At 40.3% G+C, this 144179-nt stretch overlaps 2 long non-coding RNA genes across 3 annotated transcripts; both read left to right on the top strand.

Moving 5' to 3' along the window:
• Window positions 1–47577: 47577 nt before the first annotated feature.
• On the top strand, window positions 47578–106753 carry LOC140655880 (uncharacterized). Its single transcript, XR_012043902.1, has 3 exons — window positions 47578–47660; window positions 105448–105495; window positions 106732–106753. It is a non-coding gene; the product is annotated as an uncharacterized lncRNA (long non-coding RNA).
• A 2-nt stretch (window positions 106754–106755) lies between these two features.
• On the top strand, window positions 106756–132668 carry LOC140655879 (uncharacterized). Of its 2 annotated transcripts, none has more exons than XR_012043901.1 (10): window positions 106756–106961; window positions 116050–116106; window positions 116691–116801; window positions 122733–122995; window positions 123564–123755; window positions 124717–124766; window positions 125394–125475; window positions 128717–128825; window positions 128951–129171; window positions 131556–132668. It is a non-coding gene; the product is annotated as an uncharacterized lncRNA (long non-coding RNA). The 2 variants fall into 2 exon arrangements; XR_012043900.1 differs by having other exon boundaries at window positions 123564–123770.
• Window positions 132669–144179: the final 11511 nt, after the last annotated feature.

The raw sequence follows: 144179 nt of genomic DNA, 5'->3' as shown, positions 1-144179 counted from the left end.
GCATTTCAGGGTAGGGAGTGGGAAGATGGATGCAACACAGGGGCTGTGGCTGATATATAAGTGCTGATTTATCGAGTTACATGCATACTTAGAAATTTCTAAAGTGCAAAAACACAATGTGTACATTACTGGATGAGAAGCTAGCCTGAATATGGGGAAAAGGAGTCTCTAGTATGTAGTGTTCTAAACACTTATATATGTATGTAAGTATGTAAATCAGTATGTTACCTGTCAGTCAGAAGTTACTGGTTTTTGTATGAGGAGTGAGACTACAAGTCATTTGGCTTTAAACTTGAAAACCAGGCATCCTAGTTATTTTGAATGATTACTTGTGAAGTGTTGACAAATTGCAAAGACTGAGACCAGCTGAAGCAAATAATAACACTTTGACTGAAATGTATAGAAGGTTAGATGAACTAAGAGTGTCATACTGTCATCCTGTGGACTCTGCAGGGGATGTAGAGAGGCACCAGTTGTGGAGACAGGTAAAGATCTGAAGTTTTCTACTACAGTATTAAATCACATGAAGTAATAAGTATCCTTAAAGATGTCATGGGGAATTTATGGCAAAGGTAGGAACATATAATTGTGCTTCCTTATTCCTTGGTTTACATTCTAAAATACTCTGTCCTATAAAAAAGAAAAGGTTTGTGCTGGTGTGACTTCTCTTCAGGCTTTGATTCTGTATCAGCCATTCTTGGTGAGTCTTGCAAGCCATAACAGAGATCTCATTTTTGGTGCCATGTGAACATAAGTCATTACTAACATTTTGATTCCAGGATCTCTAATCCTTCTAGAGATAGCATAGCTAATTTGTATTTACCTTACATATTGAATATAAAACCCAGAGAGGGATAAAGATTTCTGAAAGTGGAACAAGCTACTACAGTACCTCTTTCTCCCTGTGAAGCACTGCAATGATGGTACTCTTTTTCTATTGTCCTCATGTGTATCCCAAGAAATTAAACTTGGTAAAATTCCTTGTGCAAGGCAATTGTCATTGGGCAACTGTTGTTATCCCAACTTGGAGTAAAGATGTTCAGGGAGCAGTAAATGACTTAGCTTCAGGAGACCTCCTGGCTTGTTGGTTCCTCGGGCTTTGTTCACAATGCAGTTATAACCCTTCTTTTGTAGGAAACTAACAGAGAAATGCTTATTGCAGTGTGTGACAGGGTTTATAAACCGTAACGCAGCATCAGTGTTGTAATATCTTGGTCTCCTTATCTGCTTGAAGCTTTCCATAGATTTATGTCTCGCTCGTACATAACTTGAGCCAGGCCTTTCTCCTCTTATGGACCTTGGGTAAAAGGTGAATGAGCTAGTAAGAAGAAACTGAATGTTCTTTAAGTAAGAAAGCAACAGCCAGGCAAATCCCAGCTGTAGAAAGCATGCTTAACCCTTGCCAGAAATACTGCAATCTCTAATTGAGAAGCAGCGAGTCTGCAGCCAAGCTGGCTCTGGAGGAAAGATGAAAGTGTTTGATCTCAGCTGTGTTACCACCTGTATCACGCCAGGGAAGTTAAATGCACTGAAAGATCTCCGCCTACCATTGATTTTATTTCTCCAAATGAAGAATGTGTTGATAAATGGCTGATGAAATGAGGTAGCAGTGGGTAAATGGGCACCCTACCGTAATCCCTTTTTTCTGTCTGGAGCCACTAACCCTGGCATCATTAAAAGAGATGCTGCTTTGCAGTAATGGCAATGCTATGAAAGTGGGTTGTGGACCAGTTCCTGCCATTTGAGGTAATGTGATGAAAATCTGAGATATAATAAAATCGTTTAGAACCAGGAGAAAAATACGTTGCTTTAAGAGCTTCAGGACTTGCTAATACATTCCTTCTCTCCGCCATGCCCATGTTAATTTCCAAGAGACCTCCTTAGATACAATGGCTTAGAATGGGAAATATGGTTGTGTTGCATTGGCACAGTAAAGCAGGAAGAAGCCCTGTACGTACAGACCACTGTGAAAAGAAGATGTGAAGTGCTTCCAGGCTTTTGAAAGTAGCTTGAAAAAGCATCAAAACACCAAAAGAGAGGGGCACAAGGGCAGGCTTTGTCATCTGTATCTGCTGTCACTGATCATAGAGACAATCTCCCAATGTGTCATTTAAGCAAGGTTTTGTCTCCTGGTGTGCCAGTTATCCATTGCCTAGAGTCTTGGGAATGCCCTGCACTGGAGCTGTTCTCATTGAAGCTGCAGCACCTTGATTCAAAGAGTGATTAAGTGGAGCCTGCTTTAATGGAGAAACTCAGCTTTATTGAAGACTGCTGCTCTTGGGTTGATTCCCTGAGCTCTTTGACTGCAAATACAGTATAGAGTTATCTGATCCATGAAAGAGGGTTGAAAAGAAAACTGAAGAGACATAAACCTAGCTAACCTAGCATGTGGAAGTGAAGAGCTCGAAGTAATGAATGAGTGGCATTGAATTAAATTGAGTTAATCAGATTGGGCTGTTCAATAAGATATTAAAATCTACAAAAATCAATAACCTCAGAACTTTTGTGTATCAGCTTAGATGATGTACACTGACCAACCGGTTTGTGTAATCTTTCATTGTCCAAGATGGTTGGCACCAAGATAAAAGGATGTAAACAGAATGTTAAGTGAGAGGAATAATATATCCAAATCCTTAACTGTAAAGTGAGACATACCTGACAAAAACTCGATTGTGTCCTAGCTATGTGAGGTGGCCCAGCAGGGTCTCCACAGAAGATAACATACACAGATGGTAAAGTGGCTTATCTGGGTGATTTGGGAGGACTGGGAAAAGTCTGGGAACAGGCTGGTTAAAAACATCATGTTAAAGCAGTGCTATGCCAGAAACCTGGCTTCTTGGTTAAATGTAGTTCTCCAGTAAAAATGTAATTGCAAAATACCATACCATTCAGTGGAAAGCCCTTGGGGGAAAGGGGGAGGTGGGGAGAATGAGGCCAAGATGACTCTCTAAAATGACTCTGAAAAGCAGTAAGGGTGTAAAACTAAACAAGACCTTTCCTATAGCTTGTATCTTGCATTATTATCAATTCTGCTAGCATCTGGATTCTGTAGACACCACTTTCTTTGTCATTCCAGGCATCTTAGATTGCTATTTGTGAAGCGAACTGCAGGTATTAAGCATCCAGCTCTTCTGAATTAAAGTCCTTTGGACCTTTCAGAAATCCCAGACTAGGCCTTTAGTTGGCTTCTGCTCTTTCCTTGCAGGCATCTTTAAGATATTTATTTTTGTGACATGAACCCAAAACAGTTAACTACAAAAGTTAGTAATTGCTATTATTTTGCCTGAATAATTCCAAAGTGACTATGTTTAATTCTTACCATAGTTTCAGTTCAGAACGAATTGGTTTGAATGGAGTGATGAATGATGCCTTGGCTAGTACAGGCAACTTGCTGTGCACAATAGTGCTTTGTTTTACCCATCTATCAAAGAAATAACTGGGGTGTTGGAAATGACACATGGATTTCTCTCTGGCAATAAAGGACCTGACTGGCTATGTTATATTATAGTGATGTTTGCAGTATAACAACCTTGATAGATAAAACAGTAGCTAACCTTTGGGCTGGGACATTTAGGTCACCAGTTTAAAATTGGAGACCATCTATATCAGCTTACATTTCCATCCTTGTCATCTAACACTCAGCTTTTGTTGTTCTGTGTGTCTGAATTTCCACGTGCTACAGAAGTTGCGTTACCTATTTACTGTACAAATGGCACGGTATTTTCTCTGATTTGCTACATTTGCTTTGTACTTTTACTTGCTCTCATCTTCTCCTCTGAGAGTCCATAGTTAACATTCTTAACTGCAGTGCAGATCAAATTCATCTCTGTGAAGATGAGCATTTGAACTTGATGGTGAGTGAATGATTGACAAGGTGCAAGTATTTTTGTGTCAAGGCTGTGACATGTCATTTGTTGAAAAAGCTATTCAGCTGAATGCTGTACTCATCTGAAAGCTGGGAGAGTGAAGAATATGCCAGATTCTCAAAAGGATGCTGCTTGATGTCTAGTGGCACCATTAGTGACATTTTGATGCTAATGAAGAAGGGAGCACTTTCTGCTCTGGAAATTACACTTTTTAAGTTTAGAAGAGGATGCTTTGTGAAGTCTATGCTACACTGTTGCAATCCATGTAAACGTCCAGTTTTGCCATAGATAATGAAGTTACAGTTTGTGGATTGCTGTGGTCTATAGAGTGTTTGCTGATCACATGCTGTTGAAAACTGCATGAAAGACAGCTGAAACAGTTTAAATGCCTCTCTGCTAGTTCTTTGCTGTGCAAGCAATTGCTCAAGGTGCCACAGGGATGTTAGAGGTTTGTTAATGGGAGAAGGGGAAGATGCTGGGGAGGTTATGTCTCTATTAAATTGTGTTCTGCAATGTGAAGGAAGTCTTAAGAATTGCAGAGATAGCTTGATCTGAGTTAATGCTGTATTCCCTAGTGTGAAAAACCTAAAATGTTGCCAATATTGGGTGCAACTACTCAGCTTGCAGAAGCACTACTGTTAATTAGCAGCCGTTTCCCTGTTTTGTGAGAATATAGGCTGCAAATGAGCAAGTCCTGTTTTAAAAGCTGTGTCAATATGTACTAATCTAAAACTACAGCCTTCCTGATGCATGGAGCATCTCTTGGATTTTACTTCTGAATGAATTGGCTAGGTCACTAAAGCAACATTGTGGTGAAGTGTCAAGTGAATTGGTAGAAGCGGGAGATGAAAAATACTTCCTACTATATGATTTGTAGGGGTTTCTTTTTCCTCTAAGTCTATTATGGGCTTAAGTATTTTAAAATGGGTCTTTTGCCTAGGTGTTTTACATCTCCTCTTCAGACTTGTGTTTCCTAATATTGTATAGGAATGACCACAGAAGTCCTAAGCAAATTGTTTAAGAAAATGTAAAAATCATGATGTCTTTTAAAGCATTCTGCAAGGAACAGTGTTGTTTCTTCACGTGATAATCACCAGTGTGGTTTGGTGTTTTTTGTTTGTTTGGTTTGTTTTTCCTTCTTCTTTTTTCCCAACAGACTTTCTGAAAAAGGAATTAATTTTGTTTGGGTGGAGGAGAGGTGGAAAAGTCCTCTGGAGACCAATCTGTCCTGGGAGTGGAAGTCTGCTACCTTGTGGCTCTGGCTGTAGATTTCATCATACCTATTTCCTATGGATACTGATGAGTTGCTGCATCTCTTGCTCTTTGATATTCTAGAGCCACAAGTGGTCTAACTAACAATAGCAACACCGTCTGAAAGATGAGAGCGCTGAGCGTGCATGGCCATGGCTATTGTTGTTCCATTTGATGAATGCACCATATGCTTGGTTGCTTTGCTTCTGAGGTTTTTTTGGGAACAAAATTCATTAAAATCTTTTCACTGCTCTTTTCCTGAGACAAGGCTGGGGAGAGGGGTAGAGGAGTACCCTCCCACTATACTGCCTCCATGAAATTGCTGCCGCAGATGCTGTCTCGGCCACTGGTAACAGCGTTAGAAATGGCAGAAGCCTTCTGCAAAAGTGGTTTAAAAATAGACCTGTTTGGTTATGCTTGTTCCCTTAAAGGGACATTGTCAGTTTGATTTAGTCCCAATGTTTTAGCTTGGTTGCTGTCAGCTATGCCATCTCTTCTGAGTTGCCAGCCAATTTGGCCAGCTCTGTAATGGGTTTGATACTGTTTTACATACAGGCAAATATGCTTTGAACATAGCGCAATAAAGTTTTACTAAACCTAGTAAATAGATGATGTATTTTTTTTGCCTAGGTCTGTTACCATGAAAATGAGGCACAACTAGCATTCCCTTGCCAGTATTGTCACCCTTGCAGTTGAAGCCCTTGTGCTGTCAGGTTACTGGCATTAAGTACAGTTATCCTTGTACTTTCAAAATACAGCTCCGTTCTGTTCTTCGCTATACTGCTCAGGATCCTGCTCTTTTTCTGAGTCAGAAATTTCATTCCTCCCTTTCTCCTCTTCCTACCAAAATTAATTTGGGCAATGTAGTGGGGTAAGATTGCAAACACACAGCCCACATCTCCAATGTATCTTCTATACCCTTAAAGCCCAAGGTTGCTTTTAAGGGTGCGACCGACTCTTTGAAATTATGAAGTTTCTTTGTTTTTTGTCTTTTGTGACTTCCCTTCTTCAGAACAACACAACACCACACTGCTTGTGTCAGGAGGAAACAAACTTTACCTGCATCACCTCTGCCAACAAGACTCTTGTTGTCTACCATTTTTGTCAGAGCCAAATGTCCTGGCTCTACCCAATGTCAACACAAATAGCCCTGGAGAGCAGAGCAGCTACAGTTGCATGACTGCAGTGAGTGGTAAGGAGATCCAGGTTTCAGTCCTGAAAAGTTCCCTGTTTCATTTTCTCACTGCCTGTAATATTTGTTCCCCTCTGTGCAGTGGTATGGGGCTTGACAGCACTGAGCAAAGGCTGTGAAAGCTGACGGAAGCAGGCTGAGAGGGGATTGCTGAAACATGATTTCATGCAATTACATCTGGCTTTGCAGTGGTACTGTCAATTTAATTTCTTCCTTCTCCACCATCTTCTTCATGTTAACTGCTTCTTTCTCCTCTGCTGCCTTACTGCCATTCTGCAATGCCTCTGTTACTCTTTGACATGTCCCCATCTCTTACATCAACTATCACTTCTATCTAGGCCCTCTAGCCTCTTCTTAGCCTGGTTTCCACTTGTCTAATCATTTTTCATTAAGAGTTAGATTTTGCTGACATCTCTAAGCTTCCCTATCTTCCGACTTTGAGAGTTCAGCATTGATTTCAATTAGGGTCCATGCCGGGAAGGCTTGAGGAAGGAGGTGTCTCCTCTCATGGTAACGAGTTGTTGTTACCACCCTCCCAAATGTGCTCACCTGTGCTCAGTTCTCACAGCTGCTCTGATTTGCAGTCTCTGATCAAACCACGCAAAGCAGGGCAGCATTCAGGGTCCTCTCCCTGCTTCTGTTGCATGGACAGGTCAGGGGGCAGCTGCAGAGGGTTTCCCTCTCAAAGGTGTCTTGAAATGCTATTGTGGTAACTTAAGTCCCTGAAAGTATGCTAGATTGAGGCACCTACAATCTAGCATTTTTGCTTGTCCCTTCTGTCACTCCTGTTCACTCCTGGCTTAGTTGTGCTTTAGTGAGATGCTTGATGTGCATCCTGTGCCAGGTAAGTAGGTGCTGGAGCCAATTTGCCCTGTGCATGCATAAGCAGCTTTTAAAATTATGGTATGTCTGTCTCTCTGGGACACTGATGCTTGTTCCAGGATCTGTGGGGAGGTTCCAGAAGCCTGGAAGAAACCTAATGTTGTGCCAATGTATAAAAAGTGTAAACAAGACAAACCTTGTAATTATAGCCCTGTCAACTTCATGTTGATCCTGGGCAAAATAATGACAAGGCTGATAAAAAGGATTTGAGTAGCAAAGAGTTAAAAAGAGTAATATAATTAATGTCAGTCAAGATGGGTTTATGGAAAATAGATCCTGTCAAACTAACTTGATATCTCTTTTTTGATAAATTTAGTTGATTAAAGGAAATAGTCTAGACTCCTCTAAAGCAGTTGACTTGCTGCCACAGGACACTTTGGAGGAACAGTGATACAGAATTAGCATGACACACACTAATGACATTACTAACTGGCCAGCTGTGACAGGTCTCCAAATGTGATGGTTAACAAGGAATTATTGCTGAGCAGGTGTGTTTCTAGTAAGGTCCTGCAGCATTTGATTCTTAGCTCTATGTTGTTTAATATTTTTTTTTTAAATAGGTGAATGTGGAAGAAAATCCCAGATCATTAGTGATTAAAGTCTGCAGATATGCTCCCCCCAGTCTTGTGTCAACAAGGAAGATGGTATTCTGTGATACCAGGTTTCCAAGCCAGTAGTACCATATAGGAGAATGTGGAGCCTCCTAATGGGGCTAAAAGTTAAATTTGGCATCTAGGAACTAAAAGAGGTCATGCTTGCAGAGTGGGAGGGAAGGGGAGGACTCTAAGAGGGACTTGGAGCACCTGCTGAATAACCAGTTCCCAAGTTACCACAAGGATTAGTGAGGTCTTTGGATGTGAAAACGATGGATTGTTAAATGAGAGTCAGGAGGTAATGCCTTTGTCACTGCTGCCATTGCTTTTGTGATAGTATGCCTGGGTCTCGTTTCAACAGTGCTAGAAGGAGGCTGATAAATTGGAGGAGGATCAGAGGCAATCTGTCAGAGTGATTAAAAGGTCTGAAAAACATGTCCTTTAGTGACATGCTCTGAGAGCACAATCTGTTTTAGCTTATTGAGCAGAGGTTTAAAGGTGGCTTGACCAGTCTATAAGTACCTATATAAGGACCAGAAATGTTCTTCCATCTAGCTGACAAGTGTAGTGTGATTGCTGCTGCCTGGAAGTTGCAGCTGGACAAATTTAGGCTAGAAGAAAGAGCTTTGTTTGTAAAGAATGAGGGTAATTAACCACTGGAGTGTTTTACCAAGGGTTGTCATGGATTCTTCTTTGCTGGCAATTTCATCCTATCTTGACACTATTTTCTAGTTGAAACAGGGAATTCATTTAGGGAATGGTATGATCTGTGTTTCATAGCTGGTCAGAGAGGGTGATTGGTTTGGTGTGTTCTAGCTGTAGGATCTCTGAAGGTATTACAGCAGTTCTTGGCAGTACTGGGTAGTTTGCCCTGTCCAGGATTGTTCCCACACATTAATATTTCAGGCAGTGAATGTCTCTTGTTTTAACTTGTGTAAAATGGATGCAATTTAAGAAAATTAGACATTAGTTCACATAATGAATAACCTTGATTTTATCAATTTGCAGCTCTATTTTCTGCAATTTGACAAGTTTAAATGGCATTCAAGTAGCTTTTCATGTAAGGTGTCACTCTGTTTCCTTACTAATGCCTGAGCAAGTACCTTGCCTATTGTCAGATTGTTAATTCTCTGTTATTAAGTACTCAGGTGCTTCTTCATTGAAAGGACTGTCAGTTGCCAATGTGGAATCATTTAGATTAAGAAGCTGGCCTGTCAGAGGCTCCTCTGCTTCTCCATACTAGCATCCATCTGACAGCATGAGAGTCATCTTTCTGGAAGTTTGACGCTTTTTTTTTTTTAATATTCCCTCCCCTCCAGAAAAAACTACAAGCAATCACTAGAAAGGAATCCACATCCCACCTGGGTGTGCAACATATACTGATCCTTGTGTGCACACAAGTCCTTCCTGCTTCATTTACTAGTAATGCAGAGGGAGAAAACTGCTTGTCTCTGAGTTCAGATTTTGTTGTTGTTCTGATTATGATATTAGCTGTGTAGTTCGGAGCTTAGCAGGGTTCAGTTGCTTGCCTGACTTTATCTCTTGGAAGAGAAGCACTGCTCTAGGACTTAGGAGACCTGACATCATCTGTTCCGGCTGCCAAAGGATTCTGGTGTGACTGTAAACTTTTCTTTTGTGTCTCAGTTTCCTGTACTCAGGAATGTGAATAGTATTACCGGTCGCCCCCTACCCTTTTGTTTGTATTGCCTTGATACATTTAAGGACTTTGGGGCAGGGAAGGTTTTCTTGGCTTTTCCTGAGGGCCTCTATGCGTAGCACAGCAGAAAGACTCGAGAAACTTGTCCTCCCCCCTTCCCAGCTCACAGAGCATCCTGTAATTGGCTAATGAACACGTTTGGGGTCTGGGTATTTTTAGAGCTGTCTGGAGGTCAGGCTGAGTGAGAGTGTTTGTGTAATGTATGTATATACAGAAGAGCTTCCTAGAGCCTGGGCCCCTTGTGAAATCCCTCGCCCCTCTAGCAGCACAGGTTTGTCTTTGCCTGCGCTGCGGTCAGGTAATAGGATGGCTGGTGTTTGTATCCACAGTATCCATTGATCTCAGTAAAATGCAGTTGTGTACAACACTTTTCCAGCTGTCTGCATCTTCATTATGATTTTTTTGATCAGATGCTAGATAGGATCTGTGTTTCTGCTAGCCTAGACAGATGGAAGTATTTGTGGAGGAGGAGGCTCCTATGAGTAGTGAAGAGTAGTACTGGAGGAATACAACCAGCACTTGCACAAGTGGAGCTGTATCTCATTGCTTGGTTTTCATGAAGGCTTATGCTCAAATTGCCAGGTGTTAAGCTATACCTACCTCTGATATGACCATGCTAAAGTCAGTGCTGTTACAAGATGATCTGATCTTAACATCTTTAACTTCTAACTGGCTTTATGACATTTCTCTTGTTGAAAGCTGCATGCTTTCAGTCTGGAGTGACATATATCCTTTAGCAGCTGAAAGAAATGGAGGCCTTTTTAATTTCTTCACTCTTGGTTCCCCTACTGTCATCTGGGAGTACATTCCTTATGCTATGTTTGGTTCCATCTTTTGCCATTATCAAGACTGGCTCTGTAAAGTGGGGACCCCCTGTCTGAATATGAAATAAGCAGGTAGGTGGGGAATCTATTGTTAATTGTGCACTGCAGTGTCATTCAGCTTCTTGCATAATATCTAATTAAAGTGGTTATATTCTGTTGTCTCTCAAACTCTTTATTGGGAAGCTAATCAGGTAAAAGCGAGTCATAGCTTTGAATCCTTGACTGTGTCTGGCTTCATGGTTTCCTCTGTTAGCAAAACTTCAAAAATGTTGCAGTTAAGACAGCTGTATGTAAATACTGTCTCCTGTGGCTCACAGGAGTTGAATTCTTTTCTTGCTTGACTAACTCCTGATTTTAGCCTAAATGTGTATCACTTGACACAGAGGCTAACCTCCCTGCATTGCTATTTAACTGTATTTGAAGAAGTGTTGTGTGGGGTGAGTGTAACATTGAAGTCTGTTCCTCAGTCCTACTAGGAGAGCATTTAGTGGAACCTGTCCTCCTGACATCAACCGTAGTTAGTTTTTTTGACATAGAATGCATGTAAGCATATGCTGCAACCTTCAGTCTTTGAAAATAAGTTGGCTAATATGGAGTACCAAAGATAAATTTGACCTTTGAAGTTTGATCCATCAGTTTATCTGATTTGCTGGGGAAAGACAGACAAGGAAGAATGGCTTGGACAGTTACGTAATGGAGGGAGTCTTGTGAGATTACAGAGAAGTTGGCAGAAAAATAATAAAAGTGGAGAAAATAAGTAATGATTTATTTTCTTTCTTCTGAAGTAGAAGTGAACTGATTGCAAAGCCTGGATGAAATTGCTCTCAACTTTCGGAAGTCTGGATCTGAATGTAATGTTCATGTCTTAATCCTATCTGATAAGCTTGCTTTCAGCCCAGTGACTTGATAAAGGTGCTGATCTGTGTCCTCTCTGGTAGGCAACGTGAATGTCATCAGTAAGCAGCAGATAGCCAGGAGCTACTAGAATTTTGTAATGTGGCCTATTGCTTTTAAGCACCTTTCTGTTGGGGGCTGCTGTCACTCAAAGTGCAGTTTGATCACAACTTAAAGAAGAAAAGTACTGTGCTGCCATGGAACTTTTGTTCTTTCTTGTTGTTCCCCCTCAAAAAGAAAAATCTTTCAGGTAGAAAAGAAAGCAGAGGTTTGGAGAAAAATAAACACTGAGAGAATATTTTCAGTTTCTCACTGGCAGAATGAAATGCTGGTTTATGAGTTTGAATGAGATAGCTTGTAAGGGGGTATGTCTAATGGTGTAGTATTTCTGGTTTTGGTCTTTATGAAGTGTTTAGGAAACTATTGTCTCATATATCAGGGCTTTTGCTGAAGAGAATTTGTGGATTTCGACTGTGAAAAATTTTTGAAATATTGATTCTTGATTTACTTAGGTCATTTAAAAATAAACAAATTAAAAAATAAAGATTTGTTCTTCCTAGGAATTCTTCCAGGCATCACTACTTGTTACCAGCAAATAACTGATTAAAAAAAAAAAAGCAAAGGAAACCCTTAAGTATGAAAGACATGAAAAAAATGGCATATGTACTAAAACCTATATAAATTCAAAATGCTGCTGGGAGAACTGGACACTTATATTTACATGAATCTCAAAGTATGTTGTTCTTTTCCACAAAGGACCATGCTTGATTTTGAAATGAATTAATGTGCAATCTAGGTTTCAAACTTGCAAATCCTGGTGGCTCCTGCAAGGCTGTGGAGCTGTAAATATCATATGCTGCTATTTAAGTCCTTAGTTTGTATTGAGGTGCATAAGTAGCAGTACCTGAATTTGAGCACTGAGGCTGAACAGTAGAATAATGTTAGGAGGAACCTACTAATTGGAACTTTAGTTCATAGGCCATGGTGAAGTTTTTTTTGATGAATGGCTCAAAATAGAGGCTGATTTCTTTTTCTTCTTACTGTGTGAAACTTTCACTGTCTCGATTCATTAAAAGAAAGAAAAAAATCGTTAGTTTTCATCTTGTGTATCTGCACTCTCTTGCCTTTGAGTTTTGTTTTCAGTGACTTCTGATCTGAATGTGTATTCTAGTTTCTCATGGTTTCATAGCAGAATTATGAACCTGGTATGGTTTTAATACACTTTTACTTGTCCCTCCAGCATTGGCTAAAAGACCTCTTCAGAAAGCATGGTTTTAATAGACTGCAAAACCTGGAGAATCTTACTTTGTTCCTTATGTTTTGAGCAGCTTTATGTATTGCCTTGTTGGCATTCAACACTGCTGCAGTGGAATGAAAGGAGAGACCAGTTGTCTGAATAGATGTAATGTGTAGGACAGTGAGCAGTCAGGTTTGTTCTCTAAAAAGCCCCTATTGACTTCTTAAAGCTGATTGTAGTGACAGTCGTGCAAGGTTGTGTCCTAATAAAGGACAGTAACTTCTAGAGGTCCTACAAGGCTGGCTCCATTGCTGCTGGTGAAGTCATTCTGCTGGGAAAATAGCTTGGGTTCTGGTTTGGGACATGCCCTGTGGTGGAGTGATTAGAGGATACCTACATTCTGTCCTGGTCATTTCTCTGGTTTGGCAGGTAGCCTGGGGTAAACTCTTCCCATTTCTTGTGTCCAGTTCTGTGTCTGGTGAGTGGGGTTGAGGATTCTGGTTTCCTTTAAGATCCAAAGGCAAATATTGGTATACAAACCCTTCTCAAGCAGCATTCCCAGTACAGGAGGAGACTTGTCCTGGTATTCTGGTCTCCTGGTGAAAAGTGCTACAGAAAGTCTTAGGTGACGTTTATTCTACCTCTTTGTGTTGCAGATCACTAAGTCAGCTCCAAGTCAGATTAAAGCTTGATAGTTTTAAATTTCTAATGCAGTAGAACAAGAAGATGGACTTTTTGTTAATGAGGTAATCGCTTGTAGAAAAAAACCCATAGGGGCATCTTCATAGCCTTTCTAAAGTCAAGTTTCTGATTTTATAATCTTTTAGATCAGTCATCAAGTAGTGGCTTTGTGAGGCTGTTTTTTTCTTTGTCTGTCTTTCATTGTTGTTGCACAGAACTTAAGAGAAGCTAGGACTTAGAAAATTATTTACCCTGGGCACTTCAGCAAAGATTTCCTGAAGCTGTCTAGTTTCTATTATGTGCATATTTGTAAGCCTTGCTCTAATATGTAGAATACCAGTAGGTGGCAATCAAGAATATGCAGGCTGGTGCCTCTGCGTTTTGTAGGACCAAAAGGCTTCTTGTATATGACAAAACATCAGCTCTTAACAGGCATGCAAAACTGGAGCACCTGGAATTAATGAGACTTGTGCAAAGGTTGGCTTCAATCTCTCTGCTTAGTCTGTAGTTAATATCTGCTTTTCCCAAGGAACAGATAGGGGTTAGCTGTTCATAAAGCCCTTGAAGGTAAAACACTTGGAATTAAAGCTACAAGCTTGATCTAACTAACCTTTCTACTTTTTGAGGTGTTGAGAGCAGTCTAACTGTATGTTGGGAGTCGGAGCATCTCCTTGTGTTGCAGGGCAGCCGTGTTCTCAGGCCAGCTACATCTGATGCAGAAATGTCGTCTCTGCAGGGTAACATAAGGAACCTGCATCAGTGCAGCAAGAAGAGAAGCTGTGTGTATATATATATATATGACTCAAGTAGGGTTACTCCTTGCAGAACTTGTTTTGCCATTGCAGGTTTCCATGACTTTGTGTTACTTCCAAAGCCACACCAATACAGTGACCAGGGAACTCGCTCTGGGCACATTAAGTGTCATGAATTGAAAACAACTGTCCTGTAACTGCACTGAAGTCAGGCATGAGTAGGATTTTTCTAGCTTCCTTTTGCCCTGTGGGATATGAAAAAATTACTGTTCACTAATGAAGTTAACGGTTGATAATTTGCTGGTAATTGGATGGACAGATTTATTTTTGGTGCAGCGGGGAAATCTTATTGCTATACATAAAATTTCCAATGAAACAGTTTGTAAAATCAAATTGCAACTGACAGTACAGCGTTTGCCTCTAACATTTACCAGCATAGCAAATGACTTTTTCCCACATCTGCCCTCAGCTTATTCTTTCCTTATCATAGGAGACTGCAATGAAAGGAAAGGGAAAAAGGTGCAAGGATTTCACTTTGTGGAGGCCTTTTTTTTTCCAAAAGAAATGGCTGTGGCATGAGGTCACTTGAAACATTGACTGCTTTGTATTGGTATTGTTAAAGCATTGTGACCTACATTGCTTGAGTACTGTGATCTGCTCCAATTAATGGATCCATCAGCACAGATTAATTATAATACTGACAGCCACTTCTAGATGTAGTGGGTGCTGGTGACCTCTAATCTAGAGAGGAAGAGGCTGGCTTCTGCTTTGTGTGTGTGTGATGATGTGGTTTGTATGAATGCTGCTTTGTGGAAACTGTCCTTTTTAAATGACAAATCCCCTGTGTACCGTATTTGATTTATTTTAATAGATTTTAGTTTCTTAATACACTGGAAGTCTGTAATGCCAAATTGATTTACGTCCCTGAAATTTGCTTCTAGTCCTGTATTTTGCTCTACTTCAAAAGAATGCATCAGTGTAATCATCGTTGCATTATCTGTCATTAACTTCATTAGTGAACCCTTCCTGCTGTAAGTTACTGGCTTAGGAGAGCTTTGCAGAGGGTAACAACCTTTCCAGGCTGTAGCTGCTACAAAGAAGGGAAGTTGGCCCTTCTTCCTATTCCCACTGAACATCTGTTATGGATATAACATTTGTGGAAGTGTTAAATAGTTGGCTGAGATGCTTGATACATACTTCCCTTCAGCAATTGCTGGACAAAGTTTGTGAGTGATTAGGCTCTCTTGTACAAGATGCTATAGAAACTCTCTGTTACTGTGTGTTTATATCCTGAGAGGAGAGAACATGTACAGAGAAATGGGAAGTGGGGAGACAGAGAAGCAAAGTGATGTCCTGCTGTGTGGACAGTGTGTCTGAGTAGCAAACATGCCTTCTGACTGTCCCTTGACCAGTGCTCTCCATGATCTTTTGCTTTCTGACCCTCCCACATAGGCTCTGCTGCTTGAAACTCTTTTTTTTTTTTTTTTTTTGTTCTCCTGCTTCATGGTATGGTTGTACCTCTAGTACATAATCTTTATCCCTTTCAAACCTTCTGCTTGTGCTCTGGTTTGGGAACTTCTAAGTTATAAAATTATATCTAGTTGTGTGTGGCGTCTTTTTTTTCAATTGTTCAAGAAATGTTTTGTTGCCTGCTACTTCAGCAAGCATGAGAGGAGGGTCATCTCCTCCTTACTCTTTAGCCCTGCCTGCAATAACAAGAATGGCTGTGGTGCTAAAAGGGAGCGGTGCTTGTGCTAACAGCCTGTGTAAAGGAGGTGATTGTTTTTCAATCATTGCATGAAAAATGCACTGGAAGTAAAGGATATTGTTTCAGCCCCTGTGTGTGCCCTTGTGTGGTGGCAGAGAGCAGACTGCTCTATAACAGACAAAAATAATGTTCCTAGTTCCTGTGCGGCCTCTTCTTGATTCCACTCATCTTCACAGATCTGCTTTCAATTGTCTTGGTTTCTTCCCTGTGCTTCCAGAGGGAAGACTGACCTAGGTATTTCAGATGACAGTTTGATTTAGAAGTTTTCTGTTTGTGGATAGTTTCTAAGCTTTGCTAAACAGAGCCAAGAAAGAGTGAAGCTGTCTGCTTTAGTAACTCTTCTGGGTGGGAAAAGGGCAGGCAACTTTACTGTGTTTTTCAGGTTGACTCCTCTGCCTTTATTCCTCTGAGAGGCCTCCATATTTGCAACTCATCAGCATACACGAGAAGTTAAGATTGTTTTGCCAGTGTACATTAGTTTAAATTAATGCAAGTTAAATTTCATCTGCCAGTGTGTTGCTTGGTCCCCCAACATGTTTCAAGGCAACTGGAGTGTCTCAGATTTCATAGCTCTCATCAGCTGAAACAATTTACTCTTGCTGGAAAACTTGGCCTACTCTGCGTCCAGCTCTCTTCTGCGTTACGCAAAGGTCCAGGAAACAACGGACCCTCAAAACCAGGCTGTTTTTCTCCAAAGGTCCAGGCAGCAGGCAGTCATGGAAAAGGAATAGGATAAGAATGTGACATTAATGTCATATCACTTAACTGTGGGATGTTTCTGTATGGGAGAGGAATGTTCGTACTGACATGTTCCCTTTTGACGGCTGGTCTTTAATATTTCATGAAACCAAACTAGTTCAGAAACATAAAGAAGCCTTTTACTAAAGTGATTTTCTAGAACAGACTTGGCATAATACACATAGGCTAGGTCCAGCCAGAAAACTGTCAAGCCTCTTCCTCCATTTTCACTTCTTTAATAAGCTCAGACACATTGCTCTTATGCTTCAAGGCATCCCAGGAAGCTGGAGATCCCATGCTTCTGAACTGGTACGACTACAGACATTTTTCCTAGGATTTATCTACCAAGCCTTTCAACTGGTCTAGAAAAGAATTTCCTGTGCTTCAGTGCACAGAAGGGAAATTGTCCAAAGCTGTTTAGAAATATCTATGTATTAAAACATTTTATTTAAATATTTGGATAAGACTGAAATTACACAATGATCTACTACGGAGCATGAGCACACCGCAGGCAACTTTTATTCCCCACAGTAGGTAACATAAACCATTTTCTGTGGAATATGTCTGTAATATCTTCCTTCTAAGACAATTTTCCTAAGTTTCCGTGGCTGCTGCGCACAAACTACATTTATTCTTTCTCAGTAATGAGGGAGAAATTTTTTAGGTGCATGGTAAGAGCTCTGCCTTGTGTGCACTTTTTCTTTGACACCTTCACTGGCTTTTCAGCTTCCCTGTAACCCAGGTGTTGCCATTTTCCTCATGCTGGAACCTAGGCACTGCTGAGATTATACTTCATCTGAAGAGTTTCTGTCTCATTCTTTACTCACCGTAACTAAAGCTAAACATGTCAACACCTTAAAATGGGGGATGAAAATCTGATCCTCTTGTATATGGGCTGCAGAATGATAATGTTCAAAAAATACACATCTTCATGGGTCCAGATGAAGCAGAAAGCCTGGATCAGTTGGTCTGTCCACCTGTACCTTACCCTGTTGCCCAAAAGAGTCCAGATATCTCGCTTTTGATATCCTCCCCCGACACTTGTATTGCATGTCAGCATGCATTACAAATTTTTTACACTGTATGAAGTACAACATCCCCTCCAGCAAGAAACGCTGACTGCAGCTTTCCACTGTGGGTAGGAGTAATCATAAATGATAATTGCAACAGTATTAAAACAACCTGAAAAGATTTGTTAAACAGAAGTGGGAATGGAGAGAAAGAGCAAAATTAGAACAAGGAGGGCATAGGCATAAAATGTTCCTAAATTTACTGCTGCCCCCCCAACCCCCTTTATCCAGGAATTAGTGTGGTACATGGAGCTGAAGGGTAAGTTGACATCCTGTGATGGCTGTGGTAATGTGAAGAAAGCTGGTTGACTTTGCAAGGGGCAGTTCATTCTGTTTCTTGTGCTCTGTCAGGATTTTCCATTGACTGTCTGTAGAACCAAACAAGGTTTTCTGTTGCATCCTGTAAAAATGTCACTAGGTTCTTTGCCTGTTTAACAGCACAACAGGAACTGGTTGAAATGAGTTGGATGTTCCCCAATTGCAACCAGTCTTACTGGTTTGGATGTGTATGTGGTCTAGATGTTCTCTTTCTTTTGGGAGAAAACTTTGCCTTTTCCAGTTCCATATCTGTCCTTAGAGCTGTTAGTCTGCAGTTTTCACTATTTTTATGAGTACTCAGCATCTCTGTTTGGCAGGGAGATGCTGCCTCTGGCAGGCCCAGGTAGATTTGACCCCTTTTATAGTTCCTGGAAAGGATTCTGTGATCTAGGCTTTTAAAAGGCAGTGGCAGAAATAGCTTGCTGAAAACACATGGATTTATTTATTCCAGATCAACACTACAAGCAGAGAGAAGTAGATTGAAAATAACAAAACCTCATGTGCCTATGAACTCACCTTTGGATTTCCTTGACAGCTAAACAAGTTCTTCTTAACTCGGGCGCTCTCAGCACTGCTGATGTTGATGCAAACTGAGCCCTGCAATTGCAGCACTTCCCCCCCTTCTAGTTATTGTGTCCCCGTAGTGCACAGGCTGCTTTTTTTAATCATTTCTGGATATTCCAAAGTTCTTTGGACTCACAATCCTGCATTTGGTCTGATGGCTTTAATGTTTCCAGAAGTACGGGCAGGAACCTTCTGCTGGTGAGCTTAGGGCTTTGTTCTTTCGAGGACCAGGCTGCTGAATAAAAGATGCTGCCTGCATGCCTCAAACTCTGAAGAGCTCAAACTGGATTTAACCTTAGGGTTTCCTAGAACCAGGCACTAGATAATCCCTAAATCCCCAAATATGTATTCTGTTGATAACAGCTATGTTCTTCACTCCCTTTCTCAAAGTAATGGCTTCTTTCTAGGAGTATAAAATTGCTTCTGATCTTCCAGGCTCTTTGCAGCAGTTACACAGTTGACATTATTACTATCGTCTGAGACTAGCTCTGCAACTTTAAAAAAACACCTGTAGGTTCCCCCACCCTGTTTAAACCAACAATGAGCTAGAGTCTATACTGTAGATGTGAACATGTATGCCCTTTTGATGTGTTTAGTTTGTGTTACGCAGAAAGCTTCATAAAGCGGCCATAGCACTATATGCTGCTGCTATGTTGTGCACCCACAACAATGGAGGATGGTTACCCAAGAATTCCCTTCAGCTGGAGGAATCCCCACACAATTTTGACCAGCTCTGGGACAGAAAACACAGGAACAGTAGCTGGTGAATGGTTTTCTGCTTTATCTTCTCTAGTGCCTCTGTAGGCTCAAGAGCCATCCTTTACTAGTTAGCTGTCTGTAATGGGGGCAAGTCCACCAAGCTCTTGTTGGCAGCACACTTAGTGAGGAAGTCAGCAGTGGAAGAGTAAGGGATGTTCAGTTCCTCTTTCTCCAGCAGCAGCAGAGGTCTGTGTGGGAAGCTGTAGAGCTTCAGAAGTAGCAGGAAAGAGAAGAGAAGTAGCAGGGGACCACCTCCCCTCCTGCTACCACGTACCTGGAGACTTGTGGGAGAGTGTTTACCTTGCAAGCGGTACTGCAGCCATAAAGATGGCAGAGTTCTATGTTAGGATGTGCTGCAGACAGCTTATGCCAGATGCAATGTACTGTATAAAGATCTGATGTGTTCTTCTAAAACAGGATGTTCCAGATAAAACTGCTTGAGTAGAGAGTCAGAGCAGACTGTATATTTCTATTTTGCAACTCAGTGCAGGATGCCTTTGGTAATACCTTTTCAGTATTTCTGAACAGATAGAGGTCAACAAATCCAAATTTAGCTGCAGCCAAATTCTCTCCTTAGTTCCTGCATAAACACAGAAGTAACAGTGTTTTTAGTGCAGAGTTTAACACAGAGGGCTCAAAAGCTTCTTATTCTATCAACCTCAGCCAAGAAGTGATGGAGTCGCAGCATTTTCTTGTAAGAGTCAGGAAAACTCACTGGAAATGAGAGGATGAATCTGGATAAACTTTCAAAAAGCATCTAGAAATATCCAACTCTTTATCATATGACTGAAATATCAGAAACATTTGTCCATGCCTTATTCATAAATATATATTAAAGGGAGATACTAGAATTGTGTTAAGTAGCTTCTGGAACAAGACCGTCTTAGGTCTTTATGTAATTGTTCTGAAGTTTTAGCTTAATAGGGCTAGATCAAAGTGTGCCATAAGGGATGCATGGAAGGAGACCCCTGCTCCTATTTTGCCTTTGCAAGGATTTCTTGCCTCTCATAATGCCTGATCCTGTTGAATTTTGCTGTGATTTCAGGTACCTTTTGTCTTAGTGGCAGGCGGCGAGCCCTAAATAGTCATGCCTCCCTGTCTCAATGCTTGTTGCTAACTGAGTTTCATCTGTAACTCACTAAAGTTAATCAAAATACTCTTAGCTTTAGTAATCTTTAAAGCAGACAATGTGAAAGGATAAGTCTCCTCTTCGTTACGCCTGAGAGTAAGGGAGTGAATAATTCCTCCACGCAGAGAATGACTGAGTATTATTCTTTTACACTGCAATGCATGCAAGTCGTATAGTCCTGACTTAGTGTGGTGTTCTGTTCCTGTTATGTGAGCGTTTCTCCTCTGTAGGAAGCATTATGTCTTAATCTGCAGCCCTGTCAGTCTGTCAGGAGATGGGAAGTCCTGATGGAGATGGTTCTTGACAGAAAGGAGCAATAGACTGTGAGGAGAATGAGGAGACCACAGGGACAGATCTTACTTTGAGCAACCTCATTTAGGGCTCTGTTGGCAGACAGTGGACAGAGCTGGATTTCCTGAAAAGAAGAATGTTAAGGAATTGCTTAGTACCTTCAGCTGTGGACTATTGCAATAAAAACCTCACTTCATTACAGCTGAAGTGTACAGAAAGCTATTTCGTCTGGCCAAAATGTTAATCCTTTTTATTAAAAAAAAAACAAAAACAAAAACAAACCCAAAAACCAAACAAAAAAACCCACCCAAGAAACCCCAAACACAGCAACTTTTTTAAAAAAACCAAACAAACAAAACCCTCATCCCCCCCCACCCCCTAGGAACTAAAAATTAATTTAGGATCATTTTGTGTCCTATTCTTCATGAACACTTATGATGAGAATATTTACATGAAAAGATAAGCTTTGTATCTAGCCATTTAGTTAACAGAATACATGAATGATTCATGGTAGCCCTATACATAATGCATAATTAAATCACAGACTGATGGAGTGGAATTTATTAATTGTGAAGACACATGTGTTACCATGATACTAATTTATTTCTTTCAATTTTATTGGCATATTGCTCGCTCATCTGTGATTGCCTGCTTTGTTGCATTACACAAGAACAGTAACATGTTGTTAAAACAAATTATCTGGACGTTTGGATAGGCTGTTTGTTCACTGATGGGAACAATATGTATTTAGCAAAAAGATTTAATGTAAATTATTATACATGGGGTATTATCTTAGCACAGAACCATCACACTAAAGCTGCTCTGATGAGCCACATTAATTTCTGATAAAAGCAAAAAAATTATTAGAAAAATATCTGCAGAGACTCTTGTATGAGGAAAAAGCAGAAGTTCACAGAAAATGATCTTGGCAAAATTACATGGTAACTTTTAATGTATTTTTACAAATACTTGCAATATAAGATTGTAAAATTTAACAGGTATTTTAGCTCATTCTTAGAATTTGTGTGCCTGCCTAAGGCTTTTGTCTCTTATTCCTGTTGTGTCTTGGTGGGATCTTTGGACAGAGATTTTTATGTTTTGTGCGTTAGCAGGACATACTTTTGCTAAGTAAGAATTTCATGTCTTAACAATGGAATATCCATTGGAAGTGGATGTTAACTTTGATTTCTAGTGTGGATATAGTGCAGTATTTGTTTGAAAGCTAGTATTTGAATGAAAATTAGAGACTTGTTTTCAGGATAGTTTAGACAGCCTCCTTTTCTGTGTCTTTGTACACTTGCCAGATCAATATGGAAATTAGAGTTGTGGTATTCAAAATCCAAGTGACTGGATTTTTATGAATTTGGTGGAAGGAGTCAAGTGTCTCACTTGGAAAAGAGGCCACACTTCTATATACTTTTTTTTTTTAACCTTTTTGTAGTCAGATGAGGGAATCATAGTGCTGAAAGGCAAGGGCTTGTTTTCTTGAAAGGCTGTGTGGGTCCAAGGAACAGTAACAACTGGAGATTAGAAGTGTAGACCCTCTTAGGAAGATTTGAGTAGAGCAGGTGCGTGGTTGTCTTCAGAAACTGGTGGTTAAATACTTAGTGGGGATATCTCAGGTATGCCTGAGCCCTCAAATCAAGCTGCTTTGTCAGGAACAGTCTGCAACAAGCCAACAGTTATGGTAACTCCACTGCTGCACAGTGGAGAGGAGCAGCATCCATAGAAACCCCTTTGTCTTTCAGTAGCCAGGAGCAGGTATTAAGCTAAATATCATTAGCCTATTTCTCTTGTGATCTAAGCTGGGGAATAAGGCCAGAAGGGGTACTTAGGTCATCTTGTCTTAACTCTTGCGCATCCCAGGCTGTTATTGTATGGAATCAAGTAACTTTTGCTGACTGAAGTGTAATATACATTTCTGCCATGGTGGCCAGTAGTGAGGGAAGGTTATGAATAAGTAGAGGATCTTCCACCTCTGGCATAGCTTAATTACCTTCTGGGTTGTCATGTCTGCTGTATCGGGGTTAGAAAATATGTTCTGCTTTTGTGCAGAAGACCCAGGTGGGTCATCTTTTAAAATCCCGCAAAATTGATGGTCCTGAGCTTGCTTTGGTGCAAAAGCTATTTCTGCGTTTGATTCTTCTGGAACGTGGATGTTGATTCTGTTCCACTGAGCGGGGTTTCCTCCGCTGGATCCACACAACAACCTGATTTGCAGATCCTGCAGGGAGGTGGACTGGAGTTTGGTGCTTGATGCATGATGCCTTCCCTCTGTTTTGCTGTAGGATTTACTGCCTGCTTTCACATAAAATGATCCTGGAAGATATTAGAGGAAAAAAAAGGGGGCTGAAAAAAAATTCATAATACATAATCAAGTAATGTTTTGGGGGTTTTCTTGGTTGTGGGGGGAACGAGGTTGGGGTGTTTGGTTTATTTTAGCCACCCACCCAGGACCTCAGCATGCCAGGTGCTGTACTGACATATGTTAAGAATCAGTTTGTGCTCAAAAAGTTTGCCATCTGGTGAGGCAAGCAAAAGCAAGATGTGGTAAGTACTATAGCTGCTCTTCAGAGACAAAGAAATTGAGTTGACAGATACAGAAGTAATTGAGACCCCGGCTTAAAAAAGGTTAAATGATTGGCAAAGGCTCCCCAGGAATTCTACTGCAGAGCTGAGAAATGAATCCAGGTTCTAGCCTAGGATCTTGGCCATAAAACTGCTCTTTTGAAGGAAAATTACATAGGCTGAAAAAGATACAAGAACTGCAGAAACTCGCTTTTGAATGTTGTCCTTGAGATCAAAAATTTTAAGTACAGACACAGCTAAAGAAAATTATATAATGCAACTGTAGTTTCTTGACATATCAAAGTCATTGTTCTAATTTTGATTCTGACTTTCATGATATGAAACCAGATTGTGTCAGCAAGTATGTTGGTAAAATTTCAGCTTATCACAAACTAGTTTATGCATAAGATTTCCGTATGCAGTTATTTAAGAGCTGCTTTTTTAATGAGCAAGCTGATTTCTGATTTGCCTGAGCTTCAGAACAAGACCATCTCAAGGCGTATCAGCATGCACCTCTTCAATAATACGGCGATGAGTAGCTCTCACTGTACTGAGTCTGTATCCATCAGATAAAATATAGTATCTGTAGTATATTAGTCATCCTGGACAACAGGGGAAAAGTTACTATTGCAGAACTATCAGAAGATAAATATTTTCTGCTTTTTTTAATCAGATAATTTTCCCTCAAGCTTTATCTTTGCCTTTTGTTTTTCTTTCAGGGGTATCATTGGTCTCTCTATATCTTATTCACTACACTTGAATTAACACCAGGAATCCCACTCCCACCCCCACCCCCCCGAGCTAAGGACCAGATCCTTGGCTCCTGCAAGCAGGTCTTGTTCCCACAGGATCTCTGGGTGTCTGTTCTATAAAATGTGCACTTCAGTATTTTCAGAAAACTACTTATTTTGGAAATGTTGAGCTGAAATGTTAAGTTTGAGGCTTTTTCTAGCATAGTGTTACCAGGCTTCTTGATCAGGCAAATCAAAATAATGGTGTTCTCTTAAAAATTAGCTAAGGTGCTGAGAGAACTTCCCAGCTGAGGATAGCTGAATGGTGAAATGGATTACCCAGGAAGGCTGTAGAAATTCTACCAATGGAGGTTTTTCAATTTGTTTGTTGTTGTTGTTTGGTTGGTTTTTTTGGCTGGTTTGGGGGTTTTTTAGAACAATTTTTTACAGAAAAAACAAGACCTTGTGACAAGAAGGCATGTAGGTATAAATACTCTACTCTGGGAGCATCCTGAGGTCATTCCCAGCGCTTTTGCCTGAGACTCTGCAGACTGTTAATGTAACGCTTGTCTCTTCAAACATATGCAATTTAGGGCTGGTTGGCTTCTGCCCTTGCATAGTTTATAAAGTCGATTGGGTTTTGGAGAAGGTTCTAAAAACAATTTAGGGCTTTATTGTCAGAACATCTAGTCCTAGAGAGAGTAGTCTTGTAGCAAGGAAGGAAAATCTCTATCTGTTCCTAAAGACTTGGCATGAGAAGCACCGTAGCAGAAATGGGGGCATTAGGAATAAATTCTGAGGAGGAAGTTAAATATATTTCTACCTTCCAGTCATAGCAGGGGGAATATTAGAATACTGGCTCTGTGTAAGCTAGAAACCACTGAATGTGAAAGGGACCAAGCAGGGAAAAACTAGCTAAGTCTTCAGTCAATGCTGGCTTCCAGCACACCACCTCCAGAAAGAGGGCTGTGAGACCTTCTCAGGTTTGGTCCTGTGTCTGACTTTCAGCCTGTGAGTAGCTCTCTTGAAATCCACAGGATGACACTGTAGTAAAACTGCATGGTTAGTGGTGTCCTCTCCTGAATGAGACTTACAAATGTTCCAGCTGTTTGCTTACAAGTCTGATGTGTTGTTTTTATATTGTAACAGTTCTGTTGAGGAATATTGATGTGCTGAACAGTAATACTTGGGTACTGAAATACAATACAATGTCTTCTCACATACTGAATATGATAATCCCTATAGTTGTGGAAAGGACCTCGCCATATCCACAGTAATCTTTAAATCCAAATGGCTAATTTAAAGATACTGGCCTAAAGGCTAAGCTTTTATCATGACCTTACTGTATTTATTCTGATTATCTTTCTGGTTTTAGATACAGGATTGGACTGAGATTTCTGTCCTAAAGATCTGTGAACTTTTAGGCTGTTTGTATTATCTTAGAATCCCTGCTTTTTTGAGGTCCAGATTTCTAGCTGATATTTCTAAATAATTCCAGATGGTCAGATCAAAAAAATCTAAACTCGGGTTTCTCTCTAACCTGTTTTTTTTTTTTTTTTTTTTTTAGATGGGAGCTAAAAGCCTGATTTGAACCTCATCCAAACTGGTTGACTGTAGTTTATCTTTTATGCAGTTAGCCACAGTAGCTGCTGGAGACATGTGAATGCAACATATCTTTAATAAATGAGAAGGTACTTGCTTTGACTGCTAGTACAGGAGATGGTTTAGCCTGAGGCAAACCTACAGGCTACAGATAATTCAGCTGGCCATGTAGGGTTTCAGGGCTAACTTGAAGCCATGCAAAATAATAGATCATAGTTTTTAAATAGATATTTGGGGACAGGGCTGAAATGAGTGCTAAAAGGAAAGGATTCAGGCAATGCATTATATTCATAATAGTTGAATAGGTCACTGAGAGGAGGAAAAAGCGGTTGTCCACCATATCTTTAGCATCTGTATGTATATGAAGCCAATGGAACAATATAGTTTATACAAGGCAAGGTGCTGTGCCAGGCTACTTAATTGCAAAGTTACTGAAGATGCACAAGAAATAGTCTCAGATTCCATAGCAAATAAAATACTATTACAGGAGGTAGAGCAATAGAAGGAGACTGATCAAAATGTATGATAACTAAAGCAGATGATGCAGGTTTGATGTATGGACCCTGCTGAAGCCAGATCTTGCACTAAGAAGGACTAATATCAGCAGTTTTTAGGCTTGCCCAAAGTGAACTCTTGGCAGGATTACCAGCAGAATTCTCCCCTGGAACTAAAGAGGAGTTGTTGGATACAAGAAGGAGAAGAGGGACCAACTGATTACACTTTAAAAGCAAATTAGGAGGAGGAAGACAAAAGGAAAAAGCTAGCAGATTAGAACACCTTTGCTTTTCTTTCTCCTTCTATGACACACAGACCAGGATTGGCTTTGGTTTTGGTTTGTTCTTGTTTTTCTTTTCCCATTTCCATAGTGTTGCTTATGAGAAGAGGATGAGGATGCAATGACATCTTTCAATAGGGAACTGCATGAAACTGCAGGAGGACCCTAAGTTTGCTAACAGGAAAAGCTCTGATTAGAGAGAGCCTTAATGTTATATCTCTCACATAAGGCAAAGTAATGGAATGCCTTTTCAAAAACACTAAATTCCACGCAACTAATGTTTATAGCTACAGACAGCGTTTCAACAAATTAAGACAATTGTACCTCTGTTGTGCAGGCTTCTGAGCAATGGTACATAGACTTCTGTGGTTCAGATTTTTTTTTTCTTAACTTTTTAATAAGAATTAGTGCAAAGTGTGGAACTTCCTGTTTATAGCCTAGTTTTTTTTCTGGGCTGTATAGTTTGCTGTGTGCTGCCCTCATCCCTAGCTCACTCTCCCTCTATCTTAGGCTTGCCAAAATCAAGCCGTTCATCATCCTGACATGTAGCATCTGTACTGCCGTGTAACCTGTAGAAGACAACATTGCTAATGCACTTGCAGGCAGTATTAGAGCTTGCGGGGTGGAGCACACAGAGGTGAGAGGGCTGAGTGCTGGCGGCTGTCTCTGGATAGGTTAGCAGGGCCCCAGCCAGCCATACTACTTCCCACAGGGAGGGGGATTTGGCAGTCAGTATGAAACGCTGGGTAGCAAAGAAAGCAAATAGTAGCTGGATAGACCTAACCATCTCCAGGTTAGTGTGCAAATTTAAATTAAGCTCAGATTTATCAGTCACTGAAACTTACCACCACTTGACTGTTTCACTCTAAGTTGAGAGCTTGGTATCTCTGGCGCAGGTATCTACAATATTAAATCTACTGCTATCTTTTGGCATTTGGAGGGGTGGTGGGGGAGGAGGATCTGTAACAACACGATCTCACTGTGATCTTGCAGCCCAAGGTAGGTGCAGGATTGCATAAACTTACTTTTGAGGTGCAGACAGCCTGGGGAATGCTCAGGAGAAATTATCTTTACAAAGGTGTTTTTGCACTTGTAGAGTAACTCTTACCCAACTGTGTGTGTTACCCAAGAAAATATATATGGGCAGACACAATGACTCATAAAAGTATCTCATAAAAGGCCTCTTTGTATGTCCAGGTTGTGTTTACACAATACAAAGTTTAGTGGCAATGCTGGTTTATTGCATTTTCAGCCCCATGTTACTTATTCTGCTGCACCCATGGTTCAGTACCGCCTCAGTAGTAGTTTCATGTTCAGCTGTAGGGCCGCTTGAGCTGGGTTAATAGATCCAGCTGAGAAACACCCACCCTGACCCCAGGGCAGGGATGGTGGTTGAGCTGGATCAGGTCCTGTTCCAGGCTGCTGAATGGACTGAGCAGTCCTGCTAATGCTGTGCAAGTGTGGAGCAGATGTGAGGGCAAGTTGCTTAGGCCAGGGCTGCTGCTACAAAAACATGAGGTGGAGCAACTCCTCAGCTAGCCCAGCTGCTTGAGAGGTAAGTGCTGTGAGCTGGGCGAGTGGGCTGCTCTGCCTTTACAGAAACAAAACAGCCCAAAATGTCTTTGTAAGGTGAAACCACAGGTTAGATCTCACTGACTTCACTCTGGATCTGAAGTTAGGTGATGTGCTTAGTGCTTGCCTTAATTCAAGCCAGTACCTGCGCAGGTATGGGCAGGCAAGCAATCAATAGCTTGTGTGAGCAAAACTCTGGGTAGCATACAACATGCACTAAAAGCAAGAAAACATTTTTAATGAAGCTAAGAATAATTTTTAAAAAAATAATGTTTGTTTGCTTTATGGTAATAGAAATAGATGTCAGTACAGCAAGATCAGGCTTTGGTCAGTCCTTTTATGGCTTTAGCTATACTAGATTGACAGGTTACTGCCCTATGGCTATCCTTGTCCCTGGCTGTTTGCCATGGGGACCCCTCCCTTTGGTCAACTGGCATAACTGCTCATGTAATTTAATGTGGTTACAATCAGTCAGCTTAGGAAAAAAATGTTTAACCCAGGCAAATAATTTTGTTTGAAGTGGTTTAGGAAACAATTTCATAAGCAATTATGCCAGCAGATCTGAGAGAACATATCTGTGAGGGCAGGTATGAATTGGTGACAAACAGCTGGGGTGACCTAAAAGTGGCAACCCCTGAACAGGACGTCTGACTGTTTCATTGCAAAGCTTGAGGGGGGGGGAAATCCCAAAGGTGCTTTATGGAAATCAAAAGTTAGTATTTGTAGGGAAGATTCCTGGAGTCTGAGATGCTATCTCCCATTTAAAATACAGGATCAAATCAGTTGCATCTCTGAGCAGTATTGATTTACCAAGTGGAGTGTGTCTTCCTTTGGGATTTCTTCCCCAATTTAGGCTTCAATTGGTGTAATCTCAGAAGAAAAGCCTTGCTTCCCCTTATAAACTGTTCTTGCCAGATGTCTTGTAAATCTTTCCCTTTATTCCTTTGAAATGACTGGGCTTTGACCTTAGCTTTCTTAATGTTATTTAGCCCACATGGAATATCTATAAAAATAAGAGCTGCAAACTCTATTAAGAAAAGCACATATGACCTCCGCTTGTAATAACAGAATGCAATTAATGTCAGGCTCGTTTTGTTGATAAATTGGGGGGTAACAAATGGATTTTTGCTTTTTCAAACAAACCAGTATGAAGGGAAAAGGGAAAATGAGCTTTAAACTACTTACTAAAATTTTAAAAGATCTCTCCTTCGCCACCCATGACCTGAAAAATAATCAATACAACTGAAGCTTTTACTGGATTTGCATGTTCTAAACAAACAAACAAAAGCCTTCTGTAGGCAAATTAAATGCAGGGATGTAGTTGAGAATAGGGATGTTCTTGTGTTACAAACGAGGGAAAAGTTTCACTTGTGAAGCCTCTTAGTAATTGTGCAGCACCTGTTGCAGCATTTCCAGGTGGATATGATGAAGATCCTGTTGCTCCAGAGGTCTTCACAGGTGCATAGAAAACCACTGCTCCTTCATCAATGGTTTTACCACTTGCATGTGTATGTAGCATCTTGCTGTGTTCATTTGCACCCACACTCTGGTGTTTAGATGTTATGGCTTCTCCCCTGTGTTTATCCACAAAGGTGCCAGCAGCCACCAGGTCAGAAAGCCTTGTTCTTCAGCTCAAGATGTAGGTGCTTATATTTTCAGGACCAAAGAGCTGTGCATCAGTTCAAAGTAGCCGACTTGTGTTTTTTGTTAATAAAGTGTTTCAGAGGATCAGGATGACCTAACTGAAATTAAAATGCAAGGAGCAAGTTTGACAAAGAGCAGGTGGAAGGTGCCCAAGGGAAGATAAAGTGCAAGGGCCACAATTGTAAGAGTATGCAATTGCCCAGGCTAACTCTAACTGGATTTAAGCGCCTTTCCTCCAGCTGTCCCTCTCCTTTGTCTCATGCTTCAAGTCTCTGTAGGAAAGCCTTACTTATGCAATTTGATTACTTCAAGTCACTTAAGACTAGAGAGCAGTTTTTAGGGGATTTCTTGTTTAATAGCCAAATATCAATAATTCCCTGCTCTAATAAGTTGTTGCCCCTTCCTGATCCTGTCTTGTGACTGGGAGACCATAGGTAATAGCTGTCTGGTGTAAGTCGTCAGAGGTTCTTGCATGGGCCATGCGTTTTCTCATCCAAGGGGCAGATGGCACTGGCATGTATTTGGAGCAGGTCGCTGCCTAGAGCAGAGAAATATCCAGTGACTCTGTAGTGCACAAGCAGCTGAGTTGGGAATGCTGCTCATTTCCTAGTTTGCTTAGGACAGTAAACTCCTACAGCCAGCTCACCTACAAGAGAATACAGTTAAAAAGTGGGGAGAGAGTTTAGTTTCTGTATGCAGTTTTCAGTATAGAAACTGAATTTCAAAAAATCTCTGGTAAAGCAAAGAAGGAACCACAATGAGAAAGGCAGATTACTTGTGCATAGGCTGTGTGCATGGAATAATTTGTCTTTGATTTTCTCCTAACTCAAAAAAAAAAAAAAAGTGCTGCACTAGTCTGCAGCTGTGTAAATTACTGTTAAAAGTGATGTGTATCTTGGAGGGAACATAGAGTGCTATGGAGAACTGCTATAGCTATCATGGAGCAGTTTTGTTAGTATGACAAAGTTTGGCAGTATACTTTTTCTGTAGACAAGGAGGAATCCCTGGGCATCGTTTTTATACCAAGGATTTGCTCTAGGGACAAGAATTTGATCTATAACACTGCTCGTCCAGGAGCTGACATCAAAAGCCATATGATGATATAACCAATGTCAGTGTCTCTTCTCTTGCCAGAATGCTAATCCACTGAACATTGGGAGAAGGTGACATTTTTTCCATATTCTTCTCTTGTAAAAGTTTGATGGAGCAATGCAGCGAATATACTGGATAACAAAGTCATTTCTCTCTCAGAGAGACTACTGTTTAGCATATTTTTTTATGTTTATGCCAACCTCACTGAAAAAGAAAGCTGTTTTGACTTTTTTTTTTCTTGGAAGTTGTTTCCAATACTGTTATGAAGTTCAAAATCACAGGGAAAAAAGCAGAGAGGTATCAACTTTATTAATGTTTAAAAGATAAACTAAAGTATGGGAGGTTATCAAGGAAAGGAAGACTTCTCTTTCTATATGATGAATTTGAAGAAGGTGTGACGATGTTTTGGAACATGGAACTTCATTGTATTTTAGACCACTGCTGCCACCAAGTGGAATAGTTTCCTCTAACTCTTCCTGGGGTCTTAAAGAAACTTGCACTTGCCTTCAACCACCTGCTAGTTCATGGAAAGGCAACGGGTTGGATTTTTTAATTATCCAAATAATAACAACAACAACAAAAAAAATCTGTTGACTGCACTTCAGAGTTGTTGGCTTAAGGTAATACCATTGATGCCTAATGTGGGGCTTGTCTAAAAGAGTCTAAGTAGCAGCATGGTGCAAAGTGGGTTGGGGAAAATATTCCCTCTGTGCATGACAGAATTTGGGGTAAAAGGAAAATAATGTGGTTCATCAGTAATGACACATGAGCTTAAGGAGAAGCAGCAGCAATTTGCCGAGTTTAACACAAGGAACTTGCAAATACAAAATAACGTACTTTGGGTTAAGATAGTTGTTTCAGTTGCTTGTAGTTTTTCAGCTGCTTCTCTTTGACTTGTTAGTGTAGGTGACTTATCCTTTGCATCCTTCTCTTGCTTTGTAAAAAGCCCTGTGTTTAAAAAGGTGGTCATTTTATTAGGTCAACAGTTGTTAAAAGCTTCCTTGCAAAGCTGTGGCTGCTAAATGAAAGTGCATATTAATCAAGGGCAGCATCCGCACAAAGATGTACGGTGTGGGACTTTGGAGAAATGATTTGTTTATCCTTAAGACAGCTTGGCTGGTTATCTGACTGATCATGAATCTAAGGAGGTTCCTTCAGTAGACAGTGACACTCTTACTGTCTTGCACAGCCTATGCCACTGTGTCCCCAGGAAGGTGATTCACAGACTTGTGGATCAAGGGAAGTATCATCAATGCCATCAATATACTGTAGCTGACAGCATTGAAATTGAATTTCTGTTTTCATAAAGCACACTTTAGCTGGCAACCGGACAATGTTGTTTCCTTTCTGTGAGAGCAGTCCGCAACAATGTCTGAATATACATTTCCAGGCAGGAGCCTCTCAATAACAGTTTTGGAAAAAGCTCGTTTTCTCTTGACTTTGAAATTGAATGTGCCAGTAATATTGAGGGGTGTGTTACCTGAGTATTTCCTTTCTGAGGAGTCTTGGCTTCATAAGGCTATGAAATCATAGTGAGGTTGAGAAATTCTGGGGGTTTTTGTGTGGCCTTTCTCCCCCTCCCCTGGTGCTCCCTACTTTCAGTTGCTTGACAAATAGTAGTCACCACATGTACCACTGCACCTCTTTCAGATATATTTTTGAAATGCATTTGTAAGCCCTAATGGAACAGTTGTGTTACCATGTCAAAGGCTGCCTTCACTGAAGGCTGGAAGACATACACTGGGCACTGGCTTCAACAAAAGCATAAAGAAGGTCTTTAATTTCCTCAGCTGCTGCTTTGAAACTGTTGGCTCCTAACATGTTCTGCCTGCAAGGGCATTTCTTCCCTTATGCTGTTAAAACAAATTTTGCTGTTGGAGAAAGGTGCTCAAGACCAAAATCCTCTGTCACAGAACAAATGTCACAGAACAAATCCAAAATGACCCAAATACTTCATAATACTTCAAACCATCACTAGAAAGAAGTAGAATGTAATTTCATTTTCAGGTCCCTGATTCTGGATTTTGTCACTAAGACACAGAGATAGTGGTATGTTTCTTCTGTGGATGCCTGTGCATCAGGAACTAGCAAGCTAATGTAGTCATACTATTCTTTGTGGATGTATCTGACTGAGAAATAAATTTGCTGTCCCTGAAGGTAGCTGTGATGTTTTGAAATTTTTTCTTCCCTCATTGGGTGTAAAATTAAACATGATATGAAAAGTCAGAAATACTTTATTTTAGAGATGTCAGAATGCTTTTATCTTGGAACATTCCAACATCACATAAAATTATATATGCTAATATTGTAATAAAATGCAATACAAAATTAAAGGTCAGAATGAAATACAGTCTGACAGCCAAAACCAAAAAGTTAAATTTAAATTAGAATTTAAATTCCATTTAAATATTCCATTATCAAAATCAATATTTCAGAAGGTTGTGTTGTTGACAAAATTATATTTGCCATCTGAAAATCTTTTTTCCCCTCTAGTTGAAATCTTCTTTTAACTGGGTCTAATTGTGAATTGCTGAATTTTGTGTTCAAGACTGTGAATGCATTTCAAGAAAAGCACTGAAAAGCCACTAGATGATGATAATGAATCTTCATCAGTAACGTATTGAATTTGATTTGAAATACTGATTTAGAAGAGAATTGCTTTGTACCCAGCATCAAATTTCTAACTTAAATATTCTCTGGGTTGTGCTGTATTTTTCACTAGGACAGATAAGTATAATCCTCTTCAGGCTATAATTAATGAGAATAGAATTGTTTCATGTTTTACAGATTTGTTTAGGCAGCGTTCAAATCACAACAGTGGAAGAAGCAGAGGTTCCCCTGCTTGAAAGACAAGAAACAACAAGTCACAGAATTACAGCACAAGACTGAGGTATGCCAGCTAGTGTCTTCAGGCAAGCTTGTCTGTGGTTGAAGTCTGCTTTGTACTTTGTTCCCTGTGTGCAAGTTTAAGGGCTTCTTTATGCTCCTCTACAAAAGGCCCTACTAGTGGGAACTTAAGATTCTTTTGTTCTTGATTAAAAACCATAATGCATCAATTTCTTTATGCAGTGAATTAACTAAGTTGTTCTGAAATATTATAAGTAACTTTAATTTCAGATGCTTCAAAGTTCAAGTTACTTTGTAAACCATAAACAGACTGGAATTTTAATAAAGGACAGTTACTGTTAAGAATTGATGCAACTGTGAGGTTTGCATAGTGAACAGTTTGTCTGGCTCCAACAGTTAATGTTGCAGATTGCTTCCATTTATTTGAGAGTGGGTCCTACTTTACTCAGCTTGGAAGCAATCAGTTAAATGATATTGAGAACTTAGAAGACCAGATGAGCAAAACAGGCAAGGAATCTTTTGCACTGCCTATTCCTCACTCGACACTTTTTTCATGTTTGAGAAAGTCTTGCCAGTTTTTAAGGGTCCCAGGAGAGCAATGTTAAAGTTTAAAACTCCCAAGTATGTGTAAAAGGTGTGTGATGGGGGAGGCAATATAAAAATAGTACCAGGTTCTGCTAGTGGTTTCTCAAAATATTCTCTGACGAACAGAATTACTCAGGAATTTGGCACCTTGGAAAACATCCATTCTTTGTCACATGAAAAAGATCTTTACTTCTTTGTCACAGTTTAGCTACCCTTCACAAAAGTTGTCAAATCAAAGTTACTTTTCCCTCTCCTGTGGATCATGAGCTCCTGAGTTTCTCCAGCATTAATGTGTGTCATGTTTGGAGTCCTATCTAGGTCATTGTTGTTTGCTTAACGGATAACATTTCAAAGTCAGTAAAGGGGACTTGCACATCCAACTTCCAATTCCCTCTTATACTTTGGAAACCCTCTGCCAATGTTCTTTGAAATTTTCCTTTGTTTTCTCTGCTCGTTCCCTTCACTGTAACATTGTGAGTTTCTTCCTGCAGTCTTTACTCGGGCCCAGTTTCCACTGAAGTCAAATAGACTATTCAGTAGGTGAGTATTTAGTTCCCTATGTGAGGGGTTTTTTTTTTTAATAGCTGTTGCAAAAATTATGCTAGTGACACTTACCAGAACTTCTTGCTTGCCTACATGTGAGCTGATGGATGTTACTCTAGATCATAGAAACCACTGTCAATGTTCCAGTCATTATGGTGTGGCTGATTATTTTGATACTTTTCAGTTCACTGGATAGTGTAAGGCATCTTTCTTTCAACTAGTTTTTGGTTGATTTGGTTGGAACTCCCAATGATGACATGGCTTTTAACCAAAAGTAATGTTTTTTCTGGGTCTCAGTTCTGAATCCTATCCATTTAGATGACTGGTCTCATTAGAATCTTCCAATGCAAACAGTAGATTTGGGTTTCATTCAAATAGTAATGTCCTGAAGTTGAATTTATTATAGGACCAGCATTCTGTACAAAGTCAACCCCAAGAATAAAAATATTTATGCTTGGCAAGAATACCAAAGTTTGTTTGCATTACCTTGTCCTGTAGTATTAGGTCAGTCACCATCTATTTTACAGCTTTGCACCAGCATGCATTGTTTAATGAAAGAAAAACATCAGCCTCCCAGCAACATTGAGCAATATTGGCTTCTTGCCTTGATAAAATGAATGACGACCCATTATTAATCAACATCTTGCTAAACTATCTAGTTTAATGACACATGACTGTCTGCACATCTTAAATACTCCCTTAGATACTTTTGTAGGACCTACATTAGCGTCTGTGAAAGAACAACTAGTTTTATTGTTAAATTCCGTATCAGCCCCTGTTGCAGTGAAGTTCATAGTCTGGTTGGATGTCAGATTGTCTGGGATAATTAGTCCGGGGAATCTGTGCTTAGTGTTTGATTTCTGTATCTCATTTCCAAATATTTTGGATGAGAAACAGCAATGTTTGGCTGCTGAGAAATATTTACACTCATAAACTAGAGCCACCTTTTCCTTTCTTATTTAAAGTTTCTCATTGACGTTTCTAACTGTATCTCTGAAGCTGTATCATTCACATTGGCACAAATTATACTGTAGGCTTCATTGCTCAACTGTTTATGTTTATATCATGCAAGTAAAGACCTATTTGACTGAAGGTGTTTCTTGTATTTGAAAGTATTTCATTCCCTCATCAATGTTATCTGTAATATCACACTACTGAAGCTAGAAGATGGATCTAATCGGACGGAGCTATGAGGCAAGGCACTCTGTCTCTTCCTATAATAAATTGCCATACCAAGGAGGATTATAAAGTCACAGGGCTAGCAGGAAAGTTTTAACTAACTTTTGGTTCATGAAAATTATTTCTCACTACTGATAAAGACTGTGTTATATAAGCTATGTACTTTCATATTAGTTTTCCATGCTCTTATCTTTCTGTTCTCATTTATCATATTGACAGTACTTTGCAGAAGTAATGAGTTATTTTTTGAGATGTTAAACCTGAATGGATAAATAAGTTAAAAAGAAAATAAATTTGAACAAATAGTGTTGTCTTTGACACTATTTCTTAATGCTTTAGAGCTTTCCTCTACAGGAACCTGGGGAATTCTACATATTTTAAGATACAGTAGAACGGTGTCAAACTAAGCGATCACTTTCAGATTTTTGTACACCCTGCAGCTCATCTTCTGATTCATAACTCTTTATCTTATAACACAAGTTATAAGTCAAGTTACATTCATAATGTACTGCCTTCGACAGCATCATCACTGGATGACCTTTTATTTAGAATTAAGGGAGGATCCCCCCCCCCGATTTCTGTGTTTGTGTTATAAAGTGAAGTTCTCTGTGTTTGTGTGTTATAAATTGTACTGCTCAAGAAAATTTTATCTTGGGACAGTTCATGTACCACAGAAATAAATGAGGATAGGTGCAGAAATATTGCTTTGTCTGGGTTCATGTAGGAATATACAATTTTTTAGCAGCAAAAAATATCTTAATCTCTAAGTTCTCTCATCTGCAAACTCACTAAAACATTCTTCTCTACTCAGTTTCAGTGTCATCAAAATATACCAAAAAACACTTTGGAAGGTTAGTCTGGTTTTCTAGTCCAACTGGCAAGTTAAAGCAATTGTTTCTCAGTGACATATATTGAAGTATTTTGGAATATAAGCTAACGGGCTGGGAGAGAGGTGGTAGCTAGACTGGGTTCCTCATGTGCCTCTGTTGAACAGCTTAGTATGTTCCTGTCGTGGATCTTTTTCACCTGTGTAAACCCAGAGGGGACAATGGGAATGTACTGGAGTTTTACTGGAGAGACCTGGCTTGCTCTGTGGGACCTTCATTAGTAATGAGGAGGAGTTGGGGGGGGGAGGAAAGAGCAAACTCAGCTTGGGGTGAGTTTTCAGAGCTGGTGGCTGGGAGAAAAAATATTTTTCTTGTCTTTGTAAATTTGTTATATTTGATCTAAAGTTATTGAAAGATGTGAAATGTGGAACCTCACAATGGCGTTTTTACAGTAACTTTGCAGAGCAGACCGACATGGCAAATCGTTAAAGGAAGCAATGTTGCTCATATCCTGCATAGAGCTTTAAAAATACACCCATGGTTTTAAGGATTGCTCCATGGTTTCCTGAAGAGAAATATTTTTCTGTTCAGGTAGATTTATGCCTGAACAGCCGATATACTGAAGGGTGGATTCTAATCTAAGCTTCACTCCAGCAAATCCAGAGTAACTCTGGAGTCACTGAATTTCTTTCCTTGTCCATGTGATGGCTATTATATCTTTATCTGACTTTTAAATCATATATTTATGTTGTCATGGCCCTTTTGAAGAATAATTTAATGTCTGCTTTCTTTAATACTCTTTAGTGCCAGGTATTAAATTGATTAGGATAATCTTAACTTGCAGTCCTAAACTGTCTGACAGTTTGATTTCTCTCTCTGACTTCTCATCCTGTAAGAGTGCGGTTTTGGGTGGGGTGGGGGTTTAGGTCTGGTGTTTATTTTTTAAAAAGAATTTTACTTGCTGCACAGCATATAGTTACTATTCCCTAGTCCCATGTGATGTATTCTACTTAACACAAGTGAAAGTGACCCATCTGAGCCACTTAAATAAGAGCAAAGAAGAAAGAAAACATTCAAAAAATCCCAATAGTTCAGATGTATTTTTATTTACTGAACTACTGCATCCTCCTTTTCCCTTTCTCCCTCCACTTCTATCATTTAGAACACCTCCCCTGTGTGTATATGCTTTATGGTTTATCTTTGTGCTGGCTTCTTGTGATGAACTCTTGTTAAATCTGGGGATTTTTGACTATCCAAGTAGGATGTGTGTCATCAGTGCTGTTATCATCTTTATCTGTAATCTTTAAGAAAAGTTATTTTGGGAGATTTGGTGGAATTAATTTGTTTTGCTACATTCTTATGGTTGTCTGTATTAGATCTGTAATGTTTTCACTATTTCTCATGCTAAAACATGTGAAGCTGGCATGCTTATATCAGTCATTTTCCTTTTACAGTTTTTGTTTCTTTAGGTAGAGTAGAAGGTGTGGATAGCTGGGCAAATGGAAAAGTAAGAAATATTAATTGTTGTGTTTATGTAATCCATATCCTTTTCATAAATAAGACCCATAATCAAATTTGGTTCTTCTGATGCTGGAAGAAAGACCCTCCTTTGAACCACTGATGACACAGCTCAGCGTCACCTTGTGGAGAAATTTTGCTTTTGCAATAGATGGCAGCAGAGTATAGATGAGAGTGGTTGTTTTCATTGGTAGCTACATTTATATATTATATATATTTTTATATTATATTTATCTATGGCAGTTCAACATTATTTTTTTAATAGTTACTTCTGCACTCTTGTCGTGGTTTAGCCCCAGCCGGCAGCTAAGCACCACGCAGCCGCTCACTCACTCCCCCCTGGTGGGATGGGGGAGAGAATTGGAAGAGCAAAAGTAAGAAAACTCGAGGGTTGAGATGAAGACAGTTTAATAGGGAAAGCAAAAGCTGCGCACGCAAGCAAAGCAAAGCAAGGAATTCATTCACTGCTTCCCATGGGCAGGCAGGTGCCCAGCCATCCCCAGGAAAGCAGGGCTCCATCACGTGCAATGGTCACTTGGGAAGACAAACGCCATCACTCCAAATGTCCCCCCCTTCCTTCTTCTTCCCCAGCTTTATATACTGAGCATGACGTCATATGGTATGGAATAGCCCTTTGGTCAGTTTGGATCAACTATCCTGGCTGTGTCCCCTCCCAGCTTCTTCTGCACCTGGCAGAGCACGGGAAGCTGAAAAGTCCTTGACCAGTGCAGCAACAACTAAAACATCTCTGTATTATCAACACTGTTTTCAGCACAAATCCAAAACATAGCCCCACACCAGCCACTATAAAGAAAATGAACTCTATCTCAGCTGAAACCAGGGCAACTCTTTTCTGTAGCTGTATAATGGACCAAAATTGCTTTGTTAAATCTTCTAATGGGCAGATATTAATTGAATTGTGAAATTCTGTACTAAAATAATCCTTTTATATCAAACCAAAACCAATCAGGTGGTATCACAGCTTCCTCCTGCACCCTGAAGCTTCTTATCACTGTTTGTCTGGCTTCTACGCAGAAGCCTTTGAGCACCTCCTAGGAAGCTGCCATCATCTTTCAGACATGGTGAGAGTCTGAATGTGTGTGAATGAAATCTGGATCCTTTGATGAATGAGATCAGTTATCATGTTTGGCTCTGTCAGGAAGTTTGATTTGGTGTGGTGTGTATTTTTAGCCATCTTGCTTTTCATCCAATACTTTCTTGGGGGAAAAGGAAAGTCAACTGCCTTTCCCAAGATCATTCATTTAGAGTCCTGCCAATTTGAAAGCATGTTGCTACACACTCCTCTTTGCTGTAATAAAACTCGTAAGAGTGGTGTTTCTAACAGGTTGCAGATAAGGATGACAGCAGTGTTAAATGTGACATAATTTGCATACTCAAAACTTCAGATTAAATTTTGCATGATTCTTATTTAAATAGTGACACAATGGTTCTGAGGTAGCTCATAGGGAACAGTTGGAGAACTGTCCAATAGATACCTTAAAAATGTGATAACCCCCCCACTTCCAAACCAACCTCCAAAAAACCTCCAAACCCCAACCTACTATTATTCTATGTACAGCACGATGTTAAATCTAGAACTAGTGATTCTCACTGTTTAGTCAATCCTTTGAATAAACTAGGGAAATATGCTCTCTTATTTTTGACTTTTGTTTTTTCAACATCACTTGTTTAGGAATGTTATGTGATTTCCTTTATCACTTATAATGAATGTTTTTTGGATTCCTGAAACGTAATGTATGGTGGGATTTTTATTTGTTCACCTACAGTCTTAATTAATTACTAGTATGCTTTGATACCCAGTTTAGTGCTTGAGGTTCAGCAGGCTCCATCTTGCTAATCACCCACTCTCCATTAATTGAGAATTTTTTTTGTTTTACTGGATTTGTTTTTAACTTAAGATTTAACATGCAAATTTTTAGACTTTTACATTGTTTACAGTCATGTTCAAGTTCATCTTCAAGTCTCTCTTGCATCTAATTTATCATATTGTTTTAAAACAGGCTCTTTTGTTAATAATAATGAAGAGCAACTCTTAAATCAGGATCTGATACTTTTCTTTTGACAGTAGTGGACATTTCTTTAGGCTAAAAAAAAATCTGAACAGCCATTGTGGGTGGCACTTCTTTTCATCTAGAGTTATACACAATATGCTGCAGTGTAGTAAGGGCATATCAGGGCTTGCTCATGCACCAGAAGCCATTTGCCAGAAGCGATACAGGGAAATCAGAATAAACACTTTGCGATGCTCTACAATGGCAAGGCTATACTAACTCCAGTAGCCATTCTAAGTGGAAAGCTATATTGAGTATGCTGCTTTGCAGTATAGACATGACCAATTTGCTGATGAAAAAGCTTATTACCTGGATACTGCGTTGATGGAGACCAAAGGCATGGTATACATAACTGATCAATGCCTACCTTAAGATGTCTCAAGGAAGAAACCTGATTTTTCACTGTGTATGGATGATGTCCTGAAAAGTCTGAATCCAAAAGAGTAAGGGGACCCAAAGGTAGGCACTTTAAATCACACATCACTTTTGAAAAATATTGTGTGATAGAACTACATGGATTTGTGGTTGCAAGCAAATGCCATCAATGAGAAGAGTATAAAGTATATTTATTTGTATCTAGAAGTAGAGTGTGTACATATATGCACACACATCAGAAGAATGGTTTGCTCCCCAAACATGACCTCCCCAATGGTTTGCTCATCTTTACAGTTGTGTGACATAATTTTCCTAAATTGATTATTCTCTCAACTGATTAGCTACTTTTCACCTTTTACAACACATGGTGTAAATTGGAAAAGGCGGCATGTTTCAGTGGAACAAGAAGAGATCATTACAAATGGACAGTGAGATTTACTGATCTACAATATGTTAAAAACTCCTTAAGTCTGATCCTTTTATATACCTGACCAAATATTTATATGTATGTGTATATATGTACTTATACTGCCTTATGCTGATTTCTGTAGTTCTTTAAATCATTTAGGTATTTTATAAAAGACTTAGCTTAAACTATTCAAGGTCACTTTCAATACTTTAGTTTCATTTAGATTTATTTTTTCTGTGATCCACCTATCTGTGACACTCCCCTGTAGTCTGAAGATAGTTTCCTTCCACTCTGTTTTTCATTTTTTTTTCTTTATCAGGCTTTTGTGGTTCTTTAGTATGAATATTTCTGTTTATTTTTAACTTAAATTGGTTTCTTGTTTCTCAAAATCATTGCAGGAAAAAATTATGAGTGAATTTAGCTGTTAGCAACCAGACTGGAGTTCAGGTTAGTTTCTATGCTGTTTTTATTGCTATAGCTTTTCTGAAAGCTTGATTGCTGTGGCTGGAGTCAGTAGGATTCCTCACGAGGCTCAGGCGTTCAGTGTATGGAAGATGGCAGTTCAGATTATGACCCCTAAAACATAAAGTAGTTAGTGCCTTTAATGTTCTCCACCTGCCTGCTGTTAATCCTACACAACTGGACAGTTCCTAACCTGTTTCTTTAGTGAACTCAGAAGTCAATTGGATGCTAGGGTAAAATAAAATAAAAAAAATCAAAACAAAAAAACCCCCCAGAACACACCCCAACAAAAAATGATGGTAGTCAACTCATAGTTGCTACAGAGCAGAATGTGGTAGGTTTTTGTAGCAAGTCTGCTGTGTGCTGCTCTAGTTGTTCTGAGTCATCTGTCTTTGGAGTCCATATCAGCATGCTGTGAGTCCTGTCATGGAGGATTATGAAAAAACCCTTCCAGGAGGGATTACATGCATTCCTGAGCCACTGCACAGAGGAGTTAATTAGAGATGGGGGGGAGGAAGGCAGGAATGAGGCAAAGACTGTATTAGCCATCTAATTTGGAAGAAAACTGTTGTATCAAATCATGATTATTGCAATCATTGCACCCTTGATGAACCTTCAGTAAAAGCTGAGTATTCATCAGACTGCATAAATTAGAGAGAAGAAAAAAAATAAAAATCACATGAGGTCATCTAATCTGTCCCCTGGGGCCAGCCCCCTGGAGTACAGTTTCTAATGCTTGTCCAATCTATTTCTAAACACCTCACATGATGAGGCTTGCTTCTCCATGGGTAGCTAGCAGGGGAATAATGTAGGAGTGACTGGGCAAAAAATAAGGTGCTGTAGCATTCTTACAACAGTGGCTGCAAGTGCCTGTGTTGAGTGTTTGAACTTGCCTAGTATAGGCCTGAACAGACTGAGGAAAGTGGTGTATATCCAGCTGTGGCATGGAGCCCTCTCTGAGCCCAGACTCCTTGTTGCTGTGTGAGTTACCAAGTGTTGCACCTACCACATCCTTCCAGCAGCCAGTCAGTTCTCACTCTGGAAGCTTCTCCCCAATGCTCATGCTAAATGGTCTCTGTTAATTTCATCTCATTACTCCTTGTTACGCTACCTTTTACTGAACTAAATAATTCTTCTGCCTTCCTGATGCCTATACCCATCAGATACTTGTAGACCCTAATCACGTTCACACTCCCCGCCCCCCCCCCCCCCCCATCTTCAGCAAACCAAGTTATTTGTATTGGAGTCTTTTAATCTTTCCTTATAAATCAGTCCCTCTAGTCTCTTAATAATTTCTGTAGCCCATACCTGATGTCCCTCCAATTTATCAGTATTGTTCCATTAATGAGGCACTCTGATGCTAACATAGGGGTGCAGGTGAGCTGTAGTTACATCAGAGACATAACAAATTATCCTAGTGGTGACCATCACCCGGAAGGAGTGGGAAACAGTGAAAATTAATCTTAATGACTAACTTGCTTTGGATCCATCTCACTGTATTTGCAGTCTATACATGCAGATCTTTGTAATTTCCTCATTGTTTATTTGCTACTCAAACATATTTGCTTTAATAATGCGTATTTGGCTTCTGAATCAGAAATGCAAAAAGAGTTATTGAGTAGAGGAACATACAATTTGTGAACTACTATGGGTACTGAAAGAACTTCTGCAATGAATTATGTAGGAAACTTTCTCTGTCCATTTCTGCCAGTAGAATTCTATGGCATAAATATTGGCAATTAATAAATGAAAAATCTAGGAGTAAATTAAATCCCAGTGTGAATATCCTAGAGAAATTATATCCACGTAGTCAAAGCTTTTCCCTTTTGTATCTAAATACGTACATGACTCCTGTTTGTCTTAAAATGTCAGAGTCATCAATGGATGTTCAGCCATTTGACACACACCACAAAATAAAGTAATACCTTTCTTTATTGGATGAAGAATTGAAGTCCAGGTATGCTAAGTGACTTTCCCAGAGCTAAGGCTGCAATGTGTGCCTAAACTGAGAATTGAACCCAGTTCCCTTGGTTCTCAGAGGCGTTACATCAAAGCATGCTGTGTCTCAGTTGGCAGTTTGCTCTTATTAGTGGGGAACTGGTATGTTTCAGAAGACGTTTGAGGTTCTCAAAGCATCGAAAATTTGATTTCAGCTTAGTACAAAGAAAACCTTGCTCTTGCTTCATTACTTCTAAAGGCCAAATATTCTGTTGGCTTCTTGAAACATACAGATAAATTTTGCATGTGTAGCAGTGTTTTCATGGCTATAATTTTTACTCTTAGCTTTACTATTAGAGTTAAGGCAATCTTAACATTTTGGCTTGCTTGACAAAGCAGGCTTACCAGTCTGAGAAGACTGAGAAACACTGCCTTCATCCTTTCTACCTCTTTGTATTCTAAATCATTTAAATTCATTCTTTTGAATGCTACGTTGCCCTTTAGGAAATATGTATGTTGTGGTTGGAGTGCTGAGTCACTATGCTGTGTCATGTGAAATCAATAGGTATAGCATCAAGGTAATGCTGCACAGAAATGGTGGGTTGTTAATCCAGTGCTGCTGAGTTGAAACATCTTCTTTCTCTTACTGCTGGAGCCAAAAGAGAAAATAAATTTTTTTGATGATCCAAAAAGAGAATTTTTTGTAGTTGTTGTTTTGTTAGATATGGCATAAATGACTGAATAATGAAGCATGCAGGGGACTTGTTCAGTTTCTAGGCATAAAATATTAATTTAAAGCATTTGTATCACTTAATTCATACTCTTTGCAAGTGCTTCCAGCCAAACCACAGACACACCTATGTAGAAGACGACTAGGACAGAACCCAGAGCTTTCACGCTGACCATGTGATTGTCAGTTCTTTGTGGTTGGGAATATTTTAACATAGGCAGTTCTGGGCTCACAATGCTATTGCAGAGATTGGTGTAATTCTCAGCAGCTTTCTGGAGGGTGTTGTACATTAAGCTTAAGAAGTGCTGGGGGTGGAGAATGGCAACCAAGGTGTCTTGAGAATCTTTAGGAGTCTGAGACTGTGAAGATTTAGTGATAGCCTAGAAAAGGCTCAAAGGACAATAGATTAGTCACAAGCTTTCTATTAAATCATCAAGTCTCCTGGCTCACACAACCAAATCTTTTTTTCATAAATGATGTACTTTTACTACTCCATCTCTTGACACCGCGAGCCGGTAAGGTCCCATGTTGCATTTTTGGCTTCCTTTTCCTGTGCCATCTGTTATTTTGGTGTATTGTTGAAAGGTTGGTGTTGCTATTGCACATGTGAGAGTAAAACAGATAGACAGGGCATACTGTGTCAATATGAGATGCCAAAACATGGGCTGCATTTTAAATTAATTTTCAGTAGGTTGAAGCTAATGTTTTTTACAAGGTTTCTGGACTTGAGCAGAGTGTCAAAATGACACCTAATGACTGCCTTGCTGGGCAGAGCTGGCTTCTGAGAGTCATTCAGGTATTGGAACACTCTCTCCCCTTTTATTCCTTTTCCTTCCATCCTCAGCTCAATCCTGCATTTCTCATGGGGCTGAGCTTGCCTATCTCATGTTCTCATTCAGCACTTTTAGCTGGTTATTTCTTTTACTTCTTGCTCAACCTTTGTCCTGTTCCCTGCCTTCCATCATGGGATTTTAAGGTTCCTCAGTTCTGCAGGCTGAAGTTGGATGTCCAGAACATTAGCACTTTGAGAGATCCAGGCTTATACAGTGTATTCTTACGTAGTGTGTATAGTTGGCCTTTCTGCATAATTCATGTGAGTTGGATTTCTTTCAGTTGTTTTTCTTTTTCTGTCTGTTTCCTCCTATCCCAGCAGGTCTGAATTCTGTTTTCACTGCTATTCCCCTTCCCTTTTCCCCACTGATTTGCAAAACCAGACTTCTGGCCTGCTTAGCTTTCTTTCTCATCCCCTCTTCTTTCTTCCATTTGCCTACTGAAAGAATTAATGGTGGCACATCAAAAGAGTAAGCGCGTATTAAAAGCGCACACATTTTTGTTTACTATTATATAAAAATGAGTACTTATGTAGGAGGCATTACATAAAGGTAGGCATATGGTGAGAATGGGATGCTTTTTTGATGCATCAGGATACCTGTCTAGAATATGCAATGCAATTTCCAGATACCTGAATGTCCGGGGAATGCTGGAATTGAATCCGTACTGTTAATAGACTGGAGACTAAAGTGTATGTCTTCATACCCCAAAGGATGCTGAGGAAAGATAATTTGTTGCCTGTTTGTGGTCCTGTGAGACTATCAGAGCAAAGTTATAATTTATTAGATATATAATTTTTTAAGAGAAGCTGAGCAGTGTCTTGAAGAGAGAGACTTATTTTTTTCCTGTTTCCCCTCTCCACCCCCCAACATATACACATTAATGCTCATCTTGCAGTCATGGCTAGGGCCCTGTATGGGATATCATAGTGCAAATAGTCATCCTTATGATATACACATATTGAGAATTATTCACAGAAACCCAAAGTAGTTGAGGTTGGAATGGATCTCCCTGCTCAAACCATGGTCAGTTAGAGCAGGTTGCTCAGGATCATCTCCAGTCAGGTTTTGAGTAACTCCAAGGATGAAGAGTTCACAACCTCTTTACAGCCTCACAGCCTTTTCTAGTGTTTAATCACCTTTACAGTAAAAAGTGGAGGGTTTATTTTTTTTTTAAATGGTTGAATGGAATACACTGTATTTCAGTTTGTGCCTGCTGTCTCTTGTCTTTTCACTGGATACTGCAGTGTCTGGCTCTGTCATCTTCAGTCACTTCTATCGTGCATTTATATACATGGATAAGATCCCCCTGAGCCTCCTCTTCTCTAGGCTGAACAGTCCCAGGTGTCTCAGCTTTTCCTTGTATGACAGGTGCTCCAGTCCTGTAATCATCTTTGTGGCCTTTTGCTGGACTTGCTCTAGTCTGTCAATGTCTCCTCCCGCCCCGCCCTGGGGAGCTCAGCACTGGGTAGGGCACTCCAGATGTGCCTCACTGGTGTTGTGCATAGGGGAATAATCATCTCCCTTGACCTGCTGGTAATTGTCTTCCTAATGCAGCCCAGGGTGCTGCTGGCCTTCTTTGCTGCAAAGGCACATTGCTGGCTCATGGTCAATTTGTTGTCTGCTAGCTGGACAACCTAGGGGTCCATTTTTGTAAAGCTTCTTTCCAGCCAATTGACCCCCAGATCATCGTGGTGCATGGGTTTATTCCTCCTCGGGTGCAGGACCTTCCATCTCCCTTTGTTGAACTTGATGTGATTCTTATTGACCAATTTCTTCAGCCTGTCAAGGTCCCTCTGAACGGCAGCATGATGATCTCATGTGTCAGCCATTCCTCCCAGTTTATCATCTGCAAACTTGCTGAGACTGCATTCTGTCCTGTCATCCAGGTCATTAATGAAGCTGTTAGGCAGTACTGGTGCCAGTATCGACCTCTGGGGTTACACCATCAGTAACTGGTCTCCAGCTGGACTTCATGTGCTGATCACAACCCTTTGAGCCTGGCAGTTCAGCCAGATTTCAGTCTACCTCACTGTCAATTTATCTAGCCCTTCTTCAGTTTGTCTATGAGGATGTTATGGCACACTGTCAGAAGCCTTGCAAAAGTCAAGAAACAATCCACTGCTCTTCCTGCATGTGCTGAGCTAGTCATCTTGTTGCAGAAGGCTTCCAGGTTGGTTAAGTATAATTTCAATACCTTATTTTCTTATCAACTTGTAATAATATCCTATTTTCTGATACCTTATTTTGATACCTTATTGTGAACATATGCATTATTTTGAAGACTATTAAAAAAAAAAAATCATGATAGCACCAGGAATATGTGTCTTACAACTGGAAGACTAACTGTCTAGACTTCCAAACTCCTAGGTTTTTCTTCTGATGTAACAGATGGCTCATGTTACCATCTGTATATAAATATAGTAAGTCTTACGGACATAGCAAGGTTTAAACACTTAGTGTTTTCTTTCTCAGCTGAACAGAACACAAGATAAGTGCAAAGTATTATTTTCTCTCTTCTTGACAGTTTTTAGGATGTGTTCTTTCCTGTTAAAATATAGGACCTGCAAGAAAGGATGGTGTATGTTTAATATTCATTGTGAGTCGTAGATATTGGCTGTCTGTCTCTTTATTATTGCTAATCAGAGCCGCATGGTTAATTTCCCCATAAGTCACTATGAATATTTACCCTGGAATGTGTCATTGTCCTAAGTGAATTTAAGGCTGCTGTCTCTTGCCAATAGGACATGTTTCAAGAGACATCTGTTTATCTTCAGAGTCAGGACAGTAGAAAAAAGAGCCAAAGAAACTGTTCTACACTTTCCTGCAGATGCGGTATGTAAGCTAGACTTTCTTAAAGCCTTCTCCCAGTTGCTATCAGTGGTGTGACTTCACCAGTAGTAGCAGAAGTGTAGGGATACTGGCACAGCTTACAGCTACTGTCTCTCAAGCTTTATTCACTTTAGGTCTAGGTATCTCTGCTGTTTAAATGCCACTGGCCTGACTTTTAGCGCAGCTAGCATTGCAGACTCCAAACAGAGCTGCACAGATGTGAAACAGTGTTTAAAACTGTCAGGGTGTAGTGTAGACAGTGTCACGCTGTCTCAAGCAGAGCTGGACAATCATGCAAAAAGTTTGGGTCTTTAAGTTCTTTTTCAAATTTTTAAACAAATTTAATTTCTATTGTGTTCAGGCCCCTTCTGTGATAACTCTGTGTGCTTTGTTTTTATTGAAGCAACTGTAGTAGTATATTTGGAAGCATTTTAAATTTGGAAAAAAATTACTTTTTTGGTATCACTCCAATTGTTTATGCTTGTCTAGTTATGATTGAAAAGCAAACTGAATGACAGGGAGATCCAGCTTGTTTTAAGTATTCAACACTTGTGGTAGGCAACTTGCAATGATGATACTACAAATAAGTTTGAGTCATTAACATTTATGGAAATAATATTCTGTTCAATATGCTCATAACACTTTACGAACAGGGAAATGTTTTAATGTATTAATTTTAAGCCAATTTTCCTAGCTCTGGTTTCACCTCTCACCTGGTGAGGCTGCATTTAGGATGTGAGAATGAGAGTTAATTCTCCCTAGCCTCGGGTACGTTCGGTATGTAATGCCTCCCATGAGATGACATAAGGGTAGCAGAGGTGAGCACCACAGTGTGGTGGCTGTACTGCAACTCGGGAAATTACATATGCCTGAATTCCCCCTGAAATTTCTGTTATGTGCAGTGCTCTTCTCTTTCCTGTCCCAGTTGTGGACTAATGTGATATAATATGGAACGGGTGCTGTGTTCAAACATTGTCACGGGTATATTATCACTACTCATGGCTTTCATAGTCAGGAAACTGCATCTTGGGACCCATTCTGATGAGAGGAATTTCATATGGAAGATTATGATGAGAGGACATGGTTATCTCACACTGAAACTACTAAAGCATGTTTGGTAGTAGTAGACAACTAGGACAGATCAATTCATTACGGAGATCTAGGGGGAGATTCTTGCCACAGTAATATTGATAATACTTAATGACATCAGGGGAGGTAAGTTTGTACTCTCTGTTGTCATTGAGTATGGATGTGCTCATGTGCATACGTACGAGGGATACACTTTATAGGAAAAGGGTGTTAGATAAACTAACCACATAAGGTAGAGTTCTGCTGTCATCGTGATTTAAAAGAAAAGTGATGTATAGAAAACAATGAATGCCTATTGCAGGAAGCTTTTCCTACCCTTTCCCATGCTTGGAATATGTTTCCTAAATGGAGCTACTATTTCTTTTAACCTGCAAAGCCTGTCTCGAAGTATTAGGTCTTGCTTACTTCTTGCTCTCTCACTCTTCCATTCTTTCATCTACGCCCACGCCAACGTATTATTTATCCTTTTGAAGGATCCATGAAAAGGATACATCCATGCCCATTTATTCTGCCTTGCAGGAAAAAGCAATGAATGCATAAATGATGTTACTCTACATCCAGGCACAGTAAAGAATTGAAAAACGGATTTTCAAGTGAGTGCACTGGAATTTGATTGGGGGAAAAAAAAAATCTGTAAACTAAAAATGAAATTAGCCAAAGGTGTAAAGTCTTAATTCAAACCTGAGCTTAGACATTAAATGTTCACCTGGGGAGTTTTTTTTCTTGGGATGTGTGTTTACAGGATTGAAACCTCAAACAGAGCAAAGCGAGCATGCCCAGTGCACCCAGGACAAACAGGATGGCAATGATTTTACCCACCTACAGGAAAGTTTTGAGCCCGTAGGCTTTGATAATCATGTTGCTGTTTTCGCTAGTGCAAAGTTAAAGAGTGAGTCTATGTAAAAAGAGTCTTCTCATAAAACATGCAAAGTGATCTATGAACAAGTCAAAAAGAGGGGTTTGTGTGCCTTTTTTCCCATGTATCATATGAAAGAAGATGTAGAAGTAGTCTTTCAGGGTTTTTTTTACATAATTTTAAAAAGAAAGAGATATTTGGGCAGGTGGAGAAAGAGGGAACAGACTCCTGTTTTTTCATTCAATAGAAAAGTCTCTCTGTTGGCCACATCCAATAATAAGTGAAAATGTAATTAATATAATTTCAGTGGAATTAGAGGGTAAAGCCTAGCAAAGGAGAGGAAAAGATTTGTTTGAAAACAGAACAGTGTCAAATAATCTTTGTACATCTCTGTAACTCTGAGGCTAAACACATGCTGTAGGTAACCGGTGTCCAGTAAGCATTCATCCGTCTTCTGAGTGTCTAAGTAACATGTAAGAATCTCTAGTGTGCATTTGGGCTTCTTAAAGGGGCCACCAGGAAGAGTGGTGAAGCATTCACCAGGAGGAGAATAGGTCTGAGGGTTGTTATTGATATTTAAAGGCGAAAGTAAGAAATTCCTCTAATCTATGAAACTCTCAGGGCTTCACTCTAAAGCATGCAAGACATGGAAGCATGAAGACGGTCTTTTTGCATGTCATCTTGGGGGGCGGGGGGGGGGAAAGGAGGAAAACTCAATGTAGACAAGGAATGGGAACCTAGTTTCAAAGCCTAGTGATATATCCTGAAGAGCAGACTGTCATTTTAAGCAGCCTTGTGCCAAGCTTGTTTGGGGACCTGCGATTTTGTCTTAATCCCAGCATTTTAATACTTTTTCATAAGCAGTATCTAGGATGTGAACTTTGAACATGTTTTGCCTGATTACTGTAGGACAGGTGTACAGATAGGGTTGAATAAATGCCGTGAAAATGTTGTAGTCACAAAATGGCTATAGATGTCCTAATTCCAGACACTCAGCATTATATATTAGACAGCAGCTCTGCTCAAACAGTAAAAGAACACGTCACTATATATCCCCGTCAGATTAAAAAACTAATTTGAAAAGATTAATGTATTCCATTCCTGTTAGCCTGAATCAGATACCGCTGTGCCTACAGCAGCACTGCCTCCTGATTATTGAATTTTTATGGCCTTGTAATTAATTGCAGATTCCCTGTTTTGTTCTATTTCTTTTTCTCTGACATTTTAATTTCAACAAAAAGCAGCGGTCTCCATGCAGCCTCTCTCAGGAGATCCTAATGGCCTATAAAACAAAATGACTTATAGATATGGCACCCACTTCAGTTGGCTAGCGATTGTTCGAAACCTTGCTGATCACGCGGAATTTAATTTTTCCCTTCCTCTACTGTACTTATTTCTTGTCTATTAAATTGCAGCTCCAGTGTCCTGACTAACAAATGGATGTAACAAAGTGCCACCCTTCCATAATACATTACTGTTGCCACATGCAAATTTTTTCTTAAAAAATTGCAGTTCATTTTATCTAATTATAAATGAATAAATGACTCTTGCACATGAATAGAATATTGTCCTTGACTCTGCATGTGAGAATTTTATGTTCTGGTAAATCACTTGGATTTATTATAAATTTAAAGAATCAAATGTGGTTTAGATTCATTTTGCATTTCCTCCCTCCTTCTCCTCCTTCTCCCCAAAATACTGAAATGTGCAAAAATGATTTATTTCTGTGCTGTAGAAAGGCATGTTAGCATGACTCGCCATCTCCCAGTGAAACTCCTGGAGTTACTGCAGGCTAGTAGTAGTGAATTATTGTTATTTATATTACAGTAGTGCCTTGAGATCAGAACCCCATTTTTTTGGGCACTGTACCAACACATAGTAAAAGATCATCTTTGCCCGAAAGAGTTTATAATCAAATGAAAGCATCCTCAAAGGGAGGGCTGGGGGCGGGGGTGAATTGTATCTGGGAAGAGAGGAAAGGGTGGTGGGGATTGGCAGTCCCTGTGCATTGGAGGATGGTGAGCTGTGCTGGAGAGGCTCTGTCCTGAGAAAAGGAAGACTGTGTGGGGAGCAGGGGTGGCAAGAACCTGGCATTGCCAGAACGTGTCCCAGCAGTGGTGTAGCAGGCTGCTGGAAGCATCATCTCTGCTGTCTGCTCTGTCTGCGCCTTCCCTGGGTGAAGCTGGGTCAGTGGATCTTCATTATCTACCCTCTGGGCTATCTGAGGTGTTGTTTCATTAGCATATTCCTTCAGTGTGCTCCCAGGAGCTCCTGGGCAATGTCCCTTCTCTGCTGTGAAGTAGTTGTCAAAGCGAAGGGGGTGCGAGGTGGCTGCTGGAGTAGGAGGGCTGTCTGAGACCTGCTGCTGAAGAGCTACTTGCTTCAAAGCAGCTAGCTGAAGCATTTGTAATCTAACCACGGCAGCGCTAAGCTTGGCATTGGATGTGAAACTTGCTTACGGACCAGAGTAAATTAGCCCCTGTGCTGCTTAAACAAGTCTGTTCTTAGATTAGTTTAAGTCTAGCTTTCCACAGACATACATGTCTTGTAACTATGCCCAGAGGTCACAACAGTGCAGTGGCCTCAGTGGATGCTCAGCTGTGCACGCTGTGTTCCAGAGAAAGGACTTGTCTCTCCACACTAAGCGTGTAGCCTTCTTCCCAGTAGCCGTCTTCCCAGGCTTGGAAACTAGAGGCAAAAGCATGTGTGGGTGACTGAAGCAGAGTGACAAGTCACTGATCTAATTCAGCATGTATTATCTTTTAAGTATGTGCTTATCTAAATGGTAGCACTTAGGGGGATAGTCGATACTGACTTGTACGCTCCTAGTGTTCCCACACTAGAAGTCCCTAGATAATGCAATAATAAAAATGATGGTTTTTCTGGATTGGAGTCTTGCTTGCTGCTTCTTTCAGCTTCCTAACTGAAATGCAGGCAGTAATCTTTTCATAGCTATTGCAAAACTATAGAGAGAATTCCTGGAAGGGCTGGCAATTGTGTGTATTTCTAAGAGGAGCCATATACATTTTCCATCATCTGTTCTCTCTCATGGGTGTGTGTAAGACCAAGCAGACAGAAAAACCCCAACCAACACCTCCTTCCTGAATTTAAAAAAGACTAATTAAGACAAAACAGCTTTTGTAAATGTTAGCATGACCTTGTCACCTCTGCTGTGCTCGCTTTTCATGAGATAATCTGTGTAAAAGCTGTTCTGTGTGTTCATCTTGCTAAAAAGGACCTCCCCTCCCTTCCATCTCTGATCCTAACCAAAACCTATCTGGCCTGGTGTCCTTTACCTGGGTGTCCCATTCAGTTTGTTTGCACATCTGAGTAGCGGCAGGAGCCTTGGTTGTCCCATTCCACGGATTCCTGGTTGGAGTGTTGGACAACGTGCTACAGTCTTGACATGTATTAGAAAGATATGTTCAAGAGGTCGCCTGATCTGTCTCAGTAAGCACCAAGAGAAGCAGTTCTGTTTTAAATTTCATTGCTTGACCTAGGTTAATACCAAGTCCAAAGAAATGCTTGCTTGCTTAGGGAGGGAGGAAGAAAGAAAGAAGCTATTTCCATGGTATGCTTGAATAGGCTCTAGCTAGGAAACTCTGGATAATGCATTTGTACCAACTGGAATCTCCTTACTGTCTGCTGACAGTTACCTGCCTTCTTTCAGCCTGGAGAGGACACCACTCATGAAGGGAAGTTGGGCAGCTTTTTTTTAAGCTGACATATTTAAGAGTTAAAATCTACTCTGGTGATATCTATGAAGCTGATTTTTCCTGTGTGACTTTTGTCTTTTTCTCCTTATGACTGATTACTTGTAGGAGGTTTTAGTGCTTGAATATTCCCAGTAGAACTTGATAGTGTGGTATGGCCTCATAATAAGTCTAGAGGAGACATCTTAGCGGCTCGTTTCTTCATGGCACTGAGTTGTTTTCCAGGAGGCTCTAAGCTGATTCTACTCTGTTACTGATACCCTGTGTAACTCTGGCTTGGCATCTCATTTTATCAGTCTCTAAAAAACTGGATACTGTAGTTCTCATCCATCTTGTGTCTATCTTCATGTTTCTTTTCTGGGGGTCAAAACTTTTTGTATGGTTTCCTATGGTCAGTCAGCTGAGAGAGGATATTGCTAGTGGCTGTGCATGCATGGGACTGTGTGCATTTGCCTGCTGAAATTGTTTGCAGAGCTGGAACAGGTTCTGGAACAGCTGGGTTAGGAACCGCCCAGTCCAAGAGGAGAAGCAGCACCATGTGACACAAGCTACCACTTAAGCTGCATCAGATGCATAATTTTAATTTTTTCTAATTTTCTAGTGCAAAAGGAACATCTAAGATATTAGTTGTGAACTTGTAGATATTCTTTTTCTGGGTTGAAATAAAAAAATCACCCTCATAAGATAGCTTTGCCCAGACCTGGATACCAAGCTCAATTCAGTAGTTTAAATGAGGTACTCCTGTATTTATGTACTGCCTTCCAACCAGAGGTATAGAAATATTGTGATTACGTTTGCTTCTGGCTGTTTAGATTTTAAGAAATACTTTATCTTCTGTTGTCACTTTATCAAGCTTTTGGTTCTGCTGTTTGGTACTAGGAATGTGTGTAGAGGAAAAAAAAGATTATAGCATCTGCAGAAAAAGAAAGATAGGGGTAGGCTGGTGGATTGGGAACTCCCTGACTGTGGCTGCATGTGATGTTGCCAGAAGGCCTTAAGCAGGTATGTGCTGCAAAACTGAGCAGATGAAAAATGTTTCTGGATCTATAAAGCTTTCATCTCACAGTGCACTTAAACATCAGTTATTTATTTGTGCAGTTTGTAGCAGAAGTTTTAGTGTATTGTACTGTATTTAACCAGACCAGAACTGGTATCTAAAGGATTGCATAACATGGAAGAAAGTATAACCAGCAATTATATTTGTGACTGGAGAAACAGCAAACCTAGATTATAGTTTTGGTTCCTTCAAAACTGGCTCTGTTGAAAAAGGGATTTTCCAGACTGTCTAAGGAAATTTTGAGTTCTTCCGATTTACTGTTCTTCGTTTCTTTGATTTGTGCAGAAGTTCAATATGTCTGTACAGTGGAAATAACAAGAAGAATCCTGGTTAGGAAGTACTTTGGTGTTCTTTGATTTGCTGCTTTTTTCACCCAGAGTGGTTTCTCCCCCCCCCCTTTTTTTTTAAACTTTTAAAGATAAAAGTAATCTAAAAACTATCATTTTCATGTGGAATTTGGTGTACTTTTTCAGTTTCAAATAGCTTAGCAAACCTTTGCTTATGAAAGCAAGAAATCCCAGTGCTGTTTCTGCATTAAAGGTAGTGGTGGAATAAAGTTTGGGTGTGACAAATCAAAGGCTAAAAAGTGTTAGGAGAGAGAGCAGTTTGGGGAGAATGAAGCATAACTATTTGCTTAGTTGTTGACATCTGGACTGAAATGTCTCCTTTAACCTCAGTGGCTTTGGATTAGGTTTTCTGACAACATGTGCGTTTCGGTGGTTTTGTCATCGAGTCTGAGCTCTCCTGCAGGATGTACTAAATGCTTTTTTACCCTGAAAAACTGAGAGATGTGGAAGCCTTTAGAAGATGTTTCAGCATTAATTTATGAGAGCAGTGTGTGTTTCATCCATAAGAGCCAGAAAGGAGAAGCAGGAATAGCTGTAGGACACATTTTGATGTGGATTCTCAGCTGGTATGAAAGCTGTAACCCTACCTGAGTCATTAAAACTGTGGATCTGCTCTGGACATGAAACAGAAACCATAGTGGGTGATGCATTAAAAAACTAGACCGTGTAAAAAGGAATAGGGCAGTTATTATGAAGAGGACAGAGGAATCTGACCTTCTGCCATTGGATTTATTATTTTAAAGAAAAAATGAAGTTGATATAAAAAAAGACTGGGAAAGTATTTTTGAAATATTTTCTTCCAAATGCTGTAACTGCAGGATGTAAATTCTAATCAGTTAACTTAAGAAGAGTGAATTTGTAATTACTGGTAATAAACAAGCATATTACATAGGTTTTTTTCTAAGCAGGAGTTAGTTATGCATAGTGGAGATGAGCTATGGAGTTAGGAATGGTATTTCAAGTTTGGTGTGCTACAGTTTTTAGAGATTCTTAAAGCTTGAGCAAGTGTTTTTCTTCCTTAGAGCAAATTATTCTCTCGCTTTGATCCATGCAAAGCTAGAATAATAACTTTAAACTCATGGCTGCTACTTTGGTGTAAGCGAAAGCAAAATTTGGCCCTCCTTGCGAGAGCAGTTCTTAGTTTTTAGCTAACTTGACCTGCTTTTGCATCATGTTTTCTACATATGGATACTTTAAACTGTTTTTAGTTTATGGTGGGGGTTAAAGAATTTGAAAAAGGCTGAATTTACTTAATTTGAGTGTGTTACCATAACACTTCATATAGAGCCTTTCATCTGACTGATTTTATTTCTGTGTAAATTCTGGATGGGGTTATTTTTCCTAGTGTAAAGGGTATGCAAGTAAATTTCAAAAGATAAATGAGCCTTTGCACTCCAATATAATTTCTCTACAATCCTATGTCTTATTTATACATTCGGAAAATAGACAAAATGGTGATGTTTTGGCTCGCAGAGCCTTCAGAGTGTATAAATAACATGTATTACTGCATATAAATTATATTGGAGTGCAGATGCTCATTCATCTTTTGAAATTTATCTGCATAGTTTAGCGTTTCCATCCACAAATGCTTGAAACCAGTCAGGCACCCGCAGGAAGTGATACGTCTCCATGCCAAAAAAAATGGCATTAAGGGAAATGTCGCTGAAGGAGTCAACTGTTACATATACTCTGTTTGCCACCACATCCACAGATACATGTTTGTCTAATCAAAGGGACTAAATTGTTGGTCCTCTGGTTATTGTGATATACCTGTCTTCCCAGGTTTTCAGGTCCAGAGCTGTTGACTTCTACCAACACCTTAGCAGCTAAAGCCATATAAAGTAGATCCTGTACAGCCAGTTAGGCACAAGTGTGCTTTCTCAGTATTGTATTCTTCTTCTTTTGCTAATTCTCAGTAAATAATTTTATTATTTGCATCACCAGATCCTGCAGACTAACTGAAGTCCTTAGGCCAGGTTCACTCCAGCAGGTACATGAGGTTAAAAATTACCTATGCATCTGAAATAAAACATGTTCATATACCTGTTTTAGAAATAGAGCCAAGAAGACTGGAGGGCTGCAGGATGGGTGGAGGGAGGGTAGGAGTTTTGGAAAGTGTCTTTTGCAAGGGATTACAGAAATGGGAGGACCGAATCTGGAAATAAGTTTTTGTGCAGAGCAAGAAGTTGAGAGATGAGGGAGGAACCAGACACAACTGCAGGGGCATTGCAGCAGAGTACTTTATTACTTAGGTAGAGGCAGAATATGATATGCCTTTTCCTTCTCTTTTCCTCAGTGCTCTGCCCTACCTACCCACCTTTCACCCATCAGAATGCCTTTAGGCAGAATATGCAAAAATCCTTCATACTCCCTGGCGGCTGCTGGTGTGGGAATTTGTGAACAGTCCTTTGCGTGTTGCCACTTGCGTGTTCCTCAGGTTTGTTCAGCCCCCTCTCCCAATAGGAGCTGGAAACCTGCAAAAAGCATGGAGTAAATGTGGCTGCCTTGTGGCTGCTTTGCCTTGCCAGAATGTAGAAAACATGGGCGTGAATGCTGCACACAGGAGGGATGCATGGTGGTTTGGTAGGAAATGTGAGGATGAGCAGCCCAGCAAGAATCGCAGGCAGTGGTCTCTGTTCTGTTGATGGTGTGGAGTTCCCAGTACACACAGACCTCAGGAGAGGCCAATTCTGGCCTTATCAGAATATGTGGAGCACAGATACTGGGAGATCCCTGCAGGTAACAAAAGGGAAGTTTCGTGTGGAAACTGGGAAAATTTAGAGCTAGTCAGAGCAGTGGGTTAGAGCTAGTCAGAGCAGTGGGTTCATACATCCTTCTCTCTGCTTAAACGCTTTCATAGCTATGCACCCTACACAGGCTGCCTAGGAATCATGTTTTGCACCTGCTGAGGTCTTACATTAGACCTGCTTGAAACATATTGCCTCCTCAAACTGCTTGTGGCTTCAATCTGTGGTGTAGCTACTTTTATTTCATGAGCAGAGAGAAGTTCAAGGTGGTTGAGGGTGAGGCTCCTTTGGGAATCTCACGAGGTACCGTCTTTAGGCAGTTAAATGTTCTTAAAAATTGGCCCATAGCGTATCACATAGCATATAAATGGGACTAGAACTTGGTGTCTTTGCTTTCAGTCTTAGAATTTTCCAACCCATAGAAAATACTGCTTCTCTATTTCTTTTATTTTCACCGTCACATTCCAACGATACCAGTTATCCAACCCCCCCCACCACCGCCCAAGGTAGAAAGATGAAATTGCTCAGGAAACACATCTCCCCAGGTAAACCCTGTGGACTATTTATGTTCTATCTTGTTTTTAAATACTATAAATGCAGATGTGAGTGAGTTTTATTGATTCTTACTCCCTCCCCAGTACACTGCTCTATTAATAACAAATGCAACAATATGTTATAAATACTCTGAACACCAATGTGTTAGCATAAAAACAGCAATAAATTCCCATACTTCACATAAAAGTGAAAATCCCTAATAGTATGCTCTGCAATTTGCCCACACTAAGAGCAATCAAGAACTATACATAATGTAAAGGTGCTGCTGTGAGTAGCCAGAACTTACAGGATAATTTCATTTTGCTTTCAGAGGAGCTGATCTTTGAAGAGGTCCCTAATGAGATTCTGCTTGGCTCAGAGTAACCTAAAAAAAACCGCTACAGTTTAGCGCTGCACCTTGCATGTAATGGTGGGGTTCAGAGTAGGAACCAGTAGTTATGACTATGTTAACAGGTTTATACTTTCTCCATCTTATGTTAAGATCTGGAACTTATCCTATAGCCACATAATGAAATGTCTGTTAAAAAAAGCAGACAGAGTTGCACCAAACATTAAATTTTCTTATTTTAAATAAGGACAAAATGTTCAGTTTAATACAGTAATTTCTGTAAGTGTCTGGTTTTGGACAGTTGAAAGTGGGAACACTGAAATACACTGTAATGTAATGATGCAATGTCAAACAAGTTTGGAGGTTTTGAATTTGTTTGTCTGTTTATCTGGCCCATCACGTCATTCACTTTTCCCAGTCCGAAATGCTCAGCTATCTGAACCTCCCCCTGTATTCCACTCTGAGACCTTTTGTATGCTTGGGTTTTACATTGCTCTCATTTATGTCTGCACTACAGCTTCCGTGTGTGCAATGAATTCATCCAGACTGCGAGCAGTGTAAGAGCTGAGCCAGCCAAATGCAACTCCTGCATTTTCCAGTGTCTTGTTCCCTGGGATGCCCACCAGCGAGGTGGTCGGTGTGCAGTGACTGTAGCCTCCCACTGTGGTTGCCCTGATGCTTCTGGAGAGCCTCCTTCTGAACCCACTGTTTCCTGAGGTGTGTGTTAACTTTGTAAAGTGGCCAATTGTTTGGTATCAATATGCTCTTTCTGTTTTTGTTTGCGTATAGAAGGATCCTGACTTTATGCTGGAGACCCTGAGAGGTGGCCATTACAGAAATAAAGAATATTGTTACATGTAAATTGTTTGAATTGGACTTATTGTTTCATTTCTCTGGAATAGGTGGCATGGGGGTGATGGTAGTGTTAGAGATTGGTGACCTAACATCTGGTGTGTTTAGTTTTTGTTTAGTTTGAATTTATCCGTCTCAGTGGTGCACACATGCGTTTTCTGTCCAGATGCAGACACACCATGACAAAGTTTTGGAGTCTTTGGTGTTATTTACAGATAGATTAAACCCCTTCTTCATTCTTTAGGTTAATTTCCTTTTTACAGGAAACGCAAAGCTGTTGTTTATTAGAGGTTGTGTAAATAGATGGTAATATTACACCTTCAAACCCAGTCACACTGTTGTTATGTTGCCATGGTACCTAAAAACACTGAAGAGATGCAGGGCCCAATTCTGCTGTTACTGGTCATGGTGCTGGCACTGATGGAGCAGTTTTAATACAAAACTGGAAACAGACCCTTTCTGAGGTTCTCTGAATAGTATTCAGATAGAAGGAGCAGGGAAGCAATTTGCTGCATTTTCTGTGTTTACTAAACAAGTGGAACAGATAGACTTGAGAGCTGTGTGTTAACCAATGAGAAGTTGTACCAAATGAGTCAAGCAAGGGCTTTATTACTACTTTGCTGGCAATAGCACTCGAGGTACTTAAAGTTACGTGAGTGGAAAACTCATTCCCATGGGGAAGAAATGTGCTCTAAACTATAGAGTGTGCCTGAATTGCTGTTGTATAAAAATGCTGCAATAGCCTTATAGGAGCTAAAGATCCCCTGTGTCAGGAATGAAACCCAAGAGGAAATACATAAATACAAATAATTCCAGCTGTAAGCATACTATTTAAATGGAAATCCAGGTTTAGTTTTATTTTGCGTCTTACTGACCACAATTACTACTATGGTAGTTTCTACAGCTCAAACAGTATGTTTTTAGTACAACATACATTAGTTATTAGTAGAAGGCTCTTAAAGCACAATACTATTTTATTTTCTTTTTAAATAAGTATTTTAATGTAGAAGTAGATTGATTCATAATTCCGTTAAGCCAATCTCTTTAGGAAAAGTGTTACTGAAAGCAGCCTTTGACTCAAACCGTTTCTGATGATATGTGAATGAGAAAGCACTCAGCTCAGGCTGAAACTATTACATGGTAATTTCTAGGAGACACAGTAGCAGAGGTACAGATATAAACAGACAGTATTGTGGAAGCATTTTTGGACATACTTGATGTATACCAGCAATGTTTGGTATGGTACCATGCTGAGATGTTTGTGCATATCTTAGTTTTGAGAGTTAATTGCCCCTCTTCTCATAAGCCAGCATCTATACCTAATCAAACTTTTCGAAAAAGACCTGTAAATCTGAGTCCTTAGAAGCCAGCGGGGGATACCATAAAGTGTAATCTTTTATTGCAGGCAGGATAAGACTGCTGAAACTAGTCTATATTTCACTGTTGGCTTTCTAGGAACTGCTTACCTTTAGACCAATAAAATGTGTGGAAATGGATCTCTAGTCAAAATGAACCTATTGTAAAACAAAAGGTGGATCTGAAGTTTTGCATGCTGGGAAAACTGAAGTATGAGAGAGCAAAACTCACCAGTGACACAGGAACATTTTTGTTGGATGGGTGGTTGGTTGGTTGTTTTAATGTGTTATCAACTATCTAATTAGGGTTATCAACTGTTAGGGCTTCTCCCCCAAAAAGATGGCAGGATCAATAGTCCAACTGAAGTGCATCTACCCCAATGCATGCAGCATGGGCAACAACCAGGAGGAGCTGGAAGCCATTGTGCAGCAGGAAAACTATGATATAGTTGCCATCATGGAAACATGGTGGGATGACTCGCACAACTGGAGTGCTGCAATGGATGGCTATAAACTCTTCAGAAGGGATAGGCAAGGAAGGAGAGGTGGTGGGGTAGCCCTATACGTTAGGGAGTGTTTTGATTGTCTAGAGCTTAATGATGGTGGCGATAGGGTTGAGTGTTTATAGGTAAGAATCAGGGGGAAGGCCAACAAGGCAGCTGTCGTGGTGGGAGTCTGTTATAGACCACCCAACCAGGATGAAGAGGCAGACAAAATTATTCTATAAGCAGCTGGGAGAAGTCTCACAATTGCCAGCCCTTGTTCTCGTGGGGGACTTCAACTTACCAGATGTCTGCTGGAAATACCATTCAGCAGAGAGGAAACAGTCTAGGAGGTTCCTGGAGTGTGTGGCAGATAACTTCCTGACACAGCTGGTGAGAGAGCCAACTAGGGAAGGTGCCCCGCTGGACCTGTTGTTTGTGAACAGAGAAGGACTTGTGGGTGATGTGATGGTTGGAGGCTGTCTTGGGCATAGTGATCACAAATTGCTGGAGTTTTTGATTCTTGGAGAAGTAAGGAAGGGGGGTCAGCAGAACTGCTACCTTGGACTTCTGGAGGGCAGACTGTGGCCCATTTAGGAGACTGGTTGATGGAGTCCCTTGGGAAGCAGTCCTGAAGGGCAAAGGAGTCCAGGAAGGCTGGACATTCTTCAAGAAGGAAATCTTAAAGGTGCCAGAAGCAGGCTGTCGCCATGTCCTGAAAGATGAGCTGGAAGGGAAGATCGGCCTGGCTGAACAGAGAGCTTTGGCTGGAACTCAGGGAAAAAAAGGAGAGTTTATGACCTTTGGAAGAAGGGGCAGGCAACTCAGGAAGACTACAAGGATGTCGTGAGGTTGTGCAGGGAGAAAATTAGAAGGGCCAAAGCCCAACTAGAACTTAATCTGGCTACTGCCGTAAAAGACAATAAAAAATGTTTCTATAAATACCTTAGCAACAAAAGGAGGGCTAAGGAGAATCTCCCTCCTTTATTGGATGCGAGGGGAAACACAGTTACAAAGGCTGAGGAAAAGGTTGAGGTACTTCATGCCTTCTTTACCTCAGTCTTTAATAGTCAGACCAGTTGTTCTCTGGGTACCCAGCCCCCTGAGCTGGAAGATAGGGACAGGGAGCAGAATGAAGCCCCCATAATCCAAGGGGAAATGGTTAGTGACCTGGTACACCACTTAGACACACACAAGTCTATGGGGCCGGATGGGATCCACCCAAGGGTACTGAGGGAGCTGGTGGAAGTGCTTACCAAGCCAATTCCAATCCTTTATCAGCAGTCCTGGCTAACTGGGGAGGTCCCAGTTGACTGGAGGTTAGCAAATGTGACACCCATCTTCAAGAAGAGCCGGAAGGAGGATCCAGGGAACTACAGGCCTATCAGTCTGACTTTGGTGCTGGGCAAGGTTATAGAGTAGATCACTTTGCGTGCCATCATGCAGCAGGTACAGGACACCCAGGTGATCAGGCCGAGTCAGCATGGGTTTAGGAAAGGCAGGTCATGCTTGACCAACCTGATCTCCTTCTATGACAAGGTGACCTGCTTAGTGAATGAGGGAAAGGCTGTGGACATTGTCTACCTAGACTTTAGTAAAGCCTTTGACATTGTTTTCCCCAGCATTCTCCTGGAGAAACTGGCTGCTCATGGCTTGGATGAGTGTACTCTTTGCTGGGTAAAAAACTGGCTGGCTGGCCAAGCCCAAAGAGTTGTGGTGAATGGAGTTAAATCCAGTTGGCGGCTGGTCATAAGTGGTGCTTCCCAGGGCTCTGTGTTGGGGCCAGTTCTGTTTAATGTCTTTATCAATGATCTGGACAAGGGGATCGAGTGCACCCTCAGTAAGTTTGCAGATGACACCAAGTTGGGTGGGAGTGTTGATCTGCTTGAGGGTAGGAAGGCTCTACAGAGGGACCTGGACAGGCTGGATCGATGGGCCAAGGTCAATGGTATGAGGTTCAACAAGGCTAAGTGCTGGCTCCTGCACTTGGGCCACAACAACTCCATGCAACGCTACAGACTTGGGGAAGAGTGGCTGGAAAGCTGCTTGGTGGGAAAGGACCTGGGGCTGTTGGTCACAGCCGGCTGAATATGAGCCAGCCAGGTGGCCCAAAAGGCCAATGTCATCCTGGCTTGTATCACGAATAGCGTGGCCAGCAGGACTAGGGAAGTGATCGTGCCCCTGTACTCGGCACTGGTGAGGCCGCACGTCGAATACTGTGTTCAGTTTTGGGCCCCTCACTACAAGAAAGACATTGAGGTGCTGGAGCGTGTCCAGAGGAGGGCAACAAAGCTGGTGAAGGGTCTGAAGAACAAGTCTTATGAGGAACAGCTGAGGGAACTGGGGTTGTTTAGCCTGGAGAAGCAGAGGCTGAGGGGAGACCTTATTGCTCTCTACAACTACCTGAAAGGAGGTTGTGGAGAGGTGGGTGTCAGTCTCTTCTCCCAAGTAACAAGCCATAGGACAAGAGGAAATGGCCTCAAGTTGCGCCGGGGGGGGTTAGATTGGATTATAGGAAAAATTTCTTCAGCGAAAGGGTTGTCAAGCATTGGCACAGGCTGCCCAGGGAAGTGGTTGAGTCACCATCCCTGGAGATATTTAAAAGATGTGTAGATGTGGTGCTTGGGGACATGGTTTAGTGGTGGACTTGGCAGTGTTAGGTTAATGGTTGGACTCGATGATCTTCAAGGTCTTTTCTAACCTAAATGATTCTATGATTCTATATGGATGATAGCTAAAGTCAAGTCTTATATCCCTACTTCTAAGTATCAGTTGCATTTGTAGGTTTGACAGTGGATAGAAAAAGGGAAACCAGGTGTGAAATTACTAAAGGCATTGATTCACATTTGTGAAATATTGGCTACCAGTTGGTAATTTCAGCATATGTGAATGCAAATACAAGTTTTTGCAGAGGACGTAAAAATGTTTTAGATAGTAGCTGAAAATGCAGTTTTATCTTCCTTTTTGCCTTCCCAGACCTTTCTAAGTTTTAGGTTGGTTGTTTATTTCATTGTGTGTGTGATTGTTTTGACTTAAACCACTGTGTGAATGCCTAACTTGCTGCATTATGTTGACAGTGTTTTGCTCTCTCAGGAAGGCTGGGGTGCACCTTTTCCATTGACCTACTTGAATGCAGTTAGGAATAGCAATCTTATATACAAAGGTGCATCCCACATGCAATCCCAGCAGGAGAAAAGAGCACCGTATGCCACTGTGTAAAGTGGTGGTGTGATCCTCTAAATTTATGCCCTGATTGGTCCAACTGGCATTGGTGGTCCTGTCCTTGAATGGAACGGGGATGGAACTTGGCCTGTGTATTTATTTGGTTTTCATCCTGACAGGGACGTAGGATATAAGCTGCCTTTTCAGTGTTGAAAGATGTTGCTTAGCAAGATTTTGTTGAAAAAGTTGTTGTGTAATTATTACCAAAATGTGAGAGAAAGTTGGATCATTTGGGTATTTTCAGAGGTAGGAGACATCTGGATCTCCATGTCCCATTCGTGGGATTGTACCACGCTGCTAACATTAGTACATTTGTCTCTTCCTTTCTCCTCTCTTTATCTCCTAGGTCAGGCCTAAGTTCTTGTCACCTGTCTCTGGTAACTTGTCTTTTATACTTCATGATAGTTAGAGAAAATATTTCTTTTTACCTCCTAGTATTACCAACAGTGGAAGAGAAAGCAGCTCTCTGTCACACTGACTGTGCAGTGTCTCACCTCTAGGTTTATCACATAACTTTTTTGTTGTTCAGTAACCTCTGGTTCTGTACCTGGCCAGAATCAGCATTCATTTTGCACTTCCGAATGAGGTAAGATAGTCTTTGGGTATGGCAGCTCAGTCAAGGGATCTGTAGCAAATGGCCTGGATTATCACAGTCTTTAATTTGTTCTTCTTAACCTGTTAGTGTGTGTTGGTGATAGTTGCTGATGACTTTGACAAGCTAGCATCCACGGCTATTCAGTCTGATTTTAGGCATCCTGGAAAAGCAATATAAGATGTATATTTTATCTTGCTTTCTCTAATTCAAATATCACTGCAAAACGTGGACTGCTGTAACATTTAGACTATCAGATAAACTACTCATTGCAATTTTAAAGCCCTCTGGGTGAGTAAAAGAAATAGCAACAGAAGAAATTGAAGCCCAGCAATAATATGTGACAATGGTTATGATGACTTTGCAATATAAATACTTTCCTCTTTTAAGGACCCATAAATTGCATCAAGATAATGACTGTATAGTCTCCTAACTTGTCTTTTGCACAGTTCAGATTGAAGGCCACAAAAAAAAGTAGCACAGGATTAAAGCCAAAATACTTTTTTAAAAAAATTATCCTTCTCAAATTTGCCTGAGTCTATATTCTATTAATTTAACTATCCTAAAATGTTTTGTGATATGCGCCATGCTTCTAAACTGTGTAAAGGGAGATGCTCCCCCAGGCTTTCATGGAAATTATGTTTATAGTACACGCTCCTGTTTTCTTCTCATTCCCTTAAGCAGAAAGGTCCTCACTGGTACATTTTCACTGGCAAAAATGTATACATCATTTAAGTCATTACAGGTCGACTGCTCATTTGTTACAATAAACTATATCATCCTCGCTAGGAGGCCAAAGAGAGCCTGTAGCCATGAATATACATCTTCCTAGGGTAACTCAATTCAAAGCAGCAGCATGCCATGGTAAAGTATTACTTAATTTATACTGCTAATGTTTAACATTGATTCTGTGTGGGAAAATAAAGCCCAATGCATTTTGAGAACCTACATCATTAAGGTTTAATAATTTAGACCTAGTTAATGTGATAATGAATTTACTGACAACTAAAGTGCAGTTTCAGTACTTACATTTCTAGAAATACTGACTCGGAAACTAGGTTTTCTAGCAGAAAGTGTATATTATAGGATTGTTTCTGTAATTTACCCGTCCTCACCCTCTTAAACCACAGTGAAAAACATATCTTTAGGTATGTTTACTAACTAGTGGAATGCAATGCTTCTTTCACTCCATACATCTGATGAACTATACGGTACTAATAGGGTCTAATAGGGTATTTGTGTGTTAAAAAAACTTTTTAATTGATGTAAGCTACTAAATATTTTTTAAATGTAACAAAATGAAAGCTGTTATTGTGGTCCCAAGTATAACATTCGGCTGCTGCGAGCTCAGGAACCGTATATCTGAAGAAGCAAGCTATCTCTGTTGCACATTTGCATCCCCCCCACCACCATGTCCCACTCAGGGCTGCTGTCACAACTATTGTGTTGGCCTGTATCACCACAGAAACTGCTTGACAAAATGACATGTAGGTCACTTCCAAAGCTCTAGGAGGGGGAGGGTATATTTATTTTTTAAATCTGACATAGTGTAGTCCCTCTACCTCCCTCTGACCTTCCTATGTCACTGCGCAGACTGCAGCCATCTTCTACTGCCCCTGTGGGTGTCTTATATCAATCAGGCTTCCTTTCAAATGGCTAAAATAATGGGTGTCCTCCACGCGTCCGAATGTGTCAAGGCTTCTGCGATATAACTTCAAGCAGGAGTCGGGGCACTCGGCACCTTGTGGGAGGTACTTAGCAGCTTGCTGGAATTGGCCTTGTTGCAGGATGTTTCTGAATATCCTTTGCGTAGTCTCCTGATTTGTTTTGTACAATACTGCTGTTGGGAAGACAAAGGAGAGCTAGGTGTTATGTAGCAGGGGTTTCCCAAAATTTTTGTCCCCTCATTTTTCTAGAAGTGGCAGCAGTGGGTGTGTGTGTTTGGGGTTTGTGTGGGTGTGTGGATGTTGCCGTTTCAAGCTTCAGTAAGTCTTGGATCTGTGATAGTCCATCACCTACTTGAAGCTTATAGCTCAAAAGCCATTACTGTGTATTACCATGAACTGATGGCTATTGCCTGACAATGCCTTCAATCAGATTAGAGAGAGCATGAACCCTGACATTGGGTTTCACATATACACCTGTAATTTTGGATGCTATTCAGAGAATTCAGTGTCCACCCCCAAAGAATTTCCAGGTGCTTAAAATAGTGTTAATGTTTTCTGGAGCATATAGATGTCAAATTGGGTTAATGAGATATCTGAGTGTTCCAGCTCTGTCCAGGAGAGGGCAGTTAATATTTATACTCAACAGACAATTATTCTCTGTTCCTTAAGAATATTATTATTCGTAGTAGTATGGCTGGTTGATCCAGATTAGGAAAAGTTCACATAATTTCTTTGCACTCTTCTGTATTTCTTCAGAGATATTCCTGGCTTCAGTTTAGGAGCAGAAGGTAGCACAGGCATGTGGGTTGTAGGCTGTACAATTGTTTCCCTGGTGGTTCTTTTGATCTGGGCCCTGAGCAAGTTATTTTGTCTCTTGACATATATTTCATCACCTTTTTTCTTTCCACTCATTGTGTAATTGCTGTATTAAGGTTTTCGGCTCTTGGCTAGAAAGCTGTCCCAGCATGTGTTTAGCTTGATAGAATTTGATTGTCGGTTCTTATGGCAGTATAAATAATAAGAATAAAAGTTGAAAGGACAACCTCAGTCTTGCAAAACAGCCTGTTCACGGGAAGCTTCTGTCCTTAAACTGTGGCGTGCAAGAGTCCAACCAAACATGCAGATCTTGAGGTAGATCTGATCCAAGCTGAAACATTCCTTTTCGTGGCTCACCTATCATTTGTGCTAAAATACTAGCTATAATGGTATTTGAGCACCACTATCTCTGCTTTACCTGCTAGAATGAAATTGTATTACAGGAAGCAGATTTTCAACACTGCTAGGTGCCCATCAATGAATTTAGTATATCTAAAATAATTTACTGAACTCTGGTACTTGAGCAGGTAGTACAGTTGCTTCCATTTAAGTGCCATGGATCAGTGCTGTCTTAGCAGACTGGACAAAAGCCATTTTTCCAACCAAATCCTATGTGCTTTTCTTTGTGGCCCAGGCTGTGCAAAATGTTGTTGTGCAGTGTTGTCCTGATCATGTAGGTTCCCTCTCCGATGTTTTGCCCCCTGCAACCTCTCTTTCCACCCTGTAAAAGGTTCTTCCTTCTGATTTGTTGAAATTGCCTTCCTTCCCCCATGCTATTAGGAGTTTTAGTTTCTGTTTGAATCTGAAGTTTTGTAGAGCTTTTATTTCCTCCTCTTGTCTCTCCCAGTTCCTATTCCCTATGTAATGCTGTTCCTTAATAAGTCTAGTATGTGCCTGGCATCAACATAATGTGAGAGAAAGACCCTTGTGACTTAAACTGCCTGCAGTGTGCCATAGCAACAGTTTCCCTGCTAGGCGCTAGTGATGCAGGTAAGCCTTTTTTCCATGTTAGCTTGCAAAAGAGTCATACGTGTTTTTGTCACTTCCATTCCCAAATCTTGTTAAATGTAATTAAATATTTACTTTCTCTTTGTTTCGTTTCCAAACACAAACTTGGCAAATTTGGAGTGTCAGTTGTCTATAAGAAGCATTTTTCTTTCCACAAACCCAAAAGACAAAATTACTTTGGAGCTCTCTAGAAGCTGTGGTGAATAAGTATTGTTGAATGTCCTTGGAATGGTTAAAAAGGTTACTACTTACTCCCAGTCTGTAAGCCCTTGTTATGCAATGGAGATTGCCGTGTGTCTAGCCCTCAGCTGCAGTCACTCATGGTCTATACAACATTACTACATTACTACTATACAACATTAGGCTATGAACTTGGTTGGAAAAAGAATAACAAAATGTTTGATTTTCCCATTTGGACACTTGCTCTCTGTAGGGTGGCGCTGCTTACTTGATACTTAAATCTCTGAGTTACGTAGCCTGCTTTTGAAGTTGAAGACCAAATTCATGTTCCTTCTTCTATCACTATATATTGCAATCCCTCTGAAGGCAAGGCAATTCCCCTTTGGAGGTACACTAGTGTGGGAGAATGGGGCTGTCAGATTCCTCAGTGGCTGTCAGAGATTGTACCAGATGTTGCTGATGTGTGGCTAAATGAATTTTACCTTTTTTTGCTGCATTTGCTTCCTGATACTGCTGGCAGCTGCTTTGTGACTAGTTAAAAAGTGAGCCTGAGACATCTTGCTACAACAGATCAAGTATCATTACCATGTACAGTATTTCAAAAGGAGAATAATCATATACTTATTTCAGCTAATCTTATATATGAGATGAATGTGCTTTTCATAATGTTACACAATGTAACCATAATAACACAGCCAAGATGGTAAATTCATTTTAATTCCACAAAATTCATAATTGGTGACATCGCCAGTGGGAGCAATTGATCTCTGCTTTCCATTTGTTCTTGACTGTTTCCACTTCAGTGAATTAAAAGAATTGGGCTGTTGGGACCCCACCCTCTGCATGTTCATACAGCGTATTATGCAAGAGCAATAGCCTTCAGAAAATTGCTTGTAATAGACAGTGCCTGTGTTAAATAAAAAAGGGAATAGTCCCTGGCCTGACTCAGTATTTTAATAATTTTCAGGTTTTTATTTTACCTGATGCCTTTCTGTTCTGTGGTGGAGCTAAGGAACAGGTGTAATTCAGTGTAGCTAAATTGCATTATTTGAAATTAATGAGTTCTGTGTTTATTCTTGTACATTAATACAGTTTCTAATAAATCAAAAGAGAACGTGCACTTCTCTGTTTGCCTGCATATTACCTCAGTGGGGATAATTAACATCTTGTGACAGTGAAGTCATACGTCAAATCTGAGATCTTATTGCCAGCCTAGTGAAAATGATGTTGCTAGTGACCTATATCATGACCTTATTGATGCAGTACAAGTTCACTCATTCAGGATGTTCAAATCACAGTCTTGTCACTTCACAGCCCTCCCTGTTCTGTAGGAAAGGAATAATATTAATGTATCTAAAATAAAATGAAAAATCAGAGGTACTTAATGGCGTAGACATTAATATAATACCTTTTGAAGTGTGTATAATTATTTTTCTTCTACTTTTTCTTAATGTTGTTTTTTTTCGGTTAAAAAAAAAAAGTACCCAAACTATTTGTGTTGATGCTATTCTTTAATTTTTACTGTAATTAGGGCTAGGTTAAACTACTTGCATCTGAAGAAAAGAATCATGTTTAAGGTGTATTACCAGTAATACTCACTGGGTAGCAGAGGTTTCTTGTGCCTGAATCCTTCCTCTTCAAGGAGTGTCACCAAATTATTTTCAAGTCTCACATATTCAGCTAATTATTTTGCCAACCAAAACCACAAGATTACAAGTGTGTATTCTGGGTCTAACACAAAAGAGGAGAAAGTATTCTGTCGTTGCTTCTTCATTGTTCTCCTAATTTCATTGGAATTAGAAATGCTACTGAATAGGTGAGGCATTTAAACTTTCTTTGATAGAAGAAGAAGCTAGAAGCTTGTAAATTCATGTCGTGGTTTAACCCCAGCTGGCAACTAAGCACCACACAGCTGCTTGCTCACTTCCTCCCAGTGGGATGGGGGAGAGAATCAGAAGGGTAAAAGTAAGAAAACTCGTGGGTTGAGATAAAGACAGTTCAGTAAGTAAAGCAAAAGCTGTGTACGCAAGCAAAGCAAAACAAGGATTTCATTCACTCCTTCCCATGGGCAGACAGGTATTTAACCATTTCCAGGAAAGCAGGGCTCCATCACAAGCAACAGTTACTTGGGAAGACAAAACGCCATCACTCCAGACGTGACCCCCTTCCTCCTTCTTCCCCCAGCTGTATATGCTGAGACATCATATGGTATGGAATAGCCCTTTGGTCAGTTGGGGTCAGCTGTCCCAGCTGTGTCCCCTCCCAGCTTCTTGTGCACCCCCAGCGTCCTCGCTGGTGGGGTGGGGTGAGAAGCAGAAAAGGCCTTGACTCTGTGTGAGCGCTGCTCAGCAATAACCAAAACATCCCTGTGTTACCAACACTGTTTCCAGCACAAATCCAAAACATAGCCCCATACCAGCTACCATGAAGAAAATTAACTCTGCCCCAGCCAAAACCAGCACATTCTATTATAGAAACTTTTGGTCATCCAGCTTGTATTCTGTCCATTGATAATTCTTATGTTGATCCCTGTTCTGGCTGGCTCAGGGTGCTGGTGATGGGAGACGGACTCTTTCTTCTTTAGATGAGAGTTTAATGAGCAAATACTCTAAGAGTGCTTTGGTTTCCTCATGCAAGAGGAGATTGTGCACAAGTACAAGTGAGTAGGTTTCTGTTTAGATACTGAACATGGAGATGAAGTAATCCAAAACTAAAAGAAATAGGATGTTTTCAGCTCCTGTGAAATAAGACAAAGGTCTTTAGGGAAAAAAAAGCTCAAAAATATCTTCAGTGGTAGTCAGCAGAGTAGTTAAGAATTTACTGAGCATGACTACATGGCTAGCTTCACATCTCTAGACATAAATAAAAAAGCCTCTGTCTGCTTGAAGTTGCCCATGTACTGTGAGTCTCTTGTTGCATAAAGCCAGTTTTGACAAGTCTAAATGCCGCTAGGTTCGTATGTGTAGCACTGGCTGCCCAAGAAATGACCTTCTTTTCAAGTGTCAGACATTTTACCTTCCTTTTCTTAGCTACTGATGACTTTTTTTTTTTAAACTATTAAGTTGTAAGGGAAACCCAGTGGGTGACCTGATTGAACTTGATGTGCTATGCCTGCCAGAGTTTGCATGTAGTCTCATACAGTAGCCCTGAGGTGAGGACAGTCTTAGTTTAATGTGTGTGTATACCAACTAAAATAATCATTGCTTTTAATAACAACTTTGTTACATACTTAAATGCTTATCACAGTACATAGGAAAGGAAAAGTGGTGTTAATCATTTGAACTGTACTGTTTACTTTGAGTGTTGGTCCTCAAAGGCTGGAAAGGTGCAATCACTTGTGTTCACCCAATTAACATGACCAACTACGTCTACTCTAGCTGATGGAAAACTGAGCAAGAAGTGACCACGGTGAAAGAGCCTGAGCACTAAATAGTGGAAGACCTTTTCATAAGGGCTTTATGAATTACGGTCCTGTGATCTCTGTTAATTTTGTAGGTGGAGATAGAGTACTCGTTACCCATTTCCTTTTTCTCATCCTCACTTTGATGCCTGGACTTTTCTATTCTTAAAGTTGGGCTCACACCGCTGTACTTGCTGAACTTTTTGAAGTTTTCTTGATGAAAAAATATTTCACTTTACAGTGATGTACGTGGAAGACATTCTATTCGCTCTGTATTTCTGCTTGTGAAAAAGTCATCAGGTATTGCTTCATGTAGTTTAATGGCAGCAGGCTGGATTCCAGTCTCAGTTATACCAGCTGAAAACTGGAGTAGTACTACTGAAACCTGTAAAGCTGAGCTTCATCTTTAGTTGTACAGCTGCTATCTCAGTACTTTTAATGTAATATATTGGTATTTGTATAACTGTAATTTTTTAAGTATCTGCAGTCTGTCTCTCCTTCTGCTTGTGGATGGAAACAAGTGTATTTTCATTTTAAACTAGCTCATTCTTTTTCTGACTTCTCTTTCTAAAGTCTTTTAAAAGCGGTATTGGTACACTCATTACCATGGACATCCATTTACTTCTCTGTCTCTAAAGGCTTAATTCATTTCTTCATTTAAAACAAATACAGTCTGTTGGGTATCATCTGCTGGGCCCTACAAGCACCAGGCTGCAATTAGATCATGATCAAATATCCTAAAGCAGGTGGATTGTGGCCTGGCTTCTTAGAAGTGGAAGCCTGCCAGCTTTCATCCTTCAGGTCTCTTTCCAGCTATTTTTGGGATGCAGAAATAATTGGAAAGACTCTTTAGAGAACCCTTTACTTTTCAGAGAACCATCTCTCAAAGATACCACTACAAATATCTTTTAAAAAAAATTCAGTCCCACAGTTGCCCTTTGGCTGGTGTCCTGGCACACAGACAGTGCTGCCTTTGTTATTGTCCTGCTCCAGGACAAAGTGATGCTCTTTGCTGGGAAATCTAGCACGTGGTGCTAGATTTCTTTTGGAAATCAGAAATAAGGATTCCTACTGTTGGACTTGAGTAGGTTTTATCTGGAAATGGTGGATTTTATTTTATTTTTTTTTAACCTCCATATGGTGTTTGCGAACCATCAGATTTATGATGGTTTCTTGGATTGCTAAATCTGGCCGTAGAATGATTAAGGATCCTATGTGGAAGTCCCATTGATATTAAGTGTGTCCTTTAGTGGCCCCATGTGGATTTATTCTCTTGAATCAGGCCCCAAGTGTTTTATTCAAAGTCACTAGCTGAGCATAAAACAGAACCCAGAATATGTGATTCCTGATTGTCCTCTATTTTTCTTTTAACTAGAACACAACTGTTAGGCATAATTCCTCTTTGCTTCTTCATAACAACTCATCACCTCTAGTTTTCCAGTTTAACTCCCTGAAAAATAATGCGGAAGGCGAAATCTCCGCTTCTTCCCCCTCCCCCAACTTCACAGCATTTTCTCTGCTTTTCAACATGTGAAAATGAAGTGTCTGATGATTTCACGTAAGTTTGTGTTTGATCATTGCTATTTCTTGGTCCTTCAGCTAGTGTGCTCTGTGCAAACCTTACCTACCTTCCAGTCTGAGAAAAAAGCCTTTCAGTCACTTTAAGAGTGAAGAACTAGCATTTCCTAGCTGAAAAAGACAACTTTTGCAGTTTCAATTAAAGGAATTACTGGGATTAGGAAGGCAAAGGCCCACTTCTGAAATCAGCTTTAGCGGCATTTATGAGGATCAAGTGATCACTTCAAGTTTCTCATTCTTTTCTAACTGGCTGCTTCTTATGCTCTGAAAATGTTGTGCTGTGTTTTTACTGAGAATGGAAAAATATGTTCAGGCTATAGATGGTTGATGAAATGAGCCTGATTGACCATATAGCTGGGGAAATTTATATGCGTCTTTTATCCTTTCCAGCTGCATACAGTGGTGTTCTCTGAATTTGTATGAGTTTTAAATTAACTTTTATTATTTTTTAAAGGAAACTTAATACAGGGAATAACTTTGATTGCAGAGCCAAGGTAACTCTTCCAGTACCTGCATCTCTTGCTATAACAGCTAGTTTTACTCAGATTAGCAGAGTCAGCATAATTCCAGTAGATACTAAGTTAAAGTAGTGAGTCTGTCTGGTTAGTGCAGGAGACTGGGAAAATCAATTTCTCGGGCTAAGAACCGATTTCTCTAAGACCAGCTCACATTTTTACTGTATTAGGAAGCTCTAATGCTGACCTGCATCTTGCATGTGCTTACCTCTTCAGCACCGTGCTATCTAATCCTTCTAGAAACAGGTTGGATAGACGCAATTTAAAAATCACAGGAGATAGGTATGTTAAGGCTTGCAGCTGTGATGAGACTGAACCTGCATAAGAAAAAAAACCCAAAAACCACACACTAAAAAGCTCACACACACCTCAGTTTCCTTAAGCAGGCTGTTAGTCACCACCTGGAGATCCTATGTCAAGCAAGGAGTCTGACAGACCAGTTTCTAGCTCACCTTTTTGCTGCAGTTTAAGGTGTTGCTGTGTCCATCTATCCACCCTATTCCCCTGCTCGAGGGTTTTTGCCCCCACAGCAGTTTTGGTAGGCTGTCATGTGTACCTACATGTTAGCTGTTCTATTTGACAATTGATACCACTAAATTCAAGCACCGATCACTGTGTGTTTGGGCTAAGATAGCAGATGCTAAAGGGGGTTGGCTGAGATGTGGGCATATGCTCCCCTCTGCTGACTCTCCTGCAGGGCCAGTATCAGACTGGGTGGACAGCAGCGTGTTAACCTGGAGCAGCCCATGTCTGGGTGAGCGGCAGCTGGAGCTGTGCGTGACCGCAGCTTATCCTGGCATTGGGCAGCGTAAGATCACAAGCCAGCAGCCACCTCCTTGGTGCTGTGTCCAGTCCCCCAGAGCTGCTCAGAGGATAAGCTGAGTCATCCTCATCTGCTTCAGTGTCCAGACATTAGCGTCACACTCACTGTTATTAGTGCCCTGATGTATTCATAATTAACACCTCTTACTGACTTAACAATGAGGCTACAATGCGCTCTGTCGCCACCTTCCTTCCAGGGAAAGATTGTGTGTGCTGCATGCACATTTATATGACATGAAAATTGTTCCCTTTCCTGACAAAAAATAGTGGTCAGGGAACTCCCCCCCTCCGCACCCCCCCCCCCCCCCCCAATTCTACCATAATATATAACCATGAGCAAGAGTAGAGCAAACAGGATCCCTGTCTGTCCTGGTAAGCTAGCCTACTTGGTTATTAAGAAAAATTAGTGATGCAAACAACGTCTTAATGTAAGGTACTTCTTAACAGAGCATTTTTAGATGGAGGGGAAGGCAGGATTTGTTAGCAGCTTAAGAAATGCTAAAGCTTTCAGAAAAGGGGGTGCATGCATGCCTCCCATGCACATACTTGATGTATGTTTATCAAACAGGAGATGTCCTCATTCTTTTATTAATAATCCTGCATGTGGTTACAAGAGTAAAAGTGCAAGGGTAAAAATACCTTTATTTTTCTAATAGTGATTTTCAACCCCAAGACCTCTTAAGCTGCAGGTTGATGGATCTTAACTTAGTGACACTAACATGGCACTCCCAGGGAAACGTGTTGTGTAATGCTTTAATCATTAATTACCATCATTCATCATGCAGCCTTCCTTTTAATGTCCATTAGCATCATATGCCACTCATGAATGCTTGTACATGTATAAATGGGCTGGTAATCCTGCTGAGTAAGTTTACATTAACTGTAAATTATCTTCTTGACCAGTTAGTTGGCCTTCCTGGCTGGTCGAGTCGTCTTATTTGTAGCATTAGCAATGAGTTTGGGAAATGAGATACGTAGAAAATATGTGCAGGTCTGTCTTAAAAGCTAGGACCAGCTGGTGCTTGGGGATATGTTGTGAAGTGTTAGCTCAGTTGTGCCAGCATGCGTCAACATCTTTTGAGACAAAAACCTACAGCCTGTGATCCACATGGCAACAATCTTATAGAGATTGCCTAACACTTACCAGCTCCACTTACTTTTAAGCAAGTCCATTTAACATCCCACAATTCTTTAAAAAAAATCAAAACAAATGTAACTGTAGACAAGCTGCTGCTAACAAAAAAAAAAAAAAGAAACACGTTAAAATAGGTAAATGCAAACAAGCAAGAGGGGTCTTTGCCCACAGCAGCTTACGAAAGCCAAGCACATGTGCACGCATGCCCATTCTTTTGCTGTGTGATTTTCCTTGTATAAGCATTATGTGCACACACTCCATCTCCAGGAACATAATGTGGCTTTGGTGGGAACAACATTACATTTTATATTGTTGCGTTAATGATTCATGTGAAATATGCAAATCAAAATATAACACTTGACTACATGTCATTAGGGAGCAGTTGAGAGAACGATGACAGAAACAAATACAGAAGTATCAATTTGTGTTGCATATATGAAACATTTAGTGTGAAATGGTCGCTTCTTACTGACAGTCAGCTCCTTCTCTTCAATTAGCACTGATGCATTTTTTTGTCACACAGTTCAAAACTGGACAGCCTTTAAAGATAATCTTTCACCATGTACAGAAGTACTTTCACATAGCAGAAGTCATGCAAGATCCATTTGGCTGGTTGGAACTGGATTTGACAGCTCACCAAGCAGCAGAATATTTTCAATACAGTCCTCACTGTACCGTCTTTGCTAGTTAGATGGTTACACGTTTGTTTGCTCCAGGATCCGTTGTGGGATGCAGCTAGCCACCAAAGGTTAGATCCTGATGTTTTATATGAATGCACAAGAGTTTACAAGATGTGAATTTATGGCACATTTTAAATTATTTTATTGACCATGAATGTACTAGGGAAGTTTTTGGGTGGTTCTTTTTTTCCTTTAGAAGTACTCACTTTTGATGATTGCCTGCTGGCATGAGGCTAGATTTTCACCCATCTACAGTGCAGCAGCAATTTTCACTTGACAGAATCTCTAGAAGACAAGCTGGTGTGTTGTCACAAACACAAATATTTGAGTGGTTTGATATTTTACTTGCATGTTCAGCATCAGGTTTTACATAAAACTCCACTAACAAAGGGGCTGTGTCTCTCAGCTAGTGTCAAATCCTGGTCCTGCTGAAGCTGATCACAGGACTTCCATTGTCTACAGTGGGAGGAACTGAGTAAGAATATGGGCTCCATTGAATGAGGTCTGTGAGTTTATTTGAAATTCAGAGGTTGTATTAGCTAGGTCCTCATTTCTTAGCAAAGCTGCTTAGCAAAGGTTTGCTTAGCAAAGCTGCAGAGCCAGTTTTTTACATGGATAACATGGGAAGCAGGGTCATTCATATGTGACATTGAGGCACCTGTGCCATGGCCTGCCTGAAAGGAATTTGTTTGCTCAGATCAACTCCTCAGAGACCTGAAGTCCAGACTCCACCATTATTTCTGTGTTCTCTATATTTCTCTGTGCAATCCCATACTGTGGCTGAATGCTGGGTATGGGAGAGAACTACTCTTTCACCAGGTGCAGAGGGAAGGTTCTGCAAAGTTTTTCTGCCAGAGCAGAAAACTTACATCTCCTGTTTCATTGATGTGGCAATTGTTACTATCATTAAATTCACTGACAGGAGGGGAACACACAGTTTTTATCTTGGGTGCAGAGCAACAGCTGCTGTCTTCACAGAAGGCAGCAGTTTGTCTGAGGTAGAAATGCTAAATTTGTTGTTCTCAGCACAAGTGGGACGTGGGAAAAGACACACTCTTCCCAATCAGCTTTGTTCGTTCTGAGATTTCTGCCACGTGTCATGGTACATCCCTATTGTTGTAGATCCCCCTGTCTGTTGCCTCCTCGTTGTATCCAGAACACTGAATCTGGAGCTGTAGCAGACATGGCCATGGCAAAGCTCATTTTTTTTCTTAGAAGACACCTGTGCAGTCTGGTGAACTGGTCTTCCCGCTCACCACCACCAATGGTACAAATCCTCTGCCTGCTTTGTATCTGGTAGCCACGCTACATCAAGCCTGGTAAGGGAATCGCTTTCCTTGCTACAGGCTATGGAGACTTCCAGTTCAACCAAACATGCAGTGCCAAGCAGTCCAACCACAGTCCCAGGAGCTGTGTTAATTACTCATCTAACTCAGGGGTAGAAAGGTCCAACAATGAATTATGATGCTATCCAAATTCTAGTTTTCCAGTTGAAAGCATAAGTGGGACCATGGGACTGTGTCAACAATTACCTTAAGAAAGGAAAAAAACTGGAGTGTTCAACAGATGTCCTGACTATCCCCTTTTGGGAGAGAGCAATCCTTCCGCTTCTCTTTAGCAGACTCTGACTTTTGTTCATGCTTCTCTGGGGACTTATTTAGTGGTTCTGGAAATATTTTAAAAGACATTTAAAGGGAGTTGACAAATGTTTGACCTGTTTCAGTGTCCATGAGCTGAGTTAAATTATGATGGTATCCTTTACGTGCAACCCAGAGGCCTGGAGTTTAAAGCTGGGGGAAGACTGTAGGAATGTTAAACCCATTTCAGTGACAGTATCCAACATGTGTTTTGTCTGGTTGAAGTGTAAGGGTGAGGAAGTGGTGGAGTTATGTGAAGATTTTGGATAAACCCTTTCTGATGGTTCAGGTATGACCAGAGCTTTCCAATAAATATGCTGTAGCCTGCCACTGGGTTCCTGCTGTTCCAAATGTCATCTTCCCTGCCACCTGAATGTGCTTGCAGAGTTTACAGAAGGGAAGAAAGGCACTATGTCTGCATATAGAGGAAAAATAGGATGATACTGCATTCAGTACTCTTTTCTATAAGACTCCCCTGCTTGTTAAAAATAATACTAAAAAAAAAAAACACCAAAATTGATTAGTGATTAGGCTGAGGTGTTTGCTGTGTTCTGTCCTTGGCTTTCTCAGTTGGAAGCCTCTCTCTTTTGCAGCACCATGTGTAACTAGTGTCAAACTTCCTTCTCTTCCCTGGCAGGTTTGTTTATCTGCCTCTTGACCTGGATCATGTTCATCTCCCTGCTCCTAGACTGTCTTTAGGTCTATGTTATGCCGGCTCTTTTCTCTGGGTATACGCAGCCCCCTGAGTCAGAAGATAGGGACGGGAACCAGAATGGAACCCCCATAACCCAGGGGGAAATGGTTAGTGACCTGCTGCACCACTTAGACACTCACAAGTCTATGGGGCCTGATGAGATCCACCCGAGAGTACTGAAGGAACTGGCAGATGTGCTCACCAAGCCCCTTTCCATCATTTACCAGCAGTCCTGGTTAACTGAGGAGGTCCCAGTTGACTGGACATTAGCAAATGTGACACCCATCTTCAAGAAGGGCCGGAAGGAGGATCTGGGGAACTACAGGCCTGTCAGCCTGACCTCGGTACCGGGGAAGCTGATGGAGCAGATCATCCTGAGTGCCATCACCCGGCATGTAGAGGATAACCAAGGGATCAAGCCCAGCCAGCATGGGTTCAGGAAAGGCAGGTCCTGCTTGACCAACCTGATCTCCTTCTATGACAAGGTGACCTGCCTAGTGGATGAGGGAGAGGCTGTGGATGTTGTCTATCTAGACTTCAGTAAAGCCTTTGACGTGGTTTCCCACAGCATTCTCCTGGAGAAACTGGCTGCTCATGGCTTGGATGAGTGTACTCTTTGCTGGGTTAAGAACTGGCTGGCTGGCCAAGCCCAAAGAGTGGTGGTGAACGGAGTTAAATCCAGTTGGTGTCCGGTCACAAGCGGTGTTCCCCAGGGCTCTGCGTTGGGGCCAGTTCTGTTTAATATCTTTATCAATGATCTGGATGAAGGGATCGAGTGCACCCTCAGTAAGTTTGCAGATGACACCAAGTTGGGTGGGAGTGTTGATCTGCTTGAGGGTAGGAAGGCTCTGCAGAGGGACCTGGACAGGCTGGATCGATGGGCCAAGGTCAATTGTATGGGGTTCAACAAGGCTAAGTGCTGGCTCCTGCACTTGGGTCACAACAACCCCATGCAACAGTACAGGCTTGGGGAAGAGTGGCTGGAAAGCTGCCCGGCAGAGAAGGCCCTGGGTGTGTTGGTTGACAGCTGGCTGAATATGAGCCAGCAGTGTGCCCAGGTGGCCAAGAAGGCCAATGGCATCCTGGCTTGTATCACGAATAGTGTGGCCAGCAGGACTAGGGAAGTGATCGTGCCCCTGTACTCAGCACTGGTGAGGCCGCACCTCGAATACTGTGTTCAGTTTTGGGCCCTTCACTACAAGAAAGAGATTGAGGTGCTGGAGCGTGTCCAGAGAAGGGCAATGAAGCTGGGGAAGGGTCTAGAGCACAAGTCTGATGAGGAGCGGCTGAGGGAACTGGGGTTGTTTAGCCTGGAGAAGCAGAGGCTGAGGGGAGACCTTATGGCTCTCTACAACTACCTGAAAGGAGAGTGTAGCGAGGTGGGTGTCAGTCTCTTCTCCCAGGTAACAAGTGATAGGACAAGAGGAAATGGCCTCAAGTTGCGCCAGGGGAGGTTTAGACTGGATATTAGGAAATTTTACTTCACTGAAAGGGTTGTCAAGCATTGGAACAGGCTGCCCAGGGAAGTGGTTGAGTCGCCATCCCTGGAAGTATTTAAAAGACGTTTGGATGAGGTGCTTAGGGACATGGTATAGTGGTGGTCTTGGTAGTGTTAGGTTTACGGTTGGACTCGGTGATCTTAAAGGTCTTTTCCAACATATATGATTCTGTGATTCTTTTACATTTTTTTTTCCTCCTTATATCGCCTCTTTGCAGGTATTCTGCTAGGCACCATTATCTATATGTATGTACCTCTGTGTCCTAAACCTCTGTCCTTTCTTCAGTGTAGTCCCTGCTCTGCTTTGACTTGGTCTTTTGCCTTCTTTAGCCAAGAATGCTTCTGAGCCTCTGTCTCCCATTTCTTTGTTATTCTGATTTATAACTTCTCTTCAGTTGTAGCTACCATCCACTGACAAGCTTGAGGGCATCATGAATAGCAGGGCAGCAGGTCTCACTTGAGTTGGTGGAGTTCCACAGGAGAATTTCAGCAGTGTTTGCACAGTGGGTCTCCATCCCTGTCCAGCTGAGGTTTCTCATTTAACAGTAGTTCATGGAAAAAAAATCTAGTTTGTAGTTAAATTAAGTCTATCTTTGCCTGCTTGTTGTCCTATTTACCTCAGTTCATCAATTTCTTCTGCATGACTTGAAGAACAAACCTTGTGTGTTAGAGACTGTCACAGGCTGCAGTTGCTCCTTACAGAAACTCAAGTTAAACTTGTCCAAATATGACTACCTGTGGTTAATGTCATAAAATTATACTTAAGCATCTAAGTCTCCTGATTTTTGGAAGATTTGAGCAATTGCAACTCCAGGAGAAGGGGATGGGGCAGGAAATCATCTCAGGAAATCAGGACACTTTTATTTAAGTCTCTAAATAAGAACTGAGGTGCTTATATTTTCCATTTTCAGGCTTTGCAAATGTTTGCTGTTGTGTGTAGGTTTCAGTCTGTGTTAATACCAGAAAAAAAGTCACTTCTCGCCCCCATCCTCTGCTCTCCTCAAAACAAAACCCTAGAATAACCTTTGCCATGTCTGAATCATCTCTGTGTATTGTTTAACTTCTTAGTTTCCTGCCAACAAGGAGAACCATGACTGAAAGGAGTGAAATGCTGCAAGATAAACTTCTGCATTAGGCTGCCAATTAATCAGACTCTAAGTTTCACATTGTTTAGGAGAGGATCAGAGGATTATTATCTGAGACTGACCTAAACTGTGAACTTTTCAGATATGCCCTCAAATTAAAGTTCCCTTTCCCTCTTGGAGGCATTGAGCAGTACCTTTTCTGAGATGTACTCTTTTCCTTCTTACTACTTGAACCACAACTTTCTAATGTGAAAAATATTTTTGTCTTTTTTTTTCTCACTGCTTCAGCTGTAACAACACTGGATGTTTGCTTGGCTTGGGTGGGAAGGTGGAAAATTCTTCCAAAATTTAGAAACAGAGAGCTTTCTGATGTATGCAGTAATCTTAAGGCAGTAAATTCTTTTTATTTGATTTTAAATGCATAATTTAGTATACAATATAAAAATGTATCCAAGGGGGAAATGAATTTTTTTTAATCACATGCTTCCCAAGGCGAGTGGCAAAACGTGTGTGTTGATGGGAAAGGGAGGGGATAAATTTATATCCTCAAGGCATGACTTGTGGTTTTGAATAAAATTGAGATTGGTGCTGCTGTTGGCTTAGTTTCTTCTAGGCAGTGATGGGTTATACTGTTCACTGGGAATTCAAACACAGGCAAATTGGGTTCACTTACAAGACACTGATGATGCAGGGGTTTACTCCACAGTTCACACTACAGAAGTTATCGACTTCTCTGCAGCCCAGAAAGAAAATCTGTAGACTGGGGATAACTTTTGGTTCATCAGGAAAATTGTGTGGTCCTGATTCTGCCACCCTTGTGCACGTGAGCCACCCCTCTAGCACCCATGGGGTTCCTTGCACAATTAGGGGTCATATAGGGGTGATGGTTATTTTGTTTTCAGTCTGTTGCTAGACAAACAGAGTTTCTTAGACCCTGATCCACATGGCAGTGATAAAGAATCACTTTTCTCCAACTTTAAACAGACTTATTGAGAATAAAGAAAATAAGTATTAGCTTAAAACTGTGCTTGTACATCTTTCTTTGGGGAAAGAATTGTTTGTGTTCTGTCCTATCTGGCTGCCTGCAAGAGGTTAAAGACAGCATGTGTATTTTCTCACACTTTGCATCAATTCATACATGTGTTTGCAAGTGTGTATTTTTTTTACAGATGCATTTTTAAACTCATATGATGCAAACTGAGATAATCGCTTTAATTTCAATTTAAGCTTGATTTATGCTCATTTAACCTGAATCAGTAAATGAAGTCTTAATTTGAAAGCAAGTTCATAAAACATTTGACCTGCATGTCTCCCATTTGCAGTGGATTAAAAAAAAGTCCACAAATAGTCTTGATTGCCTGAACTTAAAAAAAATTTGAAATCTAGACTTGTCTAGAAAGTGTATGTGTTTCCTTCTAGCAGCATTCATCATTTCATGCTTCTCTAAGTGTTGCTATGGCATATAGTCCACATTAATTAATCTTTTAATGAAATAAAAATAATTTTAAAACTTATTGTTCATATACATAAAACAAGAAAGAAGTTCAGTTGCATTATCTCTCTTGGGGCATGTAAGAGTTTGAGGATCTTACAGCATCTGGTTTCCACAGTGCAGTGTACCTTAAATCCACAGCAGTTTGGAGTTCAGGAGAGGTTGGCAATCTGTAGCACATCTTCGCGTGCTGTCTCCAGCGTGCACTGGAGTCAAGGAAAATTGCAGCCTGTATGGATTTGCTCGGAATAGAATCATATAATGGGATGGTTCTTTCTAAAATGAGTTAAATACAGCAGCTTCTGGCATTATTGGTCCTGTGTCAGAATGCAAAATTTTAAAATAAAAGGAACAAATGATGAAGATAAGGGCTCCAATCGAGGCCTGCCTCCAGGGAAATGTTGGGGTTGGAGAGCTAGTGGAGCTGCGCCTGGTGTAAAGGTGATTTCCCCAGTGGTTAAAGCCCACACAGAGACGTGGGAAGAATGAGCTGTGAGTGAATCACGCGGCCTTCTAGCTACTCTAGACTGCTAAATGGTCTCATAGGAAGTCTCTGCGACTAGCTAAAAACATGGCGTCGCCTGGGGGGACTCTGGCTTGCTTTAGGGACAGCTTCAGTTGGGTGAGGCACTGGGCAGGTGGCAGCTGCCCCCTCCCCTCCCACTGTCCGCAGCTGGGGTCAGGCTCATCCCAACAGCACGGGATTTGCAGCCTGCCCTTCCTTAGCTTCCTGCATTGTATGGCATGAATGCATGTTCCTCTTAATGTGAAGTGAATTATTCTATGAGGTGACATTCTGTAATATTAGATCTAAATACTGGTCCACCTGTGAAACATGGATAAGGTAATAGTTTCGATTCCCTCCCTTTTGCATTATTGGACTTTCTTATAGGTTTTGCTATATTGCTGCAGCGGTATTACGGACTGAATGCCAGATGTGCAACTTCAAACTGTGGTGCTGGGTAGCCTGATATTGCAAATACCAGCTTATATGAATTACATGAAATAAGGATTAAGTTCTCTGTTGTTTTCATTGGTTTGTCAAATGGCTCTTTTCCAAACAGTTCCTCTCTTTAAAATAACTTTTTACCTTAAGATTTGAAAGTAAAAGGCAACTTGGGCCTAATCCTGACTGTATAGGGTTCAAAGTCAGCCGTACCAGGTGAGGGGGAAGCAGAGCCTTGTAAGACCAGGAGCCTGGATTATTTTGTTTACCACACATTGAATGTACTTTTGCCATTTTGTTCCCTCAAGTCAGTTGATCAGTTTATCCTGAGTTGTAATGAACTCTTACAGCTTAAATGCTTCAAATTGTGCATCAGATGATGTGCTTCAATCAAATAAGGCATCACCAGTCTTGTTCTGCCCCGGTGCATTGTGGGAATCTCTTAAGATGCTGCCATGCAAATTCTCCTCACTGGCGGCCAGCAGAGGGTGATATTGTACAGTAGGTTGTAAATCTGTGAGGTGTAGCACCTCACACAATTATCTGCAGCCATTCCTTAGATTTTTATCATTTTAATCCACCCTTTAGAGCTATTACTTAAATGATATAGACATGGGTGGTATAATTAGAATGTGCTGTATCTGCCATTAATTTATAACATATGATAGCCTTATAGATATCATAAAAGTGTATCTTGAGAATGCTGTGAACTCTGTTTAACCCTGATGTTTCAGAAAAGTTTGATTTTTATGGCCAAACTGTTTCATCACTGCAACAAGATCTTTCTTTCTTCTAGAAAAGATGCTTAAAATGAAAATTCAGTTTCCTCTCTGGTCTTGATGTTGTCTTACTGGGCTAGAATTGGCATATGCAAAGAAATGTCATGTTGTTACTGCAAGCATCAATGCAGCTATCCTGGCTTGGATTTGAATTTCACGAGATCCAGGAGTCCTTTACGTTTAACGCATGGGAAATTAATTAATGAGATCAAAGTTAAATTTGTGCCTCTTGACTGCATCCATGTTTTCCATAAAACTTTCTCCCAGGGAAAGCTGAATGTAGTGTGAAATACTGTCCATCTGTGTATTTGTCTCCCTCTTGTGGCCAAATACATTTTTAGGCCTGGTACTTTGAAACAACTGGTTTTATTCTTTAGCTGAGATTATTGAAGCATTTGTTTCTATATTTAGTTGTTTCTTGTAGATATTTTTCTCATATGCTTTCAGTTGATGTGTGCACCAGGCTGTGAGATGGTAGTGCCCATCTTGTTGTTTACAGCCTAGATTTTTACATTCTCTAAAACAGTAAAATATTGAGTCACATGTTGCTGTTTTTCCAACAAGAACTGTATTTACTTTTAGAATATCTGCTTGACCCAGTTTTATCTGATGACCCAAAATGCTGGCTAGTAAGTAGAATGAATAAACTGGGGTACCACTGCATGTGCTTTGTGGGGAGGGAAGTGGTGAGTTTTGGAAGCATCAAGAGTTTGGTGAGATTGCACTTTTGTGCAAGGATGGCTGCATTAGTACGGCTCTTAAACATCTGGTTGGGAGTAAAAGATGTATGAGAGTTTGCCATCTCTGCTCCTGCAGGCTGTATATAGACTTCTTTCTGAGCTTTCCAGAAAAAAGGGTTTGCGACACATTTCTAAATTGAGAGGCCACTAAAGCTGTTGGTTCCTTGGGAGGAGAGTTACCTAGCCTGAACAGAGTGAAGATGGATTTTAAAAGGGTCTTTTCCTGTAGGTCCTCAGTGAAACCAGGCAGAAAGCATGTGACTGCACATCAGACAAAATAATTTTATTTTAAAAACATCCCATGTAATCTTGCAGAACAATCCCTAGCCAAAAGAGATCTAGGATTTTAATATGTGGCATTTTAATTTGCTGATCCACAGAAAGTTAGTTTTCTCTTAGGTGTTGAAACTTCACCTTATCCTCCACAGTTATCCTCCAGCAATTCTGTGATGCAACTGTCCTCCTTTGTGCCTCACTTAACACCATGGTTGCTGGTGGTAAGTTTTTCCTTGGGCTTCTAGCGTAGAAAACCATATTATTTGTATTTGAAGGATTAGACATGAGTTGGCAAATTTTTGCCTCTTACAGGCCAGTTGCAGCAAGTGGTTTTGGGAGACTAAACCACTAATTAACTACAGATTTTCTGCAGTCCCTGTGAAAGATAGAGACAATTCTAAATCTTTTGGGTGCCCCCCATAATGACTGGGAGAGCTGGGTGCCAAAGCTGAAAGGCCTAGATACATTGTATACAGGGCTTTTGTACACTGCAAAAGCCGTTCCTGGCTTCCACAACTTGAAATTAATATGTTTGTCCTGAAAGAAGAAAAGAGGACCCGGTGTGCCTGAGGGGGTTGTCAGTTCAGTGTTAAGACCCAGCCATCAGATGTGTGGGCACATCTTACTGAGTCTCCTATCCAACACGTTATTATGCACCTTGGCTCTTGACAGTTGGCTCTGATGCCTGTGTTTTTACTAGTTGCACAGTCAGGTACTCGCATGCATTGAGATTATACTTAGATCCTAGGCTTTGCAGGGAAAATTGGATCCAGTTCCAGCTGCAGCTGGCTCTTGTGTAAGTAAAGAACTTTACCAAACCCCAGACAACTGAATACCTCCCTGCTTTGCACCGGTAAATTCCTGGCAATGAAGTTCTTATTTCATTCAGTGAAATAGCTCATATCTCTGCAGTTACCATGCTCTACTGCTAAACTACTGTGGTTTTCCCCTTCACTCCACAGCTCCTTTTAAACTGCAGTATTACTCAAGCTCTACAACAGGAGACAAGGCATCTAACAACAAATCTGTTTTTATTTGGCCTCCTATCAAATTCCCCTAAATCAGACTGTGACCAGACATGGAGTGGAAGTACCACAACCTTTTATAGCACTCGCTTTGTGAGATAGGGAGGAGGCAAACTCCAGCGCTAAATCTTCCTGGTGCCACCCTTAATGACAGGGAGAGCAGGGTGGCAAAGTCTATTATGTGCTGAAAGGCCCCTAAGTGTTATTGTAAAGGGCTTCTGCAGGCCCACCATACATTTTCATCTGAAGGTTTTTAGGCTTCCACTGCATGGGAAGAAGCTGGTGGAGTATTTGTAGTGTGTACCTGCCATATTTTATAGTAAAGAGCCCTTTCTGAGCAGCTCTCCTTTTTAATTATACCTTAAAATGGTATTAAATGTTGGCTCTGTTCATGCCAATTGCTGTTTGGTTGTAATCACTGCAAGAGCTCTTGCTCATTGGGACATCAATTTTCTTTTCATCGATGCTTTGCTTTTATGTTTGGAAGGGAATTTGAAAGCATATAGGCTGAAGCAGAAAATATTGCTGAGGCACACAGAATGATAAATTTCTCTTCTGATACAGGAGAGTCTAAGGAGGAATATATGTTTTGTTCCTTTTAAAAAGTTTTCCTTGCTAGATGATGTTTTGAGGAAGGTGGGGGGAGAACAAATTTGTACTTTTATGTGGTGGGGAAGAGGAGAGTGTATGTGTGGGTTTGTTTTTTCTGTCTCTTAAAGTCTACCTTAAAGTGGATATTTTATTGCCTGCTTCTCCTGACTTACGTATATTGGTAATTGAAGGAGAGTGCTGAACTGCTGGCCTAGTGCATTATTTGTGTTTTCTGAGTCTTCAGGATCTTGAAGGAGGTGATTATCCCAACATCTGCCTCTTGGGGAATGCAAGGGGAGAGGGGAAATTGCCTAGTTGGGTAGATGGGCTCACCTCTGAAAGGTCACAAAGAGAACGAAATGCTGATATATTGATACCTTGTGGACCCTTTCTTCCCAGCTTGACACAAAGGTAGCTTTAAATTGAGAGAAGACTGTGCCATTGTGGAAAATAGTTCACATGTATTTCTGCTCTTCTTTCCAGCCACCCAGCAGTCTCTTCTGTAAATCACCTCTTCCCTCTTCTGGTGTTACTTCTCTTCATTCTCTCTACAAACGTGCAAGAGGGAAAGCCATTTACTCTAATCAGCTTATATTACTTAGCCTTTAAGAATGTTAATTTTGCAATATTACATCTGAATAATATACTAGGAACGCTCTTATTGGTGACCTTTCGCCTGCTTGACTAACACACATTCACAAAAGCTGCAGTGCAGCCCCGTAGCACAGGGATGATGGCTTCTAATGGGGATTATATGTGAGATAATATATTACTTGTTATATTTGGGTTTTCTGAGAGCATCCTTTACAACATATTCAATAATTTGCAGCCCAGTGTTATCCTTTTGTCTTTTGGCTTGAATTATGCACTCATAATATACCTTCAATCACAGAGACATCTCAGATCTGTTTAAAAAAAAAAAAAGTATATTCATTTTGAAATTTTTACTTTTTTGTGTCTAGGCATAGTCATGTGTGTACTGAATTTAAGCAGAATTGGTACATGCTCTGTAATAAATTCTGCATCAAGATTTGGGTCTTATTTGCAGGAGTCAAATCTTTGTAATTTTGGTCAATAGCTTTAATTTACACTCATGCTTCACCCTCTCCTGTCCCACTCAGATGTGTGCCCTGGACACTAGCCTATATCATGCTTCGTTGTCTTGCCATGTCCTGTGTGTTTGGCTGCACAGTGGTACACTTTCAGGAGGAGGTATGGCCCCATGCGTCTGGACTGCGTACTAGGGTGCAGTTGCAGAGCGTGGTTGTCAAACTCAGGATGTGCATGAGTGTTTCACCTTGTGCTTTTGTCCTCATCCTTGAGGTTTTGCTCCTCAAAGTCAAATGGCAGTTTGCCTCCACAAAACTGAGGGCTAAAATATCTGAAGAAATAATGTGAGGGAAGGAAGGTGAAGAGGCAAGAGAAGTCTCTTTTTAAAAGCCATGATATTCCTTTTTATTCAGAGAGAGGCGGGCATGTAGTCAGGATGTAGAAAACACGATCTCCATAAATTTAGCACAGAGACGGTCTCTAAAACACAACATTCAGGAATAATTACAAAGTTCAATGTCAGCTGGAGGGAAAACTTGTTTTGACAAGCTATGCATTTAAACCAATATAGATTAAACTTTTTTCTTCCTCATGTATATTCTATTACCAAAGAAATTTTACAAAAGGGGAGCAGAGATGTGTGAAGTATGGTGAACCATAAAGCATCTTGGGATTTCAGTAATTTATGATGAAAACAAATGTGATTGATGGAGTTACATGTCAGCTGTAAGTAGGACCCTAAAGCCCCTACTGTAATTTGCTTGGAGACAGCCAGCTACAATGCACCTTGATCACATCTTGATAGCATGTGGCCAGGAGTGAAGAAAACAGAAGGCTTCTTTTTTTCCTTTAAACAGCCCCTGTTTATTCACAAATTTGTGCCTGGAACAGCTTTCATGTAAATCATTTCACTATTTATTTCAGTTCAGGTTGGTTAATAAGTTTACTTTTTACTGATTTAAAGGGCACAATTGACATTTTAGCTGCAAAAATATGAGAAGCATGTTAAGTGCTGGTTGCTTGTTTCCATTTGGCCTCAGGAACAATATAGGGATCCTGATGCTTTTTAGTGAGGTCAGTGTTTAGTGTGGACCACTTCCAGCAGAGTATGTACTCTGGACTCTACTGAGAAACTGTATAGGATGAGTTATTCTGTACATCTAATTCTAATAAAATCAGTTGAGCTGTATAGATTTACAGTAGTTTAGGATTTGTCTGACTTGCTACCAGAAGTCACATCTGTCCATCTTCTAAAAAAGCGGATTAAACATTTCCTAGAGTCCAGTAGATTTCTGTCAAACAGTGGAGTGGTGAAGATGCTTCGAGGAAAAAGGAATCTAATTTTCTTCCTTTAGCATCTCCAGATCAAAAGCATAAATTTCCCTCCCTCATAAATGAAAACAAAAGCTCTCTTGACTGTTACTAATTTGGCTGCTGCAGGTTTTGAGTTAGTTGTAAAACTTATAGCTTTCAAGTATTCCTCACCAGTTTCTGATGCAGTTTGCTTAATGTCACCAAGAATTAGTGCTACTTACGTAGTGCAATTCGCGTTGTCGCATGTTTTTGCAAATAAATTTTATTGTGAGAAGTAGTAAGCTTGAAGAGACACTGTGGGCTTATGGTAGAACAGAGAAATCTAAAAAGTATTCTGGATGTGCAAGAGCTTCAGTATGAAATATCTCCTTTGGATTGGTATCTTTCAGTTTTTTAAATACTGCTCTAGAATAAGTACATCTGCAGCTGATTTGTGTAATACTGGACTTAATGAAAGCTTGCATCTGAAGAGAAGGTGGGTTTTTTTTCTTCTTTGGCTTTTTTTAAATGTTTGCACTAATGTGTGAATTGTTGCAGCCAACAGTTGAAGTTTATTGGGAAGAAAATTCATTACCTGGAGAAGTGCTGCTTTTTTTTTTTTTCTTCATTTCTAAAAAAGAACATTTGAAAATTGGCATCCCCCTTCTCTGAGCTGTGGACCTGCGAATGATACTGGGGGAAAGTCAAAGCAGCATCTGCACTCAGGCCTTCTGCAGCCGTGGTCCCACTCGGACACCACGCAGCACGGGGAGCAGCAGTAGTAATTGCAGACTGCGTTGATCCCTGCACTCGGTGTGTAACTTCTTTTGCAGGGCTAGGATGCTGTCCTGGCTTCTGGAGTCTGTGCCACATCTACCACAAAGTAGATGAGCTGTGTGAGGAAAGAGGCTCCTTTATCTTGTTTCCTTTCGTATGTTGCTTTTAAGGCATTACAGTCTGCTTACAATTATAAAATGTCATTTTTCCTCTATAGGACCCCACTTTGTATAGTGTGTAGGGGTGAGCACACAATATGGCAGAATTCAATTTGCAGAAGTAGCTGTAAAACTGGTGCATCCTGTCTCCGAGTGCTGATGCAGAAACTTAAATAATGGTCTCATGTGCCTTGCTCTGGGTTTTGGGTTTTTTTAATGTTGTGTAAAGGGGTCAGCTATAAATCAGCAAGAACTATGGAAGCCAAAAGTGCTATGCTGATTTACAGATAACTGAGTTCCCAGGGCAAACTGGAAAGTAAATAGACCATTGGCACCTCCCAGCAAATTTTGACAAGTGTGATAAGCAGTTTCCAAGCGCTGCAACTCTGTTACTAACTCTATTACCAAAACTAATTTTGTTTTATACAAATATACAATTAGTATATACACGTATGCAACTAGTATACACAGTTTATGTACCAAAATTAATATATATGTGGGAGAAATTATTCATGTCACTATAAAATAATTTGCTAAATAGTTGAGAGTCTCTACCTAGACATACAGTTCATATAGAAATTGATTATGAGTGTTTCAGGTTAAGGATGCAAACATACAGAAAGCCTTATAATTGTTCTCTCTTCATTACTTGCTTGTTTCCTTTAAGATTCTCTCTTGTTGATTTGGGATTCAAATCTTTCTGAGACGATATTGAACTTACTCTGAAATTTTATATGTGATATATTAGGATTTCAGGGTTTGGTTTAACAGATTTGAGGGTACGATGAGAGATGGAGAAGCAACCCTGCCATAGATTTGATGTTTGACCTTTGACTTTTCTGTGCCTTAGTATCACAAAATGTGACATGGAACACTGTCCACAGATGTGCAGTGGCTCTGACATAATGGCTCTGACATAAAATGTGACAAAGCTGAAGTATCATTATCTACATACTATTTTTTTTGTATACTTACTCACACATTTGTTTATTTGCTGTAATCTCTTTCTGAATTATATTCTTTCTGAACTCATATATAAAGTTGGTTTTGATTTTCTTAGTCTTATTTTGTGGTTTCAGATGGTTTTGTTTTTATTTGTTTGGGGGGTTTAATTTGTATTAACTTTCACTCATTATAAATAACAGATAGCATGCCAGTTCTCTTTCCATCCAGAAATGTCTCTTCTCTAGAAAGCATTTTACTGCAAAGATACTATGCAAACTAAGAAAGATTAATTATAATGATGGTGGATCATAATTGCTAGAGGCTCTGGATCTGATGGTTTCAAATTGATATTTAGGGCATACCAGCAGATCAACAGATGTGGATCTAAATGAATGACTTAGACCATAAGGCAGTACAATGTCAGGAAAGTATGGTGGGCTGTGATTATTAATGGGCTTTTAATTAATGGATATTCCAGACAAACCTGTTGTTATTGTGTGGCTAGCTGGGTTTAGCTGGTACAGTCTCAGACCATTCTTGCCAGGTCACACCTTTTTAAGAAGAAACTTACATTAATATTTGTCTTTTGCTATTCCTCTCTCTAAAGATCTGGCTGGATTGTGTCTTTGCTAAAGCCGAGAGAGTTTCAAGCACTTTATTAGGGGTGCCCTCCTAGATAATCAGGGAGGCAGGACACAAACTTGGTCTTAGATGTGGGTTTATGCAGCCAGATGAGCCTGGCTCCAAAGTTTGCAGCTCATCTGTACAAAAAGTGCCTGTGTGGTGTTGGAAACCTATGTCTGGCTTATTTAACACAGTGAGTGACCATACTGAAGACTGAAAAAGCAAGAATGGGATCAAGCCAAATGTAGTGATACTTGGAAAGTGTACACAGTTTAAAGTCGTCTAAGGCATCAAAGTTTCTATCCTGCTTCTGGGAGGATAGGGCTGTGTTGCGGTCCCTGCCATCCATAAATCAGTCTGTCTTTCCTGCAAAGAAAATTTGCACTTAAACATCCCATACCTAGACGCACACTTACAATTCAGCACATGGCTCTGTTGGTGAGGCTACGGCACTGTGCATTTGTTCTCTGACCGTGGCTGGTCAACTGCGTCCTGCTGGCATGGTGGGGTGCTGGAGCTCCTCTAGCTGGCTGTGATTTGAGTTCCCTAAATATGAAAGTAGAAATATGAAAGTCATAACCTTAGGGTATAAAATGGTGTAGTGTAAGTTACCGCAGTAGATCATCTGGCCCTTCTTCGTGTGTGTCTCGCATCTGTGCTGTCTCTAGTCACAACATTGTATGTTTTGTAGAATGCATTATTTATCCACAGATTGCATTTTCAATATAAATATTTCTATGTTTCCTATTCAGCTCCACTGTTGTTTGTGGTCTACTGTTCTTTGTGATGCCACTTGGCCAAAGAAGTTTTGTTCACCATGTAATTTCATGTGGAACACATGAATGGACCACATCTATGACAAGTCAGCTGGTGTTTTTGTGGGACTGCTAATGTAAAGAGAGGGTTTGTACAATAATTGGAAGTAGGAGCAACAGCAGTGAGGTTCTGTCTCCAGCACGGATGGTATTTAGCTTCCTACTAAGTTAATAGTGTGTCTGTATAAGGGACATGAGCAATTCCTTTTTGTCCTATTGTTTTTCCCTTCTGTGTCATTTCTCTTCCTCTCATTAAGTCACTGAGTTGAATTAAGGATTAGCTATCAAAGTCATTCATGTTTCCTTTCCAGTGTCCCCTCTGTTAACATCTCCAATGCCCTATAAATGTAATCTGATGCTGTTTCTTGGTGTGTGCTTGCATGCACACTCACTCTGCAACTTGCCTTTCTATCCTTTCTATACTTAACATATCCACAGCATTTGCTTTACCAAGGAAATCCATCTTCATCTTAGTGTGCTCCTTTGTCTCCTCAGAGGAAGGTGGATACTGGTCATGCTTGTGAGTCCTCGTAGCATCGACCTCACCTTTCTGTTAAATTCTTCCAAGCACTCAAGATAGATTTTATATTGGCAGCATTTAGCTCTCCTACCAGTATCTCTCTCATGCCTTCTTTTTTGAAGTTTAATTATGATCATGTGCAATTGCTGTAGGTGGGTACTGCATCTGTGTCATTTGGCTTCCCCTGCTCTCTTCTCTTTTCTCTGCTTCCTCTTGGTTTCACTCTACGTATCTCTCCCAGCTCTTACTGATATCTCTCCCTCTGACTTTCATTTGTATTCCAGAGTTGCCAAAGACAGGAGAAATAACTGTTCAGTGAGGTTAATAATGTCGTAAAAAGGATAAAGATCCTGGTGCGTAGGAGGAGGGAAGGGTTTAAAGCTGCCCTCCTGTAGGAAAGGCAGCTGGTATAAGAAGCATGTTGTATGTCTGTTCAGTCCTCTGTAATGCTGTAGACTTTAGCTTGTACTTGAGCCCAGCTCTGCATCTTTTCTTTTCAAATGTTTTATTGTCATTGCCAGAATAAATTGCATAGACCAAACAGCAGCTATCAGCCCTGTGGCCCTCCTAAAACCCTGCTTAGCTTTTCATACACAGCATCTCCATAAGATTTCTGCAGTTCTGGCATTGAGTTGATACTTTTTATGAGTGCTCCCATCCCAGATAGATCCACTGAAGGAAGGTACTTCTTGTGACTTAAGATAATTGCTCTTGAATATCAGGTGCTACTTGAATCTGCACAGAAAGGATTGTTCTTTGTTTTCTCATTTACATGTAGTTCATTCTGGGCTAGGTTACTTTATCCCACGTTAAAACTATGCAGTGGAACAGTGGAATTGATGTGCAGATTTCAACCATCTGTGACCCTGACAACAGCACACTGGTGTATCTTCCCTTGAACTGATGGTGTCCTGAGGGCAGGAGAAAATGATGTGTATGATATAAGCTAAAAAACAGCCTTTGAAGTGATGGTTCAGAAAGTACTGCAGGAAGAAGAAGAAGAAGAGGGAAGAATCCCTAAATGTAGTATGTTAAAAGAATTTGGGGCTTTCAGAAAGCACAGTTGCTACCCTGCCCCTTCACTCATTAAGAATTACAGTGTTTTGTGCCTCTTCTCCATAAGATTAAATGCCTACCAATAAAAGAACAGAGTAAGATCAAAAATGTGTACCCATCCTTGCCTTTGCTTTCTGGCTGCCTGCTATCCCAGTGGAGAAGTCAGGGCAACTGTGTATTAAGAAACAAATTGGTAATTCTGAGACCAGAGACCCACTTTGTATACCAAGTTTTAGCAGGTCCTAATCTGGAATTTAAAATATGTCAACCTTTGAAATGCCTTGTAAGTTATTACACAAAAATGCAACATTCTTGTGATGGAAGATGGTGTCTTTCACCTGATGTTGACTTGCAAGGGACTGCCTCGCCTGTTAGGTATGTTGTAAACAATTTTGTCTTCAAAATATGTATATTTTTCTGTGTGGTAAAATTTGTTACACGAGGGATCAGGGCTAAATGCATGAGAGCTATACCTTACATGTACCTGCATGTGAGTGTGGGTACATGTGTACTACTTTGGGCCTTGAGATAGCAGGATAATGCATCTCCCTCCTCTGATTTTAGATGACACGTGTTTTGAAGATGAGAAAAGCATTTTCCATCAATATTTGATTTTTCACTGTGATGTGTCACCATAATTTTCCTTAACAACAATGTATGGATGCAGATTTCTGTCTTGGTGGGTTGGGTGGGTTGCTCTATGTGCAGAGATGCTTCCTAATGTTATCCTGTTTTTAATCCGCCAACCCTGACAGGGAAACATCACGTTCCTTTTATCTGTCAGAATGAAATCTTCTCCAAAAAGCTCCTGGATTTCAATGTTAGAAGTAAAGATAAAAGCAAAAACAAAGTAGGGGTAGTAATCCAAACCCTTTCTGGCTAGGATTATCGATTACCCAGTCAAGTACTGGATAAGATGATTTGACTTTTGTCAGCGAGATGGCATTGCCAAAGCCTTTGGTACCAAAAGAATTTATTTTAAGTGCCAGAACTGCAGTGGATGAAAGAACTCCCCAAAATTATATTCTGCCTCTGATTATTCTGGCCTCTAATTTTCATTTCAGATATATTGCTGTGCTAGCGCAGCCACGTGACAGCGTACTAGCATTCCTCAGGAATGGTGTGCATCACTTGTTTTGAAAGTGAAAAGCACTCCAGTGCTTTCAAGTGTATTGTAAACATCAGAAAACTGGAACCATTTAATTTCATTCCTCCAGTACTACTGGACAGGTAAATATTAAAACAAATTATAGTGTTGGGTGTTATTTTATGCCAAATTGCTATAATACCATAATAAATTAAGTCTGTGGATACTAACTCCAAGCATGTGCAATTTGAACACTCTTTCTAAATACCCTTGTAAGGATTCTTCTCCATCACCTTGGAAATACAGTGTCAGCATCTGAAGAGGCTCTCTGTAAGTAACTAGATTCTGAAATCACTTCAGCTGGTTATTGCAGTTGCTCTTCTTGAGGTGGCATACCTCCTTCAGCTAGCAAAACTTCTCCCCCACCCTTCCCTTTTAAATACTTTACTATTGTTGGTTCTTTGTGTTGCTTAAGTATGGAGGAAATTCTTCTGGAGGAGAGGGATTGAATATGTCAGGCTTGCACTCAGCAAGTTTATCGTGCTTTGTACTTTTATCCTTCTGATCTGCTTACCATACAGAATTAAATATTTTGCTTACCCAATCAACATGTGCTCTCATAAATAAACCTTAGGGTGAAGCGGTGCTCTAGAGACAGTGAGGTTTGGGTGTTTATAATTGGAAGCAGAATCAGGTCCTTGACTTTCTGTAACAACTTGCAGTGACTCCATGTCAGAAGTAGTTAGTATGGACTTTCTGTAATGCAAATTTCTAATGCAAATTTTTCATAGACTCATACAAGTAGAAGCCAAATTTTACTGAGACTTATGCAGTTATGTGAATAAAAACCAAAGATGTGGCTAATGTTCTGGAGGGCAACAGAGCATGCTCTATTTTGAAACTGTATAATCCTGCCTCACATCTGATATTTGTTATTGCTGGGACGAGAACACTGTTCAGGACACATCTGCAGCCAGCCACAGCTCAGGAATACCACATGCATGGTGGGGGTTAGGGCCTGTCAGGTTTTGAACTCCTCCTACTGAAGGCTGAGCATCCTTCATTCCTTCTAGTATTTGCAGAAGCTGAGGCCACTCAGCATCTCACTGGTTCAGGCCTTATATTCCCCCATGGTGTTGGAAAACATCAGAGGGATAGCGGTTTCAGATGGTAAATGTCTCATTTTCAAGCTCTCCTTTTATACCCCAGTCTCATTTCTCTTTTACATTGATTCCTCATTTAAAAAAAAAATAAAAAAAAAAAGAGAGATAAATAGAAGCAGCAGCCATTTTCTACATCTGTTGATATCCTCCGTTCCCAGCACTGAGTTTGGTCAGTAGAACTGCATTTGCAAATATTGTAAAAGTAAATACCTTTTATGTTGAAGTAGACTTAGAAGGATTTTGGTACATGCTTTTCCTGAATATGACTACCTTGTGTTGAATTTTACAAGATTTCTTCTTTGGGATTGCATCCCACACCCAACTGTTAAGCAGTATTGGATCCAAATACACTTTTAAAGCAGTTAACATGGAAATGATTGTACAGGGCAACAGAAATGTGACATTTATTTTACTGTGATTAGATGGTATTTTTCAGTATGTTTGTCTTATTTTCTGTCAGGATGTCAGCTTGGGTGCAACTTCTGCACCACTTATACAATAACAAACTAATAAGTATGCGTTCTATTATTGTTAAAAGTAAAAAATGTAATAAATCAATATTTTTCCTTGTGTTGCTGATTTGTAGCTCCTGGGACTGGTGTATGCCTAGCAGCTCAGGCTTCATTTATACCTGTTGAGAACTGTGCCTTTTTGCAAGTCTTTACACACACTAATCCTGAAGTCTTTACACACACTAATAAACTTAAGCCTCATGATACGTGGTATAAATTTGGGATTATAAAGTCATTCTGCAGAACTGACCCTCTTACATTCTTGTGGTGTTTTCTCCCATAGAAATTCCACTTTGGTCTTTGCAGTGGAGTCTCTGACACCACTTACTTTCACCCCAAATTACACTTCCCGCTTGTAAAGTTTAGCCAGATCATTTAACATCAGTTACATCACTGGGTAACTGTTAGGAATCGTCTTGTGTTACCAGGATGAGAGGCCTGAAAGAAAACCAGCTGGTGCTAGGAAACCAAATAGCATCAGTAACGGCAAACAATGCAATAGCATTGTAGATACTGTTATCTGTAATTCTGGATATTTTCTGGAACCTCAGATCCTTTCACAGATTTTTGTAGGGCACTCCCTTTGTAATAAAACCTTCTACATTGTTGCATTTAAAAAGCATTTGGCTGAAATTCTAGTGATGTCTAATAACTGTACAATTAAACTCCTTTTGTATATTGGGATGATGCCTCTTTTATATAGAGGGTGTTGAAAGGTATAGTGATCATTCTTCTCTTAGTCAATTACCTTTATCTTTAAAATCTTCAGTTTGCTTTTTCAGAACTCCAAAAATGGTAGTATATAATCGATATCTTAATCAGACTAGATAATTATGCTTGCAGAGACCTATTCAGAGTTAGCTGTCTGTACATGACTGAGTCTGCACTGAAGCAGAGATGAATCTGCACATAATTTTTCACCTAAACAATAGCAGAGTATTACTGGGGTATGTTTAATTCAAATGTAGTAATCTATAGTACATCAAAGCTTGATTTAGCGTAAGAGTTGTCAAGGCCTTTTGAAGGTGGCTAATACAAATGAACTTTAATTTTTAAAAATTTCAGGATCAATTCCAGCACCTGTCTTGGGAGGAGAAGGCAGCAGGAGTCATCCAGGGATAATCTTAGCTAGGTACAAATGAGAATATTTACAGTGTTCCATCTTCCTTGTTCCTCTGCAAGTACAATAAAAAATGGCAATATAGTAATAAAATAAAAGGAAAGAAAGGAAGAGGGAAAGCTGTGTCTGCTGACCACCGTTGGACAAGGCAGTATGAGGAGCATGCAATCCTCAGACTCCTTTCCCAGAGGAGCGGGCCTGCCTGGCTGCACACCCAACTCTGAAGACCTGTGAGACAGGTCTGTCGCGTTTTCCCTCCAGAAGGATTCTTTTCTAAAAAGTACACTAGATTAAAACAGGCTTGTGTGAAAAAGGCTGTTACTAGACCTTTACATGAGGTGCAAAGAGACTTGTTCTTTCCGTCTCACCTGCACTGTAGCTAAATTTCCAGCATTTTTCTCCTTCCCTGCTTTTCTCTGTTTCTTTCCCTTTGCTGTTATAGCACCTTCCTCCCCCCAAAAATCCCTCCCTACTTCAAAAGACCCACAGCAGAAACTGTATGGTCTAGGAGATTTACATTTATCACATTTCTGCTCATGACATTTTAACTGCATGGTTTTATTATTTAATGCTAAAAAGTATTTAAAGGAAATGCTTGAAAAATGCTACTCAAAACACAGTAATACATTACCTCCTTCCCTTTCTCTGTATTTTCTATGGAGTGGCATAGCCAAATAAAGGTTTCTTAAAATGATGTTAAATGGTTCCGGGTATCCCAAGAATAATTAGCTGTTAAAACATTCAGCCTGCTTATCTGTATCAGTTTGCTGTTATCCTCTGAGCTGATCTCCTTCAGGTTTGTGACTTCTGTTGGAACTTGATGAAGAAGGGCAAAAGAGTGAAATCAGCTCAACTCCGAGCACAGGTGTGATATATGCAGAGGTACCCTTCCCTATCCTGAAACTATTTGAAATATTCTTGCACATTATTAATGGTTGTCTCCTTACACCTTTTTGCCTAAATCTTAAAGGTGCTACGATACCTAATGGTGGTTTATCATGTGCTTTGAGATCCTTCAGTGGTAACTGCTGTAGTACTTGTGGCTATCACGAGTCCCAGTGCTAACCGCGTCCTGGTAATTATATTTCAAAAAATCTAACATTGTATTGTTAAAGCTTTGCATTCTGAGTATTTTGCCTGAAACACCTAAATGCAAGTGAAGTTGTAACACTGAAAATTCACAAATGCTAAGCTCTTACTGAAGATGCAGAAGCAGAACTAGCAACAGGGCAGGTTTATGGTTCAAGTTTTTTGAAAAATACCCAACCCACCCAACAACCCCAAACCATGATATCAGAGTTGTATTGACTTGGATGGCTGTTTCACTTGACCCTCCTCAGCCAGTTACTGAGTAATGTCAGGATGCAGTTTCCTGAATGGAGCCTGGAGGTTTGTTCTCTGGTAGGAGAGTGGAGGTGTGTTGATGTTCAGGACACTTGAGCACCTCCTTGCTTAGGAAACAAAAACAAAAACAAAACAAGTAAAATTGCTGGATCTACACTCAGAATTGTTTTACAGAATAGATTTCCTAGGTGAAGGATCCACGTACAAACTCCAGCAAACAGGCTCTTCACTAAGAGCTGTGAAAAATAAAAAAAACCACCTCGAAACCCCACAAAGTCCCACAGCAGGAGTTGTAAGTCTGGGAGATTTAGAGCCATCCCATTTCTGCTCATGACCTATTTGCACTGATTGCTGACAGCTGTACTGCATTTCAGAAAGAATAGTGGAAGAATTAGAAAATTGCTGAAAAAGTGGCTGAATTTGTTGAGTTTACATTCACTCTGGGAATGAAATGGAAGCAGCATAAACTCTGAACTGAAAAGTAAAATATTTTGAAAGTAGAATAATTAGCAGCTTAAGTATGTCTTATGGATACTTCTCTACTTGGTTTTAATAGGGAAATAAAGGGGTGCTGAGCTTGAAGTTCAGTCCTTCTGTGTATTTTGCTGATCATTCTGGGCTGTCTATGAGGTGTAATTGCTTGTTGGCAGGATCATAAATATCTGACAAATGGACATGAAAGAAATTGTGTAGCGAGTTGGGTGCAGAGAGACTGGAAAAAACGTAACTGAAAGGAGTTCAGTACTGGCTACTGTGCCCCTGTTGGAGCACGTCTGAGGAGGGCGAGAGGAGTAGGCAGCGAGCACTTGGATAGGCAGGCCTGAGGTGAAAATGTGCTATTCACACCATCTCTGAAGTACGCCAAAGTTGCAATGAGTATATATCAGATAAAGGAAGAAGATGACTCTTTTACTTAAGTTACAGTTATGCTTTACCTGCAGCATAGAAGCCTGAGGGATGGTCTGGCCAGGGTTTGAGAGAGATAAAGGCAGGCAAAAACTTGAACGCTTGGGCTGCACACCACAAAAAGCCATATGTAAACTTAAGGCTATGTGTCTTTTAAGCGCTTTGGTGGAAAGATTTTAGTCTTCCCAGATACTTAACCCTCAGCCAAGGTCAGCCAAAGCAGGTTCACAAGGTTCACAGCCAAGGCAGAGAACCCACCCCATTATGCAGGCTGCAGTAGGAAGCCAGGCATTTGGATGGCTTCCTGGCTGCTATGGAGATTAAAAAGATGACTTGTGTGTTGATTGCAAAGCAACTACTCTAGGGTGTCAACCAATGGTTGAAAGTAAAGGTGACCTTGTCCAAGCTTCAGTATAAACTTCCCTGCCATAAATATTTTTCTGGTAATTTATACATGCAAATAACTCTAAGCCACGTCCAGACTACCTAGGCTGTGGGTGAACTGTTGTGAGTGCAGAGTGCTTTGTGCTGTTTCCAGTGCTAGCTGGGGAGTGCTGTGCTGCACTACATGCACTTCCAGAGCCGAGCCAGCTCTAGCTCAGGGATCTCTATGGTTCGTAATCTGCAGTGTCACTGGGCTTACTACTTTTCCCTGTAATATCATCAGGTGTGGGTTGGTTTGGTTGGTTGGTTGGGGTTTTTTTTTGGGGGGAGGTGGTGGTGGTGTGTTTTGTGGGTTGGGTTTTTTGTGTGGGTTTTTTTTTGTTTTGTTTTTGTTTTTTTTTTACAACTCAGTTTTCTCATCTTCTGTAGTCTGGGGTTTTTCCCCATTCGCCACCCAACTCCTTCTTTTCACCCCTGCTCCTCTCATTCCTCTGGATAAATCAGCATTGTCTAAACAGTTAATGACTAGGAAAAATGTTACCTTTGACTTTGGGAACTTTTCAAATATCAGAACTGATCAGCACCATTCAGTTTCTGTTGTTTCTGCTGTTCATTTGTGCTGGGTTCCAGAGACCAAAGGGCTCTCCAGTGTGTGTTCTGTCTTGGACAATTAGTCAAGTGTCCCCTAATAATGTCTTCCATGTGCACTCTTAGCTGCTTCTCCTGGAAATGTCTGAGAAAGTTTCTTTGATCATCCAAAGCACAAGTTCCAAGTGGCTGAAAACTTTTTTTTGCCTTTGCAGTCTAAGACCATTATAGCAAGGCGAAACATCAGTTTTTTCAAGGCAGAACTAGAAAGCCCATCTCACTCTCAATATCTGACAGGTTATGTTTGCATGGCTCTGTTTTGTTATGCATTCAACCCCTTTCTAAACCTGTGCTACCAAATCAGTAGCAAGTGTAAATGAACGTAGCTTTTCCAACTTTGACAGACACCTAGCAAATGATAGGACCAAGCAGATAGAGAGTCTGGGCTCCAGCCTTTGCTGTTTCTTAGGACTGCTCCCATTTTTGAGCACCTTTAACTTTGCTATCTCTACTCATGCATGCCCATTCGTCTGAGCTAGTATTCAGTCATCATTTCCTATCATGTAGTTGCCTGGGGTTCTCTAACCATTCTGTCAGGACCTTCATCTTTCTTTTAAAACATATTTTGGTACTGGCTTAAGACGACAGTGAAGAGATTTTAAGGGTAACATGATTTGCAGCCACGCTTCTGTAAAATCTCTAGAGTGATTCCTAACAACCAGTCAAAAAGCATGTCAATTTTCTCACTTCAATAGTCACTTTAAATAGCATCAACTTCCATGGAACAATTTCAGTGGAAAGTTGGCCCCACACTAACTTGTGTGGGTGCCTTGTCTGTTTAGGGAAATGAGCTTTTTCCCTCCACAAGATCCTGTGAGACCAGCATTCAGCACTCAAGTATGGGTAGAGCTTGAAATAAACAATTTGTCTTTGGTTGACCTGCCATGCAAGAGGTTGTCAGGGAAAAACTCTTATAGCACAAATTATGTCCTTTTTGGCATCAAAAAATGTTCTGACCAACTGAAAGACACCTTCATAAAAATGGCAGAATAATTCCCTGTAAAAAAAATTTAGCCTAGATTTTTATGATTAAAAATGGATTCTCATTTCTGTAATATTTTATTATTTTAAAATATTGTCTAAATAACTTGAAGAGGTGTTTGTTCACTGACATTCATGTTGTCTATTCATGGGGATTTTTTCCCTTTATTTGATATGGCTTCTATAAGGAAAATAAACAGAAACAAAGAGGTAAGTAAAAGCTAATGGCTAGTAAAGGCCCTTGCCTTTTTTTGCATATAGGCTTCTTTGTTCCTGTTAAGAGCAGCCATTTTTACATAGTCTTGTTCGCATCGTATTTGCAAAACCATACTTGCAGAAAAAAACCCATATTTACAAATATAGTACCTTATCTTGCAGTTCCTGACACAAACAACCCCTGAATAGACCTGCCAGTTGCATATGTGGGTCAGTCTTGAGTCAACATTGAGCCCTTGGATAATACAACATCATCTTTATCTGAAACTTTTCCACACTGATGCTATTTTATTACAGGAATTTCCCTCACAGCTTGCCCAGCCGAAGATGGTTACTAATATCTGTGCTATTACAATGCAAAGACTTCTGTAACTTTAAATAGTAGAGACCCTAGAGGATTTAATGCATTAATTTCACTAAACATGATAATTTACTACTTCTTTGTTTATATCTTTTAATAACAGCATATTTTCATTGTTGTAATTCTTGTGATAGAAATACTTTATGAAAAGCCTCAGGTGGTTGCTTTGTGCCTCTTCTCTCCAGGTGCAAGGGGGTATATTTTAATGGGAAGTCTCAAGACCATTTTTCTGGTGTATGTTTTTCTGCACTTGCAAAACTTGATCTGTGCTGCATGCACTGCTAACTCACTTGAAGGTTTCAATAGTGATCTCTCATCAATCATTAAAAGAAACAAGATTACTGGGTCTAAAATTCAGAGGTTTTTTTTTTTTTTATCTTGGCAAAAACATTTAATCTTATCCAGCAATCTCTGCTGCTTTGAAATAATGTGTTGTGAAGAATGCAGGGCAATTTCTAAAAAGTAGCTACTATAAAATATATTGAAACTATATCTCAGTTCAGGGTGCTGAATGAGCAGTGGAGATGAAATAGGAAAAGAATGTCAGTATTTTAAGTGTGTAGCTGTTAAATGGGTGCAGGTGTATATGCGTGTGTATCATGCTGTACGGCTTTGTCACCCATGAGTAATACCGGTCAGTGAAGCATGCAGTGCTGTGTGTTGGGCTATGGTCACAGCTGCCTCATCTCCTACCTCTTCCTTTCCTTCATCTCTCTCCATTTAGAATAGATCTGCATCTATCCCCACAAATATTTCAAAGGTGACTAAAATGGCTTGGCAGCCTCTCAGTTTTCTTATAGAAACTTTCTAGGTCTGAATCAATTGCTGCATAATAATAGTTTCAACAAGTAACAGCTGCAGTCCGAGGATCAAAATTTGTATTGCGAACTCCAGCATACCTTCGCAATACCTTCAGAGTGAGCAAATATTGCTGTAATTGCTTTACAGAACAAGCTGAAATAGAGGTAATTGAAGTGGTTTGCCTGGAGTTATCACAAAAGGAGCTTGTGGGCATGGGCAGAAATGTACCACATCTCCCTTTTCTTAGGCACATATTGTAACTGCAAAGTTGCAAATTAAAGAAATTCCCACTTGACCTGCTGGCCTGATACGTGTGTGACTGAGACTTAAATCTAGTTCGCTCATTCTCCTGAACAAGCAAATATATATATAAGATATAAGATAAAGATATATAAGATTAAACTTGGGTGGAATGTCTTGATTCTGGCTATTGAAATCATTTGATAACACTTAATCGATTTCAGTGGCAGGAAGTAAGTGGCCCCTTCACGCTTAAAATGAGCCAAGTTAGCCTGGCAAGCATCCCCTCGTCATGAGGATGTTAGCTTCTGGCTGGGGCTGTACCTCTGAGCCTGTTTCTGTCCAGTGACAGCCTCTCATAGCTATGAACTTGCTGAGCTTTCTCCTCACCATCTGCATCTCAGCCGTGCTGTCCCTTGCATCTTCCACTTTGATCCGCTCGGTTCTTTCACTCTCTGTCTTTCTGCCTTTTCATTTGTTTCCTCCCAGTTAACATTCCTTCCTCCTAACTGCACATTCACACAGGAAAACAAAATCATAAAGCTATTGTGATATTTGAGGTCAATGTATAGATTATGTTGGAGAAACTTCCAAAGGTGCCTCTTCTCGTCTCCTTTTTCATCTCTATAATAAGTAGCTGGTGGAATCTACTGCAATGGTCATAATAGATAATATCTTCTATTATCCATTGTTTCAAAGCAAGAGATTGGATTGTTAACCTATGAAAAGTAACATTAAGTTGCCTCATTCTTTTCCAGATATGAAATTATTAAATAATTTTTATCTAAAGTGAGTTGTAATGAATTGTTATATTCCAAATGATTTGCAGTAGCTGAGAAACTAAATTTATTTTTAAAAGGTGAAGATTTTTTTTCTCTGGTGCATTCTCAAAAAAACCAGTTTTTAAGCACCAGCTTAAATTACTCTGTAATGCACATAACCTTGGATGTAAGTTGAAATCAATGAGACTAAAATTCAAATTTAAGATGTGCTTAATCAGCATCTAAAAATGCATGTTTTGCATTTACAGCTTTGTTTACAGTGCAGAGTCAGTCCTTCAAGAAAAGCATCTTCTTCTGTAAGTGGGCTCCAATTTCAGTCTTTCACTGAGGAAGCGTATAAAAGCATATGATTGCCTTTACCTCCGATTATGTGTAAACAGAGACTCAGGATGCAAAACTGTGGACTGGAAGAATGCTACGTGTTTGCAAGGGCCTGCTTAAAGTTTAGTTATGTGAAAGCATTTGTTTTTTATCTTTTGGGTCCATTCCAAGTTCTTATTTTCTCTTCTTCTCTGTGTGTATGTGTAACACATAACATTACAACCTAAAGTTTAGCTGCTTTGTTTCTTTTTACTTCACAATCTTTTATAGGGCTTTGCAAATTAAATTTGGTAATTGAAACAGACAAGTTTCTTTAACACAAATTATAGCCTATCTTAGAATGCATGATCTGTTTCATAGTCATTACTGTGACTAAGTGGGTTGTGTGGCAGGAGACTCAAGACTCTAGCTTAATAAATCATTGCCCGCTTGGTCAGTTTTAGGCATGAAAGAACAAAAGCATAATATAATTTCTGGTTCAAGCAAAGGATTATCAAGAAAGATTTGTGAGTTGTGTGCAACCCCCTCACCTTCTGGGAAAGAAGGCATTCTAGGACTCACTTATCTTCCCATGAATAAATAAAACAGTCTTGCCAATTAAAAATCCTTTCTTGATAACCTGCAGATTTATTTTGTGCCATAGCTAGAATGGTGGGTATCACAAGACAAAGTTTAATTCAATTGTGTAGATCTCCCAGTGGGAGGCAAGCAACATGTAAAAGAGCCCTTGCTTGCTTTGAGAACGTGAGGTATTGGAAACTGCACACAACTTCCCAATCCAGCTAACCCCGCGATACACTGCGAAACTGTGTTAGTAAGAAAACAAACAAACAACTTACACAAATTATAATAGAAGGCCAGCTTAGTGATTTAGAGTTTCAAAAATACAAAAGATATACACAGCATCAAATGGGAATCTCTTTAGAGGTTAAATTAGGATCTGGAATGCATGCAGATGAATGAGGATGGTTTAATCGTAGATGAATGAAGTTTAACTTATGCAAATGGCGCTCCCTGTCTCCATTTCTAATTGTACCATATGGCACCACCTAATAAGAGCCAAGTGCAGATGCCAGTTACATCACAGTATGATATATTATAAAGCAATCAAATTTGAAGTGAAGATTTATGGTGGAGCTCTTTGTTAAAATCAAGCAAACAAAAAAGCCATCTGATGTATTACGGTCACTGAATAGGTCTCTGTTTTAAAGCTCCTGTTCCAAAGACTTGTCCCTCGGCATGTGTCCTGCATCCCTAGGAAGCCTCAGAAAGGGTTAAGAGCTGAGGGAAGGATTCCAGAGGTGAGACCTACCTTTATGCTGTGACCAAAATACTTCGCTCAGGAAGGACAATGTGGCGAGATCCTGAAGTGAGCTGAGGGGTTGCTCCCTGCTGGTGTGCAGCTGATGGAGCTGGAGTGCCCATTATCCTGTTGCTTCTGGTAAGTACGTTTAGGAACCCCATTTTGGGATTATCACCAATTTTCTCTCCTCTCCCCACACACCCATTGCTGCATGTTAAGAAGGTGGAAGAGACCATTCTACTCCTTCAATTTTTACCCCTGTGTAACCCATGCTAGAGAGTTTTGTTGGTGTTGCAAGCAGTAGGCTTGATCACATGTGACTGTGAGTATCTTTAAGGAGATACTCAATCCCAAAGACCCCAAAAGTGATGGGGAATCCTTTGCATACTTTCATCTTTGTGTAGTAGTATATGGTTCTAGGAAACTTAGACAAACTTCAAAATTAAATTAGGTGCCAGTAAGCTTCCTTAGCCTGCCTGTGTGTGCCATTAAAAATTAATAACTTGATCAATAAGGCAGTGGTTTTTTCCTACATTGTCTTTTCATTATTTACATCCAGAATTCACAGCTGTATTTCAGCCAGTCACAGTAACTCATTGGAAGCTGCAAAACTGTCATTTCTTTCCCTGCTTTGTTACAGGACAGGTGGTGAAAAACACATTGTTTTTATTTTACTTTTTTATGGAGCAAAAAATCGGCATAGCTCCCTGTTTATTTCCTTTTTAATATCTCCAAATGATTACTGAAACCTTTAGGAATACCAGGAATAATGGCAAAGAATTTGTAGTTGTTCCTGTGGTCAGAGGGGAAGGCATTATAGTTGATGTTCATTTGCTTGAGTTTGTCTAAAACTCAAAATAGCATGGTAACAGTCTTGGTTTAAGAAATAGCTACTTGGAAAAAAATTTGATTTTTCCAATAAGTTTGAGTTTGAGTGACCTATTCAGCGTATTTAAGAATTGTTCTTTAGAGAAGCTAATCTGATATTATTTGAAACAATTTATCATTCAATATCAAAGCAATAGCCCACTGTTTCATCAGAAGGACAACAGCATCCGTCTGCAAACAGAAGGATTCAGACAGTAATTTCTGCCATTGCCAGTTAGGGAAGCTTTAAAATAGTCACCAGGAATAATTTGCAGGTGAAGAAATTGCAACACATGTGCATTCTGACTGTCATTTGACCTGTGTGCAAGCATGTAAATCTCCTATTATTCCCAAACTAAATAATCCTTGGATAAAACCAAAGCCATCAAGCGGAAATAATAGTCAGAACTACGTAACACTGACAGTACACAGAACTCACTCTTCTCTGGCTTTTGTTGCACGGCTTGCTGAGCGAGGGGTGAAATAAAACAGTTGCACGAGAGTGTGTGAATCTTCAAGTACAACAGAATGATCTGTCCAGACTGAAAATACGGGGAAAGATGAAACAGGAGGAAGATTAGGGTTGATGTACAGGGCCTGAGACAAGGCAGCAGCAACACTTTTCTCCTGCTGAAGAGAAGTGTATGGGTTTGATCAGATGGGTCAAGCTCTGAACTGAAGGATTCCTAGTTCCTCCTCACATCTGCCTTTGGAGACCAGGATATTCACAAAGCTATTTTGTTACAAAAGTAAAGAAGCGCCCTGGCAAACTCATGCCATATGTGACAAGAAGCAGATCCTCCTGAGTGGAACAGGACATACATCTTCTTTTCAGATTTACCCAAAAAGAATTTTCATTGTTCCTAATAATTTAATCCAGGTTCCCTTCTCTCTCTGCATGTTATTTACCGAGAAGTTCAATGTATAAACTCATTTGTCTGCTTTCTTTTGCTGTTAAAAAGTTTCAGGGAAATGTTTGGAGAAAGTTAAGCATAATTATTGTTCAGATTTTGGTCTGCCTCCTGAGACTGCCCTCTTTGGGCAAATTCTCATAATGATTTTTCTGATACCTCTCTCTAAGGAGAGAGTTTGCTGTTGTGCTTTCATTCCTTGGCCTCTCCATGCTCCTTATACAGTCAGTGGAGAGAGAGAAGTTTTTCCAGAGGGGAAACTAAAAGCATCTAAATGATCCTCCTCTTCTAAATCACCCTCTCCAGAGACTGGTCTCTCCCATTGATTATAGGTGGCATGTAAAACTTGTGTTGAAAAAAACAGTGCCGTTTCCCTGGGAAATTTTTCCATATCCAATGTAATTTTAGGTTTGCACTCTTATAAGTTGATTTAGCTGCATCTTTCTAGCTCTAGCTGGGGATATCTTGGGAATGAGTGTAAGTAGTTCAAAAAACCCAAGGGAGTTCTGTCGGTTGGGGTTGCCAGTCAGAAATCTTTTATTAGGCTGTAAGGTGATGAGCCTTTGAAAAAGTTCCTCTGCCCTATTGCAGTGAGAAACCCCTGGAACAGCTGTATCTCAGGAGAAGACAATGATCCGCCGTTACAGAGGTGTTAGGTCTGTGTTTCTGTGGGGCTGTAGCCATGCTTGTGGATGAAAGGGGGCCTGCTGCCTGAAGGAGGTCCTGGTTAAAGGACATTTGCATGACAGCTGAGTTGTACCTAATAGTCCTGCTGAAGGCGCTAACTCACCAAGAGTAAAAGCTTCAAGACGTGTTGTTAAGTAAAAGGAGGGCATTATTAGTTTTGTTATTTTTAACAAGAAGGGAGCTGCCAGATTCATGTTAGCAGGTTCTGGTTAAATCACTCAGGGCTGATTTTCAAGGCAACTGGAGCAGATGTCCGAGTGTCACTGCAATCACGCTGCCTCCCAAACTACAACCATTGCACAGTAGGCGGAACTGTGGTTTGTGGTTATCTCAGCAGACTCCTGGGCTTGCAGCTGGAGGTGGTTCAGGCAACTTGTGGCTATGTGGGCCCCTGACTTCCCATGCAGCCTCCTATGGAAGATATGTTTCAGCTGCCTGAATGCTGTGCCTGCTGTATCCAGCCAGAAAAACAGAGTTCCTGTGCCTGCAAAACCTGTATAACGAGCATTGTTCTGACTGACTGACTTCTCCCTTCCAGTTGATTTCAAGCATCTCTGGTAAAGACATTTTCCTCTCATCACCCTGATGCCGTCACACCCACACCCTAATTGGAGCACCTTCCCATCATCTACCATGTCTCCCTTATCACCAGAGTGATCCTCCATCTCGGCTCTCAACCTTTTCCACCCATGCACTGCTCTGTCCTCTCCCTCTAAATCTCCTGTTTGCACGCACAGCTTAAAAAGTTCTGCTCTTCTGTCACCAAAATTGAAGCAACCTTTTATAACATTTTAAGATACAGGCAACAAATTCAGAAAGAGAAGGGGATATTCAGACTTCCATAACAAAGAAGATTCAAGATATAATCTGTATATTTTGGGAAGATCCATGAGTTTTGGGTTAGTCTGGGGAAGTTTTACTGACAATAATGAATGTTTCAGCAGAACGTCATTGATGAGCATCTCATCTTACTCAAAATTCAAATTTTCTCCTGTGCATATACCTGATATTTTTCTGCTGTTTACAACTACCAGGTATTGAAATCAATAATGTTTGGTTTTGTAGAGGACAATTTGTTTCCAAATTTAAAGTGGCATTTTAAAATCCATTGATAGAAACTTTGTTCTCAGACAAAGAGAACAAGACAATGACGCTTAAAGTACCTTTCCTCCTGATAGATCAACAATGGAATTTTTTTTTCTTTACATATATTATTCTGAATACCTCCCATTTCACCTGTTTCTCTTCCAGGTGATTTGAGATTCAAAATTACCCACCAGTCCTTTCTCTAGGTATCACAGAACTAGAACACTTAAATTAACTGTGGCATGCTTGTCGATAGAACAGAAAATGTGATGAGGTCTGTGTCTCTGCGCTACCATAAATTGTTTGAGAATTCTTTGCAAGATTTGTTAAAATTTTTTTGAGGAAAGTTTTCCACTATTTGATCTGGTTTTGGTCAGTACCCGAGTCGTGGATAAGTACATTTTATTTTCTTTAAACAGATGTTTTATCTGTCACATATAATGCCGATGAGATTAGGTCATTCTAGGTGATCTTGTCAGTTTGTTCTATATAAGTCTTTACAGGACAGGCAACTCTTACTGAGGCAGTGCAGGAAATTAATTTGTCTTCTGTTCATTGTCATACTTGGCTGTCATGGAAAATAATTTCTCACAATACCATATGTGCTAGAACCATTATTCTGCTCTATGCTATATCACATTTATTTTATGTTGACTGATGCTTGGTTTTCATGTTTTAGATCAAGAGGAGCAGTTCAATAACACGTTCTGAAGGTGTTTATCAAATCCAGAGTTCTTGCCACACTACATCCCAGAGAAATGAAAATAAATGCTGTTAGTGTGCAGTCTGAGACTGGGCATTACCATTTGATACAGGCATTGCAACAGTAGTTTGTTCATTTTAGGAGAAAAAGGAGGTCTGTAAAGTGTGAAACAAGTTGGTCCTCTCTATGTATTACGGTGGGATGAACCAAATTCTTCAGAAAGTATGTTAGGAAGAGATAGATCACCTGCAGTTTGCATTGACTTGAACTGCACATAGACTAGATATTTAAGGGCAGGACTTGACATGCTACCTATAGAAATGACAGGAAGATTATGATTAAGTGTTAGATTTCACAGGGCATCACAAATAAATTTTTAAGTCCTAGAAAGTGGCATTCGGTCAGCTCAGGTTCCTGCACAGGCATTAATCTCACTGGGTGACTATTCTGTGAATAGAGACTCTTAGTGATTGTGTGATTCAATGTTAGAGTTGCAGAACCAGGCCCTAAGGAGAGAAATGTTTTCAGCTGATGCTTCAAATGGTCATCCCTATACCATATGTCACTTTATCATTGGGGCATTTTCTCACCTTCAAATCACATGTTAAAAAAACGATGGGAAAAAAAAAATAGCCTCAGTATGGTTTCTGTTCTTGATTTTTAACATTTGCACTGGATGAGCCACATGCCTTTGAAAGAGGAGCTTGTTTTGCTTTGGCATAGTTCTCTGATGGTGCCTGAGCAGGACAGCAGCATCCATGCCACTCTGTCTAGTGCTATATCTGCTTTCCACAAGCTTTTGTGCCTACACACTCCTTTCTGTCCCTCGTGTCCCTTTGCACCATTTAGAACTGCCCTTGTCCACCACCTCTGTGTGGTGCCCCAGGAGTAGTTGGTTTCAACCTTTTGTTAGTGCTACCTCCAAGTTACCTGCACTTCCTGATAGCTCTTGTCATGATGGATATAAAGGAAACCTTCTTTGGTTTTTGAGGTTGCTAGACCTTTCCAGGTTGCTGGAGGGATTTCCCCCCTCCCCTTTCTTGTTGGGGAGTTTGGGAGCGAGTTTCTGCTGTGTAGAGAGATCTAAACTCCCTGCAGGAATGAAATCCTTCAAATTCTAGCAGTTGTTGGGCAGTGATAGAGACAGATGGGTTTTGATGATTTTGCAGTCCTTGTTTAGGGCAACAGCTTGCCCTTCTTTGCTCCTCCCTTCTCATGGGTGTAGTTACGCTGTGGGTCTCACTGCTGCAGGATGTTGTGGACTGTCCCTCTGGAGTGGCTGCCCCTACCTGGTCACAAGAGAAACTCATATAAGAACTGTCTGCAAAGGTGTGCGAGACAAAGTACTCCTCTGGCTTGAGAAATCCTTTGAAACCCAGTGTGCTAGAGGTTGAGAGAATATACCATGGTTCACAGGTTTTTTAATATGTGTGTGGCTGTGCTTGTCTTGTGATTATGCTCTTCCCAAGGCATATGCTATTGTCCCTTGTCAGAGAACTGCGTAAGGAGCTAAGTCAGGCCTTGGTCTGACTCAGCACAGCTGTTCTCCTGTCCCTATGCATTACAGCAATAGACTGTGGACAGACCATGCTCCAATCATTCCTGAGAGGAGGAACGAAGAAGAAAAGGGATCAAGTTCTGTGATAAAACCCATCAAGACCTGGTTTTTAACAGATCTTTTGCTGCGGTTTTTTTTACTGACTCAAGTGTCCTGTCAGCCTGCAAGCTTGCAGAGGTGATCTGGGTATTCTTGAGTGGCTCAGGAAACCATATTTTTTGTTCTTTTTCCCAGACGTGACCCATTTCTGTCTAGGATGATCACTCCATTCTGCATCAGAGCATAGGCTTTTGGCTGCTGAGGTATATGTCAAACAGGACTGATTGCTTAAAGCCAAGAATAAATCCAAGAATTTATACATATTTAAGGAGCCTCCCTGCCTGGTCTGCTCAGCCCTAGCAATTTGATTACCTTTTCAAGCCTTTCTTTGCAAGAAGGAAGATCAGATTTTCTTCTCCCCTCCTCCTTCAAAAATAATATTCTTCACAGCATGAAAAGCTGTCATGTATAATGAAGGGCCCAGGTGCATGCCATCAATGCTGGGTGGACTTATGCCAAGGAGAAGAAGATATTAAGACCTGTTGCAGACAGAAGAGCCGAACTTTTTTATTTTCTTTTTTATTTTTTTTAGAGAAAGGATTCTAACAATTTATTTTACAAGACCTGAACTCACCATCCCTACTGGCAAATATTAGTTTTATTGCCTAGCATGGGAGCATGAGTATCATTTTAGCAAACTGACCATGGCACATCTCTAGTAAAATAGCAAATGGTATGGATTACAGGAGACCTTGTGACTGAGTATTGCTTAGCAACAACACATGTTTAGGTCACAAACTTGGTGACATAATTCATGCTGGGAATGAATAGGTAGTATCTGACTACATAACACGCATAATGTTCAAAACAACTAACCCTTTCACTGCCTTCTGGCAACACCATTATCTTTCTGCATTCCTTTCTTTATAAAGCAGTGTTAAGGATGAGAAATTTAACTTTTTCAGAATTTGGAGAATGGTGAAGGTTGTTCTTCTACAAAAATTTGTTCAGATGGAATTTCTGTTCTCTGTTGTCTGGCTAAAAATATATAGGACACATCATAGTGAAGAGTCAATGTTGCTGTTGAAATCTTGATATTTTCCTGATTATTTTTCCTTTTTGTGCATGTTTTAATGTTGTGTTTTTATATTATGATACATTATCTTGAATGTTTTGACGTTACAGAAGGAAAGTTAGAATTTAGTGTGGTTAACTGGGTTTTAAAGCTCATGTCTCAAAAAGCTGGCTTTCCTGCTGCTAGCATTTTGAGTCCCTTTTCAAATTAATAGGTCAGGTCTACCCATGTTACCTTTATGTCACAATGATAGTACCTTTGCAACAGAAAGGCATGTTTGTGGCAGCTGTTTTCACATGATGCTTTTCTTCTGTAGTCTGAAAATTGATTTTCTGAATGTGTTAGTTTTTCAACTTTAAATAAGCATGTACTATGTTACTTTACATTATGTAGAAGTCCTAAGGGAGTTAACAAAGAATTTGTTCAGTGCTTTGTTGAAGACTACTGTTAAGGATATAATCACATCCCGAGAACTGAGCATTGTGTATGTCTGCAGTGACTTCTGGAAGAGAATATTGCCTAAACACTATTTGAGTCTGCCTTTGTCCCAGGATGGATACGTGTATGGTTTGTTCTTAAGAGAACAAACAAGTAATACAAAATACACCTGACCCCAGCACCAATTTGCGTTAATTCTTTCCAAGCCTTGAGGTATTCTCCTTGCTCTTGGCAGAGAAGTAACAATACATTTTTTAAAACAAAGTTGCAACTTTTCCTTCCTAATTAAGAAAAGTGGAGGTGACAGGGTCCATCATCTCTTCTAATATATGTGATCTAAATATTTAGGAAATATGATGGGCGTCTTTGGCGTCCTCTGTTTTGGAGTATTTTGTGAGGCTGAGGTACTTCAGTGTGATGTTTATGACTTTCTCATGCAGTGATTTCGCTTGCAACTCAGGAACAGTCCTAACAGGTCTTTCAGGACAGACAACAAAATTGTGTATTGTGGTATGGCAGGGATTGGCTGGAATTTGAATACTTTTCCTTTCCCCTCCCCTCCACCTCTTTGCTAGGCAACTGTTGAAAAGTGGGTTTAATTGGCTAAAATTTTATTATTAAGCACAGTTTTCATAGCTGGTCACAGAGCACTAACCTCACCCACAAAACTGCACAGCCGTGGTTCTGAAATTGGAAACCAACCATTTCTTTCCTTCACACAAGTCAAAAAACAGCATTAAGAGAGGTTTCACTCAGGCCAAGCTTTGTAAAGTGATTCATATTTAAATCAGAAGAAGGAAATTGTAAACCCAATATTAGCATCTGAGTATCATGTAAAGCCATAAAAGTCAGAATTTATACTGAAAATTGTAGCTTCATTTGGAATTTGTAACTTTATCAGCTAAAATATTTCTGATTATATATAGTGCATGAAGTGTTAACTAAACTAGCAGCTCATATTGGTATATATATTAGTGAGCACTGTGAAAATAAAAACTCTGAGACCTGCTCACTGCGTCCAGGAGGCAGGGCCAAATTCCAGCATGTTTTAACTTGGGCAAAAGTGTCAATGTCCTTAGTAGGACATTGATCTAGGACTCTTGATCTATGACAAAACAGGCTTAAAATATCTTACTTACAAAAAGAAACAGCGTGTGTGTGAGTTTGCATGCAAGAAGTATATGGAGTTGGGCTCATCTGCAACTGTTGAAAGAACAATATCTTGCTCTTCATATATTGCCCATCATTTTGGGATCTTAATGTCTTCCTACGTGGTCTTGTCACAGCCATCCTATGACACCACTGGGCAAATAAGACCAAAAGAATGGAGGTCATTTGTTCAGTGTCCTATAGGAAATGTGCTGGAATTGGAACCCAGCTCCCCCAAGTCCTGCTCCTTTGTCCTGATCGAAAGATTGCTCTACCTCTCTATAGGCATCCAATGTGTGTTTCACCTGTCCCTCTCTTCTGTGGGGCACTCTTTGTTTCAGATCTAAGTTTAACTCCATTTCACACACAGCTTGGCTTTTTGTGCTACTGTTATCATAAATTACAATCCGAAAGGCTGATTCACCCAGCAGTAAAAACTGTTATTGTTACAGCCTGGGAACACAATACGGTTTCAGAAACTGTGAATTGGTTTCTTTTAGTTTAGGAGAGCCTTAAACCTTTTCCTCTGTGGTAAATCCCAGCCCCTTATGGCCTGAATGGCTTTGTGTAACTGCTGAAACAAAAGACTACTACCAAGCTGGCTTGCTATCTAGAGGTTATGGAGTTGGGGTAATCTGAAATGTAGTATGCAGATGGATCCTAAGATTTTGCCTCATTAGCATGATTTTTTTTTAATTATTTTTTTATTTTAGGGTCAAGAAAGTGAATTCTTTAGGGGCAAGTAGAAAAACCCACTCCTATCAATCTAGGTAAGACCCTGTTGATTGCCTAGATGCAACATGAACAAGTAAACAGTTGAATTTATTTTCTACTTGCCTGCAAAAGAGCCTCTGCATTCTTCAGTGGGTTTGTGCCTGCATGGCACAACAGAAATCCCTTCCCCCAGTAAGACAGAAACCACTCATGGAGTGGATTTAGTGGAGCAGAGCACCCATTTATAGCACCCACTGCAGTTCACACCCATCCTGTGGCTGCAGGGGCTGTGTGGCCACTCTTAGCTGTGCTGTTCCTGATTCAGCCCCCAGCCTCTATTGGCATGTAAACTGCACCTAGTGCTGAAATGTGGGTTGTTCAAGGACCATTAGCCTGCTGGCCTTCAAATATAATCTGTGAGAGCTTGATCTTATGGGGAGTAAATAACATCAGGTTCTCCTTTCCACCAAGGGCAATCCCATAGTCTTTTGCAAGGAGCCATCCAGAGCTCCACAGGTTTACTAGCACAGACTTGTCTTTGTCAATAGACATTTTGGGGAGGAGTTAGGAGGGGAAGGTTTTCCTATCACATGGACTTGTTTGTCTTGCTAATAGAAGAATATTTATGCTGTCTGTTCAGTAGGTCTGTGTGAAAATGTTGGAACAAATGCCCTGAGTGCTTGTACCAAATTTAGCATGAGGACATGACTTCAATGCTGTTGGCTGCTTTACTGTTGCATCAAGTTGTTTGGTAAGTCTCTGTTTATCTCTGTTTCCTAGTTTGTGTTGATTCCTTTATTGGATTTTACTTTACCATCTTTCATCACAGGAAACTGTGTGCATGCATTTTTAAAAATAACTAAAAATGTTGTATCTCTAAAAGAAACATATTTTTATTGCTACATGTAGACATTCAGGGTGCAGGTGTCATCCCTGACACAGAACACCAGCCTAGGTCTTTCCAAATAATTCAGTGTTTGGATTGGTGGGGGTGGCAGGAAGGGTTGTGTGTTTTTAAGTAAAACAAACCATTAAATTGGGAAGCTGCCAGAAAACATTGTGCTAGAGATTGGTACCTAGGCATATCAGCCTCTGGGCTGATGGCCGTATGTCCCTCATTTGGAGGCCTTCTCTCTAGATGTCTTTCATAACACGATAGTAGCAACACACATGGATTCAAATTAATCTTTTCCAGAACACCTTCTTGAAGAATCAGTTAACCTGTGGAAAGGGAGCCAGCCAGAAACAGCTCTGAAACTATGCATTTGATCTGAATACCTACCTAATGCAAAGGTCAGACACAGACTGCATCTGCCTGCCATCTTTTGAATGAACCATTCCAGTCCCGCTCCATGTCCACACATGCTCCTGCAGGGAAAAGACAGAGTTAGGTTCAAGTCTAAAATTATTATCTTCTGCAAATATGAATCCTAGATCCTAAAAATCTCCAGCTTCTGAAAATCCATCTGTAACACCTGATACTGGAATGTCTTGAAAGTCTGGCTGTGAAGCCTCATCCCACTAACCTAAGCAATCTTTTCAAGCCTCTTTTTTTCTAATGGACCAAATGTGTCCAAACCTTTTAATGCTGAGAACCTTTGGATCCAAATTTTACTGTTTTGCTTCATTTCTGAAAATGCAGTAGTTGCTTCTCAGGCTAAGATCAGTGAATCCACAGCATTGCCAGGGACTCCCCTTGTACAAGGCAATATGTATTCATATTTCTACAATGTTGAGCTTCAGAAGCACATCAAGGTGTTTCCCCACATCTCAGTTGATGCTCACAAATTTGGAATAGTTTCCTGCTCAGGGGTAAGTGACTTACAAAAACAAAATCTGATGAAGTAGCCATCATGATTTACCAGTGAGCACACTCTGCTAACTGCACCTAATTTGCAACAACAGTGTCAGCAAACAGAAGGAAGAGAGAGAATGGTTCATTCATCAGGGGGTTTTGTTCCTTCAATAAATGGCAGCTTGTCCAGGTGCTGTGTTAAAAATCAGTTTCAATTTGATTAAATAATTGGGGGAGGAATACATTGCCCCATTCATTCAAAGTCCGTTAGCAGTAAGGGGAAGCTGGCTGCTTCCCCATAACACATGCAGGTGTTGCTCGTATTCTGACCACTATAAATTGCATGAATGAGGATGGGTGTTCAGGTAGTGACTGGTGCGGTGGAGCAGGCAAAACAATCAGAATAAATGTGCAGGAGGATCCTCCCCTCTTTTGACCTACGAGCATGTGAAGTGTGTACCTAGTAGTGATGCCGGTTGAGACCAAAGCTTCAAAATGGCACCTACAGTATAGCAGACTGGTTACAAGATAAGTGCACAAACAAGTAATAGAGACATGGAAAGGATGGTAGTTTTTGAAGCTCATTGGGGAAGATGAAATGAAAGGAGGACAAGGCAATTCCACCAAGTGGTCTAAGTGACAAACTGTTTAGATTTTCAAAAACCCATTTAGCTGTCACCCAGCCCTGAAAACACATAAAATCCATTGATATTGTCAGAGGACCAAAAGAGCTGCTTGATGTTGAGAGCTGCTTGATGCTGACCCATTCAGGGCCTTGCTTGTATCTAAGCCCAACCAGACTTGCAGATTAAGTGTTCATGTGCCCATTCACTCGACTAACACCAATAGGCTTTCTCAGAAGACACGTTCAAGGTTGGACCTAAAACCTAGACAGCTGCATTAAAAGGGAGCACGTACTCTTCTAGAATGTGTTGGAAAAGACTACAGCCCTTCCTCATTTCTGAAAAATGGGCTTGTAATTCCAAGCTTCATACTCAAGGCTGTGAGTTTTAAATGGCAGCTACTAAAGTCAAGGTCTGGGAAGATACCTTTCTAAATTGCAAAGAGGAATGGGAAGTCAGAAGACAGTCTTCTCTGAACTTCCTTGTTGGAAAGCTCAATTTGCTCCCTGTTCAGCGTGCTGGTTTTAAGCACCCATTTTTTGTTGCCTTACTCTCTCCACTCACCATCAGCAGACATTATAACAAATATTAGAATGCAAGATTCCTGTAAGGCCAGGTCTGTCCTGCTGAGTGCTTCAGTGCTCATGTTCCCTTCCAGGATAAACAGAGGGAGCTTTACTCCTTTCAGCTGTGATTTTTACCTCTTAACATCACTAGTGCAGTAGAAAGCAAGTGACCTGGTTATAAATTAAGGTCAGAATTGCTCTGTGTGTACACGTGGTTTCTACCATCAGATTAATACACAGATAAACATGTGGTAGCTATTTTAATTAATCATACCCTGGGAGCTTTGCCCATTGTGTTCCCAAGAACAGTGCGCAAGATGCAGCACTGTAAAGAAATTCCACACACTGCATCAAGTGACTCCTTACCAAAAGCATGGCTGAGAAAAACTGTAATTTCCTTATTAGAATCACATGTCAGCACCTTGCCAGTTACATTCTTGAATGCTCTTCAACTCTTTTTTTGCACTTGTTGCCCACAAACACTGCACATAAACCCATCTACAGGATGACTCACAGCATTATTCCACATTAAACCTCCTTCTCCAAAAAGGCTGTGCTGGAGTCATTCGATGCTGTGTTTGCTAGTGCCCTGGAGGCCTCCAGGCAATCCCCAAGTCAGCTGAGTTCATGTTACCAGGGATAAGTGAGTCGGCACTCAGACTGCATGCCTGCACAACTGTGACTTCTTTTCGATCATAAAGTCATTTCCCAGTTTATGTGGAAATTATACGTTGCTCACCAAATATAGGAAACAGGTCACATTGCAGTCAATATTTTACAGGTGCTCTATGGCCAGTTCTGGTTGTGATTCATTCAGAAGTTCGCTTTGGCTTTGGTTCTTCCTAGCTGGGCTATTCACAGAAAGCAGTGTTTGTATTTGGCAGATAACCTTGTTACAAATGGGAGTAAACACTAATTATTTACAGGATAGATAATTGCCCAGGGGAGCAATGCTCTACCTGCTTTCCTCTTTTTCCCCTTTTCTTCCTCTGTCCTCTCAAAGTCTGGATTTCTGCCTTGTGCAAGAAAGTTTCTCAAAGAAACTCAAAGAGTTAAGAAAGTGGAAAATACGAAGAGGCTCAGGGAAGAAACAGTTTCTGGACAGCACCTCCAGGGATGTTGGTTTCCAAAACTTTGAGGTCTATATTAAAGCCAGAACTTTGCAGAGTGAGGTTTTTCCCTTTCTACCCTGGCTCCAAGTTACACAGCTCCTTTCATGTTTTGGGGGAGCATTGCTTCAAAGAAGCTCTAAATTGGAGAAAGCCCCTTTTAGATGAGGGATTGGGGTTCTCCAAAATGTAGATCTCCAGCGAGACTGCTAAAAAGAAGTAGCGAACTATCTGAATAACAAGCCTGTCTATTTATGCAGGTCCTTTTAATCTCAGCTCACTGTCAAATGGTTAGCAGGGTGTCTTTTGCCTGAAGAAGCTGTAGTGCTCTACATGAAGTTAGCCTTGCCTGCAATTTCAAGGCATGATCAACTAGGTTTTCCAATGGACCCCGGAGGACTGTGTGATAGGTCTCAGCATGAGGAAGCAGAACAAGATCCTCCAAGGGAGTGTACTTGTCAGTTCTCACCATGATGGGAGATTAAGTTATGCTATCCAGACAAACTCTCTCCTACTACTGGAAGCTCAGCATTCCCTGATAATTTAATGAAACAGAAGCTGAAAAGTTAATGTTTAAATTCATTCTAAAAGATGCATTTAAACCATCAGTCCTTATCTCTGATTTTTTTTACTGATAACATGAGAAGCTTTATAAGCTTAGAATTCACATTTTGTGCAGAGAGAGCTTGAAATTTCATTGGGGGTTGTTAGGGTGATCATGTTGAATGCAAAAATGCATCCTCTTTGCAAAAGAGAGAAAAGATTTAACTTTTTCCAGTTTCTGTTTGGATTTGAGGGAGAGTACAGACTGATCACTAGAATCTAGTCATATCTATTCAGAACCAGATATATCAAGTTGCACAACTGGTCTCTATTATCTGGTGTCTGTGCAGCACACATAGTGGTCACCAGCATGTGTATTTTTGTGCCATTTCATTTGTGCACTCCAGTCATCTTGTATGGACATTAGGCTGCAATGTCAGCTCTTTAGGCCTTTCAGAAAAAAACCAAAAACTTCATAGGGATGGAATAGGATCTCCCAGCAGGAGCTCACCTTCAAGCTGGGAATCCACTCAGCCCTGGAGCGGTTCAGGACATGGGAACACTGGAAAAGGGTAAAATTCATACAGACAGATTGCTCAGCTGGAGTAGCTACCGCCTGCTTGAAAGCCCAGTCATTCTTTTGGAGCCACTTTAGGTCACTGCCTGCAATGTCAGTAAAGGCAGCCCAACAGTCAGTGAAATCCTCCATCAGATTAGGTTTCTATATGTTTCCCTTGGTGACATCAAGAGAGAATTTGAAGAGAAAGCCGACAGACCTATTATTATACTGGCACAAGATATAGCTGTGATCTTTCCAGTGTGCCCAAAATAAGCCTCATCTTTGAAAATGAGTTACTGTGTATGTCCGTGCCTCAAGGGCAGCCCTGAGAACACCCTCAGTCCTGCACAAGATACACAGAATGAAAAAACCATCATGCATCTCCCTTTCCTGTTAAGGAGATTTAGTTCAGTTCTGAAGCCAGAACCCTACAGCCTGCATAGCAACAGAAGTCCAAATTACTGAAGTTATTTTGGTAATGGTATCATGTCTAGGGCAGGCTTTGAGAATGCCCATGTCAGGTACATAAGGTCTCTGTGGGACTTTTGGACCTCATATGTTACCAGAAATTTTCTAAAGTTTTCAGTCCATTTTCCTCGTGCTCTTTAAAATGAGGCTACCACAATAGGAAACCAGTATTTCCCAATGAGCAAAACAATTTTATAAGCATGAACACAATTCCTCTGTGTTGGCGTCCTTCTGTACATAAACAGCCACATTTTGCATCTTGCATTTTCCTGTGTTAAAAAAAAAATAAGCCACAAACCATCAACAGAGCACAAAAAAGCTTTGCTGTGCCAGCTAACCAGCTAGCTTGGTGTAGCTTAAGGTGTGGGAAAGAAATGAATGTGGCTTGTTGTGACTGATTAAAAGGGGCAAGGAAGGAGCATGGGGAACAATGAGTACATGCTGTGTGGAGTGTGCATAGTTCCGGAAAGTAAGAGAGTGAAATGCTGCTGAAATATTGATAGGGCGGATAGGATCTGGAATGATTGACAGCATGTGTGTGTGTCTTGGCAAGTTTAATTGGATTTGTTGGGGTAGAGGGTGGAAGAATGTGGTGCATTTCCTTTTATGGGTTTCTTTCTTTCAGTCTGTTCTTTTCTCTCCTATGGAATTGACATTCAATGCATATACTTTTCATTGTCTGCATAGAAAACCTGGTCTTTATTACCCTAAATTTTAAGGTTGAGGGAGCTGCATAGAGGGGATGAAAAGAGATGTAAAACAACTTTCATTACATTTTATTTACTACTTGTCTTCACTCTTCAGTGAGTACTCATGCCTAGTGAGAGTGGTAACTTGGAGGGGAAAAGCAGAAAAAAAGAACATATAATTGAATAGTGGCTAAATGAATCTCAGTGTTATGATACCAGTCATAACAGGAATTCTGCCTTGAGGACTTGTGTATATGCTCTACTTGAGTATTACTGTGCTTTTCTTTTTGGCTTGTCATCAGTAACCAGATTCCTCTCATCTTGCCACAGGATTTGAAGCTGGGACGTTACGCACAAAGGTGTTAGGTTATACCAAAGTGATAAAGTCCAGATCCTCCAAAATGCTGATGAACCCAATGCCTCTTCAGCCGCCTAACTTCTATTGAAACAAGTAGATGTCAGTGGGGAGCCGCCTCAGTTGCTTTGGCGGTCAAAGCCTGGATTCCCAACAAGTTGCCAGCCACGGTGTACGTGGGCTTTCTTCTGCAAGGCTGTCTGTCAGCCTTCCCCTCTCCCTCCTGCCTTTCTCCAGTGTGAGTATCCTGTGCTTTTAAGCAGAACTGTTGAACCATCTGTTCTCTCCCCAAGTCTGATTTCTACTCTGGTGTAAATCAGGAGTTCCCCGATGTCCAAGCTAGCAAGCAGAAAACCACCCTGCATTTCTGATTCCTGTAAAAAGGTTTTTTTGTTTTTATTTAATAAAACAAACTACTTCTATCAGTTGTTTGTTTGATATTTGCATTGAACTTGCTGTTGGTGAAAAGTCCCAGCATGGGGACTGCATGGGTGGCAGCTGCAAAAGTTTTACTTGCACTGCTGGGCTCGTGTGGTGGGGTCCTGACCTGGAGGGACACATCCATGGCAAGTAGGGGGAAGGTATTTTGGCCTCCCAGTTCTTAGCCTTTCACTTACAGGTTAACAGCCTTACAGGTTAACAAGCAATCTAGTTATTTCACACAGGAGTGTGGATCTGGAATGGACATCATGTCTACTGTCACAAGTGAACTTCTCCAGCTCCATCTTAAAATTAGACAAGTTTGTCACTGTGACTCCAGTTACAAAGTTACTCCCTCCTCAATCCTTTGCCTGATTTCTGTTCAGGTCTTGTAGGTCAGAGAGCTGATACTGAGGATGACAGCTTCCAAAGCTGTTTCAAAGAGAGAACTCCAGTTACTGCTCCTGGACTCAGTGGGAGAGAAGCCTGCCTTCTGCAGAGGTGTGAGTGAAGGAGCAGAGAATCGAGCAGGGCTTGCTTTGTGTGGGGAAGATTGAGAACTACTGACAGAGGACATGGTATTTCATCAAAGGGTAAAAATTTTTGCTTGCTCCTGCTCTGAGTTCAGCTTGACTCACCTGCCAAAGACTTGGTAATGCCTTTTCAAACTTGTCAGCTTTCTAGGCCCTCTGGTACACACTTCAGAGCTGTTGGTATTCCACCTCTTGCCTCTTGCCTTCTTTTTGCTTCACCTTGCCCCACAAGCAAACTTAACAGTCTGTGAAAACTGGTGAGTAGGTAGGTATAGGGAGGGGGGACTTAATGACATGTTCATTCATCTCTGAAGAGATGAAGCCAAACATGTATCTGGTAGCAGAATATTTTTGTAGCAGTTTGTCTGTTTTCAAATAACAAGCTTAATGTAATAATGTCATTACACAGCTCTAAATTCAAGGATGTGTTTTCACTGAAACACAATAGAAGCTAAGCTATCAGTCAGATACTTCATTTTCATTGCAGTAACAGCCAGTTTCACTGGCAGAAGTATTTCTGAGTTTTCCACTCTTACTTACTTAAGGCTGCTTTTGGCATGAGATAAATGTATCTTCTTGAGACTGATTAAAAGACTTCTGGAGATAAAAAAGGCAGAGTATAGGAGAACATTCACTGTCTGCTTGTTTGATCTGATTTGTTTTTATTAGTATGTGTGTTAAATTCAATTGCTGAGAAAATTTATTGATGCAAGAAACCACGCATCATTTTTCTGCTCTGGATGTTGTACCGCCTTTCTTATGAAAACCCTGAATTTCAGAAAAAAGCAACAGAGGTAGCATTCATGAAGAGTCAACCAATGTCTTTATTACTCCACTAATCAACAAACCTCCATCTCCTGCTTGCTGTAAATCTGCTTCCATTGCCCTGGATGTTAACTCTATGGTCAGTTCTCTTTAATCTTAGCACCCTCTGCTGTGGGCAGCTATAATAACATCGTATTTAATTACTCTTGGTTTATAACTTACGTATCTCTCTTTGTACCAGAGGATCTACAAATGCAACACAGCTTGTGTCAATGGAGTTTCATGCATCTGGTATGAAAAATGTATTATCTTTATTGTGTTAATCTGGAAGGTTAATCTGGAAACATTTTTTTCAAATGTTTACTGAAGAAAAGACATGTAGGATACAGACAAAAGGTTTTAAAATGTTCTAGATTAGAGAGGATCCCAAACCAAAATCTTAGTCTTTGCAGAAGAGAGCTGTAGGCATGCAACCATGCTTGAGTCTGGAGATCACCTCCGGGTTGCACAGGCTATAAGAAAAAAATTTATATTTGCCATGTTTTGTTCCTGTGGAACATGCACTGATCATACCACTTCTACCTCTGGTGTCAGATTTTCTACAACAAACAGGGGTACGTGGGTTAAAATTGGCTTTGGCTCTTCCTTATCCAGACATTCTCTCTTGCCAGCACAGTCCCTAGCTAGTTCTTCAGGTCAAGGCATTGCTTGTGCCAGCAGGACTGGACCAGGATGTGGCCCATTGTTTCTTCTTATTTTTTTGAAAAAGATAGCACTTTGAAAGTGTCAAAATGGACAAGAAGTGAAGATCGAGTATATGTATCTGCCTAATTTATAAAGACCATTTTGCAGGGATTTATATTTTAAAAATCAAACTTTGTTATTGTATCTTTCCAGTAACCAGTTCCATTTTTTTAGTCTCTCAGTGGCAGGAGAGGAGTAGACTTGACTTCAGCAGAGTTACAGCCTGAAAACTGAAGGAAGAAACTATTCCTAGTAGGTAAGCTATCGTTAATTCTTCCACGTTTGTTTACAGACAGAAAATCTCCTTTTTGTCCTTAATGAAGCTTCTTGCCTATCTCACTCCTCAGATAGGAACACCGCTTCCAGTGACTCTTTCTTCTCCCTCATCTTATATTTAGAACCTTTCTCCAACTGTAGTCAGGCTTGAAGGCGGCTATACCAAAAGGATGCTTTTGAAAAATGCAATAATTTCATATAACACATAAGCAGTTCTCTGTACTTTCATTGTCTTCCTTTAAATGCTTAAGTATTTGTTATCAACCTTCCCTTCATATTTTCTATTTTGTCTTCTAGAAAGCAGCATGTGTAACAGTAATAACGGTATGAATCAGTCATTTTCCCTTCTCACTCCTCCAACTCCATCTGCTGATCACTCATATGAGAGCTCTAACAACAGAGCTGCTTCTGAGGATTGTTGAAGATGTGGAACAGTGAAAGCCTTCTTGTCAAGCCTCCAAGAGCAAATAGCAGCAGAGATTTTTGAATACATTAGTAATAATACCGTATTGATCTCAAAACACTTTACAAGCATTAACTAATTAAGCTTCAAAACAGTGAAATAAGTTTGCATTAATAAAGCCCATTTAGCAGATGAAGAAGTGGAAGTAAAAAAAGGGCAAGTGAAGTGACCAGAGTCAAGTAGCAAGTGAAGGTCAGAGAAAGGTGTCCTGATTTCTAGTTCTGCCTTTCATGTGATCTCATTGAGAAAATTTTTGCAGTGAAGCTTGCAGCCATTTCAAATTGAATTGTTTGGGACATTTTATGACAAGCCTGAGCATTTCTTACAAGAATCAAGATGATATAAAAGCTCACAAAAGTAATAAACATTTTAGCCTCTCAGGTCCAGCTTTGATTGACAAGGGGCCATTTCTGAAAGCAGAGGGGGGGCAGCAGGGGCCATGGGGTTTTCTGTGTTGTGAGCCTTTCTTTTCTCATTTGTGTTGCTCTGGTGGTGCTAGCTGGATAGAAAACTGCCTTAACCTGCAAAATGGGAATTCATGTGGGCTTGACACTGATGTCATGCATCTATCCCACCCTTCCTATGGGAGGAGTAAAGCCTTCTCAAGGGGTTGCTCTGCTCCGGTGATCCCAGCCAGTCTGTGCAGCCTTGGAGGCTATTTATAGAGTGGAATGGCTTAGGGTCAGTGGAGCAATGCTGGCTTAAAACCAACGTAACAAGGTGGAGGATCAGGCACACAGTAAGTGAATCATGCAGAGCAGTGTTGACCCAAACAGAGGATGACGGCTTAGAACAGGTTCCTCAGAGACATTAAGTTACCCTTGGAAAGGCAGGTCTCAAAGCCAAGGCTTATACTTTCTTAATGGGTTTCATTAGGAAGAAAGGAAAGGAACTGGAAAAAAGACGTGTGGCTTAAAAGGGAACAGTTTCAGCACAGTCTAAAATTTGTTCCATTTTTCAATAGAAGAAGCCAATCCTGCCTTGAAATTCATGTCCCTTCAAAGTTCAAGGAGGGCTGTATTGTTGGCCTGCTCAGTCAGAATGCTCCAGCCACTTATTGTATGTGGATTGCACTCCAGGGACTGATGGAAAAAATATGATTTAGTGAAAGCTTGTACCCAAAACACATCATTGGCCTCTGATCTCTGAACATTTAAATATTTCAAGCTTACAAGCGGACGCTGTCACGAGGACAGACCCTGATCCCTAGCTGATTCTAGAACATCTGTTGAGGCATTTACCAAGTTAATAGATTAGCTATGAGAATCAGGCAGGTGTTTTTCACCAAAGCCAGAAAACATCAAAATCAGATTGCCCTCCAAGTCTTTCAGCACAGGCAATCGAGTTAGAATGACTCATAGAGTCTAACAGATAATAAAACACACATAACATTTGCTTTAAGGTACAGGTGGGGATATTTTGTACTGCGCTTAGGAGAAAGAAAAACTAACTCTATTTGGGAATAGAGTAATTGAATACAGATGGGAGGAGGCAAATGAAAGAATTTAGCAAATATCTCAGTGGAATAGCTAATGGGAACGAGACAGAATAGGAAATTAAAAATTATTCGAAGCAGATGGACCATTCTTTGAGTTTTTTAAAATTTATTAGGGCTGCGAAAAAAATGTGTCTGTTTATTTTCCATGGCCATGAAATTAATGACTTGGTGAGTTGTGCTTGTGCAATTTTATGACTGCCATGTCATTTGTCATAATTTGGGTGCTGTTTGATATGGATTTATGAATATTTCCTCCCCCCAACATGATTTATGGGTGTTGGTCATATGTGAATTAGACTGTCACCTTTAGTATGAAAAAGTACAAATGACAGATTATTAAAAAAAAAAAAAAAGTAGTGCTCAAGTCCTTAGCACTGGAAAGCAGAGTTCACAATCCCCTCTGCTTCTTCATTGGAAGTTTTTGTTTGGAGCTGACAATTAAATGTTTGGACTTGAGTCAAGCATATGGGAACATTGAGAGGGCTTGAATAGATCTGAACTCATCTGAACTTCACCTGTGAAACTCAGCTTGAGTCATCCTTTCCGTGTACTGTGCATTGAAAAAAAAAAAATATATATATACACTACTTGCCATAGGAACAACTGTACCAGAGCAGCAAGTTGGCCTGGCAAATCTCCTGTCTTGCTTCCAGTAGTGGCTAGCTCTGGGTGAAGTTTCCATGAAAAGTGAAAATAATCTCACACAATGTCCAGTTATGCAGCACTGCATAGTTGAAGGAGTGAAGTTGAAGGACATACAAAACAGTCTGGATTTCTGTAATAATACTAGTATCATAGGTTTAGATCCAAAGCACTAACTTTTATACTAACTGTTATCACTTCCATCAAAACTATCAGTATTTGCCATTTGTTTTGCAACATGTAGCAACAGCATGCGCCGGTTTAGGACAGGAAAAGAAGCACAGTTGCTCCTGGATTTGAGCCACCTGACTTCAAGCATATAACTGAGGCACCTAAGTTAGTACCTAATCACCCGAGGCTCCCCCATTGATGCTGGAAAGTGATATGCACCTCCAGAGGGCAATTCAGCCCACGTGCCTCCATCCGTTGACTATGCAGGCAGACTAAAACAGTACCCCTTCCTAATTTAGCTCCCCAGATTGGTGTAGAAAGTCATGTGGGAGGAATTAGAGCCCAGCATGGGATATAGCTTTAAAAAGGAGAAACAATACACCTTGCATGACAACAAAACATTGCTGATTATCCTTCATGCTGAGCTAGCAAATGTTTTCTTTACAGGGGATATGAGTGGTTCATTCTACGGTTCTTAGGCAACCATATGCTGAAGCCCATTTACTGAGGCCCAGACAACATTGTTTCTCCAGTGGGAGGCTGATAATTCGTAGTAGTAAGTATCTCTGCACTTGTGGGGAAAGGGTGGATTACTTTGCAGGGAGTCACCAGGGCAGTCTTTGCATGTCTGGATAGCACCTATTACCTTTAAGGGTAGTTGATCTCCTCTTTTTTTTGTAGTCAAGCAAGAACCTCTGTTAGCAAACCAGTGTCATGGCTGCTGTTGTGATGGTAGCTGAGATGCTTTGCAGTGGTGTTATGCAGCTTCACAGAACTGGAGTTTCTTGCAAAAAATAAATCAGGATCACCTGTACTGAATTCAAGGATGAGGTCCAGTGATCTTAGCTGACTCATCAGGAAACCTTCACAGCTATTGGAGAAAGCTCTACTCATCAATTGCGGTACGTTGATATATATCAGAAATATCCCATTGCTTGGGCCAGCGAAACTGTTTTCCATCTAGCACATCTAATCAATTCCTTCCCAGGCTCCTAAGTTACTTTTATTGTGCAAAAGTAGCTGATTGTTGTCTGGCAGTTCTAAGGTGAAAATTTTTCAGAATTCAGAAAACTGAAAAAATTTCAGTTTCAGTCAAGTGAAACATTTTGCTTAAATGAAAATTAAATGCTCTGCTTGGACTTACCTACAGTTAAGAAGTTTTTTTCTTACTTGAAAAATGTTTTCAAACAAGCTCCTTCTGAATTTTTTTAGAAATCTTTTTTTAAAATTGCCAAATGTGAATCATCTCAGTCCTTTTCAAACATGTAGAGTTTTGTTCCTTTATGGAAATAAGTGAGTGAAAATGAAGCAAACTTGCAGAACCTTTTGTTTCACCAAGCCTGTGTTCATTCCCCAAAATGTTTTGGTCAAAGCATTGAGCCTAGATTAATTCTCCTAGTTACTTTTCTTTTTTTTCCACTTACTGGAAGGATTGCCTTGTAAATTTTGCATTATGTTTTGCCATATTTTGAAATCAGTGAATTAAATATGAAATCCTTTTCTGTAAAAACAATTATACTAGTTTTGGGATGGAGAGAGGGGAGAATATCTGCTGTTGGAGAAGAGTATCGTTCTCACTGAGCTTAGATCAAAGCTGTTTTGACCATATCTGGCATTTAAAAGGCCAGCCTGCTCATACCCTGTTACCATAAAGAAATTTGCCAGGAAGGCAGGTGTCTAACTATACAGGCAATCAGATTACAGAGCAAAGTAATAATGATTTCTGATTTTGAGCATAGCTTGCCACATTAGCACATGTATTTTGGAAGAGCGGGAGAAGTAATCAGAGAAAGATAAGGACAAGGGTGGAGATTATTTGAGACAGTACAGTTCTAAAAGGGTAGTAAATTTTATGTAGCTTTTATTAAAGTATTTTGTTTCCTTTATGTAAAAAAAGGTCAAAGCTATCTGAAAATGAGAAAATCCCTGAGTTTGCTTTCATTTGTTTTCAAGAGTTACTGAAATGTAGCAATGTGTTTCTTGGGAGGCACCGTTTGCACACACATGTCTGCAACTCAGAGTGAGTCACAGCTGCAGAGTTTCTTTAAGGCATGCATGCTTGGCTTTGACATGCTGAGATTTATGGTGAGATTTAAGTTCTTGTACCAATGGTGACGTTTCCTGAACGGTTTTCATCCAGATGGTCTCAGAGAGGATAAGGTTTAACAAGATTTATTCAGTGAGAGGGGGCAATGTGAATTAAAATTACAAGGGGTGCTGTATATACACTACTTCTTTCCCATTCACTGCCTCACGAAATGTAGAAAATCCTCCCTCTCCATTCCCCCCCAAATTAAGTTAAATGGAGTTGCTTCTTTCAACATATAGTTCCACTCTGAGCAGATTAGGGCTCTGGCAAACAAGTGCTATTGATTTTGTTGGGGTGGAGGAAGGGGTTACCACCCTTAATTTCTATGCTGCCACTTTGCCATGGTCTTCCACCCTACTAGTGGAGGCAGCAGATGCAAGCAAGTTCCAGTTTATCAACTGTCATAGCTTGCAGACTATTGGCAGTTAAAATTAATGTGCTGGCTCTGAGCTGTATGGATGAGGGCTAGACCATGTTGCTTTCTGATGGCTCTGTTTCAGCTTCTGGTGGGGGACCGCTGCAGACAGCTGGGAGAGGTAACCTCTTAAGCCATTACCATTAAATCCAGCACAACCTCTCTGACTGAGCTCCAAGTCTTCAGCCTTTGAGAGCTGTTAGGACTAACAGCACTGTTTGGGGTCCTGAGGCTGTATCTTCAATGGGTTGTAGGCTCAGTTAAAGCCAGTGGAGAGCCAGTGATTTATGCAGGTTGAGGATCTAGGCATGGTAATTCAAACTGTGATTGCTAAACCTAGATTTTCTGGAAATTGCGTGTATTTTGCAAACAAAAGAACTCATGTTATTTCGTATAAAAAACTTGTAGGTTTTTATAAGGTTATTGACACACAGTGAAACAATTAAGCACATGGGTAACTGCTGCAAGATAAGTATTTCACCAAAGAAAACTAAAAGGTATTGCTCCCATGCTTAAAGTTAAATGCTTTGTAAGCATTTTCTTGGACAGAGTCAGAAGATTTATTGTTTTCTGGGTTTGTCTTTTTAAAATACTGTTAAGTGACTATGGAAGTTCTAGTACTATAGGCTTATTCAAATTCTGCTTTAAAAAAAGTTGGTTGGCATTAAAAGATCAGTATCTTTTATCCATTTGTTGTTTTCCTCACTTGCAGGCTGATTTTTTTCTCCCTATATCTTGAAGTATCGCAAGTATCTTAACTGTTAATAATTTGGCTTCTTTAGCAGAATCAGCACATTTCAGTTTGAATATCTTTGAATCAAGCCAAAACTCCAGTGACAGAAGGCAACAAGTTCATCCTAGAGGAGCATTCGTCGAAAAATACACCATCCTGCTTGATAATCAGAAAAAACACTTTTGCAGGCGTACTGTATTTAGGACTGAGCATGTTCAAGGTGGTTTTTTTATTATTATTATTTTGCTTTGCTATCTCATATTATTTGGAGAAATATCTTTCATGCATTGCCTGCTGCCAGTTGAGCTCTAACAGATGAGATCTTCACAATCGATGACTGGAGTCCTTCAGTTTCTGAATTGTCAACTTGTGATTCTTTTATTTTTGAAAGGTAGCTACTCAGCATTTCATAAAATCATCTGCACTTTATATTGTCTCAATTTCATCAGCCTCAAGTATAGGTACTGAAAATCACCAATTGCTTTTGAAATCTTGGGCTGGGTGAACAACATCTTTTTAAAACAATGGAAAATAACAAGTGAGAAGACTTTGTGATTGTTCTTTATGGCTAAGAATGGACAGTCTGAGTAAAATATAAAACGGTTAATAATTGTAATGAAATAGGCCTCATTGTATTGTTCAAGTTAAAAATATGCCTCTTGCCGCAGGGGTTGCATTAATATTGTTTGAGAGAAGTAGCATCAATGTACTGTAATAGACTTTTATTAATATGCTAGCACAGTCATCAGTCTCTGGGTTGGTGTGATGGCTGAGTACAGTGAACATGAGCATCTTGACAAGCAAGTAACAAAATCTATCAATCACTTTCAGAATTAAGATGCTGTGATAATTATGTTTACAGTGGTAATAAAATATGGATAAAGAAAGTGTCCAAACCCATGGAAATTTTAGGGTCCATAGTGAATATCCTATGAAATATAAAAGATGGCATCACCATAAATTCACCTAGCTATGTAGACAGAGATCGTTATTCTCTTGGCCCATCTTACTATTTTTAGAATAAATTTCATGCATTTTTCATTCAGCACTGTTCAATGGTAAAATCACTCCAAGGCTAAAGGTCTAGGTTGCATTCTTTACTTGCTGTAATCATGTGCAAGGATGTTCAGTGCCCTTCCTGTTGACGGTGCTGATGCCCTCAGCAGTGTGGCTGGCATTTTATAATTTGTGTTAGTCACTTTTTCTTTCCACTATTGGCCAAATAAAGAATGGGGCATGTTCTGCTCCCTTTTATGCTGCTCTGTGTGGGTGGTTAAGTCCATTTATTTCAGTAGAATTACTCTGAGTTTATGGTATAAGAAAAAAAAACTTCCTGGTCTAGTGGCTTCTGGTGTCAATGAGTCAAAGTCTCCTAGACTGAGAAATGATCTGTCATGTGATTACTGGGAAGAAAAAGGTCCTGTTTTTTTTCTGTCCTAGGGCCATGTCCCTGGCAGGACAAAGAAGCTTTATGTAGTGGGAACCCATTGCATTTACATCAAGTTTCAATCTCTTTATAATGGCACGTTAATCTACACTTTAGCATAAGGAAGAACATGGCCCAGTCTGAGTCACCAGTCTGCCCCACACTAGATAGTATCTGAATTTTTTTTATTTTTAAGAAAATCAGTAAATTCAGTTCCTGAAAAAGATGCTAGTTTGACAGTCCACGATACTGATGTCTTTGTGCTCAGCTGTGGCGCAGCCCTGCTCAGGCAGCAGCAGAGAAGGCTTCCCCTGCCAATGTGCCTCCACCCTGGCCTGTAGTGGGGGAGAGGTAACTTTGCTTCCCATGCTTCATTTAATTCTTGGCTCTGTCTGCTGAGAATGGCAACGGAGTTGCCAGTTGTGGCATGCACATTTACTGCTAGGAAGTGAGCCAGAACCACCAATCCATTTTGCATAGACACTGAACAGCAATGGTAAATACTTCTTGTTCATTACTAACCTAAGCCGGATTTGAACTGAAGACTTGGAGGTGAAAGACTGTCTCCCATTCCTTAATCCCCTTAACATTTCAGTCTGCCTCATAAAATTTTCTAAAAACAAATGTAAACCTTGTGTATAAAATGAAATCCAGGAGAGAAAAGAAAATCTAGAGTGAAGACTGAGTCTGTTTTCTTCTTCAGAAAGCCTCTTTGCTAGTAGTGACCCTGGAAAATTGTTCTCTGATTATTCTCTTGAGAGATTACTCTAATTTCTTGCTGCTGTAGATGGCCATATGATCAATTGTCATCAGTCACTGCCTGATGATGGGTCATTACTTACCAGTGCATACTTGGGGGAAAAACACATGCGACTTCCATTAGGAGGCAGAGTGCACCTACATCAAATATGAAGTATACAGTAAGTTCTCATTAATAACATTTCAAGACTGTCCTCCTAAAGTTCCTAGCACAGAAGCTGCCTTTACAGTGGAAGAACTGAAACTAAGAAAGATTTGCAGCTTACAGTCAGGAAAGTGAATATTCCCATAAGTACAAAATCTGATTTTTAGTTGAGCATTTTAATAACAGAGATTGGTTTTATCGAGAAAGAAAGGTAAAGCTCATTCTCTTCTGTTCTTTGCTTCAGGACTTCCTAGCTTGAGAGAGCTTTTGTAGTTTAATTAATTAATTTAATTTAATTAAGTTACAGCCAGTATAAATATTCCCTTCTTATTCCATTTCAAAGTTAAGAATGCATGTATGGCACCATGGAAAATGCTGCATCTCATGGGTACTGTATTGGTCAGGAAGTCTGGATGTCTTCAAGAACACAGAGAATAATTTTAGTGAAGTTTTTAAATAGATTTCTTTCATATTTTCTAAACATCCTAGCAGCAATTCAACTCAAACAGATCTTCAGCTGAGTAAACTACTGAGAATTAAAGAATGTAAAGCAAGCACAGCCCTTCTATGCTGAGTGGCCTTTTGAATGGATTCTGCAAGGACAACCTCTTTCCTATAAAGGTGAAGATAGTTTCTGTCTAAATCACAAGGATTTTCATTTAGGCTTTCAAAGCAAAATGTGGTAGACCAAGAGGAAGAAGGTTAGAAAGAGGTGAAATTGGAAGAAGCAGTTGTTTTTTTGGTCCCAGCAAATGGAGGGCATTAAAATATGTAGAGATAGGATTGGATGAGATTCAGTGTCATCTAGTCACATTGCTGGCCCTGAATGACACTGGGTCTTGTGCATACTGCTGTCAATGAATAGATATACCCATAGGTGTTCTGTGAGTAGGATTGGTTTCCATGCTTCCCTCCTACTTCCCCAAAGTCTCATGTCTGTGTGGAAGACCTCTTCAGAGTCTTCCAGAGGAAAGTTCATCCTCTGACTAGTGCTCTAGTGCTTGTTGGTATCTTTTGTGCAAACTGCCAGTAAGGGCATTGGTGTGTAATCATAGGCATAGATTCTTATCCATTAAGAAACTGGGGGTAGATGTTTTTTTTTTTTTAACGTGACACACCATGTAAAAATGTACTGATTACTGCAATAACCGCATTTGAAATGACTATCAGACCACTTATTTTTAATCACCTCAAAGTGCTGAAATTCTGTAGACGTGGAAGGGAGTGGTCAGCTCAGCCCTCACGTTGTCCTCATGTATGCAGGTGGGACCATGCTTCAGCGCAGGGAGAAGGTTGCAGTTCAGAAGCTTTAAATTAACTAGCTTGGTTGACTTAAGTTGTTCAGCTGTGACAGTCTGAGTCCTTACCCAAGACCCTGCTGAAGCCTGCACTGCTCTCAGTATTTGAGCTATCTAGTTTAAGCTACTTGGAGTATGTCCCCGCCTCTGGATTACAATGGAAGTTATTGCAATGAATCACAACTGCAGACATTTTACTTGAGGCATTTATCAGCTGAGCTTTGGCCTGCTTCCTGATCGCAAATTGGCCCTGGATGGTTACTTGCAATACACTGTTTAACACTGGAATGTACATTTTGGGAAATGATCTCTTTGGGAAATATCATGGTCTCTACACCTTCCAGCTTAATGCACTATGCTCATTCACCTGTGTTTATTAAGTTGTATGGGTTTAGATGGGGAATTTTATAGAGGAAGTTTGAGCTGCAATTCCACTGAAACATAGGGAGAGCTCAGTACCTCCTTCCCTTATGTTATAAAATTGTAGGTAAAAGCCCTTTGCAAGTTGTTCTGTTTTAAGTCATTTAGGGCTACATAGATGCCAGGTGGAGTTATCAGGGGTTCCTAAGGTGGTCAGAGGCCTGATGTCCACTGAAAGTCAATAGGATTTAGGCTCTTTTCTATATCCTCCAGTCACTACATTGTTTCTTCAGACACTGAAGTGTGTTTGTAAACCTCACCCCTAGTATTCTTGAAAATCCTACCCTTTAGCTGGTGCGCTTCTGCTGTGGATTAACATAACCACCCCATTGCCCAGCTATAACTAAAGCAAGACTGCAGTGTTAATAATGTGTATTCCTCTCTGGCACCATCTAGTGACTCCAGAACTAGGCTTCCAACCACTGTTCTCTTCCCATTGGAAAACAAGATGTGTTTTCCTTTGGCAATAGCTTAAAATTCAGTTCAGTGCAGATGCCGCTCATGAAGTGAACTCACCTTAGAGTAACGGTTGCAAAGCCTTTTGGGAGAAAGCTTTGTAGTATGGCTCTTGTACTAACAGTTTAGATTCGTAATTCAAGGTGCAAAACTGCCAAAGCACATAAAACATAATGTGAAGATCTTGTTATAGATATTTTGTTACAGTAAGAATCAAGAATGGGTATGTGTGTGTGTCTGTTTTAAGACTGTCATAGTCTTTGAGCATCTTTTCTAGTCCTAATAAAATAGCTGAGAATGAAATGAGCATTCTTAAATTACAGAATGATTCAGGGCATCATGTTGTTAATAATGTAGAGAAATGAGATATAAAAGCTTTTACTCAAGCATACCCTAAAGCAAATTTAAGTAGAGCACACAGCTATGATGTTGATTGTTTTCACAGGTGTTGGCACCATATGAATTAAATGAAGAAAAAAATGGTGAAACATTTATGACTCATTAGAATTATGTGGTTTTCTATCCTGTCCTAACAACTGAAAAAAGGTGTAATTTACATTTGCAGCCAAATGGCGTGAAGTAACATTATACTTTACCGACATGAAAAGAGGAGACTTCCAGATGACTACTATTCTGAACTTCTCTAGTTCTCAAATCCTGGATTTTCAGTTTTTCATGTGGACTTTTGAGAGCTAAAATTATTGCCCCATAAAAAAAAAACAAAAAGGGATATGGTAACTTTGAATCTATAGAACATGTGGTTTCAAGGAGCTAAGTGCAGTTCCCTACACGTAACACCTTTACAATCAGAATATTTCTCCTTTTCATCAAAGAATACACTTGATAGATCCAAAGAGAGCCACGTCCATGGTTTTTTAAAATAAATAAAACTCTGCATCCTCCTTTTCCTCTCTTCTTTTCAAAGTTTAATATTTTTCTATCAGAATTGTTTTGTTGTAGATCTTAAATATTTACATGAAGGAGGTATCCTGACAGGCTGATCTATAGCAGGAAAGCAACAAATAAACAAATCCATGTCTACAGTATTTTAGATTCTGGTTTCCTGAGCTGCTAAGTGTTTATTTTTCCTATTGTAAAAACCTGCATTGAAATATGTTCAAAATGGAGTTCACATGGCAGCTTGCAGGCAACATCTAATGTTTTAACAAAGCCGTAATACAAGCCTCAGCTTCCCATACGCTGCATAGTTGGCTAAAAAAGAAAGCAGCTGATTTATCAGAGCCTCTGTGCTGTGGATGAGTCTTCAGAAAAAGAACATGTCGTACTTTGCAACTGAGACTTTTTTGCAAACACCTAATAAACCAGAAAAAGAAAGTTTTACTGGGCTTCGTGAGCACATTTTTCTCCTCTCACCAGAGCAGCAAACCCAGTTTGTAATCCTACTTTCATTTATTTCATCCTCCCCTGAAATTTCTCATAGCACAAACTCGCTCGATTCTGGCTGGCTAATTTGCATCTCATGGCCTGCAGTATCTCTTTAGGAGGTGAACTATTAAAAATACATTAGCCTGGTGTGGATGGTAATGGGCCAAATGCTGCTGGTTTTGAAGGCAATCTGGGAAGCCTCATGCTCCCTCTGACTCTTGATAGCTGTGCAAGTAAGTTGTTTGCTTTTGCTGTCCTTGGACTTTAAAAGTTCTAGCAGCAGATGTAGGTGAGACGATTGTTCTTCTGAAAGTCTGGATTGAGAAAAGCACTTTTCTTCCTTTCCAAGCTTGCTCTAATCTTTAACATTACCCTTATTTCTGTTCTGCCAGAACTGTGTCCTATTAGCATCCAAAAATGTTACACATAACTTTGGCTTGCTTACAGAAGATGATCCAACCACTAACATTTGCCTTCTGTAGCTGAATGCTGAAAGAAAAAATAATCCACATTTGAAATGTGAGACTTTGCTGCTGTCAGTTTCTGGAGCTGATTATTAGGGCTGTGATTTTTATCTACTCACTTGTACAGTAATTAAAAGCAATTCCCTCATCAGTTATCATCCTATGAAGCCAGCTTTTAAGCAGTGCTTGATGTACAGTTTATTAACCTAAGCCCACATTGAAGGAAAGGTGACACAGTTTAAAAAGTAAAAATGAACACATCTGCTCTGAAACAAAGAGCTGAATGTAAAATAGATGCTTATTGTTAAACTAGCAAAAATGGCAATGTGATTTTAATTGGCAAAGTAGGAGTAATCACCTGGCTTGGGCCAGGTGTACACCTTCATTCTGTCCACTCCCATCTGTGTCCTTTTTACATGGATTATTTTCTGTGTGGATGTATCCTGTCATGATAGAGTAGGTGGTTAAAGACTTAAGGAGGAAATCAGGGAATCAATTACTGTGGCATGCCGACCAGGAAGAGCTATTCAGCTGCCTGACAATCTTTGCCACACCTTCTAGCAGGTATTGATGAGCACAAATGCTTATCAGTGTCAGCTCCAAATCCAAAATACTTGGTATTAACTGAATACTGTGCCTCTAGCCACCAACGTTGTAGCTGAGGACATCTTTATTGCAGGAAAGAGATGTCAAATTATAGGCATTGAAGATCATGATGTTTACCTGTGATAACTTTTCTAAATGGGTGCTGGAGACAAAACATTAGGCTGAATGAAGGCAAACTGAAAGTGAGCCCAACTATGGATCTATCACATTGGACTTTTCTTGACCACTGAAAATGACGTGGAATCTTGTGAGAATGCTTGAAGATTAGAAAAAACAGGCATTTAGAGAAGAAAATTGAAAGTGGAGCCGAAGTCCCTAAAGCATTACACACTTGCAGAGCACCTAAAGTGCCGATGTGGGGGTGCCTGAGAAAGGGAAGCAGAAACAGCCTTAGTGTAAAGGTGCAAACTGCAGCATTTACTGACGGAGTCCTGGTATATGCAGAAAGGGGAAACAATGAGGTGAAAAGTTACTGCTGGCTCTGCTCCTTCAAATGGAGCCGTTCAAGGCAGTCCAACAGAACAGCATGGTGTGTGACAAGCAGTGAAGCAATTTGCAATCCATGGTCAGCCAGAGAGAAAGGAGTAAGTGCTACAGGAGGTTGTGCCCACCCCCAGCCACACTGGGAAGTGAATGAAGAACAGAACTGCATGGATTTTGTTTTAAATGGAACTGAACAGTAATCCCAGGAGATTTAAGAGCTGAGATCATGCAGTGGATACATATTTCACACCTGGGGATAGAGACATGCCTGAGATGAGCCAGGAAACGTATCTACAGGCCAGGCATGAATACCCAGTTGAAAGCATACATGGAACAGTGCAAGCTGTGCAAAGAATATAGTGATTGACAAGAAATGCTTCACGAAATCCCAGCCCAGCCCTGGGAAAAGGTCAGAACAGACTTGTTAATTTCTAATGAAAGAAACTTTATGGCCACAGTAGGTTACTAACCCAGTTTTTGGAAGGTGCACAGACAAGAACAATGATCAGAAAACTGAAGGCTCAGATTTTGAGATGTGCTATACCTCACTCACTAGGATCAAGTAAGAGGCTCATGATACCCTTCATTTAAGCATTTGAACATTTTGGTGCCTTTAAAAATTTCTGTGTAAGATTTATGTCCCTGAAAATACACAACAGAATAGGAAGATGGCATCAGCCTTGACAGCAGCCAAGAAAATGATGGCAGTGTTAGATAGATAATAAGGGTGTTTGGCCTGGTTATTTTGAACCTCATAAATGCTAAATGCTCCCATGGTTTAAATAGAGACACATACTCAGACACTGGCCTTGCAGTCTAGGTAAGTATATCTACTAAAGCCTCAGGCAAAAACAATTGATATTTTTTTCTTTACAGTTCTTAGGAAAGTAAGCAAGCACAAAGGACCTAAAACCCAGAGGTTACTATATGCAGGAAGGTATCTATGAAATTAACCATGAAGTTATTATGAAAAGTAACAGCAAAAAAGCTGTTATTGGGTGCAGGATGTGAAATGAGTAGAACAAACAGGAAAAATGAAACTTGAGACACCATGCTGTGATTGGAATCAAAGATAGCACAAGGGAATCATAGTCCGTTAGGCTAACGTAAGCAAGACAAAAAGAATGTGAAGTGTGTGATCAACACAGAGGATCAATATGACTGAGCGTTTTGAGTGCCCTCAATAATAACAGAAAACAGGGAAGTTAAACAGTATGGAGAGAACTTGATGCTTCATCACTGGCATCCAATGTTGTTTTAGCTATTATGGAGTAGTCTGCCCAGCATCCACTTGCTACCCTGGTGGAGTGTCAGTCTGCTTTAGGTCCTGCGTCATATCTGCTATTCCCGTGCAGATGTCCTGGATGCCTTAGGGCCTCTCAAATGGCACCGGGCACCTGTGTGTTGGATAGAAGAATCCTGGCCTTCACTTTACAAATCAGCATGCTTTTGAAGGGCCACAACAGCATGGTAATAGCCACAGCCAAGTACAGCAGCGATGAGCAAGCTGGCAAAATCTTTAAACAGGTAAGTCTGTGCAATAATTATCTTCAGCTTGGGCCTTTTAAGGCTGGCTGTGGGTTTAGCCCTGCAGCTTCCTGCCTTGGCCAAGAATGAATTGCCTGTGGGGAGTTGTAATTCCCAGAGCAGATGGGAGCTGCCGGGTTCACAGTCAGAAATGATGGAAAGGGGTACAACATGTAACAGCTCCCTTTGGGCAGGAGAGATTGTGGGGGGACAGGTGGGTCTCTCCAGCCAAAGAGAGGATATCGCACATAAAGATGCTTTAGGAAGATGCTTTAACAGGCAGTCAGGTGTCTATGTAAAATACCCAGAGGAGAAAGCAATTAAAAGAGCTCTAGTTGATTAAAAAAAAAAAAAAAGTTGAAGAAAATGGAGTTAGTCTGAGAATGAACTTAATCACCAAGGTGCCCTTGAAGTTTATCAGACCACCTAGAGGTGCAATATCCTAGACAGGCAATGAGTTCTCAGAAATACCCTTCATCTAATCTTTTTTTTATTGTTTTTCCCTACCCTAGAAAGATTGAAGTGTTTTGGTTTGGTTTTGGTTGGAAGACTGAACTAGCTTGCCAGAGGGAATTTGGAGGAAACCAGAACATTTTCCCAAAGAGAAGGTAAGGCTCAGCCACACCTTGCAACATCAAATCTTTAATCATGTACCTGCCTGTATAGTAGCAGCAATATTCAGTGTTTCTGTAACATCATTCATGCAAGAATTTCAAAGCACTTCATAAGCACTAATTAATCAAACCTCACAAACACTCAGCAAGCAGCAACTTTGCCCACCAATGAAGCGTAATCACTTCTAAAATGGAACATGATGGCAGTTTGATATCACATAATGTGATGCAACAGGTCAAGGCAAGTAGAACAGGAGCAACTGAGGGCACTTGGGAAGTACCCATCCTTAAACAGCTTTGCAGATACAGTGCTTCTGTTACACTGGACATGCTTTGTGGGAAATATTTGGTAAGAATATTTTTGTGAAAAAGCAATTTTTCTATTGCACCCAAAAGAACAATTTGAAATATATTTTTTAATTCCTAGTAGAGCTCCTAATGCTAAAGGCAAATATCTACACTTTGTGGGAGCAATCTATCAGAATGCTTTCCTCTCAGTGTGGGACCTATTGTTTCCATCTCTCTAGCCAGTGGCACTTTGCAGTCCTAGAGGTCATGAAATAAACCACTCCTGCGTGGTTCTTGACCCCCAGGTGCTGCCAGTTGAGGTTCCCCAGGGGGAGAAGGAAGCTGTCAGAGACTGAAGACTCTGCCTTCAGTTCCTCTACATTTTGAGGGACCACCTGGAACATTTAGTACTTTAACCCCCAGACAGGTGTCTTAAAGTGGTGATCCTCAGCCACAAAACCTGCTCCAGTGCAGAAGCCACAGGGCCTAAATTAGGGCCTTCTCTTGGCCTGGTTAAAGCTGTCAACATTCCAGTTGAATACAATGGGAGAAAGATTGGGCTGGCCCAGTTTCTTTATATTTCTGCCAATCCGATCTTGAGGGCTGGACTAATTCAGATGTGCATATGTCGCTAATACTCTGAGTGTGTATCTTCCCAATTAAGCATACATTGAACAACCTTGAGCTTTTCCTGTCTATAGGCAAAACATTGCTGTAGTTTAGGTCTCCTATCCCGTCACTTCCCATCTCTTTTGGAAGCAAATGAGATACGGATTTTTTTTTTACATCATACAATAAAATTATATTGTACTTGTGTAAAACAACATGCAAACCATTAAGCAGAATAATGAAATCCTGGAAGTTAAAACAATAAGCTTGGATGATTTAAACCTTGCTACATTTTAAATGTGCAATATGTTTGCAAGAATGAATTGGTCTTTGGGGCTGAATAAATAGTACAGATATCTATCCCATTTTGGAAAGAACAAGTAATACCTAGGAACATAATTTAAACCAGTGTTGTAATTAGCTGGTCATTTCACATTACTAGAGTTCTGGTCTTCTTGTTTGGCTTTATAAATGACCCATATAGTTGTCTTCTAATTATACATGATATGTTTAAAAAAAAAACAACAAAAACCACCAAACTGTTTGGATGAGAATCCTTCCTTTGGCAGAATAGTGAAGAGTAAATTATTTAGATGGATTATGTGTACACTCCCCATTAATATGCCTTTGCAAACTTATTTAAAAATCCAAGATCTGGAGGCTCCTTTAACCATACCTTCAGGATATCATAATTCTCCCTGGCTTCACTTCCTGAACATGAAGCAACACAGTATTTTCAGTCAAAACTCATCTCACCATACATCTAACTGATAAGTAATGGATATTACTGTGAATGCAAAAAGATGGCTTTGTTCGTGATTACAGTAGAAGCTGTAGAAGCAGAAACTCTATTATAGAAATTCAGTTCAACTCTTGCAGGACTAAATTGAGAAGCTAGGAGGACTGGACTTTTCCCTGGGACGTGTCTTCTGTCTGCAGCATAGGGTATGAAAATCTTTCTGACTTTCACACTGGGTCAACCATATACCATGCCTATATTGAGATGGAAATCAGAATTGTCTTAAGGCTGCTCTCAGTTACCATCACCTTCTTAACACCCTCAAGAAATCATTTCAGTTGCCTGGGATCAGGGGGAGCGAGATGTTCGTTATTCGATTAATTTTGTTTTCCAAATCCAGCATTCTCCCAACAGAGCATGAAGGTACAGTTACTTGGTTAAACTGACTTTTTGTCCATTTCATTCTTGCCAATTGCTGGAAAGCAGCTATGGCAGGAGGTCAGCATCTGCCCCCAAATTTGAGTTATATGCAATGGAGTGAGGATTCTTTAGTAGACTGAATTATGTCATTAATATCAGCATGTCTGCAAATGCAGCACCTCAGTGAAGTAATTTCTAAGGAGATTCTAGATTGTGAATCATGATGCTGTATTGTGAAATTTTGGCTGAAGTAGCTGTCGTGTAAAAGGCTCTCTGAATGCATAGATTTCAGCCTTCTAACTAGCTGCTTTATACTAACCTAAAAATTAAGAAAGTAGTCTTGCATGTATTTACCTCTTTTTTATTCTTTTGGCTTTACAACTTGATTGAAAATCTACACTAATTATAGATTTGCTGCAATAAAAAAAATACATTGTGTCTATTCATATACATACACTAGAAATTAAAAGTTGGGGGTGAGAAATGAAAAATTCATAGCCTTGGATGTTGAGAAAGTCAGACCTGCTGTCTTCCCTTGAAGTCACCTAGGTGAGGCTTTTTGACATAATGGAAGCATCAATGAACTGCTCTTGATTAAAAGTTTGACAGGTTGACACTATCCCCCTGAACAGGAAGACTGGGGTTGAAAGAAAATTTTAATACAAACAGAATTTCATTAATACCACAGTTTGCTATAATGGGGGTCTTTTTTTTCCCCACTGTTATTTTTGCTTAGATGGTGTCATTACCTTTTAAAGGGGAAAGACACTATGGTTAAGCTTTGTCTCAGAAACAATGTCATACTAATGGAATGGGAGCTTTCAAGTAAAATCTGAAACAAACTGCCTGGAACAGTTCTGGAACAAACAAAACCATTTTTAATAGGGTGGTTCCTTTAAATGTAGGCTCTATTCATTGAGCCAACATTTATTTTGTAGAGAGAATACAGAAATTCATTAAACAATATAAAATAATCAATATAAACAAAATATCAGAATGGTCTTACATCTCCCAAGATCCAAAAATATAGCCT

The sequence above is a fragment of the Ciconia boyciana genome, chromosome 8 (assembly GCF_034638445.1).
Source record: "Ciconia boyciana chromosome 8, ASM3463844v1, whole genome shotgun sequence".
Taxonomy (NCBI): domain Eukaryota; kingdom Metazoa; phylum Chordata; class Aves; order Ciconiiformes; family Ciconiidae; genus Ciconia; species Ciconia boyciana.
This window is presented reverse-complemented; position numbering and strand designations above follow the sequence as displayed.